Source organism: Delphinapterus leucas, unplaced genomic scaffold, assembly GCF_059928025.1.
Source record: "Delphinapterus leucas isolate spDelLeu-1000000601 "Yukka" unplaced genomic scaffold, BTC_Dleu_Yukka2 spDelLeu_asBTCV2_sq25, whole genome shotgun sequence".
NCBI classification, from domain to species: domain Eukaryota; kingdom Metazoa; phylum Chordata; class Mammalia; order Artiodactyla; family Monodontidae; genus Delphinapterus; species Delphinapterus leucas.
Genome location: NW_028322234.1, coordinates 5,795,391 through 5,936,209, shown reverse-complemented (window position 1 = coordinate 5,936,209; position 140,819 = coordinate 5,795,391). Strand labels below are relative to the sequence as shown.

Sequence of the window (140,819 nt, the reverse complement as noted above, 5' to 3'; positions counted from 1 at the left end):
CGCGCGGGGGCCGGGCCAAGGCGGCGGCGGCGGAAACGCGTCCCGGATGGGGACGAGCTCCGGGCGCAGCCTAAATTTAGCCGCGGTATATAAGCCGGCGGGCGGCGGCGGCAGTGGCCACTGAAGCCGCCAGGGCCCTGAGCGGCCGGCTCTGCCCATCGTGCGCTGCTAGGCGGCGCCCCCGGCCCGGGCCCGCCCCCGCCTGTCTCCCCGGCGACGGCGTCAACACACGCTCCACAACAGCAGCGTGACGCTCAGGGATCCCCGGGGCACCCCGTGGGCTCCCGCCTGCGGGAGCACAAGGAGGACCTGGAGCGGGGGCGGCATCCGGGGCCTGCAGGGATCCCTGATGGATGGGGAGATGAGCCCCCGCAGCCACAGAGGGGTCCACAGAATCCTAGGTGGATGAGGTTAACTGGGTCCCGCGAGCTCAGAGTGGCTTTCCCCGGACTCAGCTCCTCATTTTCTGCGAACCCACCAAGCCTGATCCACTGTTATGCCCACCGCTCTGTCAAAAACCTTGCACGATGACAGCAAGAAATGTTAAGTCTTTGAGACGCTCTCCCTCAAGGAAGCCCTTCAGGGCGGGGAAACTGAGGCTCAGGAGGTGCTGGGAGACGCTTGAGGTCCTACAGCTGCCAGCAGGCCTGGTGCCTTTACTGACTCACGTAAGTGAGGAGACTCATGACAACGAATCTAACAACACAGACCCAGCACTAGAGGGGCCACAGGGAACAAGCCATCCCTGTGAGCATGTAAACACCCGCCCCCCCCCACACACCACCACCAGATGCCCCACACCAGGCATGGGGCCTGCCAGGAACGGACTGTTACTCCTGCTGTTACTGTGTGCTGGCCTTGTGTGGGCACTGGGAACACATTTGCCAACAGGCAGACAAATCCCCTTACCCTTGGGGCTTTCACTGTAGTTGGGGATGGGGGCGGAGAAGTGAAATAAACAACTATATTGGGGAAGGCAGGGGAGGGAGATGGGTAGTGAGTGTGTGTGAGAGGGGAGAAAGAGGATGGTGGAATTTTGAACCACACCCAGGAGGAGATGTGTGAATCAAGACCTGGGGAAAAGGGGAGCCACGTGGGTATCAGAGGGAGAGCATCTCATGGTGTAACCTGGAGCCAGTATCCAGCCCTGGTCTCTTGATTCCAGAACCCATGTTCATGCCTGGAGGTGTCCATGGTCAGCCACAGCCCCACGGCCAGGTGGTAAGGGGTGCAGGCAGCTCCTGACCTGGAAGCCTTCCCTTGGGGGCCAGGAGGGTTTTGTCACTGACAGCATCTGGACCCCCACAGCCCAGGGACACTGCAGGGGGTCGCCTTGCCATCACAGAGGCACCAAGAGACCACTCTGGGGTCCACAGTCCTGGACCCTCCCAGCTGGAAGGAGCCTCAGAGGTGTGCCATCTCATCGTGATTCATCAGATTGTGGATTAGGCAAACACTTGTTGATAAGCCCTATTTGCCAGGTGTGGGGCACCCAGAGGTGCTTCAGTCCCAAGCACAGTTGCTGGGGTGGTAGTAGTGCAGGGATCCCCTCTGCAGCTTTCCCGGGCTGCTGGAGATTTCAACTTGAGCGCCAAGATGCTTCCTGTGGCTGCCACTGTGATGGTTGAGAGTCAGCCTCGGCCACTGACCACTCTCTGTGTGACCTTGAGCAAGTGGCTCTGCCTCTCTGGGCTCACTTCCTAATCTTGAGAAATGCAGAATGTAACAGTACCTTACCCCAAAGGGATATCATGAGGGTCACGTGGGCGCTTTCTCTTTGGTGGAAATGTTGACGATATCCTGTGAGCTCACTCAAGTGCTGGTTAGATGAGCTTTGCTCACTGCCATTCCGTTCTCTGGGCCTCAATGTCCCTGAATGAGAACGAGGGGAAGTTGAAGGGAATCAAATTTGTTTCCCAGGATGTATAATTCTCAGTCAGTTGCGGACCTCTGCTCCAATGGCGCCTGGGGCCTCCCCTCAGCCTCGGCTAGCTCCTGCCGCTCTCTCCAGCCCATCCCCGTCCCTTCCTATTCTGTTTCCTTGCCAGTTCTGGAACACACCAAGCACATTCCTCCCTCCAGGCTTTGTACTTGCTGTGCCTTCCACCAAGCGTTCAGTCCTCTCACTTTCCACTTGCTTGGCTCAGGCTTACCTCCCGCCCCCTCCCCCCCTAAACTAGTGAACTTTATTTTTATAGAGCAGCATCAGGTTTACAGAAAAAAATGATCAGAAAGTACAAAGAGTTCCCATATATCCCCTCCCAAGGCACAGTTTCCCCTATTATTAACATCTTGCTTTAGCGTGATACCTTTGTTACATATTGATACGTTATTATCCAGCCAATGTCGATACATTATTATTAACTCAAGCCCACAGTTTACTTTAGGGTTCACTCTTTGTGTTGGACATTCTGTGGGTTTCAACAAATGCATAGTGACATGTATCTGCTGTTACATCATACAGAACTATATAGAACTATCATATAGAACTGTTTTCACTGCCCTAAAAATCCCTCCCTCCCTCCCTTCTAAGTCCTGGTTAGGTTCCATAGTTTTACCTTTTGCAGAATGTCACCATATGTAGCTTTTTCAGAGTCTTCTTTCACTTAGCAGCATGCATTTAAGATTCCTCCATGTCTTTTGGTGGCTTGATAGCTCATTTCTTTTTATCAATGAATAATATTCCATGGTATGGATGTACCACAGTTTGTCCATTCAACTATTGAAGGACATCTTGGTTGCTTCCAGTTTGGGGCAATCGAGTTGCTATTGAATAGGCATTGAGTATGGCTGCTATAAACATTCATGTGCAGGTTTTTGCCCGGACGTAAGTTTTCAAGTTAATTGGATAAATACCTAGGAACACAATTGATGGAATGTAGGATAAGACTATGTTTAGCTTAGTAAGAGGCCACCAAACTGTCTTCCAAAGTAGCTGTACCACCAGCGATGAATGAATGAGAGTTCCTGTTGCTCCACATCCTCGTCAGCATTTAGCGGTGTTGGTTTTTTATATTTCAGCCATTCTAATAGGCGTTTGGTGGTATCTCATTGTTGTTTTAATTTGCAATCCCCTGATGATATCTGATGTGGAGCCCCTTTTCGTATGCTTATTTGCCATCTGTATATTTTCTTTGGTGAGGGGTCTGTTCAGATCTTTGGCCCAGTTTTTAACTGGGTTTTTTTTTTTTTCTTACTGGACTTTAAGAATCCTTTGTATATTTTGGACACGAGTCCTTTACCTGGTAGGTGTTTTGCAAAGATTTTCTCCCAGTCTGTGGCTTGTCTTTTGATTCTCTTAACGGTGCCTTTTGCAGAACAGAAGTTTTTCATTTTAATGAAGCCCAGCTTATCAGTTTTTCCTTTCACAGACTGTGCTCTTGGTCTCGTATCTAAGAAGTCAGTGCCAAACCCAAGGCCATCTCGATTTTCCCCTATGTTGTCATCTAGAAGATTTACAGTTTTGCATTTTACATTGAAGTGAATGATCCATTTTGAGTTAATTTTGTTGTTGTTAATTTTTGTTGTTGTTGTTTGGCTGGTTTTTTGTTTTGTTTTGTTTTGTTGCACGTGGATACCCAGTGGTTCCAGCACACTTTGTTGAAAAGGCTGTGTCCTCAGCTCATCTGACTGTGCGTTTCAGTGTAAATGTGGGCACTCCAAGCTCCACCCCCACCCACCGGCCCCGCAAATAGTACCCTTCCCCAGGCCATATAGTTCCTTCCTCCACCCCCTCTTTTCTGTTGTTGTTCTGCGGCACTTTTCACCATTGGTCATTATTTTTATCTACCCGTTTGCTTTTCTTCTGTCTCCACCACAAATAGTGTATGAATCACAGGGAGGATGGGAGCCAGGTCTATATTGGATCCATTATGTTCTTCAAGCCCAGTTCAGCACACAGTAGGCGCTCAATAAACGTTCACCAGAGGGATGAACAAGCAAATGAATAGCTACATCTCTTGCGGCTCTTCAGAGGAACTTCTGCAGGTGGCTCTCTGCTCCTGTGGGATTGTCTACACTCTCTCCTCCTCACCCAGCCTCCTGTGCACCTTCTTTGTCACCACGGGTGGTAATAAGTTGAATGTGTCCCCAAAAGATACGTCCATGTCCTCACTCCTGGTACCTGTGAATGTGACTTTAATTGCAAAGAGGGTCTTTGCAGATGTAATTAGGGGTATCAAAATGAGATCATCCTGGGTTAGGATGGGTCCTATATCCAATGATAAGTGTCCTTATAAGAGAAAGGACACAGAGATACAAATGTAGAGAAGGCCATGTGAAGATGGGGACGGAGATTGAAGCTTTGTTGCCATAAGCCAAGGAATACCAAAGATTGCCTGGGGTTGCCAGAGGCCAGGAAGGAGGCCTGGGACAGATTTTCCCTCGGAGCCTCATCAGATGGAACCAACCCTATTGACACCTTAATTTTGGGCTTCCGGCCCCCAGAACTTATAGAGGATACATTTCTGTTATCTTAAGCCACCGAGTTTGTGTCACTTTGTGGCGGCAGCCCCAGGAAGCTCATACCGTCATGGTAACCAGCTGTTCTGCCTGCCTGCCTGCCTGCCTGGTTTCCTCTTCAGAAAGGGAGCCCCTCAAAGGCAGGGGCCTCCCTTGATTCATCTCTGTGTCCCCCAGGCCCAGCTGTGGACCTGGTGTTGAAACAAACGTGATGTGAGGATGCTGGCCACCCACCAAGGACCTCCCGGGGCAGCGTAAGACACTCCAGCAGAGCACCCAGGGAATGTAACCAGTTACACAGAGCCACCAATGAGTGTAAAGAACGTGGGCTTTAGTTGCCACTTTAGCTGTGTCTCCTTGGGCACATCACGCAACCTCTCTGAGCGTCAGTTTCATTGTGGGGTATGAGTATTTACTGCCTGATTATAGGCATGGATGAATGAGCCAGATAGAGGGTCTCAGGCAGAGGGAGAGGCTTGGCACAGAGGGGTTCGGAGCATGGCACCTCTCAGGCTGTGGTCCTGTCTCCCTGCTGTCCAGGCTGCGCCCACCTGTGTGGGTATGTGTCTTTGTGACGTCTCAGGTGATGGTGCTGTTGGAGAAAGAGCTCTGGACTTGAAGTCAAGTCCCAGCGCCACCTCTTATAAGCTGGGCGACTTCCTCTTGGCAAAGCTTCCAAGCAGCCTGTCCCACTTAAGTGGGGGAGAATAAGGCACATGTCCAAAGATTACATGGTCAGTAAGCAAACTGGTGATGCTGAAGAACACAGTGGGTGCTAAGTAAATGAGCACCCTTCTCCCTGTCATGGCTAAGTTCCTAAAGGGTAGGGACTGACTCTGTGTTCATGCCCTGCCAGCCCCCCTCTCACAGTTGGGAACTTTATGCCTCTTGATGGTGATGCCCTTGTTCTCATCTCTTTCCCAAGGCCTCCCATCCTCTCCTAACAGCCCAACATGAATAATCTAACCTGAGGGGGCAGATAGTTTCCCTCCAATCCATTGGTAATGTTTTGAGCACTGTGTTCACACAGATTCTGAGATTACATCCAGGCTCAATGCTGGAAAAGAGTGCTGTGATTGATTAGTGATGTCTCTCCATGACTGATTGGTGATGTCTGTCACTGGTGGAGCCTTGTTGGAGTAGTATGCATGCAGCTTTACACTTACCATCTCTTGTCAGGCTGTCTTTAAGGACCCAGGAAACTTGCAAATCAGAGGTTTTGAGCCTGAACAAAAAATAAATGTTGAGCTCCCTCTCCATGTTCTGCTGGACATGGAGAGGAAGGTAAAAGAGTACACAGCTCCATTTCTGCCCACAGAGAGCTTACAATCTCCTTTAACCGGGTCCTGGCCATTTCTAGTATCCTTTACTTCTTTCCACTTTTCTTCTAGAGTCTAGACCATCTCTCCCTTTACTAGTTGTTCCGCCCCAAATAGCTATTGTGTGCACTTGGCCCAACTCCCAAGAGCAAGCACTCAGGAATTCTACAGAAAACACGTCACTTAAAATACAGCTGAGCTTCCAAGACTAATTGTGAATGCTCTAGAGGAATTACAGTCGCATGACAGCAGCAACTGCACGATGACTCCCAGCTGGGGCAGTCGGGGTATTTCTGCTTAAGTTTGCATAAGTTCTTTGCAGCGTGTTGCCAAACTTAGCTCCCCATGTTGCAAAGATGTTTGGCAGCTCGGTGTTTCTCCAGGATGGGAAGTGATGCAGGCAGGGATGCTCCTGCAAGTGGGCTTTTTTCTGAAGTTCACCACCTTGCCACTGCCGTGCTTGTGGCCAAGGTCCAATGAGAAAGGGCACTTCCCAATTTGCCTCCCTGTCTCTGAGATTTTCTTACTGTTTATGAACAATTAAGTAGTGAGCATGTAGGGAAGGTGCAGAATTGCATTTGGTTGATGACCGATGGATTCCTATGGGGACCCCTCATCATCTCCTCACCAGCCAGACCATGACTATCTCAGTCTCACTGATGCAGGGACATGAGAGGTGGAGGAACATTTATGAAGCACCTACTGTACGAAGAGTAGCCCCTGCTCGCCGCAACTAGAGAAAGCCCGCGCAGCAACGAAGACACAAGGCAGCCAAAAAATAAATTAATTTAAAAAAATTTTTTTAAAAACACCTACTGTATGCCAGGTCCTGCATTGAAGAGTTGTATGTGTTTTCTCATTTAATCCTCACAGCAGGTCTGTTTAGTGTGGTGAGCAATGAACAGAATGGGGGTGCTCAGCCAGAACCCCAGGTCAGATCCTGGCCCTGGCACTTATATCTCAGTAACTTTGAATGAAGGGCCTTCTCTTTTTGAACCTTTGTTCCTGTTCCATCAAAGGAGCATGAGAATGCCTTGTCACCTGTTGATGAAGTTAAGAGACACCCCGTGTAAAGAACTTTTCCTAGAAGAGGCCCCCCGATCCTGGAAGCTGTTTTTAATTTGCCTAAATCAAGGGCTGGCACATCCTGATTTGTGGCTTTTTACAAAATATATGTATGAAAATGTCAATAGTATTGCTCTTTTTGAAAAAAAAATTTTTATTGAAGTATAGTTGACTTACAATGTTGTGTTAATTTCTGCTGTACAGCAAAGTGTTCTTAGTATTTCACGTATACTCCAATGTTAATTATATATGTGTGCATAATTTTTATGGAGGTGAAATTCACGTAGTAAAAAATTAACCATTTTAAAGTGAAAAATTCAGAGGCGTTTAGGACATTCTCAGTATTGTGCAACCATCACCTCTATATAGTTCCAGAATATTTCCATCCCCCACAAAGGAAACTCCATCCCCGTCAGCACTCACTCCCCATCCCCTCCTCCCTCAGCCCCTGGTAACTGCGAATCCACTCCCTGTCTCTATAGGTTTGCTTATTCTAGATATTTCTTCTAAAGGGAACCGCACACTGTGTGACCAAAACAGCTTTTGTTTGGCCAATAGCTAAGCATGTCTTTTTCCTTTATGAATGTTTGAGGAAAAACCCCAAAAGAATACTATTTCATACATGAACATTCTATGAAAATCAAATTTCGGTGTCCATAAATATGTTTTATTGGCATGCAGCCACGCCCATTCATGGATGTATTGAGACCATGCACAGAAAGAGACTGGATGGTCATACGCAGAAATACTGAATCTCTGGCCCAAAGCTTAGAGAAGTTGATTCCATATGGAGAAGCCAGCAGAGCTACTTTTGGACTCCAGAGTCTGAGCTGGGCTCCCAAACAATCACTGCCTCTCAGTATGCATTTAATAGACCTTTCCGGAATTCTTATTACTGAGCAGGTGCTGGAGAGTGAGCCGTCATCCAGGATAAGCTGGTCTTTGCCCTTACTTAGCTTCCAGGTGTTAAATCAATAACTAGCCAAATAGATATAGGGGTGAATCTGAAGACGTCCTTTAGGTCAGTGGTTTGGACATTCACCATCAAGGGATGTCTCGACACCTGGTTGTAAAGGTACAGTTTATTAGTGATGACTGACTTGAGAGCTTTTTTTTTTTTTTCTTTTTTTGCTTAGGTTTTTTGTTACATGTTGGCCATAGCATCTGGGCTAGGGGCTGCTTTTTTGTTTTATTTTTACTTTATTTTTATTTGAAAAATTTTAGTTTTATTTAGATTTAAAATTATTAACTTTTGATGTATTTATTTTTATTTTATTAAAATTTTTGCTTTATTTAGATTTAAAATTTTTTAATCTTATTTATTTTTTATTTTAAAACTTTTAGTTTTATTTAGTTTAAAAAAATTTTTAAGTTTGGGAGCTCCCTGGTGGCCTAGTGGTTAGGATTCCTGGCTTTCACTACCGTGGCCTGGGTTCAATCCCTGGTTGGGAAACTGAGATCCCGCAAGCCATGTGGCACAGCCAAAAAAAAAAAAAAAAAAAAAAAAAGTTTTAATTTTTTATTTTAAAATTTTAATTTTATTTAGGTTTTTAAAATTTTAATTTTATTTCTATTTATAGTGGGATCATTTGCATACTGTGAAATTTCCAAGTGGTGCAACCATCACTACAGTCCAGATTTAGAACGTTTCCATCAACCCAAGGAAATCCCTCCTGTCCCATTTTCAGTCCATCCCCACTTCCACCCCCGGCCCCAGTCAACCACTCATGTGCTGAGTCTGTAGATTTGCCTTTTCTGGATATTTCATATAAATGCAGTCACACAGGGTGGTCCTTTGCATCTGGTTTCTTTCACTCTGCATAACTTGAGGCAGCGTGTACCAGCCCCTGGTTCCTTTTCATTGCTGAATAGTATTCCATCTTACGTATGGACCACAACTTTGTCACCCCTTCACCTATTGATGGACTGAGTAATACCGTGTTGTCCTTGTCACTTCTTGGAGCCCAGTAACAATCCCACACACATAACTTAGAAAAGGCAGTCATGTCCTTTCCCACCTTGAGTGCCCTGGCCTCCCCTCCCCTCATTGGCCTGGGACTCCAGCACTGTTGCCTGTAAGGTAACCCCTTTGGGAAGCTGGTCAGACCTGTAGGCCTCCCTGCCACACCCTGCCAGGAGGAGGAGGCTGGCGTTCTGCCCTCCAAGACACCTTTGTGTTCTGCACTCATGTGCCCGGCATAGCCATATGTGTGACCCGGTAGGGGGAGCAGGAAAGGCCTGGGGGCTGGGGCAACAGTGACTAAGTTTGAGCCCCACATTGTTGGCACCTGGGGGAGCCGCTTCCTCACACAGTCCCCCTGACCTGCCTGCCTTCTGACTTCAAGGAAGGTTTGATTCTCGCTTATATGGATAACAAGCCTGCACAGAGCCTCCCCTCCCCAGGGATCGTGGCCTGTTGTCACACATCTTGCTTTGGTTTCCTGTCATCAGCCAGAGGAGCTGGCTTTGGCATTGACCTCGTTTGAATCTATCTCTGCTCCTTCTGTGGTGAATGGCCTCAGGGACATTGCTTCACCCTGCTGACCTGCAATGCTGTAATCAGGGTGGAAAATAAAAACAACATGATTAAGTTATTATATGTTATTATATCATTGTTATATATTGTTAATAATGATAGGCACTCGACAGGTTGGCCGGTGATCTACAAGGGATGAATTGCTTAAGGACCCCATTTAACATTGTTAAAAGTTTATTTGTAAATCTCCACGTCTTCTGTTTGGGGACAAGGTATTTCTGGATGCCTGGAACCGATTCTCTGGAAAACAAAGGAGCATATATATTGTTCGGGTCCACTTATTTTTTCACTTTCAATTTTTTTTAATCGAGGTGAAATTCAGAAAACAAAAAAGTAATCACTTAAAGTGTACCAACTCAGTGGCATTAAGTACATTCAAAATGTTGTACAAACATCCAACCTAGCTAGTTCCAGAACATTTCCGTCACCCCAAAAGGAGACCTTGTACCCATTAGTGGTCACTCCCCATTACTCCCTCCCTCCCCCAGTCCCTGACCGCCATCAGTCTTCTCTCTGTCTCTATAGATTTGCCTGTTCTGGACGTTTCATATAAGTGGAATCATTCACTAAGTGGCCTTTGGTGTCTGGCTTCTTTCACTCAGCATCATGTTTTCAAAATTTGTCCACGTTGTAGCAGCCCTTTTTATGGCTGAATAATATTCCAAGATGTGGAGGGACCACGTTTTGTTTATCCACTCATCTGTCGATAGACATTTGGGCCGTTTCCACCTTTTGGCAGTTGTGACTAGTGCTGCTGTGAACATTTGTGTACAAGTATTTGTTTGAGTCCCTGTTTTCAGCTCTTTGGGGTCTATACCTGGGAGTGGAATGGCTCGGTCTTATGATAACTTTAGGTTTAACTTTTGGGGGAGCCACCTAATCAGATCCACTTTGAAAAGGCTCTCCTGGGCTGGAGACAGTGCTGGGTCTTCTAGCTTTGACCCCACCCCCTGCCTCCAGGATATTTATTCTTCTGATGACATTTATTCAAGCCTCTATAAGCACAATCTCATTTCCTCCTTCCAGACCCCGTGATTTGGCTCTCTCTGTTGCACACTTTCTCTCTCCTCCTGTTCCAGTAACACAAGGCTTCTCCCACTTCCCACTGGGAGCCAAGCCACAGGCTGGATGAGTGACGTTGCAGCTTTAACAGGGTGGACCTCACCTGGATGGTGTAATAAACCCCCTTTACAGATGAGCAAACTGAGGCTTACTGCCTCAGGGTTTGGGATCCCTATACCATCACACCAGCCCCCTCTCATTCCCGGTACTTCAACATCTTTGCAGTTTTGCTCCTTGACCCTGGGCAAATGCTGACTTGTGGTCCCTGTACTACAAAGGCTTTTCTGGTTGAATTTTGGGGGAGGACGTTAAGAAAAAAAAACTTAAAGAGAGACAGGTCTTGATGGAAAAATATCCGTGGTATCGTGGGGTCAGTGGTGTCCCCACTAAAAGATATGCCTACGTCCTAACCTCTCACATCTGTGACTGTGATTTCTTAGAAATAGGGTCTTTCCAGATGTGATCAAGTGAAAGCTCCCGAGATGAGGTCATCCTGGATTTAGGGTGGGCTCTAAGTCCAGGGACAGTTGTCCTGACAGGGAAAGAGAAGGGGAAACAGACAGAGAATGGAAGCCTGTGTGAAGATGCAGGAAGATATGGGAGTGATGCAGCCACAAGCCAAGGAACGCTGAGGGTTGCTGGCAGCCGCCAGAAGCTGGGAGGGAGATGGGGCCGATTCCCTCCCTCAGAACCTCCGGAAGGAACCAACCCTGCCCGCACCTTTATCTCAGACCTCTGGCCTCCAGGACTGTGAGACAAAACATTTGTTTTATGTAAAGCCACCCAGTTTGCGGTCATTTGTTAAAGCAGCCACAGGAAACTCATATGCATGGACAGGAGGAGTGAGCTGGGGTCTCTGCATGCTGGGTCCGGGCTGAACATGGCTGAGATCCTGGGCCCAGAAGGGAGTAAGGCATGCCCACAGACAGCCAGGGTGTAGCAAGATAAATGCCACGAAAGAGGTGCAGTTATTATTGTTCTCATCACCATTATTAGTATTGAGTCATTCATCCCCGTGAAATGGGGCGCTCATTACCCCCTCGACTCCAGCCCATCCCTCCATTCTGCGACCCAGTTAATGGAACGCCCTTCTTTTGCTGAGGCTAGAGCTGCCAGATCAAACACTGGACGCCCAGTGAAGTTTGAATTTCAGACAGATGAGGAAAGATGTTTTCGCATTAAGTATGTTCCTGTTTAACTGCCTTCCTCTTCCATTCTTAGCTTAAAGCTGTTGTATTTACAAATAACCTTTTAATTGTGGAATGACAAGTCTGATGGCAGAAACGCCACGAAGAGCATATTCAGAGCTCCCCGTGTCTCCTTGGCCCAGTTTCCCTGAAAGTTAACGTCTTACGAGAGGACCGGGCATTTGTCAAAACTGAGACATTAACACTGGGCGGTGCTGTTTGATACTGCACTCCAGCATTTATTGGATGTCCCCACTTCACCCACAGATGTCCTCTTTCAGTTCCGGATCCCATACTACGTTTAGTCATCACCTTGCCCCAGTGTCCTCTGGCCTGTGACAGTTTTGCAGACTTTGTTTTTCTCATGACCTTGATAGTCTGGTAGAGTGCTGGCTGGCTATCTCCTAGGACCACTGAATGTCCCCCACCCTGATCTGTTGTTGTGGGTTTTTTTTTTAATATTTATTTATTCATTTGTTTTGGCTGCACTGGGTCTTAGTTGTGGCACATGGGATCTTTAGTTGCAGCATGCGTACTTCTTAGCTGTAGCAGGCGAACTCTTAGTTGCGGCATGTATGCGGGATCTAGTTCCCCGACCAGGACCCCCTGCATTGGGAGCGTGGAGTTTACCCACTGGACCACCCGGGATGTCTCCTCCGCATCTGGGTTTGTCTGATGTTTTCTTGTGATTAGATGCGGGATATCTGGGGAGAGGACCACAAAGGTGACGGGTCCTCCATATCACACCATCCCGGGGGTACCTGATGTCTGCATGACTTTTCACTGTGATGTGAACGCTGCGCTTCATGCTCAGGGGCACCACAAACATTCCCTAGACATCTTCAGGAACCAGACTGAGTTTTGGTTCCTTGAAAGGAGAAGACGTTCCTGAGATCTTCCTGACGTTCCTGACATCTTCAGGAACCAGACTGAGTTTTGGTTCCTTGAAAGCGATAGCACGTACTGGGCACCAGGCCAGGCCCTGGGATGCATCCCCTTCACGCTGCTGGAAGACGGATTTTAATGGGAGAACATGGATGTAGAAGAACTTCTCCAACTGCAGAACCTGGAATCCTGAAATGGTCCTCTTCTCTTTTTCCCAAACAGTTTCCCGATATGCACACTTTACAGCCCCAGTAAGCGATATGAGAGGCAGCCGCTTTTGAGAGGTTTGCCTGAAGCATGTTCCTCTAACTTACAGCCTAAAGAACATCAACTGAGCCATTTTAACTCTCAGAGTTGATTTAATCTGCACAGCAGCTCCATGATGTTATCCAAATTATCCCAGGGAGAACGGAGGCTCAGAGAGGCTAAGGTACCTCCTGAAGATCACACAGCAGCTCGGGTCTGCTTACACCCACCAACTCTGCTCCCTATTGCAAGAAGCCTCAGTAGTTAAGTTGCATCTCCCCTAGAATATGTTCTTAAAAGGAGGGGGTGGGGCAGGCCAGCGTGAGAACTGGGTTAGTTACAGGGGCCTGTAAGCAGGATTTTCCAACACGAGCACTGCTGACATTTGGGACCGGATGATTCTCTGTGGTGGGGCTGTCCTGTGCATTATAGGTTGTTGAGCAGCATCCCTGGTCTCCACCTATCAGATGCCAGTGATAGCATCCCCCAGTTGTGACAACCAAAAATGTCTCCAAGTTTTCCCCAGGGGGTCAGAGGAGAGATGCTCTGTGTAAGCATAGGAGGCGAGGTTGCTCCTCAGAGCTGTGATTTGCATTTCTAGCAAACTCCAGAGCCCTGCTGGGTGGTCAGACCCCTTCCCAGCTCTGGGAAGGAAACCTCCCTCCATCATCCCCGTCACTGGCTGGCTTGGAAGACGTCGGACATTTGCGATTTAATAAGAAAAGTCTAAGCTCCCCTGACTCAGGGGAGCCTTGTGCTCAGCGATCTGTACTGTTTACACCAAGCAATGACTTACGAACGGCAGAAAGCTGGTGATATGCCGGTATGTGCAGAGCAAGAAAAACCAGAGGGGCTGTCAGCTCTCTTGGCCTGACTCATGCGCTACCATGCTGGGAGCGCGGCCAAGGCCTGACTCACAGCAATGTCATACCTGTGCCCTCAACCCAGGGACGGCACCCCTCTGAGAAAATATTGACTAAACCCATGGCAATTGGGCTTGGCTGTATCCTTGCTTGCAACACCCAGGGCGTGAAGCGGTGTGGGACCCATGATGGCCTTGCACCCTTGGTAGCCCCGGGCTGTTTGTAGGAGGAAGGTTGAGTCAGCCATGGAGGGTGGTGCCGGGCCGAGACCCCTGGAGAAAGAGTGAAGGAGCGAGCGGAATTTCAGATATGCACCTTCTGGTTCTGTGTATTCATTTTTGTTTTTAACTTTTTTAACAAACTGAGGTGAAATTCATACCACATAAAACTAACCTGTCTTAGTCCTGCTCTAACAAACTACCATAGACTGGGTGACTTAGAAACGATAGAAATTTATTTCTCAAAGTTCTGGAGGTTACCAAATTCGAGATCAAGATGCCGGCTGATTTATTGCACTCGGCATGATGTTTTCAGAGTTCATCCACATTGGCACATGAATCAGGGTTTCATTCCTTTTCAAAGCAGGATAATATTCCATTGTGTGGATGGACCACATTTTGTTTATCCATTCGTCAGTTGATGGCATTGTATTTTTGGGCTATTGTGAGTAGTACTTTTGGACAGCAGTAGTGCTGTTTGTTTTTTTGTTTGTTGTTTTTTTAATAAATTTATTTATTTTATTTATTTATTTGTGGCTGCGTTGGGTCTTCGTTGCTGCGCATGGGCTTTCTCTAGTTGTGGTGAGTGGGGGCTACTCTTCCTCGTGGTGCGCAGGCTTCTCATTGCCGTGGCTTCTCTTGTTGCCGGGTACGGGCTCTAAGCGTGCGGGCTTCAATAGTTGTGGAACACAGGCTCAGTAGTTGTGGCACACGGGCTTAGTTGCTCCACGGCATGTGGGATCTTCCCGGACCAGGGCTTGAACTCATGTCCCCTGCACCAGCAGGCGGATTCTTGACCACTGCACCAGCAGGGAAGTCCCAGTAGTGCTGTTTGAGTATTGTTTGAACACCTGTTTTCAATTCTTTGGGGTCTGTACTTAGGAGTGGAATTGCTGGGTCATGTGGTAATTCTATGTTTAACCTTTTGAGGAACCGCCAAAGCGTTTTCCTCGGTGGCTACAGCATTTCACATTCCTACCAACAGTGCACAAGGGTTTTGATTTCTCCACACTAACATTTGTTATTTTCCATTTTTTTTTTTTTTTTTGGCCAACCCAGTGGGTTTGATTTGCATCCATTTATCCGCTCTGTGCAGACTCTGTCCCAAGCATTGTGGGGCGTGGGGGTGGGAGCAGTCCCCTGGCCTGGAAGAATTTGCAGGGACACATGAAAAAGTGGGAGCATATGTCACTTCACCAGGCAGAGGGGCACCCAGGAAGACTTCCTGGAGGGGGTGGTAGATAGAAATGGGTTAGGCCAAGCATCTCTAACTATGGCCCACGGGCTGGCTGCCTGTTTTTACAAATAAACTTTTATTGGAACCCATCCACTCTCACTCATTTACACGTTGCCTATAGCTGCTTTGCACTACAACGGCAGAATTGAGTCATTTCAAGAAAATGTATGACTAGGAAAGGTAAAAATGTTTACGTCAGGCTCTTTATAGAAAAAGTTTGCAGACTTTTGGGTCAGGCCAAGGAGGAGCAGTGTGTGCATCGCCCAGACTCATGTGGAGATGGTGTGCTGGGGAACCGTGTTCTAGGTTTTCTGTCTGGCTGGGGTGTTCAGTGCCTGAGGGGAGCGTGAGAGATGAGACCGGGGAGTGGGGGGACTCTAGGGGTAATTGTCTCCTATGCTGAGCTGAGGAGGTTGACAGTGGGGCCCGTGCTGGCTCTACTCTCTGTTTTCTCATCCTTCTCTGGGCCGGGAGGCTGGCCTCTAACGCATTGATGGCTCCTTGTTCAGTTTGGTCAGTAGGAGGTCCCTGAGGGGCACTGAGGGCAGGAGGGAAGTGGTTTGGGGAAATGGTCCTCTGGGGTCCCTCCTGCCAGGAGGCTCTGCGGTGGCTTCATCTCCTGCTGAAGGCCACACTCCCCTCCCCAGCACACAGTGCCTGCCCTTCCCTCACCCCTGCTGCCTTGGGGTAGTAACAGCCCCCCCCAGTGTTGCTCATCCTGGGTGCTGGACCAGCCCTGCTGGCTTCCCAAACCCTGAGTTTTTGCCCATTCTCCCCAGTCACCCAGGTGAGCATCCAGCTGAGCTGTGTCCTAGGGGATGCAGGGACCTACTTCCCCGTAGAAGGATTCTCTCCCTTTCTTTTTATAGTGGATGAAAACAACAAAACTTATTTTTTTATGGGCTCTTTGTGCCCCCCCACACCGCCAAGTTCATCTGTTGAAATCCTAACCGACAATGTGATGGAATTAGGAGGTGGGGCCTTTGGGAGGTGATTAGGTCATAAGGGTGGAGCTGTCATGAATGGGATTAGTGCCCTTATAAAAGAGACCCCAGAGAGCTCCCTCACCCCTTCTGCTAAGTGAGGATACAGTATATACTGTATTGATATATATATCAATAGTTACCATCTGCATCTAGGAACCAGGCTTGTGCCAGAACCCAACCGTGCCGGCACCTTGATCTCAGACTTCCAGCCTCCAGAACTGTGAGAGGCAAAGATCTGTTGTTTACAAGCCACCCAGTCTATGGTATTCTGTTACAGCAGCCTATGCTGGTTAAGACAGTCTGTATTATCTCCCTGTTTCTACAAGTCAGGAGCCCAGCACAGAGTAGCTGGTCCTCTGCTCGGTATCCCACAAAGCGGCAGTCAAGATGTTGGCCAGGGTGGGAGTCTCACCTGAGGCTCCTCCTCCAAGCTCCCTGGGTGTTGGCAGAACCCAGTTCCTTGTGGTTGTAGGACTGAGGGCCTCAGCTCCTTGAGGCTGCCTATCCTCTCCATCAAGCTTCCTTAAGGCCCACAGCATTGCAGCTCTCTGCTGCTTCCAATTTCTGACTTCTAGATGCTCTTTTCTTAAAAAAAAAAAAAAAAGTTTCTTCAAGTCCAGCTACTTAGTTTAATTTTGGGTTATCCAACATTGTTTTTTAAAAAACTGTGATAAAATATACATAAGAGAAATTACCATTTTCGTCCTGCCTTTTTTGCTTCCTTTGCTTATTTTAAATTGAAGTATAATTGATTTACAGTGTTGTGTTAGTTTCAGGTGTACAGCAATGTGGTTCAATTAATATGTGTGTGTATATAGATATATATACATGCATATATGCATACACATACATACATGTACACACACACACACACACATATATATATATTCTTTTTCAGATACTTTCCCCTTATAGGTTATTACAAAATATTGAGTATAGCCCTTTTTAAGTGTACACTGAAGTGGCATTAAGTCCATTCACACTGTTGTGCAACCATCACCACCATCCATCTCCAGAACGTTTTCGTTTTCCCCAGCTGAAACGCTATCCTCAGTAAACACTAACTCCCCATTCTCCCCTCCCCCAACCCCTGGCAACTACCATTCTACTTTCTGTCTGTGAATCTGACTACCCTAGGAACCTCATGAAAGTATTCGTCCTTTGGTGATTGGCTTAGTATGTCCTCAAGGTTTATCCATGTCACATGTGTCAGAATTTCATTCCTTTTGTGGCTGACAAATATTCCATTGTACGGATATACCACATTTTGTTTACCCATTTATCTGTTGATGGCACTTGGGTTGCTTCCACTATCCAACACAGTTAAGAAAAATTTTTTTGATTAAAAAAATTGTGTTTAAAAAATGACATAACCTAGGGACTTCCATGGTGGCACAGTGTTTAAGAATCTGCCTGCCAATGCAGGGGACAGGGATTCGAGCCCTGGTCTGGGAAGACCTCACATGCTGCGGAGCAGCTAAGCCCACGTGCCACAACTACTGAAGCCCGCGTACCTAGAGCCCGTGCTCCGCAACAAGAGAAGCCACCGCAGTGAGAAGCCCGCGCACCGCTATAAAGAGTAGCCTCCGCTCTCTGCAACTAGAGAAAGCCCGCGTGCAGCAACAAAGACTCAACACAGCCAAAAATTAATTCATTAACTAAAAAAAGACATAACCTAAAATTTACCATCAGACCCTCGATTATGTCAGGACCACCCAGGATAACCTCCCTTTAGATGGACTCAAAATCAAATGATTTGGGACCTTAATTGCATCTTCAAAAATCCCTTCACTTTGGCCCTATAATGTAACCTAATTAAGGGAGTGACATCTCAACTATTCACTGGTCCCACACATAAGTACGGTAGTATACCAGGCAGGAGTCTTGGGAATCTGAATCCCGCTTACCATGAGCTCTACCGCTTGCCGTTGCCCATGGGTGGTTATGAAGGGATTGCTCAGGAGGCCCGTGGGTGGAATTGGGGGTGGGAGTCCCTTGTCCCTCATCAGAAACACACTGCCCCATCCTTCCAAATAAAGACAACCTGCATTGAGATGGTGAAAGCCCTTTGTCCCCTGGGCTGTGGGCCTCAATGCCCTGGATGATCAGCCTGGATGACGAGACTCCCCAGGCAGGAATAGAGGGACCACATTCATGTGCAAGTCCTCTGTCCCCATACACAGTGGAGACGTCTGTTCACTTTTGAGACCTTTTGGAGGTGACTGGCCACTGGCTTTTGTCCTCACTGGGGTCCAAGGGGATCCCTCGGAGAGGTTTTCAAGGGGCTGGCTGGCTGACTGCCAGAAACTTTTACCAAGCTTATTGATTTGTGGTGACAAAGGACTTTTTGCAGACAATCCAAGGGTTGAGTCCCCATGACTCATGGGCACCCGGGGGCTGTGTACTGAAGGTGGCAACTATCAGGCGAGGCTGCTTGCGTGCATGTGCCTCCCAGACACACCTGGTTGAGTCACCGGGGAAACCAGTGGGCAATGGGGATGCCACCAGGTTGGCTGGCCGGAGGGGTTCCGTGCGACTCACGAGCTCCTTCAGGGATCGGCATCCCACTTTTGGGTCCACTCTGGGGTCCTTGGGGAAGTCACTGAGTCTCTTTTCCACACCTGCCAAATGGGGTTTCGGGAGGGGTGGATCGCCAGGTGAAGGCTGTAAAGCGCCTGGCGCATAGGGAGCTCTCACCCACGGTGGCCACCGTCATTGATGACAGCTCCTCCTGGGCAGGGAGGTGGTCCCTGTGAGCACAGGTCCTTTCAGACCTCCTCTCTCCACCACCATCCACCCTTTCACAGCCTGTAAGACCAGGACAAAGCCTCGTCTTTCCTCTGCAAAATCTCTCCACCCATCCAGAGTTAGAACCATTTGCTTTTTCTTCCCAGACAGGGCAGGGTTCCCTGGGTCATGGGGCTGGCGGAACTCTGAGCACCAGCACCGATCCTGGGTAGAAGGTTCTGCTGAAGCCTTCTGCTATACCTTCCAGCTTGTGCTGCCTCCTGCGGGGCTGCCTGGCCAGTGAACCTGTAGGAGGAGTGAGGTCTGAGCCATTGCTGCCCCTTAGTGCATGCACTAGGTGCTCAATAAATGCCTGTCCGGTCTTTTCAATGAAGGTAAAACTTGCATGCGGCTGAGTGCACTAATCTGAAATGTACGCTCAGTGGATTTCACTGAAGTGACCATCACCCAGATCAAAATGTGGGAGCATCCAGTGCCCCCAAGGCTCCCTCTGCCAGTGAGGGAAACTTTGCCTCTGACCTCTGTCCCCAGAGATGAGTTTCACCAGCTGTTGATTTTACTGGTGGAACTCACTGTGGAATCACCATTATGGCCTCTTTCACATTTGGTTTCTTTCCTCAGTTTTGTGCCCACGGGGTTCCACATTCTGTATGTAGCAGGCCTTTTCCCCCCCATCGGTGTATAGTATCCCATTAAATGAATATACTACAGTTCATTCATTGATGACATTTGGGTTCTTTTCTCATTTCCTCCCTCCCTCTCTCCCTCCCTCCCTCCCTCCTTCCCTCTCTCTCTCTCTTTCTTTCTTCCTTTCTTGCCACTGTCAGTAATGCGGCTATATTTTTTTAGTGTGGACATATGGATTTATTTCTTTAGGGGTATATACCTAGCAGTGGGATTGCAGGGTCATGGCTTTGGTAGATACTGGCAAATGGTTTTCCAAAGTGGCTGGACCAATTTATTACTCTTGAAAGCAAAACAACCACCCCGAGGAGAGAGCACAGCTCCCAAAACGCATGGCCCACAGAGTCAGCAAAAAGAAAATCCTGAACATGAAACTTGGACCAGATTTGAGAGCATCTCCCAGACCGGGTTGTGGGGGTGGGGCTCGGCCAGCAGGTAAGCGAATAATACTTGGGTTGGATTTTGTGAAATGAGATATCCCTGCCACATCCAAGCTGGAGAACACTTGTCACGCCCACTTTACACATTTCTCAGGTCCCTATTCCGACCATCACCAACCCTCACGTCCACGGGGGATGGTCTTTTTTTTTTTTTTTTTTTTTGCGGTACGCGGGCCTCCCACTGCTGTGACCTCTCCCGTTGCGGAGCACAGGCTCCGGACGCACAGCCTCAGCGGCCACGGCTCACGGGCCCAGCCGCCCCGCGGCACGTGGGATCCTCCTGGACCGGGGCACGAACCCGCGTCCCCTGCATCGGCAGGTGGACTCTCAACCACTGTGCCACCAGGGAAGCCCCACGGGGGATGGTCTTTAAGGCAAATACTGAAAATATCGAATGTAGCTTCGGACAGATTTAGCTTTGGGTTCCACTGCTGCCGGCTTCAGCCATGCGTGACTTTGTTGGGGAGCAAGTCGCCTGCCCTCTCTGTGCCTTGGGTTTCCTCTTCTGTAAAACGGGAAAGGCGTTCGGGGCATGGTGGAACTCCCAAGGGCGCTAGGAGGATTAAGGAGACACTAATAGAAAGTGACTTAAAAATCCCGGCTCACTGTGGGCGACCAACAGATGTGCCTGGGTCTCAGCTGCCGGTGGCTGGTGGAAAAAGATTCCTTTCCTTTCCTCGGAAGATTTGTGACCGTTTACAAGCACTCGGCCTTGCCAGCAGAGTTCACATATGCACTGGGCCTCCCAGCCCCATCCACATTCCCCTTCTCACTCCGGTGGGGGGAGTCAGGGATCCCGGCCAGGGTATCACTTTCCCTTCTCGTGTCTGCCTGCTGCCAGCACAGCCCTCTGCCCCGAAAGCTTGCAGCCTGGGCCGTTGGATGTGCTTCCAGGGGCCAGTGGCATAGACTCTGTGTTATGTAAGTTCTGAGGTGAGTTTTGGAAAACTCCACCCTCTCCCACCACCACCTTTTTTTTTTTTCCATTTTTTTCCCCTCGAGGTTTTCCAGTGTCACCCAAACACCCAGCTCTGGGAGTTGGGGTGGGCTGGAGGGGAGCAGTTGTTTATGTGTCTTGGTGAGAACAGTGTGTCTGAAGGCCAGGGCAAGATGTGTGTGAGTGCTTTCGACTGGGGAAAAACAAATGTGATTTGAGAAATTAAAAAAAAAAAAAAAAAAAAGAAGAGGAAAAATGAAATGGAAAACAACTGCTCGCAGAACTGGAACTTTGAGGCATGGCCCCAATTGTAGGATTTCGAACGACCTGGGGAAGAATGTTCTGGAATACTCTAGGAGGCTCTTGTGCTCCTGGCAGGCTGACGGCTCGTGCCCCTCACCCTCCACACCACATCACTCGGGCCACTCCGGACGGACGGACGTGCCGAGGAGGACAAACAGCTGCTTCTTTTCCAGGGGTTGCAAGCCTGCATCCCCAGGCGCTTAAAAATAGCCATGGTTTCTTGCAGACCTGAGTCTAACAATCAGGGTTTTCTTCTGATGTAAAAACTTTTCCACCGTAAGGGCAGTTTTTTGAAAATATGTGTAGTGAGAGAGAGTTTTCCTTTTTTTTTTTTTCCTCCCAGGAGTAGTTATGAAGGCTTGAGTTTAAAATGGCCAGTCCAGTGTCGTGTTGTCGTGTGTGTGTGCGTGTGTTTGAGGCTTAGGATTGATGGAGGGGAGAAGGAAGCTAATATTGAAGACCTACTATGTGCCAGGCCCTGCGTGGATCTCCCTGGGTCCTCAGGACTAAGAGACCCATTCGTATTTCCACCACCTTATTGGGGGCGAGGGGGAACTGAGGCACAACTGATTCTCGGCTGAGCCAGGAGTTCGACTGTTTGATTTTGGAGCCTCTGATCCTGACCCAGGCTTGTTCCCCTGTATGAGCCTCAGAGGGTCCATGAACCCCCAGAAACTGAAGGCAAGCTGCCGACATATTTATGTAAAATGAATGGTCTCCAACTTTCATCACACGGGAGCCCAGGACATCAGAAAGATACAAAACCACCCCTCCAAAAATGGTTTTTGAGAGAACCACGGCCTAGAGCTTGGGTCAAGTTGCTTCTCTTTTCTGGGCCTCAGTTTTGATATCTGAGAAATGGGTTGTATCTCCTGGTACATGCCGGATATGTGGTCCTGAGCCCCTCCCCACATCCCACCAGATGTTGATGTGTCCACGGGCGAGGAGGCTTTTTCCCACCTTCGTAGTGCAAACGTATAACGAGACCACCTTGATCTTTGCAGGAGAAGCTCAGGGCTGACTTCTGACTTCTGGGGGCCTGAGGCACATTTGCTTTTGCCTTACGTTTCTACCTGGCTGAGAAGACCAATTGTCACAAAACGACCAGGTCGTCAGATTTAGCAAATAAAACACGAGGTGCCCAGTTAAATTTGAGATTCAGATAACACATTTTTTAGCATAAATATATACCAAGTATCACTTGGAATGGGACATACCTCCTCCATTTTAAACAAAAGGTAAAAGAATTTAATGATTTCCATAGGATTTAAAAATTTCATTTTCACCCTCTGAAGTAAGAAAAAATAAAACTTTTTTTTTCTGCCCTAAAATAATGTTTTTTCTTTTGATTTTAAAAGAAATCAAGACATTTCTGTGGACTCCTAGAAGTACCAGACCTCCTATTCCTGATGTATCAGCTGGTCCTGGAGAAAGTGGCCTTCCCTGAAGCCCATGTCCCCTGGGTGGAAAGTGACCACGGGGTTTCCCTTATGTGATACTGCCCCGCATCTCCCAAGCCTTGGGCCAGTGCAGGGCCCAGAACCAGGTTCTGGGAAAAATCGAGGGGGAGAAGTGTTGCCTGTTCAGGCTGATCTGCCCCTCGCAGAGATGCTTCCGGTCCAGACGGGCTCCCTTTGAATATGAGGAAGCATGAATCAGACCTTGGTGGCCTGGCAGGCAAGCCCCAGTGAGGTGTCTTTTCAAGGGGCCACCCTGAGTGTTCACCCCTTTGCTCACTGGCCTTCTGGTGGCCTGGGGTTTGGGGACAAATTTAGATCATTTGCCATCTGACCGAAATGGACCTTCAAAGATTTCCCAGGGTCTTAACAAATTCTTTGTCACCAGAACTTTCTCGAGGAACCGGTAGAGGACCAGAGACATCTCGGCGGCTCAGGCCCCAGCTGGGTTTTACTGAGACAAGCCAGGTGGATCAGACATTTGGGGTCCAAAAGGCCTGGAGTTGCCTTTGATTTCTGCCTGGCTATGATTTCTGAGATTTCTGCCTGGTTGTGAAAAACAAACTGTAACAAAAGCCCGTCGCCAGATTGAGCAAATGAAAGGTAGGATACCCAGTTAAATTGGCATTTCAGATAAACAGCGATTTTAAAAGTATAAGTATATCCCAAATTTTGCATGGAATGGGATATACTAAAAAGTTATCCACTGTTTACCTGAAATTCAAATTTAACTGATGTCCTGTGTTTTATCCTGGGACCCTGCAGGGCAAGAGAGAAAACTCAGGGAGAGGCGGGGATGAGGGCGCACCCATCCTAGCTTGAGGTCCTAGTGGGTGCCAGGTCACCGACGTCATCTCCTTACATCATCATCACAGCCAGTGCACAGATGAGGAAGCTAAGAGCGGAGGGAAGTTGGTGCAGAATGAGGGTATTTCCTGGTGGGCAGCTGCAGGTATGCCCACAAGAGCGTGAAGAATTCAGGCTTAATCCTGCCAGGGTCAAAATTGGGCAGGACTCCTCAAAAAGTTAAACGTAGCATTACCACTTGACATAGCTATTCCGTTCCTGGGTATCTACCCCCCCGGAATTGAAAACAGATGTTAACACTAATACTTGCACACGCATGTCCACAGTAGCACTAGTCAGCATCACCAAAAGAAACAGAGGAATTCCCTGGTGGTCCAGTGGTTGGGGCTCCATGCTCCCACTGCAGGGGGCACGGGTTCTATCCCTGGTCGGGGAGCTAAGATCTTGCATACCTCGAGGTGCAGCCAAAAAATAAATAAGGTAGAGATAACCCCGATGTCCATCGATAGATGAATGGATAAACAAAGTGTGATCCAACCATACAATGGAATATTACTCAGCCATACAAAGGAATGAAGCACTGATTCATGCTACAATGTGGATAAACCTCAAATAAACTTGAGTGGAAGGAAGCCCAGACAGAAAAGGTTATATATGATTCCACTTATTTGAAATACCCAGAACATAAAAATCCATAGAGACAGGAAGTAGATTGGTGGTTGCCAGGGCCTGATGGAGGGGGGGATGGGGAGTGACCGCAGATGGGGACGGGATCTCCTTTTGGGGGTGATAGAAGTGTTCAGGAACTAGATAAAGGTGCTGGTTGCCCAACACTGCAAATGTACTAAATGCCACTGAATCACACACTTGAAAACTGTTAAAATGGTAAACGTTATGTGTATTTTACCACAATTAAAAAAAAATATCAGGCAGGGGCTGGCTAGGAGGAGACTTGGGCTACCATCAGGCCCGTGGCCAGAGTCCCAGAAGAGTTGCGAACAGGGACCCTCTTTGGTTGGATAACTGCTTCCAGGAGCTGTGCCGGATACGGATGTCACGTCCCATTGAATGCTGGGGAGCAGGGACCCCTGGTGTGCCCCCTTTACAGAAGTGGCAACTGAGGCCCATGAAGTCAGGGAGCTTGCACAGGGACTCAGCATGGCCAGCTGGGATTGCAATGTGGGCCTGTGTGGCCCCGAGCCCAGGAGTTCGTTCCAGGGAAAGCCATCTGCAGGCTGAGGGTGCTGAGTCACCGCTGGGGGTGGGACCACAAGAGCCATCATGGGACGTTATGGAGGGAGGGGGCGAACGGCTACTCCTCTGACAGCCCCAAGGCAGGCAGCCTCACGGGCTGTGACGCCCACCCCAGGCGGGCCCAGCACGGCCGGGGCCAACAGAAGCTCAGAAAAGAGCTCGAATCCCAATAATCAGGAGGTACTTTGGTTAAAAGCCTGGTTCTTGGAGCCAGGTAGCTGACCCTGTTGGGCTGGGGGTGGGGCTTCACACCTCTGAGGCTCAGTCTCCCCTCTGAACCTACCCCTCTCCCCCGTGGGTCAGCGGAGCATTAGCAGAAGGTGCTGCTCTATGGAGGCTGGTGCAGAGTTGAGCTCAACCCCTGGAGAGTTCACCATCCTCCAGGGCATCTCTCCAGGGACATGAAACCCGTCCCCCAGGGGCCTGGACATCTACTTATTTGTTTAATTGAGAAACTTGAGTCACAGAGAAGACATAGGCTCGATCGGAAATGTCTGAACAGGACCAAAGTCAGCCCACCCTGCTGGGAAGTGGGGACCAGGGACAGGCACACACAGGGTGCTCTGGCTAGGTGATTTAGGACAATCGATCGATTGACGATTGATAATCCTTTCTCTGATGAAAGAAAACGAGGCAGCAGAACTGGTCATCTTGTTCTTGGAAGAGAGAGTGGTTCCCTGATCAGGCAGAACTGAGCAGAAAAGCACTGCATTCCACGAGAAGGAGAGTTAGAGACAGACAGAAAGAGTGAGAAGGAGAGGGATAAAGAGAGAGAGAGAGGGACCCTGAGACTGGTTGATAGAATTCAGCCTTTGGGCTTCTTTGAATCGAAGCCCTGATGGGATGCAAGTCTTCACTTGACAGATGAGGAAACTGAGGCCGGGAGGGGGTACCAGTCCCCTCCGTTCACCATCACCCAGGCCTGTTGGCCTGCCATGGCCCTCAGCTTCACTGATGCCCCCGATCACTTTCCCGCGTCCCCCAGCCCACAAGTCCCCTTTGGCCAGTTAAAAATAGCTGGCGGAGGACGACGGTGACTTCTGAAAGGGGCCTCAGAACCCAGGCGGCGGCGATGTGCAGCCAGCGACGGTGCTAATTGCGGCAGCCATACAGGGTACAAAGGCGCCTTCAGGGGAACTGGCGCGTCTGGATCAGATTTCTGGAGAGCAAACGTTTCTTTCATTTCCCTGAGCCCCGGCAGGGATCTGTCCTAACGGCAGAAGAAAACATCCCCTGGAAGGGAACAGGATCTCATTTGGGGTGTGAGGGTGCGGGGGGAGCCCCAGGGCACTACTGAACGGTGGCACTTAGGGAAGCTCCCAGCACACCCTGCAGCAGCCCCCCATTTAGGGTAAGTTGGGAAGACTTCCCTCTCCTCCAGTTTTATGAAAGCGTCTGTGTAGAACTGGCATTCTTTCTTTCCTAAACCTTTGGGGAAATTTACCAGTGACGCCATCTTGACCTGGCTTTCTACCTGGGAAGGTTCTCCACCACCCCATCAACTTCTTCCATGGATACAGGGCTATCCTGGTGATCCATTTCTTCTTGAGTGAGTTTGGGGAATTTGTGTCTTTCAAAGAATTTGTCTGTGTCATCTGAGCCATTGAATTGATCGGAATCAAGTTCTTTACAATGTGCCCTTGTGATCCTTTTAATACGTGTAGGATCTGTCCTGGGGTCCCCTCTCTCCTTCCTGACATTGGTCATTTGTGCCTTATTTTCCTGATCTATGTGGCTCAGTCCAGGATGAGAAGCCCCAAACCCTGGTGTTGAGTTTGTCCCAAAATTCGGGCAGTAGTGGGCTTTGTTGTCCTCGCTGTTCTGATGGCAATGACATCGGAGGCCCTTATGGAAAGGCAACCTCGCCCAGCTCAAAGCACAGGAAGCCTTCCTATGTAAGGGTGATGATGGTCCATCTTCTGACTCTGCCCTCCGAACTCCCAAAGTTTTAACTTCTAAGCATAGACCAGATAGAACATGAGCCCCAAAGTCTGGAAAACCCTGGCTCAAATCTGTTACTTTTCGTCAGGGCTGGGATAGGGTAAGGCAAGTGAGGCATCCAGGTGCAAAATTTAAGGAGGTGTCCATCAGCAGGCTTGTGGAAGGCAAGGTTGGAAAAAACTCCCCGAGACAACTTGGCCACGTGGTCTTGGGTTACCGTGGCAACACATGATGCTACTCCTCCCTTGCTGCATCTGTGAAGAGCGGGAGGGGATGGTACTAGAAGTGATGCATGGGTTAAATGAGATAATATATGGACGCCACGCCCAGGGAAGTAAAAGCCCTGGAAATAATGATGAGAATTCATAATAATTACTCAGCCTCCTACGGCCTCTCTTCTAAGTGTTTAGTGCTTACAACAACGTAGGAACTATTGTTTGTTCCATTTTACAGATGAGAAGACTGAGACCCAGAGCTGGTGGCAGAGGCAGGATTCGAACCCTGGCCGTCAGGCCCCCAGCCTGTGTGCACTTTGCGCGTCATCGCTGTGCACATCCGAAATCACAGCTCCACCCGAGTTCCTCTCCCCCGATAGCGCCTGGGTTTGCATCCTTGGCTGGAGAAAAGTGATTTAAAACAGGAACACCCACGGTGGCCCTGACTCTGCCTAAGTTCTGGAAGCAGGGCAGCCTCGGGACTCTGAACTTGGCTGGCGTTTTCCCCCAGCCCCGGGGCCCAGGGACGGGGGTTTGGCCTGTCTTAGGCCCCAAACCACCTGCTCAGCCCAGCATCCAGCCAGCCTGCGTGCGAGTGAGGGAGAGAGGGGACCCTCCGCTGTCTTTATATACCGGGGTTATTTTTAACCCGGCCTTCCAGAACATTACGGAGCTTCCTCTCTCCGACTCGCAGGAAGCCCTACTTGGCCGTGTTTCCTGCTAACACGCGGCCCCGAGATTGCTGAGAACAACAGGCCCAAGACTGCTCGGCTCCGGGAAAAAAAACCTGGCTCCCTTTCAAAGCCCTGACAAAACTCTTTCAGAGCTCTGCGCTCCCGCCAGCCCGAGCATGGCCCCCACGGCGCTGACAAATTGGTCGAGACCATGCCCAGGGCTCGCAGGCAGAGGCCCCCGACTACATCATCCCTTCCCAAGGTGGGAAAAAAGTGTGTGCCCTCCCTCCACCCCCAACTGGATAGACAAATACCTGCATTGGTGGATTTTTTTATGCTTCTGTTTTTTATTTTCTTCCATGTATTTTTATTGAGACGAAATTCACATAACAGAAAATTAGTCATTTTAAAGTGGAAAATTTGGTGGCATTGGGTACATTCACCATGTTATGCAACCACCATCTCTGATTCCAAAACATTTTCATCACTCCAAAATAAAACCCGGTCCCCGTGAGCAGTCACTCCCCATTCCCCCTGCCCCAGCCCCTGGCAACCACTAATCTGCTGTCTGTTTCTATGGATTTGCCTGCTCTTGACATTTCGTATAGATGGAATCATTCACTGTGTGGCTTTTAGTGTCTGCCTTCTCTCACGTAGCATCATGTTTTCAAGGTTCATCCACACTGCAGGATGAATCAGCACTTTATTCCTTTTCATGGCTGAGTAGTATTCCATTGTATGGATGCCCCCATGTTTTCTTTCTCCACTCCGTTGTTGACGGATGGATTTTGCTTTCCAACATACGTTGAAGGCTTGGGTTTGGAAGAAATTATTTTTGTCAATGTCGTGTCACTTTCCTCTTGGAAACGTTGCCGTTTGCGGCAGAGCAATTCATCTATGATGTCTGCACTTTGGCGGAAGGTGTGGAGAAGACGTGGTTCTGGACAGAGGCATCTTAACCCTTCTGTTCTGGTTTGACCTTTTCTTCCTGTGGTCTTCTGTGTGCGGCGATGTTTTCTCACGGGGAGGCAGTGGGGTGTGGTGGGCAGCCAGGACCTGATTCAATCCAGCCTCCTTCACTTACCAGCCACGTGATGCTGGACACTTTTGGTTGTCACAACTGGGGTTAGAGGGTGCTATTGGTTTTGAGTGGGTAGAGACCAGGGAAGCTGCTCAACACCTTACAGTACACGGGACACCCCCCCCACCACAGGGGATGATGGATTCCAAATGTCGATAGTGCTGAAGGCGAGGACACTGCCTTGACATGAGAGACCTTGTCTGCTGTCTGTTATTCTATCATCTATCATCAGTCTATCTATCAGTTATCTATTTGTCATCTATCGATCATCAATCAATCATCTATCAATTATCTATTGACCATCCATCTAATAATCTGGTGTCTATCAGTTATCTGTCTATATCTATCTACCACATCTTCTATCATCTATCAATTATCTATCTGTCTATCTATCTATCTATCTATTATCTATCTATGTATCTACCTACCTATCACAGAGAATGATCCAGTCCCAAATGTCAGCAGTGCCGAGAAACCCCAACCCAGTGAAGGCTCAGATGTCTGTAACAGAACGGGCAAGGTCCTTTCTGGGCTGGGTCCTTCTCACCTCCCACCGCCTTTGATCCTCCTATAGCCCTGTGAGGTGGGATCCTTTATCCCCAGGTGAGGAAACTGGGACCCAGGAAGGTTAGGGGTCTCATGTGAGAAGTGGAGCTCAGGCTTCATTCTGAGGGCAGTAGGGAGCCATGAGAGGTGTTAGAGCAAGGGAGGGAACCGGTTGAGTCTGCATGTTGGGGAGATGCCTCTGGGGCCAGGATGTGGTCTTGACTGAGGCAGGGAGCTTAGAGGGGACACCTGTGGGAGAGCTGAAGGACTCCCAGAAGGAGGGGGCGATCCAAGTGGGGTTCAGGAGAGCTACGGGGGAGAGAGAGAGAGAGAAAAGGGCCAGGGTGTCTCTGTAAAGCCAGCTGCAGGCTGTGGCCGCAGAAGGGAGGGGGCCAGATTCATTGGGCTCCTCCAGGTGAAGATGGGGGAAGGATGGCCATCTTCTGGGGGGCCAGCCATGGACTCCCCAGCTTGTCACTGGATAAACATTCATCAACATTATTTCTAGGCCAGATATGGTTCAGTGGGGACACAGAGACTTCAGGGAGGACCTGGCATGGGAAACTCCAGTCTGAGGAAGACAGCTGGACACAGACACAGTCCTATGGGGTCAAGACTGGGCAGAGGGAAGGACCCAGTGCTGGGGGCACCCAGAGGGGGAGCAGGGCCTCTGCCTGGGACTGGGGAGCAGGCCAGGCTGCAAAGGGGAAATGATATATAGGTTCAGGCAAATGGGGGAAGGGTGTTCCAAGCAAAGGGCACAGCACAGGCAAAGGTCCAGAGGTGAGACTTTGGCAGATTTGGGAAACAGGAGGAGTGGTGTGTTGGAGGGAAATGTAGGGAGGTGAGGCTGGATTATAAAAGATGGTAAAGCGAGTTGGAGGCGGTATGATGGGCAGTTATGGGGATCAGATGCTCTCTCTTGCCACCCACCCCCATCCCATCCTAGCACCCTACAGGTGGCAGCAGCTTTGGTTGGGAGCCTCCTCTTTTTTTTTTTTTTTAATTTATTTTTGGCTGTGTTGGGTCTTCATTGCTGCACCCAGGCTTCTTCTAGTTGCAGCGAGCGGGGGCTACTCTTCGTTGCGGTGCGTGGGCTTCTCACTGTGGTGGCTTCTCTTGTTGCAGAGCATGGGCTCTAGGCGTGCAGGCTTCAGTAGTTGTGGCACGTGGGCTCAGTAGTTGTGGCTTGAGGGCTCTAGAGCTCAGGCTCAGTAGTTGTGGCGCACAGGCTTAGTTGCTCCGCGGCATGTGGGATCTTCCCGGACCAGGGATCAAACCCATGTCCCCTGCACTGGCAGGCGGATTCTTAACCACTGCGCCACCAGGGAAGCCCGGGAGCCTCATCTTAATAAGAACAAGGGACCCTTGGCTCAGGGCGAGTTTAAAAGTTGCATCTCAATTTATGTCCTAGGCAGCTTCCAAGCCTGCAGCTATTTCTTGTCACCCTAGTTTGGGTCTGCTGCCCTGGACACCTAACCCTTTGTAGCTGGCTCCACCAGCCTGACTGGTAACCCGCTTCCCGGCACTGAACTTAGCCATCCGGCTTCGCGCCACCCCCTGTTGAGCCCTGTGTCATAGTACGGGCTACTGAAGTCACGCAGGAAACTCTCAGACTTTGGGTTGCGTGAGGCTGGGACCCCTGGGAAGTCTCAGCTCCATCCAGGCCATGCCTGAGGGGCCCTGAGACTGGGGAGAAAGAGAAGGACACGGACACCCCAGCCTGTGTGGTCAGGGCTGGACCTGAGGGAGGGACAGGACATGGGGAGGGGGAAGCAAAATGGAATCTGACATGTGGAGTTAAAATGGGGGGACAGAGTGGGGTTCCTCTTGCAGGGGAACAGCATGTGCAAAGACCCAGAGAGCTGAGGCAGCCTGGGGCCCGCTAGGGGGTGAAGATGCCCAGGGCCAGCTCAGGCAGGGCCAGGAAGCTGTGCCTGGGGACTGGGAGCCTGGACCTGACCTAAAGGCAAGGGGGCTCCTTGTAATCTGGGGAACGGCCGGGTTCCATCCCATTTGGGGAACGTCCATGGCGGGGGGTGGGGATGGGTGTCAGCTGAGCTGGAGGGTTCTTGCTGCTTTCGCTTAGGAGAGCTGCAAGCATCTTCTGGTTTCTCGCTTCCGTGGCCCTCCAAGCAGTGGCTTGTCCAAAGGTGGAGCATTTTCCCTCACGGTGGACGCTCGCAGCAGCCCCACCCCTCCCCCGCCTCCTGCGATTCAACTCTGCACCCACTCACTCATTCCTTTATTCATTTACTCAGTCATTCCTTCGCTGTCCCTGGGGAGCCTGGCACTCAGCCTGCTTTGGTCCCCCGGGACCCCGGGCTCACCTTCCAGAGCACACGTATCCTCACCCGGTTTTGCCTCGTGGGCAAGCCCCCCTGGAGTCTGAGTTCCACGGGCCATTCTGTCTGGGCTTCACACATTGTTATTCCCAGCGCCAACCTGTATGGGGTGGCCCAGGGGTCTGCAAACTATAGCCCGGGGCCCAAATCCTGCCTGCCGCCTATGGTTGTAAAGCCTGTGAGATGAGAATGTTTGCTTTCCTTTCTTTTTTAACTTGGAGTAAAATATGCATAACATAAAAGTTACCGTTGTAACCATTTTAAAATGTACATTTCAGTAGCGTTAAGTACATTCACACTGTTGTGCGACTACCATCACCACCATCCATCCCCAGAACTTTGTCTTCTTCCCAGACTGAAACTCTGTCCACGTTAAACCCTAACTCCGCATTCCCCTCCCCCAGTCCCTGGCGCCCACCATTCTACTTCCTGCCTCTATGAATCTGACTCCTCTAGGGACCTCATATAAGTGAGATCATGCAGTATTTGTCGTTTTGTGACTGGCTTCTTTCATTTAGCATAATGTCCTCAAAATTCATCCATGTGTCAGAATTTCCTTCCTTTTTGTGGCTGAATAATATTGCATTGTATGGATGGACCATACTTTGCTTATTCATTCATCCATCAATGGACATTTGGGTTGTTTCCACCTTTGGCTATTATGTTTTCTTTTTATAACAGCTTTACTAAGATATAGCTCACATCTCATACAATTTCACCCACTCAGGGTGTACAATTCCACGATTTTTGGTATATTCACAGAGCTGTGCATCCGTCACCACAAGTAGAATATTTTCATAACCCTGAAAGAAACCCGCACCCCTTAACTGTCACCCCCTGATAAGAATGGCATTTACATTTTTTAATAGTTGAAAAAATACGGAAAGAAGAATACTATTTTGTGACATGGGAAAGTTCTACTGAAATTCAAATCGTGTCCATAAATAAAGTTTTATTGGCACCTGGCCCTGCCCATTGGTGTACATCTTTTTCATTTTTTTTTTTAAAGTTTTATTCCTTCACCCACAACATGATCGTACTACCTTCTCTCTCTCTCTTTTTTTTTCCGGCCTTGTGGCATGTGGGATCTTAGTTCCCCGACCAGGAATAGAAGTCATGTCCCCTGCATTGGAAGCACAGAGTCTGGACTGCCAGGAAAGTCCCTGCTGTACATCTTGTCTGTGGCTGCTCTCAAGCTACAATGGCAGAGTTGAATGTTTTCGGCAGAGACTGAATAGTTCACAAAGCTGAGGATCTGTACCATGTGTACCTTGGCAGGAAAAGTTTGCGGACCCTGCAATTTCTCCTCACCTCGTCATCCAGGCTCCAATCCAGCTGAGCCCCCTCCATCTCGCCCAGGGATGCCAGCACCAGCCTCTTGTTTCCTCCCCTGATGGATCATACTGCAGTAGAGTGTGAGCATCAAGTGTGCCTCCTTCACGGTGTGGCCTGTAAACATCACTGAGGATGGCGTGTTTAGATCTAAGTTCAAATATCCCCTCCAATGGCCCCTTTAGTTCAGAAGCTCTCAGCCTCATCACCATTGACTTCTGGGGCTGGATCCTTCTCTGTGCTGGGGGCCATCCTGTGCATTGTAGGGTGTTGAGCAGCATCCCTGGTCTCCACCCACCAGATGCCAGTAGCACCCACCCCCCACCAATAAAACCAAAAATGTCTCCCGACATTGCCCAATGTTCCCTGGAGGTTAAAATCACCTTCCCCTTCTGTCTGACCCCACCTATCCTGGTTTGGTAGGTGGCAGAAAGGGAGTGGGAGACCTACCCCTCCTCCCATGGACAGACCAAGGGATAGACTTTTCACACCTAACACCTCTCCCACCCTTCAGCACCCTCCTGTGAGATGTGAATTACTCGCCCCTTTAGCAGATGGGTAAACTGAGGCGCGGTGAGGGAAACCAGTAACCCGTCCTTCTGCTCCCTGCCCCCTCAGGCTTTCTCTGGACAGCAGAAATTACAGCCCTCAGAGCCCCAAATAGCTCCTTTCTCTCTCCCTTCAAGGCAGCCGCTGAACACACTGGCTTGTGGTTCAGACTCCAAAGCTGCAGGGGTAAAATAAGAGATTCAAATCTTGTCCTCTGGAGATCATAAACTTCAAAGAAGGCAAAGGGGTCTGGTCCCTGATGATGGGGGCCTGATTGTGTTTGCCTGCTGCCTTGGGGAACCACAAAAAGTGTCTGATGGGGAGAGTCGAAATGAGCCCCTGAATGGGGGGCTGGTGAACCCCCTGGGCTGTTCTGCTCAGTGAGTTCAGAAGTAAGTTCCTACAGACTTTTCGGTGAGAATGTGGGACCCTGAGATGGCACTGGGTGCAGCCCATTTGTAGGCATGGCTTAGAGGTCTCCTCCACCAGGAAGCCTCCAGGAATGCATTCCTTCCATCCTCACATAGTCCCCTTTACAAAACTCCTCAGGGTCAGGGAAGCCATCCCTGGGCCCTGATGGCTCCTCACCAACTGGCCAGACAAGATGTCGAGGTGAGGGAGCCCCAAGATGGGTGTGGAGGCTCAGGCTGGTGGAGCTTTGCAGTTTCTCTGCATTTTCAGAAAATAGAAGGTGAGTTAAGCTGGTCATTTTCAATTCTGCCTGAACATTCAAGTGCCCCCAGGGAGACTTTAAGATCTATGATCCCACCACCTGAACCCAGAGAACACAGTTAACATCACCAGCAATGGGACAAGCCAAGGTCAGGTGCTTCGGAATATGAGGCACCAGGGAGAACCAGCATGACTCCTGCAGATCCTGCCCCAAGACACACAACTGAGCTGGTCACCAGGAACCAGCAGGCCAGCCCGCCAGGGGATGTGCTGCAAAACAACTGCCTGGACTCTGCAAAAATGTCAAATGTGAAAAACACGAGAAGGCTGAGAAACTGCTCCTGATAAGGGAGGCAAGAAAGACATGAGAACAAAAGACAGCAGGTGAGTCTGCCCTGGATCCTAAATGAGGAAAGAAAAAGTTGCCATTAAAAGACTAAGACATTTAAAAAAAAAAAAGCTTAGTCTTTTTGTGCAGCCATAACACAATACCAGAGACTGGGTGGCTTATAAACACAAATTTATTTCTCACAGTTCTGGAGGCTGCAAGTCCAAGTTCAAGGTATGGGCTGATTTGGCAACTGGTGAGGGTTTGCTGGTTCATAGATGCTGCCTTTTCACTGCGTCCTCACATGGCGGAAGGGGCGAGGGAGCCCTCTGTGGTCTCTTTTACAAGGGCACTAATCCCATTTACTGGAGCTCCACCCTCATGACCTAATCACCTCCCAAAGGCCCCACCTCCTTGATACCACCACATTGGGTGTTAGAATCTTAACCTATGAATTTTGGGAGGACAGACATTCAGACCATTGTGGGCAGTGGGGTTCATTTGACTACAAAATGTAAATTAGATCATGCTATTTCTCAATGAAAAATTTGGAGAGTGTGACATTTGTCCTGGAGTTGTGTGAGAATCTCCTGGTTCTCAGGATAGGCAAGCAGAAGAACTTAGGGATTATGGAGCATGATGTCAACAGTGTATTCCCAAATCGTTCAAAAATATTATATTGCTATGAACTGAATACTTGTACCCCGCTCAAATTCACGTGCTAAAGTCCTAACTCCCTGTACCTCCGAATATGACTGTATTTGAAGGTAGAGTCTTATTTATTTTATTGTATTTATTTATTTTTGGCTGCGTTGGGTCTTCGTTGCTTTCTTCTAGTTGTGGTGAGCATGGGGCCTCTCTTTGTTGCAGTGCACGGGCTTCTCATTGCAGTGGCTTATCTTGTTGCGGAGCATGGGCTCTAGGCGCGCAGGCTCAGTAGTTGTGGCACACGGGCTTAGTTGCTCCGCGGCATGTGGGATCTTCCTGGACCAGGGCTCGAACCTGTATCCCCTGCATTGGCAGGCAGATTGTTTCTTAACCACTGCACCACCAGGGAAGCCCAGAGGTAGGGTCTTTAAAGAGATGATTAAGTTAAAATGAGGCCATACAATGGGCCCTAACCGGATCTGACTGGTGTCCTTATATGAAGAGGAAACTGACACAAAGAGACACAGGGATAAGTGTATATATGGAGAAAAGACCCTGCAAAGAAGCAATAAGAAGGTGGCCATCTGCAAGCCAAGGAGAGAGGCCTCAGGAGAAACCAACCTGCTGACACCTTGATCTTGGACTTCCAGTCTCCAGAACTGTGAGGAAATTAATTTCTGTTATTTAAGACACCCAGTCTTAAAATGGCTGTTATGACAGCTGGAGCAGACTAATACAATATTTATAAATATATACATTTTTCACCTGTATATGTAATATATACTATATATACAAATTTTATATCATTTGTATCAATTACATATATACACATATGTATAAGCATATATATATATATACTTTATATTTCTATATATAAAGAGAGAGAGGGAATGTGATAAATTGTTAGCAGCTTGTGGGTCTGGGCGCAGGGTATGTATTATTCTAGCAACTTTCCTGTAGGTTTCACATTTTTCAAAATAAATATTGCAAAAACGCAAAACAGAGCCTTGGTTCCCGGCCTCACCAAGCCCACTGAAGTCAGATCCTTGGGCATGGGTTGGGCACCAGGATTTTTGAAAGTGGCACCCCAGCTTCAGAACTGGGGTTTGTGGTGATGTGGAAGCATCATGGTTGCAACAGGGGGACCAGGGCAAGGGCCCTTCTCTGAGGGCCGACGGGGGTGGTGAGGCCAGGGGAGAGCATAGGCTGCAGGCCTGGGCAGAGGTCCCAGTTGCCCCTTCTCCACTCCCCTCTCCCACCTTGGCGACCTCATGTCCACTTATTTCTCTGTGTGGCCTCCTGAGTTGCCCCTTATAAGAGCAGTGTTTGCTCCATTTTGCTTAATTGGAAGTTACAGGCCTGGTGGCCATACGCTGAGGTGCCTCTCATGCCTGAGGGCAAAAAAACCCCGTTCCCATTAGCAGTCACTCTCCGTTCCCCTCCTCTGCCCCTGGCATCCACCAGTCTGCTTTCTTTCTCTGTGGATTTGCCTGTTCTGGACATTTCATATAAATGGGATCACATACTATGCGGCCTTTCATATCTGGCTTTTATCACTCAGCGTAACATTTTTCGAGGTCCATACGTGTTTAGTATATATCAGTGCTTCGTTCCTTTTTATGGCTGACCAAACACATTATTTTTTAAAATCAGGGCTTTGCTTATAGAAATGCAAAATGCTATATTTGTCAAACATCAGACGATGTTTTTTTTTCTTTTTTATCCCCTCCACAAATAGCTCAAAATCGACTCAAGCTACCAAACGTCACACACTCCCAATGTTTAACCACAAGCCCATGGGTCTCCTGTGGAAGGGGTTCGGGGCTCAGGCATCCTTGGATGGCCCCCATGGGAATAACATTTTAATTAAAAAGGCTTACAATGACAGACTCGAAATGTAAACTCCCAGGCAGCAAAGGCCCGGGCCATGCCTGACATTCCAGGCCAGCCTCCTTGGAGCCCCAGCAGCCGCAGAAGTCCCCAAGCCGAGCCAGGAATAGTTCTGCCTTTTATTTGGAAAGAGAATTACAGGGCTTGCAGCCTAGCCCCAAGCTTGCTGCTTCGAAGCTGTATTTTTGAACACGATCGTAACCGCACACTTGCCTTCGATGATCCGTGCCAGGCTAAATGTTGCCAGCTGCTTAGACGCTCGGCTCAAGGCTCTAAACACAGGTTCTTTTTTATTCCCATTTTAAGGTCTACCCGACTATTTCTGTGCAAAAACAGATTGAAAATCTCACTGGCTCGGGAGCCTCTGGCAGCTACCAAGGCCGCCCTGTTCTCTCTGCTCCCCGCAAGTGGATCTCGGGTCTGCCTTGTCCATGGGGACTTGCCTACCTGGAGGAGCTGTCCCTGGGTTCCCCAAATCCTCCCCTCCTCATCCCAAGCCTGGGGAGGGTGGGACTTTGGGATCAACAGGCTCACTGGCTGGGATGAGATGGGTGATTCCTGGAAGGAGAACCAGAAAAAGCAGGATGCATGATGGGAAGGAAAACGTTCATGTGGTCACAGTGGATGAGCCAAGATTTGAACTTGGGTCCTAGTTAGGTGAGAGTCACAGGGTTAAAAAATGTTGAGCCCTTGCTGGTGGGAGTGTACAATGGTGTAGTGGCTGAATTCTGGTGGGTCCTCCAAAAGTTAAACATAGACTTACCAGCAATTCCAGTCCTACCCCAAAGAATTGAAAACAAGTGCTCAAATAAAAACTTGTACATTCGTGTTCATAGCAGCACTAGTCACAATTGCCAAAAGGTGGAAACAACACAAATGTCCATCAAAGGATGAATGGATAAACAAAATGCGGTCCATCCATACAATGGAATATTACTCGGTCATAAAAAGGAATGAAACACTGACATGCTACTATGTGGATGAACCTTGAAAACATCATGCTGACTGAAAGAAGCCAGACACAAAAGGCCACATGTTGTGTGATCCCATCTATATGAAATGTCCAGAACAGGCAAATCTATAGACACAGAAAGTAGATTAGTGGTTGCCAGGGGCTGGGGGATGGGGAGATGGGGAGTGACTTCTAATGGGTACAGGGTCTCTTTTGGGGGTGATGAAAATTTTCTAGAACTAGGTGGTGAACTAGAGATGATTGCTACACAACCTTTTAAATGTACAAAATGCTACTGAATTGTTTACTTTAAAATGGTTAATTTTATGTTATGTGAATTTCATTGCAATTAAAACAACAAGCAACTCAGCTCTACCCTTGGGTTCAAGGAAAGGAAGTGTCCAGGAGCAGGTGGGGGAGATAACGGCATATCAGCAACACCTGTGAGAAAAACTTCGGGGTTCTGTTGGGTTGATATGACTCAGTAGGGGGAGGGGGTGGGGCCTGGGATGCGGGGAGTCTCTGCCACATCAACAGAGGTATAGGGTCCAGACAGAGTGAGGTGGGTTCCCTGGCCAGACCACAGCCAAGGAGTTGGTCTCAAATCTGGGGAGGAGGGGCAAGGACAAAGTGGAGATTTGGGGAGGGGCTCAGTAGGGCTGAAAAAATTTGAAAGCCTATCCCTTCGAAGAGAAATAGTGCAGCGTGAACTCTAGAGCTGGTCTAATTACATTAAAATTCCAGCTCTGCCACTTACCAGCTGTGTGACCTTGGGCAAGCCACTTAACCTCTCTGAGCCTCAGTTTCCTAAGATGTGAAATGGGTTTAAGAATAGTACCTGTTTCATAGCAGGGTTGTGAGAATTCAGTGCCTTGGGGTAACTGCATTATTCCCGGCAGAGGGAACTGTACATGGAAAGCTGTGGAGATGTGAAGCCATGAGGGAGAGTGGTGAACAGTGAGCAGATCTGGAGAGAGGCTGGGTTTCTGCCTCAGAGACACCCAGCACACAGTAGGTGATCAGATGGCTTCAGGTGCCTGCCCTTGCCTGGAGGAAACTAGCCATTTCCCTCCTCTTTGCTTCAGGCGGGCCCCTAGGAGTTAAAGGCCCCCAGTTCTAGCCTAAAGAAGTTATACAAATGGGCAAGAAGTACATGAAAAGGATGCTCAACATCACTAATCATCAGGGAAATGCAAATCAAAACCACAAAGCGCTACCACCTCACACCCAGGAGGGCGGCTCCTAACGAAAACACAGAAAATAACAAATGTTTTCGAGGATGTCGAGAAATTGGAACACTTGTGCACTGTTAGTGGGAAAGTACAATGGTGCAGCTGTTGTGGAAAAGAGTACAGGAGCTCCTCAAAAAGTTAAAAATAGAATTACCTTATGATCCAGCAAGCTCACTTCTGGGTAGATTCCCCCAAAGAATTGAAATCGGGGTCTCAGAGAGATCCTTGTACACTCATGTTCACAGCAACATTTTCCACAATAGCTAAAAGGTGGAAGCAACCCAAGTGTCTAGTGATGGATGAATGAATAAGCAAAATGTGGTCTATCCATACAATGGAATACTATTCAGCCTTAAAAAGGAAGGAAACTGTCATGTGCTACGTGGATGAACCTTGAAGACACGCTGAGTAAAATGAGCCAGTAACAAAGGGACAAGTATGCATGATTCCACTTATATGAGGTCCCTAGAGCAAATTCATAGAGACAGAAAGTAGAATGGTAGTTGCCAGGGGCTGGGGGAGGGGGAATGGGGAGTTAGCGTTTAATCGGGACAGGGCTTCAGTTTTGCAAGATGAAGAGTTCTTGGAGATGGATGGTGGTGATGGTTACACAACAAAGTGAATATACTCAGGGCCACTGTGCTGTGCATTTAAACATGGTTAAGATGGGGCTTCCCTGGTGGCGCAGTGGTTGAGAGTCCGCCTGCCGATGCAGGGGACTACGGGTTCGTGCCCCGGTCCGGGAAGATGCCACATGCCGCGGAGCGGCTGGGCCCGTGAGCCCTGACCGCTGAGCCTGCGCGTCCGGAGCCTGTGCTCCGCAACGGGAGAGGCCACAACAGTGAGAGGCCCGCGTACCGCAAAAAAAAAAAAAAAAAAAAAGGTTAAGATGGTGAATTTTATGTTATGAGTATTTTACCACAAATTTTACTACAATGTGAAAAAAAACACACATTCTGAGATGTGTCTGTAACAGAAGAGATAATTCATTTATACCTGGGGTGGGGCTCGCTGGGTGATGCTGGGTGAACATCTCACTCTTTGGGTGCCTGTTTCCTCCGGTGCAAACTGGGGATATGAGGCCACCCTCTGGCGTCATTAGGAAGGTCAAGATGTCATATGGGGAAGCCAGATGGGGATGGGAAGGGGTCCCATCCATCCGCAGGGTCCCGCTTGGGAAATCAAACCCTGCATGTTCCGTTTTGGCTGAGGGAGCACCATGCCTGCACTTTATTCCACAGAAAGATGCCAAGGACTTCGAGCAACCGTAAAACTAAAACTTGCTGGTGTTTGTGCCGTGCCTGCCACGTGCCTGGCTGGCACTGCATCTGCCCATTTTACAGAAGAGGAAACTGAGGCTCAGAGGGGTGAAGTGACTTGCTCAGGTCACATAGCAGGATGTGGCCGGGGTGGGATTAGAAGCCCTAATTTGCCTGACCTCAAGCCGTGGAGGCCCTGAAAAACAGCGAAGGGGCTCCTCGTGATGGTTTACAGACACGGGCAGCGCTGGTTTCTTCTGACACAGCAGACCACAGTTGGTTGAAGAGAGTTCTGTTCTAGCTGTGCAACTCTTCCATACATGCAAAATGTATTGATTTTCTTCAATATGATGGAGAAGGGGGTGAAAGTGCTCTTTTAAAATGTGCTGCCTAAATGCTATTGTGGGGAGGGGGTCATCCCCGATGAGATCCTGGAATAGCAAAGGGAGACCTGGAGAAAATCCGAAAAAGGTCTGGAGTTTGACAAACAGCATTGTCCCAAGGTTAATCTCTCTGCACCGCAGACGTGGAAGAAAATGGCTTTGCGGAGGCTGAGGGAAGGGGAGACAGAGGTCTTTGTACCGTCATTGCACCTTTTCTGAAACAATAATCTGGATGATCTAAAATTATCCAAAATAAAAACTTCCTTTTTATTAAATCAACGTAATTTCGGCCCAGATGGGGATGTGTCTGTGGGGGAGCCTTCTGCTTTGGGCTGGAGAGGACACAGAGCCCTTTGTCCCCATTGAGAATTGGTGACCTTGGTTCACCAGACTTGGGCCTGTGGCCACCCTGGAGCCAAGAGGATTGGAGGGAGGAGCAGCCTTGGGGACATGAGGGACAGGTGCCTAACACTTCTCTTTCTCCCCGCCTCCTCCAGGTCATTGGAAAGTCCTGTTGGCCCTGCCCCCAAAATGTATCCTCATTTTGTTCCTTCCCTCCACTGCCCTGCACCACCCAGCCTCCATCACTGCTCCAAGCCACCCCTCTGGTCTCCCCACCCTCGTCTCCCTCCTTCTCTCCCTCTATCACTCTGTTCCAGCCACACTGGTCTCCCTGCCCAGGATTTCTCCACCTCAGGGCCTTTGCACCAGCTGTTCCCTCTGCCCAGAACACCCTCCCCCCAGGAAGCCATATAGCTCTTCCTCTAACTTCCTTCAGTTCTGTGCTCTGGTGTCACCTGGGAGCAGTCGCCCTTGGTCACCTTGAATCAACAGTCCCCTCTCCTTGTTTGCTGCCTTGCTTTATCACCTGTCTCCCCCGCCAGATCCTCAGTTCCAGGAGTACAGAGGACATTGGTTACAGCTTTACTGTGGTACAGTGGCTATACAATGAGCTGCACTTAGTTAAATCATGTCATTGGATGACTTTCGGTAAAACTGCGTGCCCACAATGGAATTGGTGAACAGGTTTATCCCTGCAAGTTTCCTGGGTCCCCTGGTAATCCCTCCTTCCCCTCCCAACACCCACCTTCATCCCAGGCATCCACAATCTGCTCTCTGTGACTATAGATTCGTTTGTGCTTGCTAGAATTTCACATAAATGAAATCATCCAAGAGGTGCTTTCCTGTCTGGCTTTTTTCACTCAGTATCACAATCCCGAGCTCCCTGCAGGCCATCTTATGTATTTGCGGTCCATTTCTTCTCATGGTGGAGGAGGGTTCTGTGGTGTGGACAGACACAGTTTCTCCATTTACTGTTTGAGGGGAATCTGGGTTGTTGCCATTCTTGACAATTGTGAATAAAGCTGCTATGAACATTCCTAAGAACATGTGTTTTCATTTCTCTTAAGTAAATACCTAGGCGTGGAATGATGAGGTCAAATTGTATGTATGTGTCTAACACTTTTTTTTTTTTTAAAGGAGGTGAAATTTGCATGACATGAAATTAACAGTTTTCAAGTGAACAGTTCAGTGCGTTCAGTATATCCACAATGTTGTGCAACATCACCTCTATTTAATTCTAGAACATTTCCATCACCCCAAGATGTTTAACCTTTTAAAATTGCCAGGCTGTTTTCCAAAGTGGTTGTACTCTTTTACATTCCCTCTGCAGCGTTTGAGCGTTCCAGCTGATCCACGCCCTGAGAGTCAGCGTTTTTATCTGCCTGTTTTACCCAGAGCCAGCCCAGGCTCAAGCAGGTGCTAAAATATGTGTTGAGTGTGTGAACAGATGAACGACCGTGATGACTCCTGGGGTGGCTTCTGAAATGCACGGATGGGACCTGGACTAAATCCGCTGAGTGTTGAGGAGGGAGACACCCCCTGAAGTTTGGAGACCCTGGGGCATCCGAGTCATGGTACAGCTCCATGTGCTGGCCACCAAACAGTCCTCAGCTCATCTGCAGCACAAGTCCCATTTTACAGAGGGGGAAACTGAGGCTCTGAGAGCACCCGGAGGATGCGGCATTAGCAAGGACTCTGCAAGGGCCCCAGGGACAAGGCAAGAAGGCTGAGCCTGCACAGAGGCCAGATAAGAGTGGTTGGCCTGGTTTCAGGGGACCTGGTTTGAACCCCAGCTCTGCTGCTGCCACTGTGTGAGCCCGGGCAGTGCAGCCACTGCCCTGATCTCCCCTTTCCTCTTCCATGAAGGATTTATTGAGGGTCTTGTGCACGTGGAGGTCATAGCTGTGCAGGTGGAGGTCATAACTAGGACACTTGGTCCCATTAAGTCAAATTCTAAGAGGTGAGACACTTGGTCCCATCAAGTCAAATTCTAGGAGGGGAGACCAAGGAGGAGGGGCAAGCTGGGATACCATCAGGGCTCATTTGTCTCTATTTTTTTAACTAGCAAATATCCAATATCCCTGGTTTTCCTATACGTATAGTATCAATATATAATTACCTAAACAAATATTTATGAATATATAAATATTTACAGTAAGTCCCCTACATACGAACAAGTTCCGTGCCAAGAGCGCGTTTGTAAGTCCAATTTGTTCATAATTCCGACAAAGTTAGCCTAGGTACCCAACTAACACAACTGGCTGTACTGTACTGTAATAGGTTTATAACACTTTTCACACAAATAATACATAAAAAACAAACACAAAAAATAAAGAAAACATTTTTAACCTTACATTACAATACCTTGAAAAGTACAGTAGTACCAGCTACATCACCGTTGCTTTTACGCCTGCTTCTGGACGTCCTGGGCTTGAAATAAAGATACTGTACTACTTTATACAGTACTGTACAGTAAAGTACACAGGACGCACTGCTGGGGAAAAATACATGTTACTTCATTCAGGCGTGAGTTCTGCACAATATATATTAAACAAACTGTCTTTAAACAGAAACACACAGAAAACAAGGTTATGTATTGACTTGTTGATGCAAATGTTGTCACCAGAGGCTCGCAGGAAACTAACCCTGTATTTCATTTAGGGTCAATGGTCCAGTATTGGCTAATTCAGTGTTTTTGGTGGATAATGAGAATTGACTACACACACACACACACACACAATATGTAGACATATATAAAGATATGTAAATATACTATAATATGCAAATGTGTAATATATATAAAGCGATTACATATAAATATATATTTATGTTTATACAGACATTTAAAAAAATATATATTTTACAGTTGGTTTGTTTGAATCCTGTTCCAAGCCAATGTGCAAGGACCTAGAGTCTCTCATACAGAGTGAAGTAAGTCAGAAAGAGAAAAACAAATATCGTATATTAAGGCATATATGTGGAATCTAGAAAAATGGTACAGGTGAACCTATTTGCAGGGCAGGAATAGAGACTCGACATAGAGAACGGATGTGTGGGCACAGGGGGAGGAAAGGGGGGAATGAACTAGGAGATTGGGATTGACATATATACACTACCGTGTGTAAAACAGATAGCTAGTGGGAACGTGCTGTATAGCCCAGGGAGCTCAGCTCGGTGCTCTGTGGTGACCTAGATGGGTGGAATTGGGGGGTGGGAGGGAGGTCCAAGAGGGAGGGGATAGATGTATACATATAGCTGATTCACTTCGTTGTACAGCAGAAACTAACACTGTAAAGCAACTATGCCCCAATTAAAAAGAAAGAAATGTCTTTTTTGTCTCTTTAACTTATAGCTTTTCCTCCCTCCTTTTCTTTTCCTCTTTACTTTTTATTTGTTGAGGAGCTGGGGTCACACGCGTGTCCTGTAGTTTCCCCAAATCTGCTTTTTGCTGCTGGCGTCCCTACATGTTGCTCACTTTGCTGTGACTCAAGGTTGATTTTCCGGCGCGTTGACCCCCTTGAGACACAGGACGGGTCACTGAGCTCCATGCCATCAGAGGGACCCCGCATCGTCACGTCCTGTCCTCGCAGCGTCCAATGACCTCTGCCTGGAGCCACGACCTCTGAGGGGGCTGCGTTTGGGGCTGGAGAGCTGTCCTTCTAAAGCCAGGTATCCGTCTGGGACTGGGGTTAGGACAGCGACGTGGAATCCCACCCCTGCTGGGTCAGACTCGTCTTTATTTAGAACAGGGATACTTGGTTCATCATGGATATTTTTGCACACATTTTGATTTTCAAAAAGATTGCATTACACGTTATTTATCTCGAAGATGGAGTTTTTTGGAGCACACTGAGCCCCCCACCTCCGTCCTCTGGGTCCCCTGACTTTGATCGTCATCTGCATGGGAGAATAATAATAACATCTCCTCCCCCCACAGGGTTGGAGTGAGGCTGAAAGGAACCCACAGGCAAGAGAGTGTTTTTGGCCCCCTCACCCCAGGACGAGGTGGCCCTGGAAGGAAAGTGGTTCAAGGAGGGAAGCTGAAAAAGAAGAGGGTCAGCTGGTCACTGGGCAGCGGGGGTGGGGGACAGAGGATCTGGGCACATTCCTGCCCTCCCTGGCTCTGTTGCTGCACCTGTAGCTTGAGGTGGCAGCCCCATTCTTCTGCCTCCCTCTCTGCCTACAGACTTCAGGTTTCCAAAAACTGACATCCCCTGGTTCTCTGAGTTTCCTGAACACCTACTATGTGCTGAGCTCAGTCCCCGACCCTGGGGACGCAGCAGTGAACAGGACAGGTCCAGTCCTGTGTGATGGAGCTGACATTCTAGCGGGATCAAGTCTGATGATTTGATTACAGGTCATGATAGACGGGGAATTGCATTAAACAGGGTGCTGAGAGAGGGGGAATCTGGGGGCTACTTTAGTCACTAGGGGAGGCCCAAGGGGCCCTCTTCGAGGAGGTGACATATGAGTTGAAGCCTGAAGGAGGTGAGGGAATACGCTGCTTGAGGATCTGGGGGAAGGATGCTTTGGACAGAGGGCATGGCACGTGCAAAGGTCCTGGGGTAGGGAGCAAGCTGGGCTTTTGAGGAGCCATGGGGCTGCAGAGTGTGTGGCCCAGGCAGGGAGGAGGTGGGGGTGGGGAGGTGGGCAGAGGTTTGCCAGAAACTTCAGGGAACCAGGAGATCAGTTCAGGGATAAACATGCGAATCAGGTTTTCAGGTGTAATTTCTCATAGCATCTGCCTTTCTGGGGCCCTTTGGCTGTGTCTGCCTCTGAAGCACTCTTCCTCTCCGACCCTGCATGCCTCTTATCTTGGAGCTGTGTATTGGGAAACAGAATTATCTCCCCTGGCTTTGGAACAGGCTATAAATGCTCAGGGGTGGGGTGAGGGAGGCAGTGAGCACTATGCCCGGTCGCTCCAGGTTTCAGGTGTGTGTGTGTTGGGAGGGAGGGTGTAGGAACCATGGCAGAGCCCTAGGAACCCCCAACCTGGCCCAGATGGGCATGGGCACCCTGGAGGCCTTCTTGGAAGCAGCGTCCAATCTGAGGCCTGTTCCCAAGCAGCCGTTTAGGGTAGGGTCTTGCTAAATTCTGTATCCCGGGCCCCTGCCTGGAGCTCTGGTTGGCCTTGAGAGGCCCAGTGTTTTTACATCCCCACTCTCCCTCCTTGCAGGTCCCTGAACCACCAGGAAGAGAGCTCCTGGTGATGACACACAAAGGCCTGGAGGGAAGGGTTTTTTTCCATTTTTTTTTTTTCCCCGTCTTGGGACTCTCTGAAGGCAGGGGCAGGGCCAGGGCAGAACTTGGGGAGGTCCCGAGGGTCCTGCTCCTCAAACTTTGCCTCTTGGAGGTGGGAGGTGGGGGTGGGATGGGGCTGGACCCAACCTGACCCTCCCCTCAAATAAGAGAATTTCTTTGAGGTTTCAGGGTGTATTTTGAAAACTTCTCTGAAGTTTTCACTCAACCCCTTGACATTTTCTTGTTAACTTTGCTATAAAACCACATGCAGTTTTCTATTGAATCTGTGTGTACACTTCCCCCAGACTCAGTTTTCTCATTATTTAATGAATAGTCACTGAATCCATGATGGGCACCGGGGATGGTCGAAGTCCCTTCCCATATGGGGCTCTCGGGCCAGCAGGATGCGAATGATATCAGTAAATAGACACCAAATAGAATTCCAGGTACTGAGATGCTCAGAAGCAGGAAGGCCAGGGGAAGAGAGGGCGCATTCATGCCTGTGACTGGAAGGAAGCAGGAGGGCTTCTCCCAGGAGGTGAGAGAGGCCAGAGGGAACAGCCAGTGCAAAGACCCTGTACCTCACAGCCATCCCACGTGGTGGGTGATTTTAATCTCATTGCTTAGGTGAAGAAACTGAGGCTCAGCTATCCTGGTGGACCCTCCAGGGGGTTAGTTGGCTCAGATTTTGGACCCTTGTTTCTAGGAGGAGGGTCTGGACTGGGCCTCCCTCCTGACCTGTCCCAGATTCATCCTGGGAGGTCCTGCCTCCATAGAACACTCACAAGTATGCCAGGCAGGGGGATGCAGGTGGGGGGCGGGGAAAGGAGGGCCAGGCCATGCCAGGAGTTGGGGGGAAGCCAGGCACCTGCTAGCAGACAGACAGATAGGCAGGCAGCAGCCCACAGAAGAATTGGCTTAGCAGGTAGACAGTTAGCAAATGCATGGAAACCCCAGGCGGGCCTGGCGTCAAGGGCAGGCGGGAGGCCTGGTGACTGATGCCACATCTGAGGGGCAGCCCCTGGCACCCGCCAGAGGAGGGGCAGGAACAGCTGGGGCAGTTGGGGTCCCCAGTGGAGGTTCACCTGGTCCCGGCTTGGGTGACGGGGAGCTCACTACCTCCCTCCTTCAGCATCCCTCAAAACACTTCTTACCAGGAGGTTCAGCGCTGTGTCCTGCATTTTCCACCTCCAAGGAAGAAAAGGTCTCCTTTGCGCTTAAGTTTTGTTGAGATATAAATGCACACACCATGTAATTCAATCATTTAAAGTATCCAATTCAATGGTTTCTAGTATATTCACAGAGTCGTGCAACCATCATCACTGTCCGTTTTAGAACATTTTCATCACCTCAGGAAGCAACCCTGGACCCTTTAGCTATCACCTCACTATTTCTCCGCGTCCCCACCCCCGGCCCTAAGCAACCACTGATCTACTTTCCATCCATATGGATTTTCCATTTCTTGATGGTGTCACCGGCCCAGCTCCCTCCAGCCTGTCCCAAGTGGTCTCAGTTTATCCTCACACCACCCCCATGGGGTGGGTGCTGCCACTATGCCCATTTCACAGATGAGAAAACCGAGGCTCAGAGAGTGCAAGCTGTGTGGGGATTTGAACCCTCACCTCCCCCCCTACCCCGTCCCTGGCTTAAGTTGTGTGAAGTCCCCACTGCCCTCGAGATAAGGCCCAGCTCATTAACTTCAACTTGCCAGGTGGTCCTCTCCTCCAAGCCTTTGCCCATGTGAGTCCTTCTGCCTGGAGTGCCCTCCCCACCTTCTGCAGCCAAGCCTCACTCACTCCCCCAAGACCCCCTTCCAGCATCCCTTCCACCAGGAAGCCCCCCGGAGGCCCTGGCATAGCCATTCTCCCCCTCTCCCCAGCCCTGCCCCTTGGCTGTGAGACCAGGAGGCATCTGGCTGAAAATCTTAAAAATAAGTCCTGTAAACTAGTCATTGGGTGCATTAAGGGCTCTAATCACCCGGGATCACGATGCGGGGCCTGATAACCCAGCTGTTTTGTACTAGCTGCCCTGTGATGACATGGGCCAACTCTTCTGAGAAGTGTGCGCATGGAGAGGCCCCAAAACCACCCTCCCCCCACCGCTGATAGCAGATAACATCCCCTGAGCTGTGGTTTTCGCAGCCATCAGACTTGTGGTGCCAGGTCGACCGAGCAGAGCGAGATCAAAACAGTATCTGGGCCCGGTCGTGGTCAGGAGTGAAGGGCAGCGCGTGGGGCGCTCGGGGATGCGAGGGGGAGGCAGGGGCCCCCAGTGCCTGATGGAAGCAGTGGGTTGGTATTATGCACAGTGGGGCTTTTTCCATCCATTTCACACTGGAGAAATTGAAGTCCGATGGGTCCTCATGCCGCATTCCCTGGGTCTATCTTGGCCAAGTAGGCGTCCCGATGGGTCTCAAACACCCTTTGCTTCATAGACGGGGCTCAGGAGTACTGGAATGAGCTGCCGTCAGGCCTGGGGCTGTCCGGGGGAAATGTGTGCATCGTCTTAGGGGTTGGCAGGAAGTGCCAGCAGCTCCAGATCCTCTGCCTAGGATGGTGGCCTCTTTTCTGTCACACGATCAAGTCTGAGCAAAGGGGCAGCACGTGGGAGGCAGGTCAGTCTTCCTGGGTTCAGGTTTCAGGCTCGCAGTTGTTGGCCAAGGGCTCGGGTCCTAGAGAGGCCAACTCAGCTGGGCTCTGCTGGAGACACAGCCTTGGCTCCAGGATGCACCCATGCTGTTCCACACCGTTTCACACTGTTCCATCTTCCTCAGGAAAGCACACACAGGCTCAAATTCACTGCACCCTGGGGCTTCCAAGGGCAGGTCTGAAGGCCCTGAAGTTCCAAAGGCAGGGCTGGGTCTGTGGTACATCCATCCACTTTCAGCAAATATTTTCCAAACAGCTGTATCATGCTGCAGCATACCTGACCTAGGTATGTCCACAGGCATGTTTAGGATAAAATCCAAACCCTTTTGTTAAGGCCCACAAGGCCCTGTGGTCTGGCCCCTGACACCCTCTGACCCCATCTTCTCCCATTCTCAACACACCAGCCTCCCTCCTGTGCCATGATCACTGGGCACTGTCTGTCTCTGGGCCTTTTCACCGGCTGTTCCTTCTGCCAAGAATGCTGTTCCCTCTGGCTCACTCCCTCACCTCCTGCAGGTCTGAGCTCACACAAGGAGGCCTTCCTTGACTTTCCCAGATAAAATAACCCTCCTAGCCCCACCCATCTCCTTAACTTGATTCATTTTTCTGTACCACAAAGATTTTTCCTGATGTTATGTCGCACGTTTATACACTTACTGTTTCTTTCTCCATTGGCAGGTATCTTGTCTGTCTTGTTCACTGCTGTACCCCAGCCAGGCATGCTGCATCTGCAAAATAAATAGCTGTGCACGGATGGATACAGTCAAGGGGAGGTGTGGGGGGGCTGATTTGGGTTGGGGGAGGTTGCTGGAACCTCTCTGAGCTGACACTGGATATGAGGCTTGAAGAGTTTGCTCCTGGGGAAGTCGGCCCAGGCGTGGCCCAGGACAGGGACAGAGCAATTGGAAGCTGCAAGGCGAAGGGGTAGCCAGAGTCCCCAGGCTTTGCTTGGGTCCCAGTTTCTGAGATTATTCTTTTTCTGTTCCCCCCATAGGATTTGGGGGTTGGTGTGTGCTCATGTCCAGCTAACTCTTTAAATAAGCTTTCTATTTTGGAGTAATCTTAGGCTTCCAGACAAGTCGTACAGGCCGTACCCTGTAGCCCTCCTCCCAACCTCCCCCATCAACATTTGACATTTTCACGGTACCTTTGCCAAATTGAAGGAATGAATGCTGGTGTGTTTACGTTACTATTAACGAAATGCCAGACTTTATTTGAACATCACCAACTTTTCCACTGGTGCCTTTTTTCTGTTCCAGGATCCCACATTGCATTTAGTTGCTGGGCTGTTTTAAAAATGTGGATTCTTTTTTTTTTTTTTTTTTTGCAGTACGTGGGCCTCTCACTGTTGTGGCTTCTCCCGTTGCGGAGCACAGGCTCCGGACGCGCAGGCTCAGCGGCCATGACTCACGGGTGCAGCTGCTTCACGGCATGTGGGATCCTCCCGGACCGGGGCATGAACCCGTGTCCCCTGCATCGGCAGGCGGACTCTCAACCACTGCGCCACCAGGGAAGTCCCTAAAAATATGGATTCTATGTATTGGAAACCCAGCTGTGAAACTGGAGAAGACTTGAATCGGGGGCTGGGTGGTGTCTGTGGACCTCTGTGAGGCTGTCCCTGAGCAGGAGGTCCCCAAGGTCAAGGGCATGCTGAGGGGAAGCCAGGGGAAAGTTGAGGCTCCATCTGGGAAAGAATCTGCTAACCCTGGGAGCCGATTCAGGGGCGAGGGTCCCACCAGGTTGCCCCATGGGTAGTGAGTGCCCTGTCATGGGGGCATGTAAGGAGGTTCTGTTTGGGTTCCTAGAGATCTTATGGAGACCTCTGGTCTGTGCAGGAAAGTTGGATGGGATGAGCAAGTCTCTGATTCCTACTTGAGGCAAATTCCCTGGAGCACATCTGCCCTGTTCTTGTGATCCACCCACATTTCTCTTTGCCTTCAAGTCTGAGGAGATGAGTTTTCACGCTGTGCAAGCAGGTCCTCCTCTCTGAGCATGTTTCTCTGTCTGTAAAATAGGGGCTTCCACTTCTCACACACTAGGATGACTATCTTCAAAAAGACAAAAACGGACTTCCCTGGTGGCGCAGTGGTTGAGAGTCCGCCTGCCGATGCAGGGGACGCGGGTTCGTGCCCCGGTCCAGGAAGATCCCACATGCCGCGGAGCGGCTGGGCCCGTGAGCCATGGCCGCTGAGCCTGCGCGTCCGGAGCCTGTGCTCCGCAACGGGAGAGGCCACAACAGTGAGAGGCCCGCGTACCGCCAAAAAAAACAAAAAACAAAACAATCAAGGGCTGGTGAGGATGTGGAGAAGTTGGAACCCTCCTAAACCTAAACCGGTTTAGTCACCTGGAGAAGAATTTGGCGGTTCCTCAAAGTTAAACATCGAGTTACCATATGACCCAGCAATTCCCCTTCCCCTACCAGACCCAGGAGAAGTGAAAACACGTGTCCACACAAAAGCTTGCGCACACACACATCCACACCAGCGCTAGTCACGGTCGCCAAATGTGGAAACAGCCAAATGCCAATTGACAGCTGAGTCCATAAACAGAAAGTGGTCCATCCATACAATAGAATATTATTCAGCCATAAAAAGGAATGAAGCTCTCATACGTGTCACAATGTGGATGAACCTCGAAAACATTATGCTGAGTGGAAGAAGCCAATGCGAACAGCCACATAGTGTGCCGTCCCATTTATATGTAATATCCAAACAGGCAAACCCACGGAGATGGAAAGCAGGTTCATGGTTGTCAGGGGCTGGGGGTTGCAGGGGTGGGGGAGGAGAAGAGACTACTGATAGGGAGAGGGGTTCCTTTTGGGGGTGATGAAAACGGTCTGGAATTAGATAGAGGTGATGACTGCACCACAATTGTGAATTAGCTGAAAACCACTAAATCGTACACTTTAAAATGGTTAAAATGGTGAATTTTATGTTATGTAAATTTTATCTTGATTAAAAATATCAGAGCTAGCCTCTGTGACCACCCCTAAAGCGGGGGAGTTGTTGGGGGCACATGTACTGTCCCCTCCCCCCTCCCTTTGGACCCTCAGAGCAGGGTGGGCGCTGGCAGCCCACCCAGTGAGGGTGCCCCAGTGCCCACCGACGCTCCTGCCCACCACGCCCAGGTGGCAGCTACTCAGCCTAGGGTGATAAAGGGGGAAGTGGGGCTTTTCGTGGTTCCAGGGCCCCTGGATTTGCATCGGCCACTTTTACATAAAAATCTTTCCAAGCTGTGCCCAGCGGGCCCTGAAGCCGGCCATGGGGTCGGTGGGCTGTGCACCAGGGGTCAAACTTGCTGGAGGCTTCTGCAATACCCAGTCCGACCTGCTGGTTCCTGTTTTGGGGGAATGTTATCACTGCTGGCTTCTTAGAAAGAGCCCGAGGTGGGGGGAGCCTGCCAGCCCCCACTGAGTCCTGGCACCACCTTTGCTGTCTCTTTCCCTGGGGTGGGGGGCAGACAGGAGCTCTATCCGGGGGTCGGCAGAGGCACAAGGCCAGGGGTTGGGGGGTGGTGATGACAGGAGCCATTTACCAAGCACTGCCTGTGTCCCTGGCTGTCTATGTGCTGTGGGTCATCTCCTGGGACCCCCATAAAATGTGTTTCCCCCAGACCCATAGTTCAGCTGAGAACACGGGGGTTCATAGAGGTGTGATGGTCAGACCGAAGCCAGGCTGGGGTTCGAGCTGCTGGCCTGGGGTCAAGCCCAGGCCGATAAACCTCCCGTTTCGATAAGCTGGGGGGATGACCTGCCACAGTTTACTCAGGCAACAAATATTTACCGCGCTCCTCCTGGTGCCAGGGTCTGGGCTGGGAGCCGGAAATTTGATGGGCAGCAAGCCGGCAAGGTCTTACCCTCCCAATGGCCGATGGCCGATGGCCAGGAGACAGATGAGAGAAAGTCAAATGAGTAAGGTGATATCAGAGAGCATGGTAGGGTGACGGGGGTGGGTCCCAGAGCCACAGGGAGGGCCTGAGCAAGGGAGGTGGGCAGGGGGGTCTTGGTGGTGACGGCTTGCCTGCTCTGTGCGAGGTGGGTGTCCCCTGACAGGCGTCTCTTCCATTGCTCTCTCTTTCCTGCTTTGGTTTCACCCCCTCGAGCCTGAATTTGCATTATTGGGACATTTCTTCTTTTTAAAACTCCTACCTTCTGCCTTCTCTGCAGAGTCTCTCTTGGTGCAGCCTGGAGGGTACTGCTCCTATCCCAACGGACCCCCATAAACAAAGGATTTCTTCCTCAGCTTCGGGTTTCTCAGAAGAACCGCCTCCGTGGTCCCGGGTTATGAAATGCACCCTGAGCTGACCAGGAGGACCCTGTTGGACTCACTGCCTACTGTAACAGGACTGGAAAGGACCCCTCATAACTTTCCTGGGTCCCCATTTTACAGATGAGGACCCAGAGGCCAGTGAGCTCAGATTGGGACTCGAACCCGGGATGGCTGCCTCCTGGGCGCAACGATCCTTCCTACCCTGAGGCGCACGGGGCATCAGACTGGAAAGACAGAGACCCTGGGAGAGTCAGGCAGGCTCACATTGCACCTCCACCATTAACATGTAGCCAAGTAGCCTGGCCTTGTTGGGCATCAGTTTCCCCCTCTGGCAAATGGGCTGAGCATTCCCCCCTCGCTCCATCATAAACACTCCTGCTTGTGGCTTCAGTGGTCTTTGCATACGTCCACCCCATGTTGTCAGCCTCCACTTAAACCTCTCGATGGCATTGCTTTGGTTTCAGGATAACGTCCATGCTCTTGGCTGTGGCTTTTGAGGCTCTATGTGGCCAGTCCCTGCCCCCACCCCAGACCCGGGTCTCTGCCAGATCCTCAGACACATGAGGCTCCCCCAGGACCCCAGGCCTTTGCACTTGCTCTTCCTGCCTCCATCCACACCTCTGAACCTCAACCAGTTATTGCCTACTTACTTGTCAGTCTCAGCCTGACGTCAAACTGCCTTCTTTCCTTTTCTGCTTTTTAAATGTTTTCTTCAAGTGTAACATATAGACAGAAAAGTACCTAAATCCTAAGTCTACGGCTCGATAGCTTTTCACAAAGTAAACACACCTGTGTAACCAGCACCCAGATCAAGAAACAGAACATTCCCAGCCCTAACCCTTCCCGCCAAACTTCCTGGTAGGCTCAACAGTTTTGAATTGATGATTAATTATTACACGAGGGGCCCTCTGTCTCTGATGTAGCTGCCCAATAAGCTGCCGGGTCCTTGGGCTGCATTAATAGAGGTATAGACTCTAGAACAAGGGAGGTGATTTCTCTCCCCATTCTGGGTTGATCAGAGCAGGCAGGCAGCTTCCCCTGCCACTCTGAAATAGGACAGACGGACAGCGGGTTCAGTGAAAACCACCGTGGTACGTCTGTGTGCGCGTATACACTTCAGAGCGGTGCCCTGGGAGAAGGCACTGGAGGCTTTAAGGCATTTAACTTACAGAAGGACAGACCCAGGTCCCTGTCACCTCATCCGGGTGGTTCCATGGCAGAGCAAGGCAGGGTGGAGGTCCGCTCTGAAGGAGGCGCGGGTTCCAGGCTACTTTGATGGTAGTGAGCATCCCGTCAGGAGAACGATGGCAGCCTGATGCCCAGGGCAGCAAGGAGAGCAGGAGCTCATTACAACAGGCTGCCCAAGACAGGGATAATCTAACGCCTTCCCTCACACCAGGCCTTGTAGAGAGGAGGGAGAGGGGGAGGACTGCAGGGGACATGTGGCCATGCTGAGACCTTTCTCAGGCGGGGAGATGGAAGCCCAGAACCTGCCCTAGCTCATTGGGCCAAAACTGGCTTTCCAGGCACAGGCCGGCCTTGGAGCTCTGGCTTTGGGTGGAGTTCAGGTCAGGTTATATCTGGCATGGCCGTTCCCTTTCGCCGGCTGCAGCTGCCCGGGGTGGGGGCCACTGGGCACGCTCCACCACCTGCGCTGGCAAGCGGCCGCAGGTGCTGGGCCGGCCACTTTACATAGCCACGCTTGGTCTCCCCTGCCTCGCTTGCTGTCCTGCCCCCTCGTCTCTCACCAGGAAAGGGCCAGGGGTCTGAGAGCAGGCGCTGACTCCGAGCCCCAGTGAACTCTTGAGTATTTTTATTTCACTTCTGCGTTTCACTTTTACTGGTCTTGGGCGAAATGTGCATGCTAGTCAGACCCCAAGCAGTAGCTATTGGGTTAGGGATGGTTCTGTCCTGTGTCGACCAGGCTGGGGATGGGGGAGCACACAGACCTGGGTTTGAATCCCACCCCTGCCACTGGCTGGCTGTGTGGCCTTTGGAGCTATACTCAGCCCCTCTAAGCCTCCTGAGAGGTGCATGGGGTGTGGGAAGAGACCTCGGGCCTGTGTTCTGATGCGACCCTGCCTCTGGCCTGCTGTGTAGCCTCAAGCAAGTCCCTTCCCCTCTCTGGGCCTCAATTATCTCTTCTGTAAAATGGGAATAACTACAGCCACATCCTTGGAATGTTGTCTCTCTGATCCAGCACTTTTTCAGGGTCTGGCTGGGTGCTTGTGCAGGAGAGGTGAGGCATCCTGGAGAGTTTGGACCAATTGGCATGTCCTTGAACTTGAGAAGCTTGAGCTATAAGGATCTCATCATGCGGCTAGTTTAAAATGCAGATTCCTGGGCACTTCCCAGGGTCAGGAGGGGGCGAAGGCTCTGGAAGCCGAGTTTGTGTTGCCTGGGACAGGACCGAAGCGGGCTGTGGGGAGGGGAGAACCAAGGGCCGGAGAGGTGAAGTCATTCACGCTGGGTCGCTCAGCCAGCAAGTGGCTGCACTGGGATTGAATGGCGAGTTGCACACACAGGCCCTGGCACCTCCAGCGAGCCTGGCGCTTGGGCGCCTTCTGCTCTGAGCACCCAGGTGTTCACGTTCCATCAGCCTCAGGGCCAGCGGGAGCTGCTGAGAAATGTGAAGCTTCAAGCTTCCCCCGGGAACAACTGGCAGCCCGGTCGGGGTTTATATAGTGGCTCCCAAAATATCTGGCCGCAGATAGGCTGAGGCAGGCGAGGGCGCGGCTGGCCAATGCCGTGGCTTCCTGTCCTGCCAAGATGTTTCCTGCCGATAGCCAGGCCCAGTGGCCTTATCTATGACCCTGGGGCCGCCAGAAGGACAGCACCCCCTACCAGGGGACAGGCTGTTCTGGCCAGGGGAAGGGGCTGCAGGGACCCAGGAGAAGGTCAGAGAAAGCAGCAGCCCTCTGAGGGTGGTGGGTAGTTAGGTCAACTCACAAGTTTGGGGAAGGAGCGTTGTACTCGGAGCCCAACTGCCCCAGGATTGAGTTGCGGCTTTGGGGCTAAATGACTGTGTGACTCTCGGGAGCTGGGTCCCTCTCAAAGTCACCCTCATCCATCAAGTGGGGATAGTGGTGTCTCCATTTTCATTTAACATCCCCCACCCTGGCCCCCCAGCCTGGACCTCAAGGAGCCCCAAGTCTGGGGGAGACAGAGCTGGACACAGATCCCGTCCCCAACCCTGCAGCATCAGGGCTTGGCTAGGAGGGTGGAGGCTGGAGGAATTCAGGTGTCTGTCTAGGGTGGCTGCCTGGAGGAAGGATGCCACAGCTGGGGTTTAGTGGATATGTAGGAGCTCATCAAGCAGAAGACACGGAAGGGATGACCAGGCTGAGGGAACAGTGTGTGAGAATGCTTGGAGTCAAAGTGACACTCTCCCCATTTCACAGCGCAGGAAGCTGAGATTCCAAGAGGAAGTGATTCCATGGCTCTGAAACCTGGCTCTTCCTCCTGTACCTGCTGCCGAGCTCCTGGGAGGAGACATGTTCCCTCTCAGTTGAGACCCTGGGACATGGGGGACTTTTTTTTTTAATTTCAAATTTGATTTTACTGCAGCCCAAACAGTACAATTAACTATACATAAATAAACTATATATATATGTATTATGTATATACATATGTATGTATGTATATGCACACACATTTTAAGTTACAGGAAATAACAAAGTGAATAAAATTTTCTAGGAAATAAAGTTTATTATGGTAGATGGTGTTAAAATTACAGTTGCCTACAGCCATAACTCAACATCCTTAATTTGGTGTAAGTGTGACACATTTTCTTGCCTTCCTGTGTCCCGCTAAGTCACCGTACCTACTGCTTTATTAAACTGGTACGCTGATATTAAACATTACTCATTTCACTTATACTCTGATTCTAAAAAGGGGTTTTCACCTCTGACTCTCACCAGCTCCACCATGGTCCTCCTGGACCTGGTGGCCAAGGTTCGGGGGTCTGATGGGAGAAGCAGGGAGGGACTGGGGTCAAAGATGAGTCTCAAGGTTCCAGCTGGGGTCTGAAACAGGGTCACTGGCCCTGCCTCTGTCTTACCCTGTGGCTTCAGGGAGGTTGTCCACACCTCCCTGCCCTTGGAGGGAGGGGCCGAGATGCCCCAGAGCACCAGCATCCCTGGACTCTTTACCCAGGACAACCCAGTTCCTGCCTGCTCACCCCATCCCCCCCTCGCTGGCTCAGGGTGGAGATTTTGTGCACAATGCAGGGAGGGTCAATGGGGTGAGAGGTGAGGGAACTGCTGGTTTTCAGCCCCTCTTTCATGTTTTTCAAGACATGTGAGCAAAATATGAAACTTTGTTCTATAAATCAGTGCTGCCTCCACGGGGCCTGAGCCACTTGGGTCTCCTGGTTGGAGGACTCAAAAATGTGTGGCAGAGGGACTCAAACAAATACATGTACGTGAATATTCACAACAGCATTTTCACAGAAGCCAAAAAGTGGAAAGAAACCAAATGCCCATTGATGGGTGAAAGATAAACAAAATGTGGTCCATAATACAAGGAAATATTAGCCATAAAAATGAATGAAGCCTGACACATGCTCCAATGTGGATGAACCTCAAATTTGTCACACTGAGTGAGAGAAGCCAGACACAAAAGACCACATAGTGCATGATCCCATTTATATGAAATGTCCAGAGAGGCAAATCCATCGAGGCAGGAAGCAGACAAGCAGTTTCAGGGACTGGAGGAGGGGGAACAGGGAGGGACTGCTCATGGGCACAGGGTTCCCTTTTGGGGTGATGAAAGTGATCTACAATTAGATACTGCTGGTGGTTGCACAACTTTGTAAATGCACAAAGGGCCCCTGGACTGTTCACTTTAAGATGGCTCATTTTATGTCATGTGAATTTCACCTCCATTAGAAAAACGATTTTTAAACTGTGTGGCAGTGTCCTGGGGCTTGTTTCTGGGTGGTTTCAAAATTTCAAATGGTGAAGCCTTGTGCTACCATCTGATTTTCTTGGCTGAGGATGGGATGGGCTCCCCCATTATGCAGTCAGTGCTCCTAGGAAGACCTGCTATTGGAGCTGGGGTGATGGTGGTCCTGCCTCTGCTGCTCTGATGTCCATGTTGATGAAACACCTGAGTGCCTTAGCTCTGCCAGCCTGTTGGACCCTCAGCTGCACAGGCCCCCTAGCCCCGAGTCCCCTCACAGAATCCTCCCTGAGAGGTAAGGGCCACTGTGAGCCCATTTCCCAGATGATGGATTGAGGCTCAGATGCTCTTGGATACCCAGCCAGCAAGTAGCCGAGCCCCAGTCTCACTCAGGTCTGGCTGGCTCCAACGCCGTGTGCTTGGCACCTCGCAGGTCCTCACTGTTGGGTCTAGGACCCCTCCCTCAAGCGGTGGCATGGTGGGTGCTGCAATGTGACTGCACGCCTCCACACACACCCACTCACGTGGCTGGGCTTCTGCCGCTCCAGGCCTTCTGGGAAGCTGTGCCAGGTGCAACCTGTTTCTCTTAGAAGGGAGCAGAGCCAGGGGGAGGATGGGAAATGCTCTCAGCGTCTGAGTGCAAGCAGGGTGGGAGATGGGCTGTGCAGGAACTGCTGAGGGGCTGGGAACGTTCTGGGCTATGTGGAGAGGTGGGCAGCCTGTGGTTTTGGGAACTGGGACAAGCCAGCCCCTGCTGGTTGACACTAAGCACATGACTCCTGCTCTCCAACCTGTTTTCTTCTATGAAATGGGCTTTATAAGAGCCACCGCCTCTCAGAGCAGGTCTGAGGGATGGATGAGACAATTGAGGGGTCTAGCCCTGCTTGGCAGGCGGAAGTTGGGACAGGAAGGACTGTTCAGGTCCTGGATGGGACGACTGAGAAACACTCTGGGTTTAAAAACAAACAGCCAAGAGTATGGCAGTTCCTCAAAAAAATTGAAAATAGATTGCGACAGATGAATGGATGAGCAAAACGTGTTATATATGTATGATGGAATATTATTCAACCTTTAAAAGAAAGGAAATTCTGACACCTGCTACAGCAGGGATGAACCTGGAGGACATGATGCTGAGCGAAAGAAGCCAGTCGCAAAAGGACACATACTGTGTGATCCCACTTATGTGAGGTCCCTAAAGTAGTCAAATTTGTAGAGACAGGAAGTAGAATGGGAGTTGCCAGGGAAGGAGGGAAATGGGGAGGTTAGTGTTTAATGGGGACAGAGTTTCAGTTTTGCAAGATGAAAAATTCTGGAGATGGACAGGGGTGATGGTTACACAACAGTGTGAATGTACTTAATGCCACTGAACCGTGCTCTTAAAAATGGCTAAGATGGTGAATTTTAAGTTATGTGTATTTTACCACAATTTTAAAAACGAAGCAAACAGCCCGATGATCCCTCCTGGTGGAGCAGCTCTGGGCTCAGACTGCACTAGATGAAGTTACCAGGTTTTTCCCTCTGACTAGAGGACCCCCAAACCATCTGCCTGCCAAGCTCCAGCTCATCCTCAAATGTCCCCTCCTCCAGGCAGCCCTCCTTGATCTCCCAAGTAGATTCTAGCTCTGCTATTGGGCGCCCCCCAGCCCTTTCTCTGGCTCACCCCTGACCTCTCTGAGATGGAGTGTCTGCGTCCGGCTCAGTCAAGGGTTGAGGCTGAGCCGATGAGAAGTTGGGGAGTGGGGAGCTCTGCTTTGATGTTGGGAGAGTGTGGAGGCAGTAGCAGGGGAGAGAGGCTTAGAGGACCAAGACCTTTTGATCAGTAGGCATTGTTGACTGTCCCTCCCACACCTGCCATGTGCCCTGAGGAGCCCCCAGTGTGGGGGACAGAGCAGGACACAGAGTGTGTGGTCAGGACTGGGCAGGGGCTGAGAGGCAGAGAGGGACCTTTGACACCGGCTCAGTGACACTGGAACCTGGCCTGGCCCTGTGGAGGGAGCTGGGGGCCTGGGGGAGAGAGAGGTGCAAAAAGGATTGTCCCTCAAAGGCTGGCCTGGAGAGGGTGCGTGTGTTTTTGTGTGTTTTAGGCACACGTGTACGTGTGTATCTTTCTGTGTATCTGTGTCTGTTGTAGGCGTGTGTCTCTGTGTTGTATGTCTCTCTGTGTGTCTGTTGTGTGTGTAGTTGTGTTTCGTGTGTAAATCTGTTCATGCTTTGTGTCTCTGCGTGCTTATGCACACGTGCGTGATGCACCCATGTGTGTGCGCGCGCACGTGCCTATGTGGCATTTTTGAGGAACTGAATCCCCTGCTCGGATGTGTTTTCTGCCCAGAGAGTATGGGAGGCCCCTCCATGCCGTCATCACCGCCACAACCTTGCTACCCCACAGCCCCAAGTCCCCAAGCCTTCTTGGCTCTCTGGCCACACCCCAAATCCGACCTCTTCTCTCCATCACCCAACACCCCTGGCCTCCCCACCTCCCTCCTGCCTGGGTTCTCCTCTCTCCCATCAGCCGCCAGGGGAAGCTGTGAAAACCTAAACCTCTCTGTGGCTCCCCATCCCCTTCTCTGGGGGGTCCTGGTTTTTGTTCTTCTCTCCCTGCCACGCCTGGCTGGCTGCGTCCTGCCCGTCCCAGGCCTCAGCCTCTACACTGAGTTCCCTGGGATGCCTCTCCACCCCATGCCAGGCCGGGGCCTCCCTGCCCTCATGCGGCTCCCGACATGCCGTGGTGGAGATATCTGTTGCCCCTACCTCATGCCCCCGAGGGGAGGGGTTTTGTTTTGTGTGGTTCAGTTGCCTCCTTGAATTGAGAACGTGGCCTGGTACTCAGCAGGTTCTCAATAAATATCCGAATGAATGAATGAATGAGGGTGGGAGGAGGGGCTGGAAAGGTCAGACGAGCCACATGCAGCAGGGACTTGCCTGAGGGCCTGGTCAGGGGACTAATGCTAAGAAGTCGGCCAAACAACACCTAAGAGGGGCAACGCGTGGTCTTAGAAGCACGTGGTGTGAGTTGGACAAGAGGCAAGCGCCCTGGATGGTAGCACATCCAGGACAGCTGGGCCCATCCAGTGGAGATGCAGGAGCTTAGGCTAGGAGGGTGCTGGAGGGGAGGGGAGAAGTGGGGGAGCTGAGATTCAGGAGGTGGAAAGGGTGGGAGCATCAATGATCCATGTGGGGGAGATGAGCCTCGATTTCCTGTTTGTGCTTTGGAATAGCTAGGCTGGCGCTCACTGAGGCAGGAGAGGCCCCCCGGGGTGAGGAGGAGAAGTAGAGTGTTGGGTCCTTCGGGGGATCCCTTAACTCTGTGGCCATTTCCTGGGAGGCAGGAGGACCTGGAGACCTTGTCTCAAGATCAAGCCGAGAAAGAGGATCCACTGAGGGGATGGAGATGAAACCGCGGTAGGAAAACACAGAGGGGGATGGCGGCCCAGAAGCCGAGGGCAGAGGGGGCCGTTCAAAAAGGCCACTCAAAAAGGCCGCTCAAAAAGCCGAGGGCAGAGGGGGCCGCTCAAAAAGGCCCCACTGGTTCCTCAGTGGGGAGCTTGGCACAGAATCCGGTGGGTGCAGAGTCCAGTTGCAGTGGGGTTGGAACATGCACGAACCACAGCCCTATCAGCAGGGCTGAAATGGAAAAGTCTGATAACACTAAGTGCTGACGAGGATGTGGAGCAAATGGAACCCTAGCTCACCTCTGTGGGAGATAAAATGGTACAGCCACCTTGGAAGACTGTTTTGCAGTGTCCACCAAACATAGGTTCCCCCCTCCCCTATAACCCAGACATTCCACCTCTGGGTATTCATCCACAAGAGATGAAAACATACGGTAGCCACAGGACCTGGGCACACCTGCTTGGAGAAGCTCTGGACACAAGCCGAACACCCATCAACAGAACTGGCCAAACAAATTGCTGTACAGTTGGGCTGTGGAATAGTATACAGCAAGGAAAAATGATGGAGGATGTGGGTGAATCTTGCAGGTACGATGATGAGCAAAAGCAGCGAGATCAAAAGCAGGACACACTGTGTGAGTCTGTGTACCTGAAGTTCAAGAACAGACAAAATGAACCGATGGTGTTAGCCAACAGGATAGTGGCTCCTTCTGGGAGGTGGCACGAGGGAGCCTGCCTGGAGGATGGAGAGGTGTTATGTTATGTGTCAATTTGAACATATACAGAGGTAAAAACGCATCAGGCTACACACCTCAGATCTGAGTATTTGGCACAAATTGCTGTGTGTTTTATCTCAATCCAAAGGTGAATATATACAGTCACAAAAAACACTTTGGGCAGCACTTGAAATACATGAGATTTGGTGGGGTAGGGAGGCTGGGCAGTGATCACTGAAAAGAACTTGACAGAAAATTCCAGGCACGGTATTCCCAGTTTGGCCAGGAGTCATGGCCTTTTAGTCTTATAAAAACCAGTGAAATTCCTCAAAAAAACTCAACATGGGATTACTGTATGATCCAGGAATTCCACCCTTAGGTATATACCCAAAAGAACTGAAGGAAGGGATGAAAATAGATATTTTTACACCTATGTTTATAGGAGAATTATTATTATTATTATTTTTTTTCGGTACGGGGGCCTCTCACCGCTGTGACCTCTCCCATTGTGGAGCACAGGCTCCGGACGCGCAGGCTCAGCAGCCATGGCTCACGGGCCCAGCCGCTCCGTGGCATGTGGGATCCTCCCGGACCAGGGCATGAATCCGTGTCCCCTGCATCGGCAGGCGGACTCTCAACCACTGCACCACCAGGGAAGCCCCAGGAGAATTATTCACGTTAGCCAAAAGATGGAAACAACTCAAGTGTCCATCTACAGATGAGTGGCTATACAAAATCTGGTAAATCCACCCAATGGAATATTATTCAGCCGTAAAAAGGAATGAAGCACGGATACATGCTACAACATGGATGAATCTTGAAAACATCATGCTGAGTGAAAGCAGCCAGACACAAAAGACCACACAGCACATAATTCCATTTACAGGAAACGTCCAGAACAGGCAAATCCACAGATATGGAAAGCAGATTGGTAGTTACCAGGGACTGAGGGAGGGGGATGGGGAGCGACTGCTCATGGGGACGGGTTTCCCTTGAGGTGATGAAAATTTCTGAAATTAGATAGAGGTGGTGGTTGCACAATATTGTCAATGCGCTAGATTCTGTGGAATTGCCCACTTCAAAATGGTTATGTAAATTGTTATATGTTATGTGAACGTCACCTCAACTAAAGAAACAAGAGTGAATTGGCGACACCAGGGCCTTGCACCTTCTAAAAGGATCTTGGCCCCTAGAGAGGGCAACTGAGTAGTTCCTACATGGTTGACAACAGCCTAGAACTTCCTTTCTTCTAACAAAATGGCATGTAGAAGCCCCATGTGGACATGGAAACAGGCCCAGAGAGGGTGGGGAGCCTGCTCGAGGTCACACAGCAAGGAGAACCAGTCTGTGGGGCTCGGCTTTGGACTGGGGTTCCCGGCTGAGCGTGAGCAAGGGACAGACCCAGTTCCCCATCTGTTGAATGGCTGGAAGGAAGTGGGTGAGGGGTGCCCTGTCTGTTCTCCCCCGGGAGGCCCCCCCCGTCCCGACCCCAGGGGGCAGCACTGAGTGTAGGGGACCTGCCCAGTCCTGGTGCCCTGAGGACTGCTCCAGCCTGTCTTTGGGCCTCAGTTTCCCCAAGTGTTCAGGGGGGCTGCAGGGCTCAGGCAGGTACTGGGCCACCTGCTGTGAGCTAAGGTTCCCTGAGTCTGGGAGGTTCAGACTGACTCCTTGGTGGCCCTAACTTGATCCTTTTAGCCAGGACAGGCTGGCCAGTGGGGATCACAGGCACCACCCGAGATCAGGGCCCCCAGTGCCCCTGTCCTCCTTCCAACCATAGTTTCCCTAGCTTCTTCTGGCAGGGGCTGAGAGAGCACAGCTGAGTAATCTGGGAGCACTAGGAACCTGAGAACTTTCTATGACATTTCCGAGCCTCAGTTTCTACATCTGTCACGGTCAGGCTGAATGAGAATCCCCCAGGAAGGATAACATGTGTCTGGGACGCCCCCATGTTCAGAGAGGGCCTGATCTCCCCATCCCCAGGCCTGTCCCGCCCACCTTTCTCTGTGGCCTTGGACCCCAGTCCCCAAGCATTTATTTCTGACCCGTGGGCTTCCCCTGGTGGCCACGACTGGCAGAGCCTTGTGGGCATGTCCACAGGTCCCAGTCCCAGCCTAGCACTGCCCTGGACCCTGGGGACACAGCAGTGACAAACCAAACAGGGGACCCTTCCCTTAGGGGGCTTCTAGGCAGATAGGGGACACAGGAAATGTGGAACAAAGAACAATTGTATGTATGGACAAGCTGGCCTGGCTCGGGGAAGGCGAGATTTGAATTGAGATGTGAGTGTCAGGAAGGAGGCAGCCAATATGGGTGCACGAGGTGGAGGTATCTGCGAGTGCAAAGGCTCCAAGGTGGGAACAAGCTTGGGCCACATAGGTGGGGGTGACAGGAGCAGAGGGGAGGAGGGCGAGAGTGGAGGCCTGAGAGGGGATGAGATCAGACACTCAGGCGAGGAGGGAGGGTTTTACTCTGAGGGCACTGGGAGCTATGGTAGGATTTTGAGTGAGGGTGGGGCAATCTTTATTAACAGTGATCTTGGGCTGTCACAAAAACACTGATGATAATTTAACATGTATGGACCACTGACCAGAAGAAATAAAACTTGACAATGCAATCAAGGCCCATGGTCCCCAGCTCAGCCCTGGGCGTTCCTCTCCCTGCCCCAGAGGGTACCTCTGTCTAGAATTTGGAGTTAGTCTTTCCCGTATACCAGCGGTCCCCAACCTTTTTGGCACCAGGGACCGGTTTCGTGGAAGACAATTTTTCCACGGGCCTGGGGGTGTGTGGATGGTTTTAGGATGATTCAAGCGCATTACATTTATTGGGCGCTTTATTTCTATAATTATTACATTGTAATATATAATGAAATAATTATACAGCTCACCATAATGCAGAATCAGTGGGAGCCCTGAGCTTGTTTTCCTGCAGCTAGATAGATGGTCCCATCTGGGGGTGATGGGAGACAGTGACACCCGAAGTGTGTTGCTTATATCTAGCCTACTCTGTAAGATGCAGCTTCATTGTCACTTGCCGCTCACTGATTGGGTTTTGATATGAGTCTGCATGCAATTGATTTATTAGGGTCTCTGTGCAGTCAAACCTCTCTGCTAATGGTGGTCTGTATTTGCAGCCGCTCCCCAGCGCTGGCATCACTGCCTCAGCTCCACCTCGGATCATCGGGCATTAGATTCTCATAAGGAGAGTACAACCTAGATCCCTCCCACGCACAGTTCACAGTAGGGCTCTCGCTCCTACGAGAATCTAATGCTGCCACTGATCTGACAGGAGGCAGAACTCAGGCGGCAGTGCGAGCGATGGGGAGCGGCTGTAAATACAGATGAAGCTTTGCTCACTCACCCGCCCCTCACCTCCTGCCGTGCAGCCTGGTTCCTAACAGGTTGGGGACCCCTGCCTTACACAGTTTTATATTTTATTATATTCTATGTGACCCATAGATGTCGAAGTGTTGTTTTATGTGATTTTAAACTTTGTATAAATAAGGGAGGGGGAACATCCTCCTGCAGTTTGCTCATTTCATTAACAAGGTTTATATATTTTTAGCTATTAGTTTTTCAGTTTCGTTTTAAACTTTGAAAAACTGAGGTATAACACGTGCACATAAAGTGTTTAAAGTGCATGTCTTCAGTGCATGTGGCTTACACGTGTGTAAGCAGCACCCAGGTCACAATGTAGAGCTTTCCCATCATTCCAGGAGGTTCCCTCCAATCAGTAGCCCCCTGGTCCCAGCAGTAGCTGCTTTCGCTCGTGCCCGTGATCCGCTCTGTGGTGGCGTGGGGAGAGCCCTTCTGCTTTTTTTGTCGCTGTATAATATTCCATTGTGTGACTCATCTATGCCTTGTGTTTCTAGTCTGGGGCTATCATGTGTCAGGCTGCTGTGAATATTTGAGCCCCTGTCTTTTCACGGCATGTGTGCTCAGTTCTCTTGGGTGAATACCCAGAGGTGGAACTGTAGAGTCGCAGGCTGGGCAAATGGTCAGCTTTGGTAGAGACCACTGGGCGTAGCTGAGGGATGTGGCCGTGTCAGCATCCCCAGCCCTGGGCCGTTCACTGAGTGAGCGGAATATGTGCCTGGATAAATTGACAACTGTTCTGCCATCATCCCACCAGGTCCCATTTGGTTATTTCCCATTGTCAGCTCTTCCAGAGCTATGGTGAGTGTTCTTGGACCGTTTGTGCTTGTGTGAGGGGTATACAGGGGACTTGTGTTGGAATTTGGGCCAGGGCCATAGGACAATGACATCGTTACTTTAGCCTCTAATTTAAAATTCAGCATTTCTGAGGCGGGGCTGTGAAATCATAGGGGGCTTAGCGGGGCATCGATTACTGGCCCTTCCTGCCGGCTGTGTGCCTGTGCCAGAGAAAGCCTTTCCTTCTGTGCTTGTCTACGAGGATCTCCGAGAGGGGCCCTTTATGATGTTTGATGGTAAATGGGGATCGTTTATGATGGGGAAGTAGCTTCCTTCTATCCCTACACCTGTTTCTATTAGAAAAGTCTGCTGTGTCTTAAGCGTTCCTTTCCCAAATTTACTGATGTGGTTCAGTTTGCTGGTGGGATGAGTTATGGGGATCAAGTGTACTCTGGAACCCATATCCTTCCTGGAATAAACCTTGCTTAGTCAGAGCATGTTGTAGTATTTAAGCTATAATTCAATTTTATAATTTTTATAATTTATAATTTTATAATTCATTTAAGCTATAATTCAATTTGAGGAGGGTATTAGTTTCTTATTGCTGCGGTAACAAATTACCACCAAGTTAAAACAACACAGATTTATTAACGTAACAGTTCTGGAGGTCAGAAGTCTGGAATGGGTCACACCATGCTAAAAGCAAGGTGTCAGCAGGGCTGTATTCCTTCTGGGGGTTCCAGCGGAGAATCTGTCTCCTCACCTTTGCCAGCTTCTAGAGGCTGCCTGTGTCCTTGGCTCACGGCCCCGTCCTGCATCTTCAAAGCCAGCAACAATGGGCTGAGTCCTTCACACACTGCAACTTTTCTGGTTCTTCCTCTTCTGTCACTTTCTTCCACATTTAAGGACTATTGTGATTACATTGAGCCCATCCAGGTTATTCAGGGTAATCTCCCTCTTAAGGTCAGCTGATCAGCAACCTTAATCCCATTTGCAAACTTAACACCCCTCTGCCATGAAACTTAACATATTCATAGGTTTGGGGGATTAGAATGTGGACATCTTTGGGGGGCATTATTCTGCCTACCACAAGGAGTACTGGCATCTTTGATACTGTCTATAATCATGGTATATCTGCCCACTAGGTCTTCTCTAATGACCCTCCATAAAGTTCCCATACAGGCCTTGTATATTTTTAAAAATTTAATCCTAGGTACTTCATTTTTTTGACACTATTGTCAATAGTTGTAGTTTGCTTAAGAGTTGTTTATTCTTTTAAATCATAAATGAATGTTTAATTTTTTCAAATACTTTACCTGTACCTACCTATTGAAATGATCACATATGTTTCCCTCCCTTACTCCTTTTAAGATAGTGGATTGCTTTTCCAGTATTAAACCAATTTTGCCATCCCAGGATTTAACCCAATTTAGTCACAATGTTATGTCCTTTCTATACATTGCCAACTCCACCCCCCCACCTCCTGGAATTTTATTTAGGATTTTCACATCTATGGTCATCAGTGAGATTGGTCTATAATTTTCTTGTCTTAGATTGTTTCATGGACATGCTTGATTTCCTAAAATGAGTAAGGAAATGTTTCTTATTTTTCTATTCTTTGGGCAGAGTTTGTGAAATTCTTCTTCTTATTTTTTCTTTAATGTTTGGTAAAACTTTCCCAATAAAGTCATCTGGATCTGGAGTTTTGACTAGTTTAATTTCTTTAGTAGTTATAGAACAATTCAGAGTTTTCATTTCTTTCGAGTCAGTTTTTTTCCCCTCTAGGAATTTATCCAAGTTATCTAAAATTTTCAAGTTTGCTGGCATAAAATTGTTCATAATACCCCTTTATCCAGTACTCCTTGCCCATATGGTATCTTCAGGTGGATTAGAAAAAGACAGTCCTCTTCGAGGTGGATGAAGCTCTGGGCCAGGCACACATCTTGGTAGACAGAAAGTGGTCTGAGTGTCTTTGTGAAGTGGCACTTGCCTTGTTCTCATCTTTTTAATGTTTCAAAAGCTACAGTAATGTCTTTATTTTTCCCATTTTCAATAATAGCTATTAGTGCCTTTTATTCATCTTGCTCAAAATTTCCAGCAGTTTTTCAATTTCATTCATCTTTTAAAATAGCTGACTTGTTGATTCTTTTTATTTGAATGTTTGTTTTCTATTTCCTTCATATCTACTCTTTATTATTTCCTATCTATACTCTTAGGTTTATTTTGTTCTTTTCCTAAATTCTGGAGACAGATGCTTAGCTCATTATTTTCAGTCTTTCTTTTATAATATATATTTTATCAATATATATAATTTTGTATTACATATTACATATATGCAACATATATTGCATATATTTTAATATCTAGTATTAATACACTTAAGGCTACAAATTTCCTTCAAAATGCTACTTTAGCTGCATTGCGCAAGTTTTTAAATAAGTATTTTCATTATCTCTCAGTTCAAGATAATTTTCCAAAATTTAATTATTTCCTAAAAATTAATTTCCCTAAAATTTCCTAAAATATAATTTTCCTAAAATTTCTTCCTTGATCAATGGGTTATTTAGAACTGGTTTCCAAAATATGGAGATTTTTCTTATTATTGTTTTAAAATTGATTCCTAACTAAATAACATTTTGGTAAAGGGACTATTTCCTTCAACCTTGCTTTATAACCCAGTGTGTGCTTCAAAGAAAAATGTATTTTGTAGTTGCTGAATACAATGTTCTACATATGCAGGCCCATTAGGTCAAATTTATTAATTGTATAGTTCAAATATTCTGTATCTTTACTGACTTTTTTGGTTTACTTTTTCTATCAACTGCTGAGAGAGATGAATTTAAATTGCTCATTATTACTGTGGATTTAACTATCTCTCCTGGTAGTTGTGTCAAATTTTGCTTTATGTATTTTGAGGCCATGTTATTAGGGTCACACAAATTAAAAATATTTTTATCTTCCTGATGAAATGAATCTTTTATTATTATTATAATAATATGTCCCACTTTACCTCCAGCAATGATTTTGCCTTAAAGCATATGTTGTCTAATATTAATATAACAATTCCAGCTTTCTTATGGTATTTCTATGGTTATTTTCCCCATCTGTTATATATGTTTTTAAATTAATTAATTAATTAATTTTATCTTTGGCTGCACTGGGTCTTCGTTGCTGCGTGTAGCCTTTCTCTGGTTGTGGTGAGTGGGGGCTACTCTTTGTTGCAGTGCACAGGCTCTAGGCTCGTGGGCTTCAGTAGGTGCAGCACACAGGCTCAGTGGTTGTGGCGCATGGGCTTAGTTGCTCCGCGGCATGTGGGATCTTCCCGGACCAGGGCTCGAACCCGTGTACCCTGCATTGTCAGGCGAATTCTTAACCACTGCACCACCAGGGACGTACCCATCCTGTTATTTTTTAACTTTCTGTATTTTAATGGTTTTTATGTGTCTCTTATAAATAACATAGAGTTGAAATTTTTAAAAATCCAGTTTGACAAACTGACCTTTAGCTGGAGTGTATAGTCCATTTACATTTAATGTAATAATTGATATCACACTTAAATCTAGATTTAAATCTAGCCTATTAATTTACTTTCTATTTTTACCCTTTCTATGTTCCTTTTTATCCCCCCCGGCCTCTCTGGCCTCCTTTTAGGTTGTCTGTGGCTTTTTAAAAAAATCATTGTCTTCCCTCTGAACATTTGGAAGTTACAATTCTGCTTTTATTATTGTAGTGATTCCTTTAGAAGTTATAATGCATGCTTTTCAAAATGCAGATTTCATCCATGTTTTTTACTTTTGTCCCACACAATCGTGGACTTGGAACACTCTAACTCCATTTACTCCCTGAGGACTTTTTTTTTTCTGTTGTACATTTTAATTCTATCACTTTTTTTAACTCCAGGAAACATTATTATTGTTGTTTTATGCAACCTATGTTTGTTTAGGTTTTCCCATGTATTCACTCCTTCTTTATTCTTTATTCCTTCTTACATCTTGACCTTCCATCTGGGATCACTTTCTTTTTGCCCGAAGCAATATAATTTAGAATTTTCTTTAGTGTGAGTTGGCTGCTGCTGGCAAACTCATACGGGCTTTGTCTGAAAAAGTTTTTATTTCAACCTCATTCTTGAAATATTTTTGTTGGGTTGGCAGTTTTCTTTCAGCACATTGAAAATGTCATTTTGCTTTCATCTGGTTTCCTTTGTTGCTGATGAAAAGTAGGCTGTTTACCTTGTCACACTTTTGAAGTTAATGTGTTTTCCACCCCCAGCTGCTTTACAGATTTGTTGTCTTCTTTTTCTTTATAAATTTTACTGAAGTGTAACATATATACAGAAGAGTGAGCAATCATAAATGCTTGATGAATTTTCAAAAGTGAGAACACCATGTAACCTGCATCCAGATGTTTAAAAAATCACTGATATTTTCTAATTTCCATTACATTTTCTTCTTTAATTACACATGGTAATTTAGAAGTGTTCTTAAAAACTATATTTGGGCTCGGTGACGTGGCGGGGGTGGGGGAGCAGGCCCAGGGTGTGGCGGTCACGGCGGCGGCAGCGGAGCTAGAGCAGAGCGGAGCCACCACAGGGGCCCGGCTGAGCACGTTGGGCCACGTGGTCCTCTCCCCAGTCTGGTTCCTGTACAGCCTGCTCATGAAGCTGTTCCAAAGCTCCACCCCAGCCATCACCCTTGAGAACCTGGACATCAAGTACCTGCTGCGGCCGATTGACAAGGAGGTCATCAGCCTTGACACCTGATGGTTCCACTTTGCTCTACCGTCGCCCCAGCACATCCTGGGCCTCCCCGTAGGGCTAGCACATCTACCTCTCGGCTTGAATCGATGGGAACCTGGTCATTCTGCCCTACACGCCTGTCTCCAGCGATGACAAGGGCTTTGTGGACCTGGTCATCAAGGTTTACTTCAAAGACACCCACCCCAAGTTTCCCGCTGGTGGGAAGATGTCCCAGTACCTGTAAAGCATGAAGATTGGAGGCACCATTGAGTTCCGAGACCCAAATGGGCTGCTGGTCTACCAGGGCAAAGGAAAGTTTGCCATCTGTGCAGACAAGAAATCCAACCCTGTCATCAAGACGGTGAAGTCTGTGGGCATGTTTGCGGGAGGAACGGGCATCACTCCAATGCTACAGGTGATACGTGCCATCATGAAGGACAGGGATGATCACACCGTGTGCCACCTGCGCTTTGCCAACCAGACCGAGAAGGACCTCCTGCTGCGGCCGGAGCTGGAGGAACTGAAGAACGAACATTCTGAGTGCTTCAAGCTCTGGTACATGGTGGACAGTGCCCCTGAAGCTTGGGACTACAGCCAGGGCTTCGTGAACGAGGAGATGATCCGGGACCACCTTCCACCCCTGGAGGAGGAGCCGCTGGTGCTGATGTGCGGACCCCCGTGCATGATCCAGCATGCCTGCCTGCCCAACCTGGACAGCGTGGGCCACCCCAAGGAGCGCTCCTTCGCCTTCTGATGGGCGGGTCCGGGCTGGCTCCGCCCCACACTCACCGTGCCCTGTCTGCACCCACCCCTCCTGCTGTTGTCTGTTAACACCACTCTCCCCCACATCTCCTGCTGCGGCCGAGTTCAGCCTGGCCTGCCCGTGCCTGGGAGGTCACCCCGCTGGGCTGGTCCCCAAGGGGCCCCTTTGGGAGCAGGGCTCTGTTACAGGTGGGCCGCTGTTAGCCACCTTTAGGGCAGATTCCTGTCTGGGCCTCACTGGAGATGCCCTTCCCCACCCCCTCCTGGCAGGGGCTGCTGGGTGAGAGGCTGCCTCGACCCCAGGGTACAGCAGGCCCGGCCAACAGGGAGTTGCACTCTCCCTGGAGCTGGAGTAGGAGGAGGGGGCTGGCCGAGGGCCCTTCCAGCTGGCACATGGGCCCTCCCAAAGCCTCAGCATTTCCGCAAAACACCCAAACATTCGGGCAGCTTTGGAAGCTCCAAGCAGTCGACCTCTGATTGACCAGCTTGGGGTCCCGGGCTGCCAGCCCTAATGGCAGAGCTAAGACGATGTATTTATCCCTCTGTCCCAGACCCCCATCCTGCTGCCCTCACCCCAGATGGGGGAGATTTTGAGCAGAGCCTCTTGTCTGAGGGATATTCTCAGTGGCCTCGACGTTGCCTTTAGACCACAGCGTGTCAGCCTCTTGCATATCGGCTTTTTAGAGTCATTTATGAGCAAATTGAAGTAAAACTTTGCTAATTTGGAAAAAAAAAAAGAAAACTAATTATATTTGTAAATATTTTAAAGAAATTCATTTGTTGTTGAATTCTAACTTAATTCTCTTGAGAATTCCTTAGAGAATGTGGACTCTAATACCAAGAATTCTTGGGAATTTGTGAAAAGTGTTTCAAGGTCTAGTACACTTTTTTTTTTTTGGCCTTAAGTCTACTTGGTCTGATATTAATATAACTACATGAGGTTTATTTTGGTATTGGTTAGCATTATTTTCAACTGTGTTGTGTACTTATATTTCAGGTGTATATTTCACAAACAGGATATAGCTGGATTTTGTATCTTAAACTAGCAGGTTTGCTTCGTTTACATTTATTGTGATTCCTAACATTTGGATTTATTTCTACAATCTTATTTTGCGGTTTCTATGGCACAGTAGGAAAAGTTGTGCAGTTTTAAGTGTTATTATTAAAAGATTCTTAGGACACCTTGTATTTACCCCGCTTTTTCATGCTCCTCTCTCCTTTCCTGTTGGTTTGTTAAAATTTTCTCTAAACCGTTTCCCAACCACTGGTTTGGAAGTTATACAAGAATATATAGCTTTTTTAGACTTTAGTCCATCTTCTTCCCAAACAGTAAAAAGACCTTGGGAGGTATGGATGCCAACTGCCTATCTATTTTGCAGGATGCTGTCCAGAATTTTAGTTGTAACTTATGTTACCACTCAGACATTACTAACTCATCACTACCACTGCTTTATACAGTCAATGATAGTTTAGATATTCCCAATGTTTTCCAAGCTTTTTCAGCAATCCTCCTCGTCTCTTTCCTTCCTCCTGCATTGAATCCTTTGTTGTTGTTGTTGGCGGTGTTGGGTCTTTGCTGCTGTGCACGGGCTTTCTCTAGTTGTGGAGAGCAGGTGGCTACTCTTTGTTGCGGTGTGAGGGCTTCTCATTTTGTGGTGGCTTCTCTTCTTGTGGAGCACGGGCTCTAGGTGCATGGGCTTCAGTAGTTGCAGCACACAGGATTCAGCAGTTGTGGTGCATGGGCTTAGTTGCTCTGCAGCATGTGGGATCGTCCCAGACCAGGGCTCAAACCCATGTCCCCTGCATTGGGAGGCAGATTCTTAACCACTGAGCCATCAGGGAAGTCCTGAATCTCCTTCCTGTTGTACGCCATGTTGCTTCGTGAGGGTCTGCTATTGTTAAACTTTTAATTTTGTTCTTTTGCTGGGCACAGAATTGGTCATCACAGACTAGTCATCTTCTCTTTAGCAATTTGAGCCTATTCTTTTTTTTTTTTTTTGTGGGCCTCTCACTGTTGTGGCCTCTCCCGTTGCGGAGCACAGGCTCCGGACGCACAGGCTCAGCGGCCATGGCTCACGGGCCTAGCCGCTCCGCGGCATGTGGGATCTTCCCGGACCGGGGCACAAACCCGTGTCCCCTGCGTCGGCAGGTGGACTCTCAACCACTGCGCCACCAGGGAAACCCTTGAGCCTATTCTTTATCTTCTTCCATCCTTGCAGTTGTGAAACCAGCTCTCAGCCTAATTGCTTTTTTCTTTTTTGTGTGTTTTTTTCTTCTTTGCATTGCTTTTTATGATCTTCACTGAGTCTCTAATGTTTTGCATTTTGACTGTGATGTTTCTTAGTTTTAGACTTAGGTTTACTTATCCTGATTTGGCCTCACTGGTTTCCTGAATCTGAGAATGTAAAGATTTTACATTTAAAATGTCTAATTTTGGAAAATTCTGGTCATTGTCTCTTTGTATACTGTGGCTCCCCAGGGTCTTCTGGAGGCAGGCCACCAGGGCTTGCTGCAGATGTGGGCATGCGAGTGAGCGGTGGGGCATTAAGGGTGCCTGCAACGGCTTTGGCCTGAGCCCCGGGCCAGGGCAACGTCCTTTACTCCACACGGTAGAAGGCCAAGATTCCACTCAGGCTGATGCCCACTAGACCTCCAAGGGGGAGCTGGGTGATATGGGAGAGGGAGAAGAAAACACAGTCCTTGAACGTAAGAGGGTGTGGGTCAGGCAGGGCCACCAGCGTTGGAGGGACAGTGGGTGCAGGTGCCTTTAGTGGGAACACAAGCTCCTCCTGCCCATGTGCCCACCAGGATCCCCTCTCTGGACCAGGCAGCGGTTCTCAGACTCCAGTGCGTGCACGAATCACACGTAGAGCCTGTTAACTGGTCTCCTGGGCCCCATCCCGAGACTCTGCCTCAGCAGGTCAGGGTGGGCCTGTGAACCTGCATTTGTAGTGAGCTCGAAGGGGACGCTGATGTTGCTGGCACCAGGACCACACTCTAAGGAAGACCACTGGGCTGGGGAGGGATGGGGGCAAGCTGTTGGTGATCTGAGGGTTGGGGGTTGTAACAGTCATCTCCGATGAGAGGGATACATTTTGCTCATGTGCTCTCCTCTGTGTGGCCCCCCTAGAAGGGGTGGCCCTGGTGGCCCAGCGCAATGGCTCTGCCGTCCCATTGCCTGTTCCCGTCTTCCCTGGGGGATGTAGGGGCACTGGGAGCTGGTGACACCACACGGAGCCACACATAGGTTGGCGCGAGCCTGCACCTCCCCCTGGTCATCCATGGGGAGTCAGTACCACGCTGCATCAGATGGAAGGCAGGCAGCATGTGTAACTGATGGAATTTAATGTACTCATGACACAAACACAGACAGGGTTGAAGGTGGTGGTGTCCAAGCACGGATGTGGATGACCCGTGCGCCCCACCCTCTGAGGCCAGGGGCCCTTCCTGGACCCCACCTCCCCTGGTGGGACAAACACTGATGTGGCTGAGTGACAGCATTGTGTGGCACAGGCTGGCCCTCAGAAGGCGCCTCTGTTGAAGCCTATGCGTCCAGGCCAAGGAGCCTCCAAGGCACAGCCATAAGCTGCAGCCTCCGATCAAAGTGCCAGGTTCTGGCCCGATGTGGGAAGGCGACCCAGCGTCAGCCTCGCTGGGGAGGAGGGCGAGGAACGGGGAGGCCCTGTCCTCGCTAAGTGCTGCCTGAGCGCTGCAGGATGAGGGGCAGGAGGCGTGGACAGTGAAGTTCACGTAAACAGCAACGGACCAAGACAAAAATCCAGGAACACTCAATAAACATACAACGTTCAACAGAATGGCAACAAAACGGTGGCCCTGCCAGCCCGGCCAGACAGTGGTCTGGCGAGCGTTTCCCAATCTTTTCGTGACTAGGAGCTAAACAGCACAGAAGGCTGTATTTGATCTCTGGAGGGAAAGATTTCTTTCCTTCCCTTCAAACTGACTCGGGGGCAAAGAGACGAGACTTCTTGAAGATAAGCCTCTTCTGGGAAAAGGGACTTGGGCGATGAGAGTGGCGACGGCACAGCAGGTGCGCCTGGAGGAGGAGGGGCCCCTGGGTGGAGCCGGGAGGGTGGCTGGTGTCCAGGGGAGCCCTTCCTTCCGGCAGGCTTGGCAGGTGCTTCCTCCCGGTGCTTCCACCAGGAGCCCCAGTGCCGGGCCGGGAGCGTTGGCCACCGTGGCCCCTCACTGGGTCCGGAGCTGGTAATCTAGGAGTGAGGAGGAGGCATCTGTTGTCTGCTCTGCACCCTGGACCCACCTGCCCCGACCCTGGGGCTGCTCCGTGAGCACCACCCTGGAGACAGCAGCATGCCCACCAGGGACCTTTTCAGCACCCCCCCCGACCTGTCCCACGGGTGGGCCGCACGCACCTCCGTTCTGAGTGATGTAACGAACCCACGGTAGGGCCTGGTAGCCGCTCTTCTCTATGATCTTCAGGTAGCGCACCTGGGGCACAGGTACCAGGGCCCTAAGCATGCACACACCCCCATCCCCCTTCCTGGTCCCCGCTTAGTCATTCCTCCCGGGGCCAGGCTGTGACCAGGAGGGCGAGGGAGGGGGCAAAGGACCTTGATCTGTCTGAACCTCTCTGAGGCTGAGGGAGGGTGGAGGTACTTCTAGAAGATGCGGCAAAGAGCCAGATGTGCTCTCTCGGGCACAGCCCTCTAGAAGATTCCTGGAGAAGGGGTCCCGTCCAGGGTTCTCTTCCCCATGCAGGTCTTCTGCGGAGGTGCCCAGGAAAACGGGTCCCATGGTGGCAAGTGTGTGGATGCTAGAGGCTCAAACTCTAGTTTTGGGGACTGAATGCGTCTCTGAGCTTTGAGCTCAAGCACAGGTCAGGTCTGGGTAAACAACTGTGGGCCTCTTTCCATTCGGGCCGGACTGCCCTCGGAGACAGGCAGAGCCGGGAGCACCGCGGAGCCCCGGGACAAGCCAATAAGCACCCTTTTCTAACTGGTTGCACTGATGTCTGTCACCTGCAACCCTCTGAGCCTGGACTGACACCTGGTCCCGGTCCCTGTGAGGCCCCCCTGGGCCTGTCCACGTCTGCTCTGGGGCCCTGGCAGCCCTGGCCGCATGTACCTGGATGCCGGAGGTAGTGAAGTAGGGGATCTCAAACTTGACACTGATCGGGGGCTTGCCCTCCTTGTCCTCCGCCTCCACGCTGGGCAGGCCGAAGTGGGCCCGCATCAGGTACTCCTTGCCGCCCTGGGGGAGAACACAAGGGTGGAGGTGGTCAGGCTGAGGCCCTGGGCAAGCTCAGCCAACAGTTGCCCCTGGAGAATGCCAGGCTGCTGGCTCGGCCACCAACCTCTTCCTGTGTGACCTGCAGTCACCCAGTGCCTTGGCTTCTCCAAAACACTCATACTTGTCCTCCAGGCCTCACGGGCTGCCCCCACCAGCCCCGCTGGGGAAAACTGTTGAATTCTGAGGATGAAGAGAAAATTTCACAAGTTGCCAGGCACAGAAGCTTAGCTGCTTCAAGGAAAATAAAACCAACAGGCCTTGGGAGGGAAGAACAGAGAGGGAGAGCGAGCACACAGTGCAGATGTGGGCTGCTGTGGGACAAGGGCCCCTACCTGCCCAGGCCAGAGTCCAAGTGAACACCCCCAGAGCCCAGTGTCAGGAAGGTGTGTGAAAGCAAGAGGGACATGTCAAAATGAAGAAAAGGGAACGGGGAGAGGCAACAAAAATAAGAGACCAAGGTTGGGGGCTGACTGATGAGCTGGCCCTGGGTCTTGCCCCCAAAGGGCGTGGCTCTGGCCCTGCAAGCTGAGCAATGACTGCAGAGATGGTGCTTGGAGCAGGGCCAGGAATGACTGGAACCCTCCTCTCGGCCACGAGGAGTCAGGAGTGTTGGCCTGGTTGTCCAAGCGCCCGGTGCGTCTCACCCAGAACAGCAGGGAGGAGTGGGGAGCACAGCTCTCGTCACACCCGGGACATGGAGGGTTTTGATGCCCATGCGTCTGGCAACAGGAGTCACTGCCGACCAGAGCTACTTCTGCATGCCTCGGGCAGGGCAGGGCAGGGGAGAGCCAAGCCTCCCCAGGGCTGAGCTCATGCTCCCCTCCCCCCGGGATGAAGCGAGTGGTCGGTCTCTGCTCATCAGCGCAGGAATGTGGACTCTGCCTGACTCAGTGCTATGTGCTGAGTGAAGATACTGGGACAAACGAGGGGAGAATAATGTGGTCTCAGCAATAGACGAAGCAGGCAGCAAAGGAATAAAATCAGCTCCATCAGCCTGTGTATGAAACAACAACCTGACCAAAAATCTGAGCCTTATAAAAACAAAGTGGAGGGACTTCCCTGGTGGCGCAGTGGTTAAGAATCCACCTGCCAGGGGCTTCCCTGGTTGCACAGTGGTTAAGAATCCGCCTGCCAATGCAGGGGACACGGGTTCGAGCCCTGGTCCGGGAAGATCTCACATGCCACGGAGCAAATAAGCCCGTGCGCCGCATCTACTGAGCCTGCGCTCTAGAGGCCGTGAGCCACAACTACTGAGCCAGTGCTCCTAGAGCCCGTGCTCCGCAACGAGAAGCCACCTCAGCGAGAAACCCGCTCACGGCAACAAAAAGTAGCCCCCGCTCTCAACAACTAGAGAAAGCATGTGCGCAGCAACAAAGACCCAACACAGCCAAAAATAAAATAATTAATTAAAAAAAAAAAAAAAAAAGAATCCGCCTGCCAATGCAGGGGTCACGGGTTCAATCCCTGGTCCGGGAAGATCCCACACGCCATGGAGCAACTAAGCCCATGCGCCGCAACTACTGAGCCTGTGCTCTAGAGCCCGCAAGCCACAACTGATGAAGCCTGTGCGCTCTAGGGCCCACGTACCGCAACTACTGAGCCTGCATGCTGCAACTACTGAAGCCCACGCGCCTAGAGCCCGTGCTCCGTAACAAGAGAAGCCATCGCAACAAGAAGCCTGCACACCACAACAGAGAGCAGCCCCCGCCCGCTGCAACTAGAGAAAGCCCGCACACAGCAACGAAGACCCAAACGCAGTCCAAAAAAAAAGGTTAAGAGTAGTAATTAAAGAAAAAGCAAAGTGGAAAATGAAAGCAAAACAATATGCAGAGAGGCAGGCCCTCTCTGGGGGGGGGTGGAAGTCTGCAAGCCTACCTTGTGTCAGTCATGTCCACGTAAATGGGTTTACTTCTCCTATTAATGAGAAAGACTTAGAGGTTGGCTCACAGACCAAAACCCAACTCCACACTGTGAAAGCAGAGTGAGAAAGGCTAAGCCAGTAGAAAGAATGGGTGAAGGCATGCCAGCCAAAGTCAGACAAAATAGAGCAGGGCTGCTGCCACAGCGGAGAATTCAGGGCAAAGAATCACAGGTGCAGAGGATGACAGTCCACATCCTAAAGGCTATTCCTATGATCCACAGGGAGGATACAACAGATAGGAGTATCGATGCACCAAATAACATGGCGGCAACTTTTGTTAAGCAGATGCTACAAGCGAGGAGAAGAGAACCAGAGGAAGGCAGAGCTGGCCCAGCTCTCTGTCTGACTGATGCTGTCATGGCATCATGGCAGACCTCATGGCACATGTGTCAAATTCTCTACCCCAATAACAGAGGCCCTATCTTCCTCTCAACTACCTATGGGATATTCACAAACTTTGACCTTCTATTAGTGCACAGTGAACACTTCAATAAATTCTAAAAGTAGAAACAGCATGAATAACATTCTCTGGTCTCAAAGCACCAAATTTACAGTGAAGACAAAATGGAAAAAACCCCTTGACCATGAAATTCAAACAAGACAAAACAAAACAAAAAAACACTCTCCATTCAATTACAGAATTTCTAGATAATATCAAATATTACATGCCAGATCTATGGGCTATACAGCTAAGGCAGGGTTCAGAGGAACATTTGTGGCTTAAATATTCATTTATATCAATACAAATTTTAAAACAAAATAATCAAATTAAAATACAGAACTTGAAAACTAGAGCAAAGAAAGGATGAAGAAACTCAAATTAAAGACTTATAAAACTGAAAACTATTATAACAAATAAATTAAAAAGTGAATCTGGAAAAAGAAATACGCAAACCACCAGGTAACCTTATCAAGGAAAAAAGAAGGCACAAGTACGCAAAGTAAGATATATAACAAGGGAGAAGTAATTGTCATAAGAGAAAGGGAAAAAAAGACACCAATTTTCTACAACTCTGTGTAGACAAATTTGAAAACCTGGTTAGGATGGATAATTTTGTAGTAAAATACAATTTACCTAAACTGACTCCAACAGAAATAGAAACTCTAAATGGTCTAATTTCCACAGATGAGGTAGAGAAAGTAACAGAGATACAGATGGTCACACAGCCAAATTCTACCAATCCTCTCAAGGCGAGATGATCTCAAGGCTACTTAAACTGTTCTGCATCATGGAAGAGGGAGACAAAAAAATAATGAAATGGGTACAATATTGATACCTGATACAGACTGTACCAAAAAAAAATCAATCTCAGTTATGGATCTCAATGTAAAAATCCTACATACAATGTTAACCAACAGGATTGATAGCACATTAAAGAGAAAACAGATCATGATCAAGTGGGGCTTGCCAGAATGCATGGATGGTTCAAGATCCATCCTATATTAATATAGGAACTTACAGACACTGAAGAGGCGTTTGGGTAAATTCGTTGGCCATTTGTGCTAAAAACACAGTAAAGGGGACTTCCCTGGTGGCACAGTGGTTAGGACTCTGCACTCCCAGTGCAGGGGGCCCAGGTCTGATCCCTGGTCAGGGAACTAGATCCCACATGCATGCAGCAACTAACAGTTCCCACGCAGCTACTAAGAGTTCGCATGACACAACTAAGGAGCCTGTGTGTTACAACTAAGGAGCCTGCCTGCCCCAACTAAGACCCGGCGCAACCAAATAAAAATAAATATTTAAAAAATAAAATAAAATAAAAAATAAAAACACAGTAAAGTAGGACTGAAGTGAATTATAGCCCAAAGCAGCAACACACTTAAGAGGGGAAACCCTGCCAGCTCCAGCTGGGGGCAAAGCCAGGAGGCTGCTCTCTCCACCGCCATTTACAGGCAATGGAGACAGCAAGTGAAGCAGTGAGACGCCAGAAGCCATAAGGTGCCCAAGAATGGGAGAGGAAAAGGGGAAACTGCATCTGGCTGCAAACAGTGTGGAAGGATATCTAAAAACCCATGAGAATTGAAAGAAAAACTACCACAAACAAAAAACTTAGTAAGGTACCAGGACACAAAATTACCATACAAATGTTAGCAACCTGTTGTAAGATACAATGGAAGAGAAGACCCCAGTTACCAAAATATCAACTTAAAAATTATCTTAATGAGAAATATGCAAAACCAGAAGAGATCTTTGGGGTGTCCTGGAGGCAAGGAGTATTCTGTGGCTTTTATCCGGTTCAGTTGTGTTCACTCTGAGGAAATTCACTGAGTTGTACACATATCACTTGTTACTTTTCTGCATGTTATATTTAAATAAAAGTACCTTTAAAAACAATGGGAGAGGCCATATGAGGTATATATAAGGTAAGCATTAAAACATTCCCAAAAGGCACAAAGGTGAGAGTGGGGCAAGGCTATTGATAGGATAATTCGGCCTCAAAAAGGTGTTAGTTCTTCCCAATTAACTTACAAATTTAGTGCAAACAAATTGATTCTAAAATTTATAAGAAAAATGAAACAAGCAAGAGTTGCCAGGAAACAGACAAGCAGTGAGGTTGTGGGGAGTTACGGTGGGGGTAGGGTTGGCCCTACCAGATGTTAAAACATAGAATAAAGTTAAAATGTGGCCTTGCGGCACGGAGAGACAGACAAGAGGATGCTCAGAAAGAGACCTAATGCCGCATGAAAATTTGATCTTTGAAAAACACGGCATTTCAAACCACTGGGGAAAAGATGGGACTTTTTAGTGAATGATGTTAGGAAACTGGATAGCCATGTGGGAAAAGATAAAGTTGGATCTCTATGTCACCCATTTACCAGACTGTGCTCCAAAAGGACCTAAAGTCTAAGGTGAAAAATACTACTGTACTCGTTCTAGAAGCAAACATGGGTGAATTGCTTTATAGCCTGGAATGGGGAAGCCTTTCAAATCATGACTTAAAATCCAAACACAATAAAAGAAAGACTGAGAAATGTGACTACATTAAACAACAATTAAAAGAAGAAGCAATCAAAAAGGTTACACAGCAAAAGACACCAGAAGCAAAGTCAAAGGCAAACACCAAACACTGAGAAATACCATTTGCAACTGATATCAAAGAAAAAGTACTAATCTTGCCCGTGTGTAAACAGCTTTTGGAAACTAAGAAGAAAATGAGCAAACTTGATAGAGAAGTGAGCAAGAGACAGCTACTACAGTTTCCCGAGAAAGAAGCACAAACAGTCCTCTGAGACGTGAAAGAGTGCTCCATCTTGTTTATCATGAGAATGGCAATGGGCCGCACCCTGAGTCGGCACAGCCGCTTACCCATCTTCCAGTCCCAGGGCACTCTTTACACAAGCCCAGACTCAAGTGCTCAAAATCCTGAACACAAGCCAGGTGGCTATACCAGCCTGTGGGCCGGGGCAGGAAGTGCTCTACCTTCCTGGAGCTGGTGCTGGATTCCCGTGAGGCTCTGGCCCCAAGGCAGTCTGTTCCCCAGGAGGGATGTTGAGCTCTAAACAGGAGTGTCAGTGGGAGAAAGAAGGAGGGAGAGAGGGACCCCTGCCGTGACTCTGAAGACAGGCTGGTTCACACACAAGAGGAAGGTGGAGTTCCCCCCTACCCTGGGTCCCAGCCCCACCCCTGCCCCAGCCAGGCTGAGCCGAGCAGGCCTCTGCCCATGCCTGTCTGGAGGGGGTGCCCCGCCGAGAAGGGTGCTCACCGGGAAGGACTTGATGGACCACACAATCTCACTGTTCTCGGGGACCCACTTGACGCTCCCCACTGTCGTCTTGAACTTGGGTGAGTCGGCATCGTTGGGCACAGGGATGTGGATCTCCACGTTGTTGGCTGTTGACCGCCGCTTGAACTGGCTCTTGGCCTGGAGACGAGGCCAATGTGGCCAAGGTTGCGGCGGGCGAAGGTGAGACAGCCTGGCTCCCACCCAGCCTGCTCCCACAAGGGCCACATGCCCCTTGGCCTGGCCTCTGGGAGTCCCACTCCCACCACCGAGCTGACCGCACGCCCTCTCCCACCCCCTGAGGTCTTCCTTAAGCTCAACTTTGGATGGTCAGTCTCTGCCCTCCTGTCCCCTTGGCCTTTGGGACTCCCGATCCCTCCCTCTGGCCCTGGCCTCCAGGGAAAAGGTCTGTGTGACCAGGGCTGGCCTGGGCTAGGTGAGGTCACTGAGTGGCAGAAGTGCTCCACCTGGACACTTGGTCACAGGCCACTGCCACGGTGGCCGCACACAAGATCCGGGCAGTGTGTCCTCTCTGTGCCCAAGGCCCCGGACAGGCCAGAGATACCAGAAGGCCTGCACTAGGCGGGGGAGCCCAAATCCCCCCTCTTATGCCCCACACGCCTGGCTGATGCTGCGTGCAGGATGCACACACACCTTGATCATGTACTCGATGCGGCTGTGGGAATGCTTTTCAATCACAGACTCGATCCAGATCAAGGGCTTGACCTGTCGGGGAGAGTGAAGATGGCGCTCAAAACCAGTCGTTTTACAAAGCCCTGTTTCACAGAGGGGAAACTGAGGGCAAGGGACCACAGGTCCAGGTGTGAGCCCAGCACACTGCTGCTCGGGGCTCCACAGCTGGTGCCAGGATGGGTCAGAGCATTAGAGAAAATGCAGAAAACATCACCGAGGACGCTCTGGTGGGGATGCCTGGGAAAGGGGCAGTGGTGTCAAAGGGGTCTGGCCCCTCAGTTCAGAAAGTTCAGAGCCTTGCATTGTCAAACAGGCTCCTTGGAGCCCAGGCTGCTCATGGGGAGCCGTGCCCATCCTGGGCATCACCTCACAAGACATGAGACTCGCTGTGGACGGGGACGGCTCCCAGCCAGCAGGGAAGAGGAGGGAGGCTGCCCCAGGGGAGGAGCAGGGGCAGGGGCCTGGGGGCCCTCTTGGCTGGCGGCTGGTGCACTCACATGGGTGTTGAGGCGGTAGGACATGAGCTCGAACTCGCCATCGGGTGGGATGAAGGAGATGGTGCGGTCGTTCTCAAAGCGAGAGAGCCGCACACACTGGTGGAACTTCACATCCTCCAGCTCCACGGACTTACTTTTGCCACCTGAGGGGAGGTGGGGGTGAGGGCGGGACAGTCCCTAGGTCCCCCAGGCCACTCTCTCAGCAATGCTCCCACTGTCTAGGGTTCACTCCTGACAGAGCAGAGCAGAGCTGCCCCCAGATCTGTGAGAGTATCTTGGGCCACGAACACCAAGGGGGTCGGCTTCTGAGGCAGCCACGCCCCATCTCTCCTCACCCCGCTGGAAGCCCCATTACGTCCCAAGATTGGGCTGAGGACAGGGCTAGTAGGCCTAGTTCACAATGAGTCCCCAGCCAGGGTTGCTGCCTGGGACATGTTTGCTGAATGATTAACAGACCCCACTGGGGGTGCTCGGTGATGGCTTGGGGCTCCCTAAGGGCGCCGGTCCTGTCATCCCTGGGGTCCTGTCTTGGTTTCCCCGCCCAGAGAGGCTGTGTGGGTTGAGCTCAGTCCTGAGAGGGGAGCTGCTCTGATGGGCTAACGTCAGAGAGGCCCTCACTAGCGATGCTGCAGACGTAACTATGACAACACGCGCCACTGCTCTGGCCGCCGGTGGACCTGTGGTTGGCGGGGAGGCTGGTGGTCCAGTTCGCAAACACGGAGCCCCAGCCACCCTGGGCTCCTGAGGCCGCTCTGGCCATGCCCCACCATGGGAAGTGCTACATCCAGGCCAGGCAGAGCATGCTCGAACCACTGTGTGTGGCTTTTGAACAGCCCAGACCCAACGCCAGAGGTGAAGGCAGAAACTGGGTCTGGGAGGGGAGAGCGAGCCCCGCAGTACCTTCCAGTAGGGTGGAGTTGAGGACCTGTGTATGATGCTACATGTGCTTTGGCACCTAAGGTACTCACCTGCACCTCTGGCCCTCGGAGCAACAAGGGGGTTTGACTTGAGTACTTTCACTCTCCCACGTCCTCTAAGTCCAGGTGTTAGTTTATTCGTTTTCACAGTTGTCTTGTAAACAACGTGAAAATGTTTCTAAGCCAAGTGCCTGAGATGAACTTGTTGTTCATCATGCAGGTGAACAGTCCCTCAGCTGCCCCAGGGGTGAAACCTGGGCCCCGGTGGCATACTCACGGCCCGTGTTGTCGAAGAGAACCTTGTCGTTGAGGCCCAGGCGCAGCTCAGGCATGCCCGACAGGAAGACCCGCATCTTGATGGAGCCCACAATCTCACTGCGTAGGACGTTACCGTTGGCACTGACCTAGGGGGTGGCGAGGAGGGGGTAAGGGGAGGCCCCACGCACCGGTCACTGTCCCCCACCACGCTGTGTGACCCTCCTGGCCACTCCCATTCTCGAAGCCCTTCTCACTGTCCCCTGAGCTGGGGAGGCAGTGCCAGGCCAGGCCAGGGAGGCAGACACTTACAGGTCCCGCCTTCTAGTCCTCAGGCCACACTAGGCTCCTCCCTCGCAGATGGGCCAGGTGATACTGTGCCTGGAGTCCTCTCTGAGGGCTCTACTCTAAGTTGCTCTTGGGATGCCCAGGGCAGACCTGGTGGCTTGAGGCCGTATGCTCGGCTGGCCTGGGCAGGGACTCTACCAGGTCTGCTCATCTGCTGGGAGCAGGCCAGACTGACTTTCCTGGAAATCTCTGTTTCTCCATGTGGGGCCTGGCAAAGTCCCTAGGGCTTGTTGAAGACGGAGCTTCCTGGACCCTGCTCCCAGGGCTGCCCTGATGTCTGATAACCACCGATCCAAAATAACAACAGACTTAAGCAAATACAATCACAGCTACAACACTCACTGAGCAGCTCCTCCTCAACAGGGCGGGGCTGTGACTTGGGCTACCTTTTAACTCCTGTGCAAACCGGAAGGCATCTGAGAGTGCAACTAAAAATCACAGCAGGACGATGGGCAAACCCGGAGACTGTCCTCAGGGGGCCAGGCTGCTGGAGCACCTCTCCTTGGGCCCATTTTAGAGACGAGGACACTGAGGCACGGAGAGGATGCCACACGCCGAGGGCACAGAGTGGCTGGCAGAGGTGCTGGGGCCACAGCCTGGACCACCACCCCGTAGTGCCATTCTGCATGAGGCCACATCCACACCAGCAAGTGAAACAGAGGGCTACAAACTCAGAGGCCCTAGGGCCATATGGGCCGTTCCTTGGAGGGCCTGAGTTTCCGACTTCTGCAGAGAAGCAGGAAAATCTGTCCAGTCTTTAACTCAGATGTCTGCAAGTAACACGTGCACACATGAAAGCCCTTCGCCTCTGAGGGAAGTGGAGAACTGAGGCGCCATGTGGACGATGACCCCGAGAAAGGCACAAAACAGGACAGAAGGCCCTGCAGGGTGTGGCTCCGTCACTTCCCGTCACTCACTATGCTCTGACCACGCTGGCCTCTCACTGTCCTCGCCTCATCAGGCAGCAACCTGACCCCAAAGCACACAGAAGCTGCTTCCTCCTCTGCCTCTTGCCAGCCCTGTCTGCCTGTCCATCCATCCTGTCCACGCTCGGGTGAGGGGTCATGTCAGGCTGCTCACTGCTGGGTCCAGCACGAGGACAGTGCCTGGGGCAGCGGGCACTCGGCGAGCCCGTGCAGACATGGCCCTTCGCCCCTGGGCTCCAGGCAGCTGGCACTACCACCTGCCTTACTCTGCGGGTCCTCCGTGTTCCCCCCCGACAGTCTGCCCTTAGATCCCCTTCGCTGGGGGGCTATCTCCCCTTGGGGAGTTGGGACTGCACCACCCTCTATAGCTGAATGATGGGAAAGAAGGCTCAGGAAGTGGAGACAAAAGCCATGCAGCCTCTAAGGCTAATCCTGGCCACCTGGGCAGCAACCAGGACGGTGCTGAGGCGTGACTGGCAGCCCAAAGCTGGTGTCTTCCCCAGGGTGGGCATGGAGGAGATGTTTGCCGGGGGATCGGCTGCCTAATTATACTAGTACAACAAGATTTTCAGAATCTGGAGGCCAATGTTGACTCTGAAGGACGCCAGTTCTGCAATCAGACTTAGGAAGGTGTGTTCCAACATGACTGGGATGTCCATACCTGCCTCTTGCTGCCCCTTGTATGGAAGAACAGGGGTCCTTGGGCAGTGCCATGTGTAGGGACACATTGCGGCTGGGACGCCCCTGAACTCCCAGCACTTTCCCAGGCAGTTGTTTATAAGCTGCTCCCTGGGATTGCTTCTCCACCTTAGGACACCCTACAGCCATGTTCTGGGCTCAGTAAACAATTCAGACGAAGGTCCTCAGGCAGGAGGGGAACGCAGTGAGTCAGGCCACTGTCTTGCCTCATGGCTTAGTAAGTAAGAGAGCAAATACGTTTATATTCAGTCCACTGGGAGAATCTTTTTGGAAAGCACTGTTACTTAGCAATTGCATGTCTGGGAACTCGGCCCTCCAGAAATCCTGCCCAGATAAGGGAGATGCCCAAACACACATCTGAGGATAAGCAATCATGCTCATTTCTGCACTGGCTGTAACAGTCAGAAATGGGCACACCTAAGTGGCCCACATGACTGGATTGGCCCAGCCAATCCTTGTCTGCCCAAGTAATGGGAGTGAGGCCCTCTCCCGAGAGGTGACAGGCAGGCTGCAGGTGAGATGGAACTGGCCTGCATCACCCTTTCTCCACCACTGACTACAGCTATAAAACCTGGGCAGGATGCATGGGCAACTACTGGAAGACTGAAAAGGTGGATCTGGGAGGAGTCGACTGAATGAGCAGTCCTCCTTACCCCGCTACCCATGTGAAAGTGCAGCAGAAACCTGGAAGTGGAACCAAGAAGTACGGTGCAGTCAGAGCTTGTGGAAGCCTCTGGCTCTAGCTCCAGGGCCAGAAGGGGAACTCCTGCCGCTCAGGAGGAGTATGGATATCCCTCATTTACCCTCTTTTCTCTGTTTTCTCACGTCCCAGGCCCTAGGCAATTCAGCTGCCTTTCCGAGAGGGTGGGGCAAACCCAGGATTTCAGCCCAAGTGCAGACAAGCGCGAGAGTAGGAATCTAGAGCCCCGAGTTTTTGGCCACAGAACCAAAAAGGGAAGCCCCCAGCCAGAAAGCACCAGGTAGAAAGCAGAGAGTGAAAGGTTCAGGTAAGCAACCTCATGAAGTTGTTTATGTCTCCAGATCTCTCTAGAACCAGGCATGCATGGATATGATCCTAATTAGCATACCAAAGACATCAAGAACCAAACTCTCCCCAGTCCCTGAGGGACCACTGGGCAGTGCATATTTGGGATAGATTTAAATAGCAAAGGGCACAAAGGCTTTGAAAACTGAACTGATTCTCATGGCCCATAGAGTGGGGGTTGAAACTTGTGGCCTGAACCTAACCAGGACAATTGTCAGCTCAAACAAACAAACAAACAAAATCAACATTTTCTGTATAGTTTAAATAAGACCTAGAATCTTACCCCAGGATATAATCTAAAATTACTCAGCATACAAAGAACCACGAAAATTTCAGCTCACATGGAAAATACAATCAACAGACACCAACAATGATATGGATATTGGGATTATCTGACAAAGACATTAAATAGCTAGGATAAAAACTGCAAACACTCTTGCAACAAACGTCAAACTAGAAAGTCTTGGGAAAGAAACAAGACTATAAGAAGAAGAACCAAATGGAAATTTTAGAACTGAAAAATACAATAACAAAAAAATCACTGAATGGGCTTAATAGCAGAATGGAGGTAACATAGGAAACGGTCAGTGAACTTGAAAGAAGATCAATAGGACTTATCCAATCTAAACAATAGAGAGAAAAAAAAGATGGAATAGAATGAACAGAGCCTCAGAGACCCTTGGGACAATAACAAAAGGTCTAACATTTATGTCACTAGAGTCCAGACGGAAACGAGAAAGAGTGAAATGGTGAAAACATATTTTAAGAAATAATGGATGAAAACATCCCGAGTTTGGTAAAATACATAAATCTACAGATCCAAGAAGGTGAACAAGCCCAAAACAGTAGGAATCCAAAGATACCCATACCTAGACACATTATAAGCTATCTGCTGAAAACTAAAGACAAAGAAAAAATGTGGAAAACAGCCAGAGAAAAACAACACATTACCTAAAGGGGAATACCGATTCGAGTGGCTGTGGATTTTCATCAGAAACCATGGAGCCCAGAAGGAAGTGACACAACATTTTTAAGGTACTAAAAGAGAACTGTTAACCCAGAATTTGATATCCAGTGACAATATCCTTTTGGAATGAAGATGAAATAAAGACATTCTCAGATGAAGGAAAACGAAGGGAATCTGTAGCCAGTAGGCCTGTTTTGAAAGAACTGCTAAAAGAATCTTTTTAGATGGAACTGAAATTGTACCAGAAGGAAACCTGGAAAATTGGAAATGAGGGGAGAGCAACAGAAATAGTAAATATCTGGGTAAATATGGTAGAGTCTTCTTTTTCTCCTCTTGAGTTCTTTAAAGTATGTTTGACAATCGAAAGCAAAAATTTTAACACTGTCTGATATGGTTTTCAATGTATATAGATGAATATACAGGACAACTCTATAATGGGGCAGTAAAGTTTCTAAATTCCAATTGAAGCTGTAAAATATTAACTCTAAGTAGAGTATTTTATAGCAACCACTAAAATAACTATACGAAGAAAAAAAAGGTAGAGTGAAGAAACAAAATGGAACACTACAAATGTTCAAAAAGATCACAGAAAGATAGGAAAAGGAAACAAAGGAATGAAAAACAGAAGGCAAGTAATAAAGTGGTATATTTTAATCCAAGCAAATTAACAGTTACAGTAAGTATAAATGCTCTAAATATATAAAAGGCAGAGACTGTCAGAATGGATTTAAAAAATGACTCAATTATATGTTTTCTACAAGATATATGGCACAGGTAAGTTAAAAGTAAAAGGATTAAAAAAAAAAGGAGTAAAAGGATAGAAAGACATATACCATGTAAACACTAATCAAAAGAATTCTGGAGTGACAATATTAATAGCAAAACAGACCTCAGAGCAAAAAAATTATCAGGAATAAAGAGGGACATTATATAATGATAAAGAGGTCAGTTCACCAAGAAAACAGAAGAATCCTAAATCCATTTGCACCTAATAACAGAACTTCAAAATATGTGAAGCAAAGACACACACAAATTCACAATTATAGCTGGAGATTTTAATGCTCCTTAGTAACAGGTAGAACCAGTAGACAGAAAATTAGCAAGAATTGCTAGAAGAATTGAACAATGCCATTAACCAACTGGATTTAATTGGTATTTACAGAACACTCTCTCCAACAAGAGCAGAATATACATTTTTTTCAAGGGTACATGGAACATTCACCAAGATAGATCATATTCTGGATCATTAAAACAGACCTTAACAAACTTTAAAGAACTGACAGTATATAAACTATATTCTCAGACAATAATAGAATTAAATTAAAAATCAATGACAGGGACTTCCCTGGTGGTCCAGAGGTAAAGAATCCGCCTTACAATGCCAGGGACATGGGTTTGATCCCTAGTCAGGGAACTAAGATCCCACGTGCCACAGGGCAAATAAGCCCACGTGCCACAGGGCAAATAAGCCCACATGCCACAACTACTGAGCTTGTGCACCTCAACTAGAGAGCCTGTGTGCCTCAAACTACAGAGCTCACGTGCTCTGGAACCTGCGCACCACAACTACAGAGCCCATGCACCCTGGAGCCTGGGCACCACAACTGGAGAAGAGAAAACCTGCACGCCACAGTAGAGAGAAGCCCGTGTGCCACAATGAAGATCCCACATGCTGCAACTAAGACCTGATGCAGCCAAAAATAAATAATTAAAAAATATATATATAAATAAATAATAAATAAATCTTTAAAAAAATCAATGACAATGAGATGACAGAAAAACCTGCAAACATTTAGAAATTAAACAACACTTTTATTAAATAAACCATGGGTCAAAAAGAAAGTCTCAAGGGAAATTTAAAAATATTTTGAACAAAAATGAAAATCCAACATATCAGTGTAGGATACAGCTAAAGTAGTGCTTAGAGAGAAATTTATAGCATTAAATGTTTATATTAGAAAAGAAGAAAGTTTCAAATTAGTATCTTTAGTTTCCACTTTAAGAAACTAGAAAAAGAAGAGCAAAATAAGCCAAAATCATGAGGAAGAAAATATTAGAGATAAGAGCATAAATCACTGTGATTGAAAACAAAAAAATAATAGAGGAAATCAATGGTATCAAAAGTTGATTCTTTGTGAAAATCAATAAAACAGATAAACCTCTCATAAGACTGGCAAAGAGAAAAGAAAGAACATAAATTACCAATATCGGAAATGAAAGAGTGTATCAGTACAGACCCTGTACACATGAAAAAGGTAATAAGGGAATACTATAAACAACACTGTGCATAGAAACTCAGTGACTTAGATGAAACAGATCAATTTCTTAAAAACAGCAAACTACCAAAACACACTCGAGATGAAACAGAAAACCCAAATAATCCTATAACCATTAAATAATTGAAATTCGTACTGAAAAATAAGTCTCCAGGCTCAGATAGTTTTGCAGGTGAATTCTACCAACTAAAATTAAAAATAAGCAATTTACAATGGCTTCCAAAAAATGAAATACTTAGGTATAAATCTAACAAAAAATTTGTACATGGTAAAAACTAGAAAATGCTGATGAAAGAAATCAAAGATGATCTAAATATATAGAGAGAGACATACTGCACTCATGGATTGTGAGACTTAATATACTAAAGATATCAAATCTCCCCAAATTGATTAATAGAGTTATTTAACACAACACCAATCAAAATCCCAGACAAGCTGATTCTAAAACTCTACACAAAGGAACTAAAGAGCTAAACAATTTTGAAAAAGAAGAATGTTGTGAGAGTCACATTATCTGATTTTCAGACTTACTATAAAGTTACAGTTATCAAGACAGTGTGGTTATTGGTGAAGGAACAGATATACAGATCGATGGAAAAGAACAGAGTCCAGAAATAGAGTTACACAATATGGCCAATTGTTCTTTGACAAAAACGCAAAAGCAATTCAATGGAAAAAGGATAATATTTTCCAAAATGATTTTACAACAAATGAAAAAAAGTGTTCAATATGCAAAAAAATGGATATATGCCTCACACCTCAAATAAAATTTAAGTCAAAAATATCATAGACCTAAATGTAAAACTATAAAACTTTTAGAAGAAAATTTAGGAGAAAATCTATGTGACCTTGGGTTTGACAATGAGTTCTCAGACATGGCACCAAAAGCTGAATCAATTTAAAAAACTGACATTTGGACTTTCTCAAAATTAAAAACTTTTGCTCCGTGAAAGACAATGCCAATAGAATGAAAAGAAAAGTGACAGACTAGGAGAAAATATTTGCAAATCACATATGTGACAGAAGACTTTATCCAGAATATATAAAGAACTTTCAAAACTCAACAATCAGAAAACAAACAACTCAAAAATGATCAGAAGATATGAAGAGACACTTCTCCAAAGAGCATAATGACGACAAAGAAGCACATAGAAAGATGCTCAACATCATTAAGCATTAGGGAAATGCACATTAAAGCCATGATGAGACACCTATTAGGATGACAGAAATAAAAATGTTGATCAAGGATGTGGAGGAACCGGAACTCTCATCTGCTACTGGTGAAAATGCAAAAATGTTAACAGCCACTCTGGAAAACAGTTTGGCAGCTTCTTACACAGTTAAACATACACTTACCATATGACCCAGCAATCCCACTGCAGGGTATCTGCCATAGAGAGATGAAAACTTCTGTCCACACATAAACCTATACATGAAATGTTTATAGCAACTCTTTCAACAACTGCCAAACATTGGAAACAACCCAGATGTCCTTTGATGGGTGAATGGATAAACATACTGTAGTTCAACATATAAAATAAACAAATATAAGAAGAAATAAACTTTTGATAACAGAGCAACTTGGATGAATCTCAAAGGCGTTATACTGAAAGAAGCTAGATTCAAAGTGACACACACTGTATGATTCCACTCATACAACAATCTCAAAAAGACAGAACTATAGTGATGAAGACCAGATCAGCAGTTGCCAGGGGTTGGGAACAGGCAGGAGGGTGTGACTACCAAGAGGCAGCATCCAGGGAGGTTTCTGAGGTGATGGAGCTGTTCTGATTCCTGGTTATGATAATGGGTACACAAATCTGTACATGTGCTAAAATTCATAGAAAATATGGTCAATTACCAAATAGTAACTTAAAAAATAAAATTAAAAAACAAACAAACATACACAAAACAGTAAAAACCAAAACACCCCAAAAACAAGTCACAGGAGAACTACATCTTATGCTCTCAGTTTCACAGAAAAACAATGTAGGTCTGTATATCTACAGCACGAGGTCCCAAAGGATGACAATGAATCCTTAAGCGATGTGGCCTTTCTGATTACAGAGCCCTTCACTTTCAAACTCTATACACTGCTTTTTTTTTTTTAATGATGTGCATGCATTCACTCTAAATAAGAACAGAAACTAATGAAGATAAAACAAGCTCACATTGCAATGAGCAGCCCAACCTGAATCTCGCTGATCTGCAATCACACAGAAACTACCTGTTTCTCAGGGCCTTGCTAGTTTTAAAAGTAGCGCTGCTTTTATTTCCAATCATGGAGAAGATAAAATTTAAAAAAAAGAAAAGGAAGCCTACCAGGAGATTGACGGACTCAATGACGTCCAAGAACACCTCATTCTTCCGGTACTTGATGCCCTCAGAGCGCCAGGACACTGCGTTGGTGACGGTGGCTGGGGGCCGTGGGGCCCCTGTTTCCAACTTGTGGCCTTCCTGAGTTATGTACCTGTGGGCCCGGGCTCACAGTTAAGCAGCTCAGGCACAGACATTCTTCAAAACAGCCCCTCCCTGTAGCAGGCGCCAGGAAAGGCAGGCTCTGGTTTCACCTGAGGCTGTTTAACACAAGAATATCTTACGATTTCCAAAGCCTCCAACAAACTCTTCAGTTACAGTGAGTGCAGAGTGGTCACTTTTAGGGAGCCAAGGAGACAGTGTTGGTGAGGAAAACAAGAAGTGGGCATGAAGTGCTCCCCCGCTGGGGGTGCAGAAGGGACCAACCTCCTAGGGGTGTAACCTGGTGACCCTGATTCCACTTGGGGAACAACAGATGTGAGATGTGCTGAAGTTCATGTGGCTTCTCTGAGTGTCCCTCTACTCCCCTGTAAAACGGGAAGACAGCACCCCTGATTGTGAATGGAGTGAAAAAAGTGCTTGCACAGGGCCTGGTTCACAGGAAGTGCTTAATCCACGGTGACTGTTACTTGATGGGCAGGATTCCAAAGGAGGGAGATTTTTCATCATAGCTTCATTTATGACAATAAAAACAAAGGCAGGTGGCTCCCTAATAACAAGCCATTTAGCACACTTCTGTGGATGGAAATGAAGACCTCGCAACAGGCAAAATGCTCATGCTACGCACGGATGCTGCGTGGAAAAAGGACCCACAACTGTCCCAGTGACTTAGTAAACTTCTGGTGCGGCTGGAGACAGGGCAGGGGGACCAACAACATGAACATACGTTTGCTTCCTCCACCTCCAAACCTGCTGACGACATCAATGTTGTGACGTCACCCAGGACGGGCCTGACCCCCGCCCCCCATCCCCGGGCCCCATCCCACCCACTCACTCCTGCAGGATCTTGCTGTCTGTGGTCTGGGGGTAGCCGAAGTCCATGAGCTCATCCAGCAGCTCGTAGATGATGACGAAGTTGTCGCGGATACTCTCCTCTTCCAGCTCCTTAAAATATTCTGAAAATACCTGTGGTGTTGCGTGGGGGGCAGATCGTTGAGAGGAAGGACGAGGAGGGGGTGAACGCTTGCACGAGTTCATTTGCCCTTCGTGCCCTGAGGCCCCTGCTAACAGCCCTTTTGTCCACGAGCTAAGTTTGTCCGTTTCCCAGAGTGCTATGGACGAGGCCTTGGGCTCAGGGAATGTGGGCAGGAGGACAGCACTGGCCGCCTATGAGGCGGGAACCAGGCTCGGGGAGTACAGGCGTCAGGCCTGGTCAGAAGCCCCACCCCTGCGGGCCCACTCTCTTCCCCTCCCTGACAGACACTCCCAGGCCTGGGGCCCCTTCCCACTCCAGCCAGGAGTGACTCAGGTGAGGGACAAGAACCACTGAGGGGGGACAAGTGGCTCTTCCAGCCTCCTCCGGCCTCCCTGAACTCCAGTCTGTACAGCTGTGCCTGCAGACGAATCTGCCCCATTTCAACAGAAAATTAAGAGGATCAAAGCAGGGATGCCAAAGGAGACAAAGGGAAGAGGAGCTTGGTCGAAGCTCTTTCATGAGCACAAACACTGAAGCAGAAAGGCAATGCCAAACATTTCAGGGAGGAGAACCTTCCTCCTTCCCGCTTCCCCGTCTCCACACCCCAGGACTGCAACCGCTGGGCCTCTCCTCTGAAATCACAGGCAGCGCAGCCCGGCCTGCGACAGCTCCGGAATGCAGGCCTACTCCTCAGCCTGCACCCGGGGCCTCCCCGGGGGACATGCTGCTCTCCTGCCCCCATGTCCTCACTGCCCACACCAGCCTGTTCCCCAGCGTCTGGCGTAGATGGCTCCTGATCGGGCTGCACAGGGCACCATCTGAGGGATGAAAGCTTTCCTGGGCCCACCCCAGGCCTCCTGGGCCCAGCTGCGCACTTTCTTCAACCCCACAGCCCCCACTTTGGCCGCACCCCTCCATCTCTCTCCTGGACACTGGCCTGGCCTCCCAGCTGCCTTCAAGTGCTTTTTCTACTCAGCAGCCAGAGATGATCTTACCTCGAATCAGGTCTTGTCAGTCTCCTGCTTAGTGCCCTCCACCATCTCTCGCGAGACTTGGAACGAAATCTGAACTCCTCGCTAGGCCCTGTACATCCGGCCCCTGCCCACCCCGCCCACCCCTATGGTCTAGCCCCGTCACCTTGCTGATAGCAGCCCCACACTCTGTCCTGAGCACACTGGCCCACCTGATGTTCCCTGACTGCACCACGTGCACTCCCCCGCCAGGGCCTTTGCATGTGCTGCTCTCTGCCTCCCCAGCTGTCAGCTGGGCCTGCTGTGTGTCACCTCTCTCCAAGGTAGGGCCTCGGGCCTCTGTGCCTTTAGGCCCCGCCCCCACAAGATTCTGAACAGAACTTGGCTCCGCCCTCCTCCTGCTTATCCCACCTTCCTAATCTCTGACTCATCTGGTTACCCTCCACCCTTCCACAGCCAGCTAGGGGGCATACCTGTCCCTCTTGGAGTCATGGCGCACCTGGCCTGAGCCCCACCTCCCGTTCACTTTCCTCTCTTCACCAGGCAGAGGGGCAACTAAGGCCACAGAATCCCACTCATGGATCACGTGGAGCTCCCCCATCTCACTTCTGGGGTTCCAGCTCCAAACTCCCTAGGGATGCTGCAGCCCTCGGGAGGCTGGTATGATGAGGCACACTGCAGTGCCAGGGCGACGGATACCCCTGTGGCCCCTGTGGCTCAACTCACCTGCACCACCTTGTAGAGGAAGGAGAACACCAGTGACACGCACGCGTTCTTCTTAGAGGTGGCGACCACTGCGTGGCGGCTGCAGTCAAGGAGCAGTCAGAGGCCTGGGCTGCCACCCCACAGACCCCAGTTCACTGCATGTTTTGGAGCCACCCCAAGCCATGGCTCGGCCCTCAGCGGGTTACCGACCTCCTGGTCTGAGCTGGGCCTGGGACACAGCAGTTAACAGCCAGAGGAGGTCCCGGCTCCCAGGGAGCGCTCAGCTGACAGAGGGGCAGCAGGGGGCACAGGGAACCCACCCCAGCTGCTGGGTAGCGGGGGCTGCCCTGAGGAGGTGATGCCTGAGCTGAGGGCTGAAGCCCAGGGTGTGGTAGAGGGCACTTCAGGTGGGATGAGCAGCCTGGGGCAGGAGGAGGTAGTGCGGGTCATCCAGGAGCGGAAAGCGGGAGCACTGTCAGCCCTTCTCCAAAGCCCATCGCTTACGTGACCCTCCTGAGGTCCAGGGCTCCCCAGGCAGGCTCCGGCGGAAGCAGCCGGGGCCAATTGTAGCTCAAGCCTTTCTTTGAGCCTTTGCCCCTGAAGCAAACCTTTTGAATGAAGCCTCCATTTTCTCACTAGTATGATGGGGGCCTGAGAGTGGATTTACTGAGGTGATGTATGTAAAGTGTCTGGCACACTCCCTCTGATGGGCGGCGGGGGACGGCGGGTGGGTGCAGGGTATGTCCTCACCTCTTGGGGTCAGTGTATACTGGGCACTTCCTGTTCCTCTCTCCTTAAAGGGCCTCAAGCCACCCAGGGAGGCCAGCTCCTGTGCACTGCGCCCTGGCCATTCACAACAAGCCTGTGCCGCTCCAGTGCCAAGCTGTGAGCTCTGGGAGGGAGAAAGGGACTGCCTCTACCTCACTTCCTGCCTCAGCTGGCCCAGCGCAGGGCCCCAGGAAATGGAGCTGGGCCAGTCAAAGGAGTGCTGGCTTCCCACCTCTAGTCCGGGCAACATGCCGTCCAGGTGCTCTCTAAGGAGGGGCAGAGGGCACCTCTGACCCTCATGGCTAGGCCTTGCTGGAAACTGCCACCTGACGATGGAACTCAGGCTGGAACTCAGGCAGGGTGTGCTGGGCGCTGGCACCCAGAGGGGCAAGCCCTCGATGTCTCCTCCCTGGCTGCCCATGCGTGAGACACTGGGGCCCAACTGGAAACTGGTCTGATGGCTCCTGCTGCGCTGACACAGCTGCCCCTCCCTCCTCTCCATACCCGGGCAACCACTGCCCAGACCCAGGGCAGCTTCCAAGATAGCCAACTCTTGGCTCACAGGCCACCTGTAATACTCTACAGAGCTGCCCCTGAGGCCTTCCAGAGAGGGGTGAAGAAACAGAGGCACGATGAAGGGAGCCAGACCTCAGGGCACTGGATGAAGGTCCCAGGCCAACACCTCCCACCCTGTAACATGTACACAAATCACTAGGGATGGCCTTGCTACAATGCAGATTCTGACCCAGCAAGGCTGCATGGGATCTGGGATCCTGCATTTCCAAAAGGCTCCCAGGGGATGCTCGGGCCCGTGGACCACACCTGCACTAGCGAGGTCCTGTGTGTCTCCGTGAACACGGGAAAGGGGACAGAACTCACGTCTGCTGGGTGTGATCATATGCACCAGCTCAACGGGCCCTAACAGTCCTGCCCTCACTGGACTGTGGGAAGGTGAGGACTTGCCTCCAGTCACATAGCTACTGGAGCTTGGGTCTGAACAGGGCTGTGTGCTGCAAAGCCATGCCCTTCTTGCAGCAGTGCGGATACCAGAATGTGCCTGACCAAAGCCATGGGGGGCTGGTCAGACCTCACGGATGGAAACTGGCTCAGCCAGGTCTCCACATGAGCCTCAGCATGGGGGGCTCTGAGATCTGGGCAGGGTTGGGAGGAATCTCTCCCCTCCTCTGTATCCCACCACCCTTCATGATCCAGGTCACCACCCTGCCCACCTGGACGCCAACCTCCGCCTCCCCACCCCTCCCTATGTCCACTTCCGATCTCTGAAGTCTGGCATCCACTCAGCAGCCAGAGACTTTCAGAAAATGCAAACGTGCCCGTGTCACCCCTCTGCCTGAAACCTTCCGAAGACTTCCCAACACACTTAAGGTGATTTCCTATGAGGCCTTGCAGTGCACACCCTGCTGACCACTTGGGCCCTGCTCCTACCATGCAACCCCCTCCAGGGCTCCGGTCACCCCCCACTACAGCTTCGGAATGAGACTTCACCTGGGCTAGTGCTCCTCGTGCCGGCCAACTCCCATGGCTGGCAGACACCTGGCCTTCCTGCAGGTCTCCTCCAGGATGTCACCTCCTCAGGGAACCCTTCCTGGCTCCCTGGACCTCTGTCACACTGGTCATCCTTGGGCAGCAGGGAGCTCCAGAAAGACAGGGCTGTGCCTCATGGCCCCCACTGGCCTGAGCCAGCCCTGGGTCAGCCGGGGCAGGGGCTGGCAGCCCTCAGTTGCACGTGTGTGTGTATGCACACACATGTCCACACAGGGGCCCCCTGGGAGCCCCCTAGCCAAGGGATACGATACAGGTTGTTGTGCTTGATCCACATGAAGCGGACTCCCCCATGGGCCAGGATAGGTGACAGCATCCCCTCCTCCTCTTTCTCCATCAGGATGGGCATGAAGTGCTCCACCTCCGACATGTCCACGTCACCGCGGTAGTTCCGGCAGATGAGCACCTGGGTGGAGGTGGAAGACAGGGAAGTCATTTTCATCTTGAGTTCCACCAGCGGATGGCTGGGGTGGGGGGTGAGACGCACCAGCTTCCTTCCCTCCAGGGACCCTAAACACACCTGTCCATCAAAGGGCCATCTGATCTCCATCCCCCAGGGGATTCCTCAAGGAAAGCATTTCGCCAAGTGAACTTCCACAGGGGCCAGTGGGAATCTTCCCAGAGGGAGCGTGGAGGGGGGCTATAGGGCAAGAGTCCAGGACCGCGTCACTCGGGAGATGCCAGGTTAAACAATGTCCCATAGGCTCTCATTGCAGATCTTCTCAGAGCCTTTCTGTGCTAATGAGCCCTGCTCTTCTGTCTGTGTCAGGAGAGGGACACTGCTAAGTGTTCACATCTACTAGAACCTGCCTGTGGCCTGAAGAGAAGCTCTTCTCCTCATCTCTCTCTCATGGCCTGTGGGTCTGGATGTGAAGCATCACTGCCGATAGGAAAGGAAAATGGGACAACCACTTTGGTAAAGTTTGACAGGTTCTCCGAAAGTTATAATCCAGCTTATAACCCAGCCATTACTCTCTTAGGTATTCACCCAAGAGAAAGGAACCATACGTCCACATGAAGATGCATGCATGGATGTTCACAGCAGCTTATTTTAAATAGACTCAGGCTGGCGAGAATGCCAACGTCCTTCAACAGGTGAATGGAGACGTAAACTGTCCAGCCACACCATGGAACACTCCTCAGCTATGAAAAGGAATGACTACTGACACTGGCAACAGCATGAGAGAATCTCAGGATCACTGAGCCGAGTGAAAGAAACCAGACAATGAAGAACATATCTACGTGATTCCACTGAAATAAATCAATCCTGGGAAATGGTAACAGAAAACACATCAGTGGCTGCCTGGGGACAGGCTGGATACAGACGGGTGTGAGGAAGCTTTAGGGGGTGATAGAATATGTGTTTATGGTTTCCTGGGTATACACAATGACTGAACTCATCAAACTATATGCTTTAAATAAACACAGTCTGTTACATGGAAGTCACACCTCCCTGAAGGAATGAAAAAGGAGGTGTGAAGCTATGCCATTCTGAGCAAGGCCCCATTTGGAGATGCCGCCTAGAGCTGCTGCCACTCTTGTGTGTCCATGAGGACAGCTGGCAGTATAACTCAGTAATAGGCTGAGAATGCACCGCAGAGCTGACGAGCCTGGGAGCCGCCTGCCTCAGAACCTGTAGTTCCATAAGATACATTGTCTTACTGTTACAAGCCAGACACAGAGAGAGAGAGAGAGAGAGAGAGAGAGAGAGAGACAGAGACAGAGAGAGACAGAGAGAGACAGAGAGAGACAGAGAGAGACAGAGAGAGAGCAGGCGAGTGAGCAGGCGAGAGAGGACCTTCCTTTTCTAGTTTCTCCTTTGTGGCCTATGGGCAAGGGACCCTGTGCCCTCACTGCTGTTCAGAAGGCCTCTTAGAGACTCAGCACCCAGTGGGTGAGCTTGTGGGTACCTGGACCAGGCCCTGGCACAGGGATTCCCACATACCCTCTCATATATTCTTTGCCAGGAGTATATATTGCCTCATATACTCCCCCCACCATGAAGCAGGACTGATATTTTTAAAGAGATGGACAGTGATGTCCAGAGAGGTGGCACCACCTGCCTGAGGTCACACAGCGAACAAAGGTGAGCCAGGATTCTAACCCCACTTCTCACTCCCTTCAGGGCCACTTCTGCTTGATAAATCTTGCTTTCCTGGGCTTCCCAAGCCCACTTTCTACCCCATGTATCCAATTTTGGGGGATGCCACGGGCATGGAGTCCCCGGGCCCCCAGTGTGTTCAAAGGAAAGAGCAGGGAGCAATTTATTTTGCTCACCTTCATCACCAAGGCTGCAGAGAGGTCCACTCATTCATACCATCTACCATACATCATGCTGGGCCTGGAGACACAGGGGTGACCAAGACAAACAGGGTCCCTGCACTGAGACAGCTGGTCAGGGGGAAATGAGAGACTCTGCAAGGGTATGACCTTCAAACTGAGGCCTGAGGGGACAGGCAGGATAGAAGCAGAGGGACCAGTGTGGCTAAAGCCATGGGGTTAGGGGTGCAGCCCATGTGGGCACACCTAGGAGCACCGGTTAGGTAGAGTAGGGGCAGCCTCGGAGCTGCAGGTCAGGACAAAGGCAGGAGACAGGACAGATTGGAGGGAGGCAGGCAACAATGAGGGGACAATCCTCAACCCCTGCTGCTGATCTTGACCCCACAATTCCTTCCTCGCAGAGAGACAGGTGTTCTTAAACAGAATCAGATCAGATTGCTTCTCGTTTAAACTGCTGCTACGCCAGCCTCCCCTCATACAGAACAAACTGCAAGTCCATCCCCATGGCATGTCTTCACAGCCCCTCCAATGCCTCTCCATCCATGCTCCCCGGGCTCACCCCATTCCAGCCATCCTGGTCAGCACCCTAGCTCTCTCTAAGCCATCTACATTTGCTCCTGCCTCAGGGACTTTGCACTTGCAGTTCCCTCTGCCCAGAATGCCCTGGCCTAGATCTTCTCGGTTCTCAGACCCGAGCTCAGATGGCACCTCCTCCAAGAAGTCTTCCCTGCTCACCCTGGCTAAGATCATATCCGGCCCCTTTCCACTCCCAAGCCCACCTTACCTTCACTGCCCACATTACCACTGCATTATATATTCGTATCCTCATTTATCATCTGTCGCTTCTACCAGAGTCTAACACTCCCTGAGAACAGTGACAACTTTCGTCTCGTTTACGGCTGTGTCCCAGCACCCACAACAGAGCCTGGCCCATAGCAGCTGCTCAGTAAAGTCTGTGCAGTGAACATGGCAGTGAGGAAAAGGAGGCCAGGATAATGCCCATGTCTCCAGTGTGGGCAGCTGCATGGATAGTGGTGTCAATCACTGAGATGGGGAGAGAGAGCAGGGCTGGCAGGTGGCAGGGAGCTCATCTGGGGAAACGCCAAGTTTGCGGTGGCCGTGAGACCTCCAAGGTGTCCTGGAGGCCTGTGGATCTCCAGATAAGTGCTCTGGACTTTGGAACAAATTTGAGAGTCATTGGCACAGTGATATAAATCAAAGCCTGCCTCAAGGAGAACAACAGTACGGGAGGCACGCCAGGCCCAAGCATGAGGAGCCGACGTCCAAGGGGAGGGCAGAAGATGAGGGGCAGCAGTCAGTGAGAGAAACGGAGAAAACAGAGAGCACTGCAACCTCGAGGCCAACAGAAGCCTGCCGAGGAGGAGCGTAGTAGTGGTGTCAGAAGCTGCAAAGAAGCAAGAAAGATAAGGGCAGAGAAATATCCACGGAGGGCTTTCTATCAGCTGAACGTGGCCCCGCTGGTTTCCTCGGTCATCAGAGGCTCTGGCTGCCAGGTAGATGTGTGGTTGTGAATTCCCTGACCTTATTTTTTATTAAATGAAGTCTGCGCAGAAGGCAAACTTTCAAAACATGAGGTCCATGGGGAGTGGAATAATAAATGGCGTGATGGTCACTGAGGATGGGAGGCAAACCCACAGCTGCCTCAGGAGCTTCCTGAAAGGCACGTATAATCATGCTTCTTCCAGGCTATTGTCTCCTTATGGTGGCTGTTCCTTCTTGGGATCAAAGTGGTTCCCTCTGTCCTGCTCTCCCATCTGGACATCCTCAACACCCACGGCCCTCTTGGTGCCATCCTCCAGGCTCCAGCATTACCCAGGACTTTTGGCTTGCCAGGGCCAGCAGGCCCACTGTGACACCTCCTCGTTCACCTGACTGCCACCTGGTCACCTTCCCAGCTCTGGCATCTCCCTCCTCCAGGAAGCCTTCTGTAAACACTTCTCTTCCCGCCAGCCCAAACTGAGGATGGGTAACTGCATTACCTGGGGTCTTGTCCTTGTGGCTAATGGGATCTGACCATTTGGATCCATGTGTCTGCTTGGATCTGTCAGCTTCCATGCACCTCCTCTACCAGAGCTCAAGGTCCGTGGGGACTAACATGGCCTGTGGACCATGGATGGTGCTGAGCCTGCCTGGTGCGTCTGCTCAGCGAGTTCACACACTCGCCCTAGGTCATGCAGCTGAGCAGCAGAGACAGGTTTTGAGCTCAGCCCTAACTCCTCAGTCACAGAGCGATGGTCCGCACTGGAATTGGTGCCTACTAGGTGCTCATGAAATGTTTGCTGAAGAAATGAGTGATCTGAGTAGGCAGCCTGTAGGACCTCTGGTGACACAGTGGCCAGGGAGGAAACAAGAACACGTGCTACAAAGACTTGGGGAACACTGCACCCTCCCAGCTCCTGGTGTGCCCTGTGTCTTTCTTTGCCTCCAAGAAGGTTGAAGAAGGGAGCCTAGTACTGGGTCTCACTAGCTGTTGACTTTGGGTGGCATCCAAGGCAGGCAACCCACTTAAGGGACTCTGGGAAAGCGCTGGGGGTGGGGAATGGAGCAGCAAGGGACAGTCACTTCACCTCTTCACTCCCTGCTGCTTCTGAGCTAACTCCTGCCCACTTCACCTAGGCCCAACACCCGTGTTTCTCTCACTCACTGATGTGGGGCTTGTTTAATACTGTTGGTTCTGCCCTATTCTTGTTACTCCCCAATGCAAGAGGTCTCTTGGCTTCTAGCTGGGATGGACTTGGGGGAAAGCAGCAGGTCACTTCTGAAATGTTTTGAGATCCCTCCTTTATGAAGCTTTCCCAAAAACCCCTGGGAAAGGCACCCAAGTCCTAGTTATGTCCAATTCCTCCTTCACGTCTCAGCCGGGTTTGTCACTCCCCCTGGGCAGCCCTTCCTGACCCCCAGCAGAGGCTGACTCTCCCTATTATATCATCACTGCTCCACCACTGCAATTTATATTTACTTGTGCTTTTTATTTATTTATTTATTTATTTTTACTTGTGCTTTTTGAGATCAGTGTCCCTCTACCACCAGATTGTGAGCTCCAGAAGGACAGGGACTGATTCTGATTTTGCTCCCCAAAGGCAGCCCAAAGCTTAGCACCCTGCCTGGCACTTAGTAGGTGCTCCTCAAACATCAGCTGAATGAACAAATGATTCTGGGTTCAACTCCTAGACCTGCCACTTCTCTGTGACCGGTGTGACCTTGGGCAGGTTGCATCGCCTCTCTGTGCCTCAGTTTCTCCCTCTGTTAAATGGCACTCCCACCACCCACTTCACCTGACCCTTGTAACTCAATGTCACAGTGAACGTTAAGAAATCCCTACAGGGACTGGCACAGAAAAATCGCTGAATAAACATAAGCTGCTGCGCTCCCAGAGGGCGGGACTGGCCCGAGGGCACACTGTCCCCGCAACGCCTCACCACCTCTGGTCAAGGGTCGTGCAGCCCCTCGGCGCCAGGCCTGGCTTCCAAGCGGGCTGCGGCCCGCGCTCCCCGGCCCCCACGAAGGCCTGGGCCGCCAGCGCACAGGGGTGGGGGATGAGGGTCTTGCTGCCGGTTACCTGGCAACGGCGGCAGCCCACCGCGTTATCTAGCAACGAGGCAGGACTAAGGCGGACCTAAGACCCCTTCCCGGATACTTAGCAACAGGGTGGAGGCCTCAGGTGCTGCCAAACGGCTTCCTTGCCTAAGACCAGGATGGCTCCCATTGGCCGGTTAACTAGCAACAGGGTGGGTCCCCATGGGGCGAGGCCCCTGCCAGTTGCCTGGCAACGCGGAAGGTGGGGCGCTCTCGGTACCTTGCCCTTCAGGTCCAGCACGTAGACGGCACTGGCGGACATGGTGGCTGCGGAAAGCCTCGGCACTGGCCGAGGGCGGCGGCGACAGCGGGGACTGCCAGGCGGTGAGCCAGGCCGGGTGCACCCCGCGACAGTTCGTTTCCACTTCCGGTCCGGGGAACCTCGGGAACCTCGCGCGGACCGTTATGTCCGGCCGGGAACGAGCTGTCAAGAATGCGCCGGCGCAGGGCGCAGGGTGCGCAGGCGCAGTAAGTCCAATGCGCCCTAATTTCCCGCTCCTCCCTCAAGCATCCCGGAAGTAAGCCGAGAGGGGCGGGGCGGGGCCGGGGCCGGGCCGACTGAGGCAGGGCACTCTAGCTGCCTGACTGGGCGAAGCCCCTGCAGCTGAAAACCCAACTTTGTGGGCCAAGTTTGGTAAGAGATCCTTGTGGTTGAACCCACCTGGGGCCCAGCCGTATGGAACTCATAGCCTGGTGGGGAAGTCGAAAACAAGTATACAGTCACCAATGGTGATACCCTTTATAGGGAGGGGTAAGGTGGTGGTTACTTGGAAAGAAGTTAAACTCTCTGGCAATTGAGCTGTATCAACAGTCAGCTCCTGTCACCTCTCAGTGTCAACGATTGTCAGTGGACAAGTGTGCCAGTTTATTGCCTGAAATGATCTCCTGAAAGCCACACCCCACTGAACCTAGGCAAAAAGCAGGTGATTTATTTCTGTAGTTAGTGGTCACTGTGGGTAATGCAAACTGTGACCCTAATTAATCTAATTGAATTATATCTCATTTGCTTTTATGAATACTCGGCCTTTGGAGAAATGCCTGCATTCTGTCCCAATGAACCATCACAGTGCCCTGGGCCCAGTCCTGCAGTATCAGAACCATTTACCCAGGCTGCTTGCCTCTCTCTTCTTTTATCTTCTCTACTACCTCCACTTGGGGTTTTCAAAGATAGTTTTTGCAACTCTGTGGTTATACATCCTCTACTTGGGGTAGAGATGTAAGTGCAAGAAAATCCAGAGAAGAAAACTGGAATCTTTAAAGGTTATCAAGTGAATCCTGGGCTGGAAGAATTCTTCCACAAAGCAGCCAACTGAGGCTTTTTGACATCAACTCTCTCTTAAGAAATCCTACCGTGCCTAGCCTCATACCTTGCCCAATTTATTGCAGTGTTTTAGAAAAACATGTATGTTTTCTAACTACAAAACTGTACATCTCACTGAAGAAAAACTGAGGAAATGCCAAAAAGCATAAGGCAAAAAGCAAAGCCACCCAGGAGAGGCAACCCTTTCCATTATGGAGGATTCCTTTTCAGGCTTGCTGTGGGCATTTTAGATGTTTAATACAGTATCGGGGGGCTAGAAGGACAAAAGTCTTTTGAGGAAACAAAGACTTCCAAGTGCCAAGAGTACTGTCACAGTAAACACTGTTGACACATAAGTTACTTGTAACCTCCTTTTCTCCATATGCGGAGGAAGGAATTTGAATCATGTCGGAATTTCATTCTTGGCAGTTAATGTGTAAGTCAGATTTGACCTCTGTGACATCTCAGAAAAGACCATACTGATTGTGCTAGACCAGAGTTTTTCAAACTTTGCTGCATGCTGGGGTCACCTGGGGAGCTCTGAAAAATCTCATGATGGAACCCCACCCCAGGCAGCATCAGTAGTTCTTAATGCTCCCCAGGAGAGCCTAACATACAGATTTTGAGAACCACTGTGGTAGACTATAAGTGATGGCCCTCAATAAACCGCATCTTCTGGTGTTCGTGCCCTGTGTAATTCCCTCCCAGAGTGGGTCTGGCAATGACTTGTGTTGGCGATGGAACAGGTTATGTAAAGGGAGATTCTGGAGGACGTTCTGGCCCCAGGCAAGTCAATGTAACTTACACATGAACTAAACTACACCTCATGGAGCAGAACCATCCAGCTGAGCATGGTCAATACACAGAATTGTGAGAGAGAAATTCCACTGTTTTCAGTCACTCAGTTTTGGAGTGATCTGATGGGCAGGGAGAATTGGAGTAGCTGTCTTCCCCACTACTGAAGCAGGCTTTTCACAGCACCACCGCATCATGCTCACAGACCCCAACTGCTGACTCATGGATGGCAAAGGCCTGAAAGTGCCTTTCTACCAGTCAGTGGGGGGATCCGCCGCAAGGAGCCATGCTAACGAGACAGTATGTCACCTCCTTTAGGTGGGTTGCAAACCCCAGGTGGAAACACATGTCATCTAATTTTCTCCAAATTGAGGGAGAATAGTTGTTTTGTGGTACGCACATTCTTTGTGTGTGATAATCCTAAAGGCAGTGTTTCTAGTGGTAGTCAAACAGCCTGTAATTATACTCAGACTCACAGTTAATAACTTTGTTTTATTCTGCATTTCACATATGACAGTCCCAAACCCAACACATGGTTTTGTTTTCTGCCTTTCTTATCCTCTCAGCATCTATGTCAACACATTTTTTCCCAACAGCATATGCAATCTGATCCTTATCTGGTGGGTATACAGAGGCCTTCAAAGATCCTGGCTCTCCAGCACGGGAACCTGAGTCCTTCCTTTCGACTACACTCACGTCTGTCTGTGCTGGGGGTCTGCCTCGGTCCCATCACCCTCGAGGTGTCCTTAGGCCAGTAATGCCAAACATGTTATGTGCCAACTCTGAATAAATACGGGGGCTGCTTGGAGCCCAGTGTTGAGGGTATGATGGCAGGCTGTGTCTGGGTTCCATCACAAAGAATGCTGTGCCTGACTGGCAATGCCTGCCATGGCAACACCCACTAGACATGTCTGGAATGGGGATACTGGGAGAAAAGGCTACATGCTGGCCACAGGTTTAGAAAGGGACAAGGTGTACGTTCCATCCTTGCCTTAGGTGGTTGTTCTGTTTCCCTGGCTGTGCTGTCTCACTGGCCAGGAGGCTGAGGCGGCAGACTGAAGACCGTAGCTGCAAGTGGCTTCCCCAACCCCTGGATGGGAGAGCATAAGCCCCAATCTAGAGGGAGCTTGGAAGGGCAGCCTGTGCAGGGCCCTACAGGGGTGTACATGCTGCAGGCCATGCTGGCATTAGCTCCTTGTCCTCTGGAGTCGGTTTCATCCAGGCAAAGCCAGCTGGCTGGCTGTCAAAGAGTCAGATACAACTCGGGGGTAAAACCACTTTTCCATGGCACTTACACAGAAATAACCTTAATCTCTGGATACACTTTCCAAACTAAAAATGTTTCTCTTCTATGTGCTACTGAGAAATCAAAATAGAGTAAAAGGACGGTCTTATTTTAATCAAGTTCCAGAATGAGGACTTACAGCTTTGAAAAGCACTGTCTCAGCAGATCATGCAAGGATGTGTGTAAAAGAATGTTTCTAGAAAATACCAAAGGTGCCAAATATAACCCCAACTTTGCCTTCTGCTTCTCCTTGATGCCACTCCATACCCCAGGAGCGGAGGCTACTTTGTCCAGCTGACTTTGGGAATGTCATAGTGCTCCGTGAGTGTGTCCAGGTGTCTGTTGAAGTCCTGGAAAAGCCGAGGAGAAAGCCCATGTCAGCACAGACCCAAGCAGGGCACTAGGGATACGCAGCACTGCCCACTCCCACTTCTCCACATCCTGTCTCTCCTCAGTGAGCCCATTCCTCTCAAAGCCACCCTGCCAGGCATTATAGATGCCTGAACCCTGGCCTTGCCCTTATATGACCCTGGGGAGGTTGGGTAAAGCACCCCCCCCTCCACCCCCGCCAACACTCCAATGGCTCCTCTACCAGGCTCCTAGCCTCTGGGCCCAGCCTGGTCCCTACATGGCTCAGTCTCCCCCACCAGCACATGACTTACCTCTACTCTCTGCTTGTGGGTTTTGGATGCTTTCTTCAGGATCCTTTCCATTTGCTGAAGAAAGGAGAGAAATGGAGGAGAGTCACATGCCTGATGCAGCCCAGGCCAGCACACGATGGAAGATGAGAGCCCCCAGCCAGCCTGGCTCTCACACTTAGAATGGCTGGAGTCTCAGGGTGAACACCTCGCCCCTCCCTCAACCCCACTCAGGTGGGTCCAGCAAGGATGCCTGGCCATAACACAGCCCGCTGGGAGCTTACATCAGCTGCCCTTTGGTCTGAGTGGCGGGAAACGTCCTAGCACTGACTCAAGGAGAGAGACTCCGCTGGGAGCTGTACATGTGCTTCCTGCATCCTTGGGTAACTGACTGCATTCCCAGTTTGCAGAAAAAGAAAGCCTCAGAAGGGGTCTGAGGAAGGATGATAAATGAGGAAGGTAAAGAGCCTGACACAGAGTAGGTGCTTGAGTGACAGGACACAGAGCCAAGAGGGTTACAAGACCCAGATGGCCTTGACAAGTATGATGCTGGAACATGAACCCTGTACCACCACGACCTACCCTCATGCTTAACACCAATTATACCTGGTATGAGGTGAGAGCATGGGATGCAGAGCCACGCAGACCTGGGGCCGCACCTGGCTCTACACTTACTAGCTGGGTGACTGTGGCCGACTCACTTTGGTGCCGCCCCCCCCATGAACCGAGCTGCCTGGTACTGGTGCCCTGGTGCAGTCCTCTGTCGCACTGACTCTGAGTTGGTCCTGTGACACGGTTTACTTAACAGAATGCAGTGCCAGTGCTGGGATGAAGCTGTAAGGAGACCTAGCAGGTTTTGCCTTGTGTTCTTGGAAGCTAGCCACCATTCGGGAAGTCTGATGACCTTGCTGCAAAGAAAGGACCTGGAGAATGAGATGACATGTGGGGAGGGAGGCCATAGAGGAGCAATGAGGCACCAGACACGTGATGGTGAAGCCATCTTGGATTTCCAGCCCAGATGGGCCTCCAGCCCCAGCTGCCATCTGACTGCACCAGGTTCCAAGGGAGGCCAGCAGAAGAACCACCCAGCTAAGCCCAGGCAACCCACAAAAGCATGAGATATACTGTAGACTGCCCCCTGACTGCCCCTCCCTTTCCCTCCTCTTTCCTTTGCTGCCTCTTCATCTCCCTCTATGTCCAGTCAGCTCCCACCTGGCTGACACTCCCTCTCCCTCTGAAGTATCTGCCTTGTCCATCCCTGCCCCTTCCTGCTGCTGTAAGCCCACATGAGGCCCGTGTCTCCTCACAAGAGGCCACACTGACTTGAGCAGCTGTCACCAATGCCAGGCACTTTGGGGGGCTTTGCCCTCCCTCTTCTCACTCCACGCACCAAGTTCAGAGGGTGTCATGGGTGCTGTTGCAAACCCCACTTCACAGACAAGAGAAAATGAGGACCAGAGTGCACAGTGGGTGATGGGGCTGGAAATGCCAAGCTCTGATCCTTTCCACCAGGCTGGAGTCTTCCTTCCAGGAGCTGTCCAGCCTATAAAGCCCACTGTGCTCAATCCAACACACTTCCACAAGGGAATCTGCATTTCCCAACTGTACCTCGCTTTGTCCACACCTGCTCCCTTCTCTCTCATCCATCTCATGTACCTCCCTCTCTTCCCCTCTCTTTCTCTCTCTCTCTTCCTGCCCCCCTCTCTCCCTCCGCTGGGTCAAACCAAACCCTCAGGAGTATTTCTGGTATTCAGTGCCAACAACGAAAACTTCACCTTGACCTTCTACCCTCCAGCTAGAGGCCCATTTCTCCATTCCCTTTGACAGCAAATCTCCCAAGACTTATTTCTAATCCTTGTCTCCATCTCTGCCTTTCCCTGCCCCCACTTGGATCCACTCTAATCAGCCTTTCCTCCTTTTCGTACCAAATGCCAACTAAGGGCTCTGAGTGCTCACCCGCCTAGACCTCCTGCCAGCACATGACACAGCTGGTCACGTCTTCCTTCTTGAAACACTTTCTCCACTTGGCTCCTAAGGACACACTCTCTTCTGGTATCCCTCCGTCCTGTGCTCCTTTGCAATTTCTTTTCTGCCACCCTCTGATCACCAGGGGTCAGATCCTAGACCTCCTCTATCACTATCCTTCCTCAAAGGATCTCATGCAGTCCCCAGAGCAATTCCCCAATGTTGATCTGGGCCCAGACCTTTCCTCTAAACTGCAGATTCAGGTATCGAACTGTCCATGAGAATTCTCCACTTGGGTTTCTAACAGGCACCTCAAATTTAACTTTTAAAACGAAGATCTTGATCCCCCCACTTTAGAAACCTGCTTTACTTAACAGTTCTTCCTGTTTCAGTAAAACAGCACCTTCATTCACCCAGCTTCTCCCACCAAAAATCTTGGTCATCCTTGATTCCTTTTTCCCAGCCCACACCCAGCCCATCAGCTAATCTGGCTGTTCTTCCTTCAAAACCTATCCCAAACCCGATACATTCCATCACCTCCACTATTGCTGCCCTACTCTGAGGGGCCATTATTAGTCACTCTGATGGTTGCATGAGCCTCTCCCCCTCTCCACCCCAACTCCAGCAGTAAAGTCGCAGCCCTGCCTCTGACTATAACCTTAAGGAACGGGCTTAAGTGCATTCACCTGTTAAATCCTCACCACCTCTGAGGTTGGGACTTGAGTCCCACTTTACAGATGAAGAAATTAAGATGTGGGAGGTGAGCCAACTTGTCCAGAGTTACGTCACCAACAGCGGTAGAGACAGAACGGGACGCAGGCCTGTCATGTCAAAGCCAGTGAGTCTCTCTTTTTTCTCTCCTACGACTCAATTAGACCTGAGAGTAATGAGTTAACTTTTTCCTGACGTTACTGGACCAAATCACCAAGACCACCATTAGCGTTTCTCAACCTGGGCACTAATGACATGTTGGGCCAGATCAATCTTTGCTCTGGGGGACATCGTCTCAAGCACTTCAGGATGTTGAGCAGCATCCCTGCCCACCCCCACCCCACCCAAGTTGTAACAAACAAAAATGTCTCTAAACATTGCCAAATGTCTTCTTGGGGGTGGGGGACAAAATGGCCCCCAGTTGAGAACCACTGACCTAGACTGATTATTCCCCCCAAACATAATGGGCTGAACGTATCTATCCTACGCTGACCTCTCCTACCCGTCGCCACCCAAATTTATTAAGTATTTAATATTAAGAGAAATCATTTTTCAGAGCCTGAACATACAACGTATTTGAAGCCGCCAAAGTCGTCATGGGAACACTTCGTGGTGACCTACAGCGGTGAGTATGCCCGTTTAATGTCAACAGCTAATATCCATTGAGCACTGACTTTATGCCAGACTGAGTGCCATTTGCCCACGTTACCTCATCCAAAGTTCCCATCCCTCTTAGGAGAAAGCATGATTCTGACCCCTGCATATGTGGAAACTGAGGCATCAAGAGGTGAGTCACTGACCAGTGTTACGGGTCAAACGAGCGACAGCGCTGGAATCCAAAGCCGGGTCTCTAGCTCTCCCCTCTGCGGTCCAATCCGGCCAGAATACCTTCTTGTCCTCGGAGCTCCCCGACCGTGGACTCTTACTCTCTTACTCACGCAGCATGTTCTCCCCGGAATTAAGGTCCTCACTGACCGCTTGCCCTCCCCGGAGCGTTCTGGTGTAGACCCCGGTTACGGGTCTCCGGGTCCTGCCTCTGAATCCACCCCAGGAGACCCAGGCCATCGATGCGGGACATCGCTAGGCTTCCCACCCGCCTTACCCGCTTCTCCTGCATCTTCTCGAAGGCCGCCTGGGCCGGTGTCCGCTTGTCCAGGCCGCGCCGCTTCTCCTCCTCGTTCTTTTTGCTTGTTCCCATCGCTTCCAGCAGTTTCGCCTTGTCTTTGTCCTTCTTTTTCTTCTTCCTGGGAGGGGAGACGGGGTAACGGCGGGTCAGAGGGCTACGCTCCGGGGTCTCAGGAAGAGGCTCAAAGGGACAGCCTCTCGGGACTCACCGCTTAGTCACTCCGAGCTCTGCTACGCCTTTCAGCTTCAGGGGCGCCTTCTGGACCTGCTCGTAGGCCTCCATGGCGCTCGGCTAACGTCCGGAACGTAAAAAGGCCACAGTTCCCGATTTTCACCCGAACGCCCGCCTTCCTTCGTTTTGATTGGCCGATCTAGGCTGTGCGCATGCGTAGTTGCACCTGGACGTGGGCCACACTTCCGGGTTCAGGGCGGGACTTGGAGAGTCAAGCGCGTCCCCAGCTTCTGCATCCTGTTTCCTGCCACACTTCCGGCTTTGGCGCCCACTTCCAATTTCCCCCGCCTTGGGCACCTAAATCTGGGAAGCCTTTTTGACAAAGCACCGGCTTCCTAAAACCCAACGTTTTATTGAGTGTTTTGCGCGTATTTGAATGTTCTGTTCTCCTTTATTGCCATATTTTGAGGGTTCAATAGATAACCTAATTTTGTAAGCCTTAAGTACTCCTTAGTTTTTCAGCTTTTGGTAAATGACGGTAGTATGTGAAATATATGTTCGTGGTATTTAAAATAAAAATCGATTTCATTGAGGTACAATTTATAAACAGTAAAATGCACCCATTTAAATTGTAGCCTTCCACGAGTGTAGTCACACTTATACACCTATGTAATCGCCTTCAGAATCGAGATAAAGAACATTCCTTCACCCCCAAATTCCCTTGTTCCTCTTTACAGTTAATTCTTCCATCCCTTTCCCCAGGTAACTCCAAATTTGTTTTCTCTCACTATAGGTCATAATGGTCTTTTTTTAAAGTTTCATATAGGTGGAATCATAAACCATGTGTTCTCTTGCATTAGAGTACTTGCACTGGGCATAGTGTGTTTGAGATTCTTCCTGTTGTTGGGTATAACAGTACTGCATTTTTATTGGTAAGTGTTATTCCATTGTAACTGAGTAGGACCCTTCCTGGAACACACCCTCCCCCACCCACTCACCCACCATGTCTTCTGCCTGCCTCTCGTTTGTAGAAGAGCTTTAGCCTCCTAGGCTGTCCCCAAGTTCCAAAGTGTAAATTTAATCAGAGAAGTGAGACAATGGAGAAAGAAAGGAAGACAAAGTAATAATAGTTCAGCCATTAAATAAAGTCAAGGGGACTTGCCTGGTGGTCCAGTGGCTAAGACTCTGCGCTCCCAATGCAGGGAACCTGGATTCGATCCCTGGTTGGGGAACTAGATCCTGCATGCATGCCGCAACTAAGAGTCCGCATGCCGCTGCTAAGACCCAGCATAGCCAAAATAAATAAATACTTAAAAAACAAAAACAAAGTCAAGGACATTCAGTTCCTCCTCAAGGGCTACAGATAATATTCTGAGCCATACCCTTTGAGGGTTTCCCCACCAGGTAGAAGAAGTTAACTGTATGCTGACCACAAGCACATAGATCCCAGACTGTTGGAACCAGAAGATTGATGATGTTGACTCCCAATTGCCTCCTGACCAACCAATCAGAAGAAGGTCCATGAGCTGATCACATACCCCACAATCCCCCTTCCTCACTCACACTGTCATTAAAAATCTTTCCCTGAAAGCCTTCAGGGAGTTCAGGCCTTTTAAGCACTAGCCACCTGGACTCCTTGCTTGGCACCCTGCAATAAACGCTACACTTTCCTTCACCACAATCCAGTGTCAGTAGATTGGCTTTACTGCACACAAGCAAGCGGACCCAAGTTTGGTTCGGTAACACAATTATATATAAATGTATCCAACTTGCTTATCCACTCACCTGTGGATAGATATCTGGGTTGTTTCCAGTTTGTGGCTATAATGAATAGAGCTTCTGTGAACATAGTATATATCTTTGTATGGACATATTTCTCATTTCTCTTGGTCTCACTCCAGATGCCTTTGCTTCTTGAGGTAGAATTGTAGCAAGATGTGGTTTTCCTCAGAATAAAATGTTGATTCTCAGCCACTCTGGCTTTGAGGCTGTGATAAGAGAATATAGTTGCAGAAGGTGTACCAAAAAACCTGATCTAATAGTGTCATAACACTTGGGACTCCAGTGAGTTGGGCTTTTAATTCCCTGATATCACAAGTAATTTGTTTGTTGAATAAGCAGAACTATTGTCATAACCAAAACACAGTTCTATCTTTGTTCCCTTCCATTCTTTTAAACATTATTATTTTTCAATGTGGATCATCTTCCTCTGTCCTGGGTGAAAATGCTGTCAGCCCCATGGCTCTCCTCTCATTTTTGCATGTGACATAGAGGAAACTCACTTTATGTAATAAATAAGCCTCAGATCAATAAATGGAAAGACCTCAAATGGAGTCACTTATACTAAGTGCCACATCACCAAACTGAGACTTAATTACAGTTTTGGCTTTTCCAGAAATGGAATCTCAAAGTAGTCAATCAGGAATTGCCTGGTCAGCACTAGTTAGGTCATCTGCCTGATAGACTCCTACCATCCCCTAAAGAAAAGTAACCTTGCAATAACCAACCAGGTAAGTAGCATAAAACATAAAATTTACCATTGTAACCACTTTAAATTGTACAACTCATCAACATTAAATGCATTCACAATGCTGTGTATCTATTTTTTTTCAGATTACAAAAGATATACAAACATTAATTGTGGAATACGTAATAGAAAAAAATACAGAGAAACCCAAAGAAGACAGTAGAAATCGCTCCCATACAGAAAAAAAAATCTGTTAGTGTTTTGATTTCTATTTCAGTCTATTATTATTTATAATTTTAAAAAATAAAAATGAGATCTTATTCTATACTTGCTTTGTCACTGACCCTTGCCCCATGAGAATACTGTGACTGCTTTCATGTATTGAGTTAAAATTTTTATCATTGGGATTTTAACACTGAGAGAAACAGGGAAGAAGCCCAAAATCTCCCATAATCCTTTGCTGACATTAAGATATATGTATAAATCCACATGTTCCGTGTAAGAAAACCACACAGTAAAAAAAAATGGTTAAAAGAAAGAAAGAAAAAGGAAAACAAAAAAGTAGAAGCTTCCCTTCCCACCTCCTTCCAAAGCGATTAACAAGTTCATTTTGATTCTTTGCAGCACAAAATGTGTATATGCCAACATATATATATATATCTATATATATATCTTTGCGATGTTCTTTTATTTCTGCCTTCAGCTTTTCACTTATCAAAATGTCTTGAAGCTCTTTACAAGACAGCAGGTACACTTCCACCCCACCTTCCTCAAAGCTGGATGTCCTGTGGATGAGTGAAGCCCTCCCCAACCAATGACCACCTAGGTGCCCACAAATCTTATCTGACTTTTGCAAGTGGCCTGAATCTGTAGCAGTGGAATTGCTGAGTCCAAGAGTATGTGCATTTAAATTTGGACTGCTGTTGCCCAAATTGTGCCAGGGACAATTTTTGGAGGGCATTATGGGGGTGGAGGAGAAAAAAGAAGAGAGAAGCAAGCGCCCCCAAATCTAGAGGGGGTCGACAAAGGAGGGCACGATGCCTGCCATTTCCCATTCTACCTGCAGGGGGCAGCAAACCACTGCCCAATTCTCCAGCCATAGGCTCAGCCTTTGGCGAACCGGAATTGATGAGATCGCCAAGAAAGGAGTGGATGTAAATATATATATAACAGATTCACTTTGTTGTACTCCTGAAACTAACATAACATTGTAAATCAACTGTACCCCAATACAAATTTTTAAAAAAGAAAAAGAAAGAAGGGGCTTCCCTGTGCCAGTGAATGGGGGCGACCAAGTGGCGCCAGCTTACTTGTGGGGCTGTCCACGACAGAATCAACTCCGCAGGGAGGGACAGGAAAGATTCAGGTGTGGAAATCTGTCTTCCCCGAGCCAACCCAGCAGCCTTGGAGCTCCTTTTTGGCACTTCCAAGGCTGTGTGCCCTGGAGCAAGTGGTCTGACCTCTCTGAGCTTCTGTTTCCTCTTTTATAAAATGGGAGTGATGATGATAACAATAACAGCTAATACTTTATAAGGACTCATATGGAGATCATCTAATTTACTCTCACAGCCACCCTATTATGTAAACCATCCTGATTTTATAGGTCGGGAAACTGAGGCACAGACATAATCCAATGCACACTGAGTACTGTTTGATCCTTGTTTTTGTCAACCACTGTGAGGCCATCTGCTCAAATTAGATGCATCACTGTTTTATAAACCTTAAGAAAGTGTTTTTCAACCATTTTCCCCCCCTTATTCCCCCCTAAAGAGACCATTTTAATTTAATTTAATTAGAGAAGCTAAATGCTGATGAATAAGATTTTGCGAGGGAGGGTTAAGCTTTGGAGGGCCACAAACCACTGAAATATCTAAGGTTTTTTTTGTCACCTCCTCCCCGCAAACCAATTTTCACCCCCTTGGGGGCAGTATTACCCCCACTGATAATTTGTGTTCTAAGAAGGAAAATGTGACAAGTGAACTATGACACAGTGCTTTTGATCCCTTACAATTTTTATTTTATATCCTTTTGAAGAGTCTCGAGATTTTCATTATATGCTACTGCTGTGTGTACATACAAAGAAAACCAGTGAATCAGTTAAGGCTTCCTAAATGTCTTCATATTCAGAGTATACTCTTCAAAATCACTTTCCAACTCTAGGTTGTCAATGCCTGTGCTTTATCACATGACATCTCCCTCTGTGCCATCAAGGACTCCTGTAAGGAGCATTTCTGTAAGACAATCCACACTGTTTCCAAAGAATAGGGTATGGAAAGAGAAAAAAACATAGGGTATGGTGGGAAAACATGGGACATATCGCCTTCCAAGTGATCAAAGCCAATGTTGTTGGTGACATGGTATAGCTCCTGGTATGATGTGATGATGAAACTGAGCAGGACCCTGCAGGGCCTTCCTGGGGACACACCCCATGTCCTCCACCTCTTGTTTGTAGACAAGCTTTAGCCTCCTACGCCTTCCCCAAGTTCCAAAGAGCAAACTTAATCAGAGAAGTGAGAAGGCGCAGAAACAAAAGAAAACAGTCAAGTGAGACAAAATAATAATAGTTTAGCCATTAAACAAAGTAAGGGACCTTTGGTTCCTCCTCAAGGTCTATAGATAATATTCTGAGCCATATCCTTGAGTTGTTTTGCAGATACTAAAACCCCTACCAGATGGAAGACGTTAACTGCATGCTGACCACCAGCACGTAGACCCCAGACCGGTTGGAACCAGAAGGTTGATGATTGAGATTCCCCAAACACCGCCCTGCTATCTCACCACCAACCAATCAAAAGGACATACACGAGCTGATCCTGCACCCTATGACCCTCTGCCTCACCTTGCCTTTAAAAACACTTCCCTGAAAGCCATCCGGGAGTTCAGGTCTTTTGAGCATGAGCTGCCCATTCTTCTTGTTTGGCCCTGCATTGGGCACCTTGCAAAAAACACTGAACTTTCCTCCAGCAAGACCTGGTGTCAGTAGATTGGATTTGCTGCATGCAGGCAAGCAGACCCAAGTTTGGTTCAATTACAGTGAAGAAGGGCAAATGAGGTGTTTCCTGTTTTGGACTATTATGAATAAAATAGCCATTATAGGTTTTTGTGTGAATATAAGTTTTCATTTCTCTGGGGGTTGCCCATGAGTGCAAGTGCTGGGTTGTATGGTAGTTGAATGTATTTTTTTATTTTATTTTATTTATTTTATTTTATTGTGGTAAGAACACTTAACTTGAGATCTACCCTCTTAACAAAGTGTATACTACATTATTGTTGGCTAGAGATACAATGTTGTCCAGCAGATCTCTGGAGCTTATTCATCTTGCATGATTGAAACATTATGCCTATTGATTAGTACGTCTCATTTCCTCCCTCAAGCCCCTGCCAACCTTTTCTACTCTCTGCTCCCAAGAATTTATTTTAGATATCTCATATAAGTGGAATCATGCAGTGTTTGTCTTTCTGTGACCGGTTTATTTCACTTAGCAAACATCCTCAAAGTTCAACCATGTTGTCACATATTGCAGAATTTCCTTCTTTTTACAGGTTGAATAATATTGCATTGTTTATGTATATACCACATCTTTATCCATTCATTCATCGATGGACTTTCAGGCTGTTTCCATATTGTGGGAACTGTGAACAGTGCTACAATGGACATAAGAATGCTAACATCTCTTCAAAGTCCTGATTTACATTCTTTTAGATTTATACCCAGAAGTGGGATTGCTGGATCATATGGTAGTTCTATTTTTAATTTTTGAGGAACGTCCATACTGTTTTCCACAGAGGCTGCACCATTTTGCATTCCCACCCACAGTGTGCAAGGGTTCCAATTTCTCCACGTCTTTGCCAACACTTGTTTTTTGTGTGTTTTTGTTTTGTTTTGTTTTGCAGATGTGAAGTGATATCTCATTGTGGTTTTGATTTGCATTTCCCTGGTGATTAGTGACATGCAGTATTGTCATTATGATTCTGAGTTTTACAGCCTATATTATTATTTTTTTTTGTGGCTGTGTTGGGTCTTCTTTGCTGCACGTGGGCTTTCTCTAGTTGTGGAGAGCGGGGGCTACTTTTCTTGCTGTGCGCAGGTTTCTCATGGCAATGGCTTCTCTTGTTGCGGAGCACAGGCTCTAGGCACACAGTCTTCAGTAGTTACAGCACACGGGCTCAGTAGTTGTGGCTCACAGGCTCTAGAGCACAGGCTCAGCAGTTGTGGCGCATAGGCTTTGTTGCTCCGTGGCATGTGGGATCTTCCCAGGCCAGGGATCGAACCTGTGTCCCCTGCATTGGCAGGCAGATTCTTAACCACTGTGCCACCAGGGAAGTCCTATAGCCTATATTATAAGGGGATTTAAAAAGACCTCCTTGTTCCCCATTGCCTCATGGTTGAAGTCCAGGATATACTATAAGGTATTGTTGCATATAGTTTATCATAATAAAGCTGAAATTGATCTATGCCAAGATAAAATTAATTTATTTATACCATGAAAAATGATTTCTTGGAAATGCAAAAAAGAAAAAAATTCCATCATTGGAGCTGGTGTATCAGAGAAGCAGCCTCTAATGGCAGACATGAGCAGCAGCTTAATTAACCGTTATTAATTAACTTAATCATAGTTAGTGCTTGCTGAGCCCCTACATACAGCACTGGCTGGCTTGCTCTCTCTCAACTGCGTGATGCTTGCTCCAGCCTCAGGGCCTTTGCACTTGCTGTTCCCACTGCCAAGGACTCTCTTCCCACACAGCTTACTTCCCACTCACTTCCTTCCAGTCACTACTCATATGTCACCCCAACAGAGGTGCCTTCCCTTCCTAATCTTTTTTTTTTTTTTTTTTTGCGGTACGCAGGCCCCTCACTGCTGTGGCCTCTCCCGTTGCGGAGCACAGGCTCCGGACGCGCAGGCTCAGTGGCCATGGCTCACGGACCCAGCCGCTCCGCGGCATGTGGGATCCCCCCGGGCCGGGGCACGAACCCGTGTCCCCTGCACTGGCAGGCAGACTCTCAACCACTGCGCCACCAGGGAAGCCCCCTTCCTAATCTTGTTAGCTCACCCTCATAGCTCACCCTCATCTACATAGCTCACCCTCATCTCTATCTATCTCTGCCCTGTTTTATTTTTCTTCTTAGAACTTAGCCCTCCTGACTAATTATGTGTTTATTTGGTGGCTTGCTCACTGGAATGTGAGATCCATGAGATCAGGAACTCATTTTTTTCCACAAATGTATTACCAGGACCTAGGACAGCGCCTGGCACACAGTACATGTTCAATCATTAGTTGCACATTAATTAATTGGGGGGGGGAGTTACATAACCAAATCACAAAGTGTTTGATGGGGTCAGGCATAGGAATTTGGACTTCAACCACGAGGCAATTGGGAGCAAGGAGGTCTTTAAAAACTAGTTTTGTTATTGTCTTCATTTAAAAAATGTATTGACAAGCAATAAAATTCACCCTTTTTGTGTACAGTACTATGAGTTTTCACAAATGAATACAGCCATGTCACCAACACTACAATCAAGATATAGAACAGTTCCATCACCCCCCAAATTCCCTTGTTCCTCTCCCACCTCCCAGCCCCTGGCAACCATTAATATATTTTCTGTCCCTATAGTATTGTCTTTTTGAGAATGTCACATGAGTGGATGAAATCATCTAGTAGATGTCTTCTTGACTCACTTGAAAGAAGTGAGGCTTCTTTCACTAAGCGTAATGCATTTGAGATTCATTCACATTGTGCATATCAATAGTTCATTCTTTTTTATGACTAAGTAGTATTCTATCATATGGACAAACCAGTTTGTTTATCCATTCCCCAGGTGAAGGACATTTGTGTTGTTTCCCGTTTTTGAAGGTTATGAATAAGGCTGCTATAAAAATTTATGTACAAAAAATTTTTTAAGCTGAAATACAATTCACATACCATAAAAGTCACCCTTTAAAGTGCACAATTCAGTCACACTGAGTACGTTCACAATGTTGTGTAACATTCACCACTATTCAATTCCAGAACATTTTCATCACCTCAAAAAGAAACCCCATACCCATTAGAAGTCACTCCCCATTCCCCCTCCCTCAGCCTCTGGCAACCGTGTATCTATTTTCTGTCTCTGTGGATTTGCCTGTTCTGGGCATTTCATATAAATGGGATCATACAACATGTGACATTTTGTGTCTGGCTTCTTTCACTCAGCATAATGGTTTTGAGGTTCATCCACGTCATAGCATGAATCAGTGCATCATTCCTTGGTATGACTGGATAATATTCCATTGTATGGATAGACCGCAATTTCTTTATCCATTCACCCATTGATGGCCATTTGGGTTGTTTCTACTTTTCTTTCATGTACAAGTTTTTACGTGGACATATATTTTCAATTCTCTTCACCTAGGAATAAAAATTGCTGGGTCATATGGTAGCTATAAGTTTAACTTTTTTTTTTTTTTTTTTGCGGTACTCAGGCCTCTCACTGCTATGGTCTCTCCCGTTGCGGAGCACAGGCTCCGGACGCGCAAGCTCAGCGGCCATGGCTCACGGGCCCAGCCGCTCCACGGCATATGGGATCTTCCCAGACCGGGGCACGAACCCGTGTCCCCTGCATCGGCAGGCGGACTCTCAACCACTGCGCCACCAGGGAAGCCCTATAAGTTTAACTTTTTAAAGAACTGCCAGACTGTTTCCCAAAGCGTCTGCACCACTTTACATTCCCACCAGCAGTGTATGATGTTTCCAATATCTCCACATCCTGGCTGACACCTGTTATTGTCTGTCTTTTTTAGTATAGCCATCCTAGTGGGTGTGAAGTGGTATCTCACTGTGGTTTTGATTTCCATTTACCTAATTACTGGTGATGTCGAGCATCTTTTCACGTGCTTACTGGCCACTTGTATATCTTTTTTGGAGAGATGTCTATTCAAATCCTTTACCCATTTTGCTTTGTTTTAATAGACTTTGGTTTTAGAGAAGTTTTAGGTTCACAGCAAAATTGAGACGAAGGTATTCAGAGTTTTCCCTTACATCTCCTGCCCCACTAATGCACAGCCTCCCCAGGTATCAACAACCCCCACCAGAGTGGCGCATTTGTCACAGGTGATGAACCTACATTAACCCATCATCAGCCAGAGTCCATAGTTTAATTAGAACTTACTCTTCATGTTGTACATTCTGTGGGTTTGGACAAACGTATAATGATGCATAGCCATCGTTATAGTATCATACAGAGTAGTTTCACTGCCCGAAAAATCCTGTGTTTCACCTATTCATCCCTCCCTCCCCCCAACATTTGCCCATTTTTTTCTTGGGTTATTTGTCTTTTTGTTGTAAACTTCTAATAGTTCTGTATATAGCTTGGAGACTAGTCCCTTACCAGTTACATGATTTGCAAATATTGTCTCTATTTCGTGCGCACGTACAGGTTTTTGTGTGCACATAGGTTTTCATTTCCCCTGGACAAATACCCAGGAGTGGGATTGCTGAGTCATGTGTAAGTGTATGTTTAACTTTATAAAAAACTGCCAACCCATTTTCCATAGTGGCTGTACCATTTTGCATCACACACTCAATGTATAAGAGTTCCAGTTGCTCCATGTCTTTGTCAACACTTGGTATTGTCAGTTTTTTCCCCCAAAAAGATCATCTTCAGGGGGGTCTTTAAAGCTTGATCATAGTCATATTTTACAGGATGGCTTCACACGCTGGGGCAAAGTATGGAAGCTGAGGCAGGGGCCAGAGGAATCTTGTGGGGGGAACTGCAATGGTCCAGGCCAGGGAGAGTGGGGATGAGGGAAGGGGAAGACTCAAGAGTGATTCAGGGGGCCTGGGGTATGGGGCTGGAACTGGCTGCGCAGGAGAGGAAAGTGGAAGGAGGCCAGATCCAGAGTGAGAAGGGCAGGGAGTGCCAGGCTGGGAACTTTCAACTCCCAGATTTTCTGCCCAAGAGGATTCTGAGTCTTAATAAGGTTGGGAGCTGCTACATTGTATTTACCCCTTGAGGATGTATGGGCACATTAACACATTAAAGCCTCTGACAAGTCCTGCAATAAAGAACTCTGGCCTTATTGAACTCAAACTTAGACATTGGATTGCTTTTCTCAAGCCATAGCTTCATCCTCCTCCTCATCCCCAATGCACACCTCATCTAGCTTGTTTACCATTATGTGCCTAGAGCTTGCTTGTATCCAGTGGTCAAATATTTTTTGGGGGGTTGTATTAATGATCTCATTAGATCGTCAGAACAACTCTATGAGGTAGGTACTAATATAATTTCCGTTTTACAAACAAGGCTCAGAGAGACCAGATGACTTGCCTAAGGCCACACAACTAGTGGGTAAAGAGCTGGAATTTGACCTGGGGTGTGCTGGCAGCCTCTCCACCACCCTGCGCATCTCTCAAAGGTGCCCCATAACCTCGGTCTCACCTGATGGTGGCACGTGTGCTCTCCCCACTGAGGGCTACCCTGTGACCTCCCAAAGCCCTTCTCCTTGCTCTGGTGGCTGTGGACATACTCAGGCTGTTGCCCAGAGAGCTCGGCTGTAACTTGAGTCTCACCCAGGCTGGGGGTGATGTGGAGGGTGGGCAGGTGACAACCAGGGCAGGGAGATTTGCCCAGACACTGGTACACAGCAGCCTGCCGACCGGTGTGGCCCCGAGGAGTTTGGGGGCTTTGGGAGCTTGTTCCAGGGTCCTGGCAGTGGTCTTCACCATGGGCAACAAGCAAACAGTATTTACTCATGAGCAGCTGGAAGCATATCAGGTAGGCGTGATGGGCCGGGCCCTCGGTGGGTTTGGCAGCCTTGGTTTACTGGCCCAAGAAATGGGGACAGCATCTCTTCATCCTGGGTGTGCAGTCAGCAAGCGTTCTGGGGAGGCTCTGTGTGTGGCTTCAGGCAGCGATGAACGTGGGCTTGTGGGAGAGGAAGGAGGCCCCCCCCGCCAGGCAGGGTCTGGGTCAAGCCAACATCTCTCTCCGCAGGACTGCACCTTCTTCACGAGGAAGGAAATCATGAGGTCAGTCTAGGGAGGAGGGAGGAAGAGGTGGAAACTTGCTATACGTTGCTTGATTTGCAATTTGACCACGTTCAATGCTTCATAAGGGTTAAAGCACTAATGGGGGGATTGCATGCATGGTCGGTGGATGGATGCAGAGACGGGAAGGCTGAGAAGTCACATCTGGTCCTGTTGTCATGTCTCTAGGCTGACAAGCTTGGCCTTTCTCCCAAAGGTGGCGGGGAGCCATAGAGAGTGTGTGAGCATGGCAGATACAGATCAGCATGTTAGAAAGATCCCCCTGAGGCCAGTGTGAAGAGGCTGGGAGGCCAGGGGCAGAGTCTAGAGCCAGTTCTGGGCTGTGGGGTTGACATCAATGTTAGAGACTGAGAAGGTGGCCCCAGGCTGCTGCAGGTCCCTGGTGTGAGCGAGACAGGCATAGATGGGTATTCTACATCATCACTCATCCCATGGAGCTGTTATCCAGAGGCCCCGACCCATGAACTTGGAGCTGTGAAACTGAAGCTGGCCGGGGTTTAGCTGCAGAGTGATAGGGGCCAAGGCCCCAACTGTGTGGGCACAGAACATCCATTATTGATGGACACACCTTTCACCAGTGAGCCCCATTGTCTGGGTGAGGACAGCTTGCGAGGTCATCCTGGCCATCACGATTGGATTACTGATGGGGAAACTGAGGCTCAGACAAGGGAGGCTGACCCCAGGCCCCTGGGTAGATGGGTAGAGCCCCAAGGAGTTGGAGACTAACATTTTGTCTGCCTCAAGCTTCTCGCTTGTCAGACAGACCTACTGAGGGGAAAGGGGGATGAGGGGAAGAGGGACTTACTCAAGGCCATACAGAAGCCCAAACCCAAGCCCAGGCTATTCTCTGAAGGAACCCAGGACTGAAGTTCCAGATATCTCCTCCTCGAGTTCCTAGCCATCATGTGACCGAGGGGCTCCTGTCCCCCTCAGAGACAGCCCCTAGCAACTTGGGGACCTCTGACTCATCAAGGATGGTCTCTACAAGGTTACTGCTCAGCATGCTTCAATGATGGTATGGTGTCACCAGGTGAGGGCATTAGGGTGGAGAGCTGGCTCTACCATCTAGGTAGTGTGTATGGCATTTGGTGTTTTGCAAAATGTCTTTCATTTACCCTTTTGAAAAACCTGAATATTAGACTTTTGTGTTTGCTCTGCCCCATTGAGAGAACCCTGCCCCCCGTTGTGAAGGGAGAGAAGGAAAGTGTGAGGATGTGGGCCTTTAGAGGCCTTGCCAACGATGTGATAATGTCCAGAGGTACATAGATTGGCTCAGATTCTCTGAATGCTAAATGTGAATGCTATTTGTCTCCTAGCATGGAGCAATGCTGTTTACTTTTTTGTTCTTTCACCTGCTTACTTCTTATTGACTTTCTCTCGGAGGAGACCCAAGGGCAGTGACAGTGTCTGTTTTGTTCACCATCCGTCTCTGTGCCTGGCAGATAGTAGGTACTCAGTAAATACTTGTTGAATGAATGAATGAATGAATGAAAATTTATCACAGTGCCTGGCACACTGTAGGCACTCAATAACTACTTGTTGAAAGAGGGAATGAATGAATGACCTTGCCTTAAACACTCTCTCTTTGTCAACCCCAACTGCTTGGTAAGCTCCTACTCATGCTTCAAAACCCAGCATCAATGCCCCCTCCTCCAGGAAGAATTTCCTCCTCCCTGGCTTGCTTCCTGCACTCTCGTTTTCCCTAGCTCTGGAGTCCTCTCTTTACCTTGGCATTGTCCCCACGGCGATAAAGGCACCTGTGTCTGGCTTTGTGTGTGTGAGGCTTAGGCCCACGGCTAATGGCTCTTGGGGACTCAGCATCTTTCAGTGTAGAGTAAGCAGCTGCAAGAGTGAGAGAGTAGGGACAAGGCCACACACACCCATCTCCCAGACCTTCTCGTTGTTTCTGTCCCCACACCAGGCTCTTCTATCGCTACCAGGACCTTGCCCCCCAGCTTGTCCCTCTCGACTATACCAGCTACCCTGATGTGAAGGTTCCTTACGAGCTCATTGGCAGCATGCCTGAACTGAAGGTATGCCTGGGCCATGGGGCAGGCAGGGAAAAAATAGTAGGGATGTCCCTTGCTGCATTCCTATGAGGTGAGTACTGTGATTATTTCCATTTTATATATGAAGAAACTGAAGTTCAGAGAGGTTAAGACACTTGTTCATAATCACACAGCTAGGACATGACATAGACAGGATTTAAACCCTGGGTTGTTGGGAAGATGAGATGAGATAATGCAGGTAAAGGGCTCAGTACAGGGCCTGTGACATGACAAGTACTCAGGGAACATTAGTTTTTCTTTTCATAGTAGGAGCTATTAAATGTGGGTTCTTCTCAGCTGGTTGTCTGACACATAGTTTGTGACTCTGGAGGGGACTCTTGGGGTGAGGGACTGTGAATAGAGATTATTTTATCACAGGGGACAGAAACCTCATTCAAGAGGGACAGAATGGGTTGGATCACATGAACAAAAAATGCAGGGAGAGGCTTAGCATCATGTACAGCTGGAACCAGGGTCTCTGAGAATATGCTTGGGAATCTCCCTCCATCTTTCAGCTTCTCCCAGGAAGAGTCTTCAGTCTCAGGAAGCCTGTTCTCTTGAGGTAGTGAAGGGAAACACCAGCTGCCTCAGATTTCCTCCCATAAGCTCTGCAACAAGCAGAAATAAGGTTCCTCCACCCCAACTTTTCAGCAACTCTCCCAGGGCAGCCTCTGATTGGCAAGTTTGAGTCATATGCTCATCCCAGAGGCAATCACGGTTGCCAGGTGAATGGAAATCCCTGATTGGCCTCACTCGGGTCATGTGACTGCCTCTGAAGCTGGAAATGGGGTTAACGACACCCAGACCACTGGGGTGGAGATTGGAGTTGCCTGAAGTCCTCTCCAGGGATCATGGGAGGAAGAGAGTCTTGGTGAGGGGTACTTGGAGGTTCCCAGGAAGGTGAGTGTTGAGCGTGAAACCATGCAGAGCCCTCCCCCCAAGGTCCTGGTCAGGGATTGGTTCCCTGCTTCCTGTCTCTAGGACAACCCTTTCCGTCAGAGGATCGCCCAGGTCTTCTCCGAGGATGGGGATGGCCACATGACCTTGGACAACTTCTTGGACATGTTTTCTGTGATGAGTGAAATGGCTCCCCGCGACCTCAAAGCCTACTACGCTTTTAAAATTTATGGTGTGTGCAGGGACCCGGGGTGGGGAAGCGGGAATGAGACCGGGTCGGGCCAGGGGCTGCCCTGCCATCACAAATGTCTCCCCAAGGGCTCTGAGGCCCTGCGTGGCCCTGTCCTTCACCTCACCCTGGTACCTCCCCACCCCATCCGTTTACTGACTCCATTCCAGCCACAGTGGCCTGGCTGTTTCCCCAACACACCAAACTCTTTCTGTCTCTAGGCCTTTGCCTCTGTTGTGCCCTTGTCTAGAATATCTTTCCCCTGGCTCCTTCTTACCTTGAAATTTTGGTGAAAAGTAACCCATGCCCCCGAGTTACTCTCCATGCCACAGCCTATTTCTCTCCTTTCATGGAGCAATGCTGCTTAATTTCTTGTTCATTCATCTGTTCACTCCTTATTGACTTTCTCTCTGAGGAGACACGAGGGCAGTGACAGTGTCTTTTTGGTTCACCATCTGTCTCTGTGCCTGGCACATAGTAGGTACTCAGTAAATACTTGCTGAATGAATGAATGAATGAAAATTTGTCACAGTGCCTGGCACACAGTAGGCACTCAATAAATACTTGTTGAAAGAGGGAATGAATAACAATTATCACACACTTGACACATAGTAGGTGCTCAATAAATACTTGAGTGAATGAATGACCTCCCAGCAGGTCCCTGCCCAATTCCAAAGCAAGATCCAGATACTACCCTAGGGTCTTGGGTTCCCTCCAGTGGCTCAGTTTCCTCCTCTGTAAGACAGGGAAAAGATGTGCCCATGACTGGCCCAGCCTGCCTGCCCCCGTGTCCCCTCACCACCACAGTCCCACCTGTTCTGCTGCACAGACTTTAACAACGATGACTACATCTGTGTGTGGGACCTGGAGCAGACGGTGACCAAGTTAACGCGGGGAGAGCTTAGCGCTGAGGAGGTGAGCCTGGTGTGTGAGAAGGTGCTGGATGAGGCCGACGGGGACCACGACGGGCGACTGTCCCTGGAAGACTTCCAGAACATGATCCTGCGGGCGCCGGACTTCCTCAGGTGACATTCCTCTCCACCTTGCACAATCCGTTCCCATGGATGAGAGAGGCTCTTACGGAAAGGGTTCATAGACTCCCTTTGTGAAAATCCCTCTGTTCATTCATTTGTGACCTTGGGGAACTTTCCCGACCTCCCTAGCCTCAGTCCCTGTGTCTTTAAAATGGGGATAATTAGAGACCTTGTGAACACCTCCTCTGGGTGGACACAGCTCTTTGGGTGAGTGGAATATGGTTGGACTTCAGCCCTCAGTTGCTTGAACATTTTGTAGTGAACAGGCTGTACCATAGCACTTGGCAGCCCTGGGGAGAATCAGTGCTTCCACTGTAGGGCGGATAGCATGGGTTAAATGAGTTAATACAGGGGTTGGCCCACCACCTGTTTTTTTGTACCTCCCATGAGCTAAGAATGGTTTTTACATTTTTAAATGGTTGGGGGAGAAAATAAAAGAATAATCATACTCCACGACACATGAAAGCCGTATGAAATTCAAATTTCCGTGTCTATTGCTAGTTTTATTGGCACACAGCCATGCCTGTTTGTGTACATAGTGTCTACGGCTGCTTTTGAGCTACATGGTGGTGCTGACTCATTGTGCAAAGTTGGAAATATCAACTCTTTGGCCCTTTGCAGAGAAAAGTTGAGTGACCTCTGAGCTAGTACACGGAAAGAATTTAGAGCAGTGCCTGGTATACAGTAGGTGCTCAGTAACTGCTTTATGGTTGCTGTTGTGGCTGTTATCATTGGTGGTATCCTTTCATGACCAGAGGGCCTCCTTCCTCTACCCTGGATAAGCAAGGCTGGTCTCCCGCCACAGAGACACGAATAATGACACCAGGATGAATCCCTTGCTACTAATTGAGCACCTACTGTATGTCCCGCCCTGTACATTGGCCTCTTTTTAGCCCTTATTACAGCACAGTGAAGGAGGGACAGCTTATCCCCATTTTACAGGGGAGTAAACTGAGGCCCAGAGAGGGAGGGGTAGCCGCGCACTTAGAGTCTGGGGCAGAGCCAGGATGTACACTCTGATCCAAAGAGATGTGCTCTCAACCCCTGTGGGGGTCAGGAAGGCCACGGCCTGGGGTTTATTGAGGGGGTCTATCTCTCCCCCACCCACTGTGGTTCCTTGCGTGCCTCGGGGACTCCTGGTGGGAGTGTTGGGGAGAAGGACGAAGGAAGGGTACCCTCTGCCTGCTGACAGACTCCTTTTCTCTTTGCACCCAGCACCTTCCACATCCGCATCTGAGGGTACTGCGGAGGAGCCGGGCCAGAGGAAGGCAGGGCGACCCCTCATCTCAATGTAGAATCCGGTCTCCCTGGGCTCCGGGAATAAACACACATCACTGAGTCACAGCTGCTCCGAAAACATGTTTCCCAACTTTAACCTGGCAGACAAGAGGGAGGCAGCCAAGGATCTAACCTCTGTCCTCACTATGTGATCCTGGGTGTGGCTGCACCCTCTCTGGGCCACAATCTCCCCATTTGTACAAGGAAAGGGGTGACTTCTGGATGTCTCTCCACCGAGAGGGCTGGAAGTGCCTCACTGTGGGTCTTGGTGGGCAGAGGCGAGGTGTGGAGATCAGGCCCATGCTGTCCCAACTCAGGGCCTCCCAAGGCCCAACCCTCGACTGCTCAAGTTGCCTTTTCCCCCCTCAATCCCTGAATTCCTCAAGGGGACTAAAGCTTCACCGCCTCACTGATACATTAGAATCGCCAGAGGAGGCCTCTGGAGAGGGTGTGGTGGCAGGAATGTTATTCACTGAGGCTGGCACAGTGCTTTACAGTTCAGGAAACACCTGCCATTCTTTCATCACATTGGCTGCCTGTGACATCCCAGCAGGGTTGGCTGAGGAGAACTCACACTTCGTTCAGAGGCAACGGGGTGACTTGCCCAAGGCCACACCTGAAGTCATCTGCAGAGGTGGACTTGAACCCAGGCCCACTTCACTGCACATCCCAGACCTCTACATCTTGCAGATTTGGGAACCCCCATACCCAGTCCACCTATAGTCAGCCTGGGGGCCCATTCCATGTCCCCAGTCACTCCAAGGAGTGGTCATTCCTGCAAGAGAGACAAGCCCCCCAGGGACCCTCCCAGACACCTCCACTGTGTATCATTTCTAGGGTGTCCACTCTTGCCCTAACCCCCATTTATTAAGCACCTACTGTGCGCTAAAGCCCTAGGTTTTATTTGAATTCTTTTGGTTCATCCTGAGAAAGAGGGACTGCTCTTCTCCCCATTTTCCAGATGAGGAAACAGGCCCAGAGATGTCTAGTGACTCACCAAAGGTCACACAGCCCCACAACCCAAGATTCCCTCCAGAGCCCATCCCCATCCACAGCCCTAGGCTGCCTCTCCCTTTTTAAAGGAAAGGGCCTCTTATGCTTCTCCTAAAGCTGCCGTTGATGTCAGGAGTGCTTACTGTGTGCCAAGCCCTCCACAAGTTTCGTCTCCATTTGCACAAGAACCCTGAGAGGAAGGCATGAACAGCCCTGTTACAGACAAGGATGTACTCTATGAGGTGTGCCTAGGTTACGTGGGGAAAGGGCTCAAACTGACCTGGCTTCGAATCCTGGTGCTGACACCCCAGCCATGTGACCTTGGCCACACCTCTTCTCCTCTCTGAACCTGGATCTTCTTTATTTTTTTAATTTTAATTTAATATAATTTAATTGTTTTGGCTGTGTCGCGCAGCTTGTGGGATCTTAGTTCCCCGACAAGGGATCGAACCCAGGCCCTTGACAATGAGAGCATGGAGCCCTAACCACTGGACCGCCAGGGAAATTCCTGTCTCTTCTTTAAAATGTGCAGAAAGGGGGCTTCCCTGGTGGCGCAGTGGTCGAGAGTCCGCCTGCCGATGCAGGGGACGCGGGTTCGTGCCCCGGTCCGGGAAGATCCCATATGCCGCGGAGCGGCTGGGCCTGTGAGTCATGGCCACTGAGCCTGCGCGTCCGGAGCCTGTGCTCCGCAACGGGAGAGGCCATAACAGTGAGAGGCCCGTGTACCACACACACACACACAAAATGTGCAGAATGAACCTACCTGATGGGCCTGCTCAGAGGCATAAAAGAAATAATGAACATGGAGGGTCTGGTGTGAGGCTAGGCACAGAGCAGGTGTCCTAGACGCCACTGCGGTAACATTATTATTATTACTAATTATTATTAAAATGACCAGGTCACCTTACTGGCAATCACAGGACGAGACCCAAGCAATGTCTTTATTACATTCCTCAGGTCCCTGAGGGCTAGTGGGTCACGGCAGAGAGCAAAAGGTCCAGGCGTGAACGGCCCCCGGCAGAGAGGGTCCCAGAGCCGGGGCGAACCTAGCAGTACCCAGGGGCGAAGGGTGGCGGTGAGCGGTACTCTTCGGGGAGACAGTCCTGTGGTTCTTTCGAGCCCCTTGGCTCCGGTTTGGACACGTGTGAGGACAGGGCCCTCACTACTGCCTGGTGCCAGTCCCTGACCCTTGAGGTTGTCTCGCTCCAGCTGGCTGACCTTGAGGCTTTCCTAGAGGGCTCATCTCTGTTTCTTGGAGCTTGGGGGTCTGTGTAGACGTTATTTTTCCAGGCTGAGTCCCCTGCTCCATTTCCAGAGCCATGGGTCACCACCAATGGCTTGGCGTCCCAGAGCGATGAGCTCGCAGCCACCAGCTGGGATTTCAGCTCCTGCTGGAACTTCTTGCCCGTCCGGGGGAGTATCTTGAGATTCCTCCAGATTTTCTGGCGGGCCTCCTCAAGAGGAGCTTTCGGGGGGCAGGAGGAAGTAGCTTTCTCCGTGGATGCCCCGTCCGGCTCTGCCAATGGCTTCCCTTCTTTTCGCCGATGGAGCAGGACTGGGTTTGTGAAGGCCTGAAACCGAGAGCAGGTGAGACCTGGGGCTACCCCGCCTACCACAGCTCTGAATCTGCCCCAGAAACTGGGATCTGGGTTCCACCCAGATGTCCTGGGGCCAAGAAAGTCCCAAAGAGAACCCCCAAGCCTGATCCCACGACCCACCCTTCCTGTCTCAGTAAAGGGCTTCACTGTCTCCCTCAGTGGTTGGCAAACTTTTTCTGTAAGGGGTCAGAGAGGAAATGCTTTCAGCTTTGCAGATCAGTCTATGTTTCATTACTCACCTCTGCTGTTGTAGGGCCAAAGCAGCCAGAGATCATACGTCAGTGAGCGAGCGTGCCTGTGTTCCTCTAATACTTTATGGACACGGAAATGTGGGTTTCATCTGACTTTCAAGGGTCATGAAATACGATTTTTCTTTTGATCTCTTTCAGCCATTCAAAAACATAAAAGTCATGCTTAGCTCATGGGCCATACAGAAGGAGGCAGTGGGCCAGATGTGGCCCTTGGGCAGTAGTTTGCCAACCCCTGACCTACCAGGTTGTTCAGGCCCCAAACTTGGGTGTCATTTGTGGCAGATGCTGTCAATGCCGCATCCACATCCCTTTGTCTTGAGCATTTTGGTGCCTCCAGCTCCACTCCCAAGTGCCAGCAGTGGGGACTCTGCCTTGGGGACTTCTTTGGCCACTTTGCAGACCAGAGGTACCAGAGAATTAAAACCTCCCAGAGACAGCGCTTGACTAATGACTGATGGAAGGGAAGATCAGTACCACAGCTCCTTGTCCCTAAGGTGGGATAACTGACGTGCGTGTTCCACAGAGTCCACAGGGGTAACCTGCTCACTACAGCAGCCTCCTTTGGTGGCCCTCTCTCTCCTGACCCACTTTCCTGCTCCCCTCATGGCACCTCCTGGGATCACTTCCCAAATAATGGATGACTGGGGGACTCAAACCATGACACTGTCCCTCTTCCCCTCACCCGCCACCTCCAAGCCATCAGCAAGATCCACCTTTAGGGCTCCCTTTCTAGTTTCTCCCACATGGATACTGTCCCTGCCTCCTTCCCGCCCCCAGACAGCCCCTTCTGCAGCCGGCAGCCACAGGGAACACCATCAGTCCCACCATGCTCAAGCTCTCTCATGGCTCCCCAGCACACCTGGAATAGATCCCAGCACCTCACCCTGGCCCCAAGACCCTGCATGAATGACCCCTGCCGACTCTGGCCCCTCACCTCCCAACAATCTCCCTTTTGCTCACTCCACTCTGTCCGCACATTGGCTATTGTGGTTCTTCTGTTTTTCACCCTGAGCCTCAGGACATTTGCATGTGCTGTTTCCTCTGTTTGGAATGCCCTCCCTGCATCTCTGTGTGTGGTTGGCTCCTCTTCATCCTGAATGTCCCAGCTCTATGCCACCTACTCCAGGAAGCCTTCCCTGACTGTTCCCCCACCCTCACCTGCAAACCCACTGATGTGCCAGGTCCTCCGAGGGACAGGAGAAGCAGTGGTGAACAAGTCAGATTCCCAGGCCTCCCAAAGCTCACAGTCTGATGGGAGAGGCAGGCAGGAAACATGAAAACTCATAAATGAACAAGACTTTTCAAATTTTACAGACTGCTCTGCTGCAAATGAACAGGGTGATGTGATGGAGAAGGCAGAGGGGCTACTTTAGGTCTGGTGACTGGGCAGAGAGATACTTGAAGAAGAAGTGATGAACGAAGCCAGGCATGGGAAATCTGGGGGCAGAGCACACAGCACATGCAAAGGCCCTGAGGTTAGCTTGATGTGTCAGAACAGCAGAAGGGTTGGCAGAGGGGCTGAAGTTGGGCTGGTGATGGGTAGCGGGACCTGAGATCATAGTTGGGATTTTAATCTCAGTGCCTTGGGAAATCACTGAAAAGTTTTTTGTTTGTTTGTTTGTTTTTGGGTTTTTTGGGGGTTTTTTTGCCACACCCCACGTGGCATTGGAAGTACAGAGTCTTGACCACTGGACTGCCAGGGAAGTCTCCCTGAAAAGTTTTGAGCTCGGAGCTACGGGATCTAATCTTCACTCTAGAACATCTCCTCTGGCAGCTGTTGGCCACCTCTGCTCCTGCATCCCCCTGCCCCACCTCCCGCCTTCCAGATTGAAGGTGCCAGTTTTCTGTCACATACCTCTTCAAGTGGGGCCATGGGACAAGAGGAGGGATTCTGATATTTGCTGAGGCCAAGAGCAGAGCTGGTGGCTTCCTCAGCCAATGCGTTGGAGAAAAGGAAGAGATCCTTATAATCCGCATTTGCTGGATCCTTCTGCGGGGCAGAGGGGACATGCAGCTTAGTCCCAAGGAGGGTACAGGGATGGGGCTGTGGTCCCAGATCCTGGAAGTGGGGCCTCAGAGGTTGCCCCATCCACAAACCTTGTAAGGAAGAATGCCCCTCCCACAGCAGCTACTGAGGGCTAGGCCCTGCCCTCTGGGCCTTATAAGGAATATGCCACACTCTCAGCCCCTTCTGAGGGCCTAGGCCACGCCCATCAATCCTTATAAGGAGATATGCCCCTCCCACAGCAGCTTGTGAGGGCTGGGCCCCACCCACTGAGTCTTATAAGGAAATATGCTATTCCTGTAGATCAGCCAAGGTTATACCTGGCACATGAATTCCTGTTAAAAAAATCAGCCTGCGGGCCAGGGAACAAAGACCAGGAGGGGCGGGGCCACAAGAGAAATGGGGACCGCAAGAATGACAGAATCACAAGAGGCTGAGGGGGCTGAGGGAGCAAAAGAGTCTGGGGGGCTTGGCCCGTGGGAGAGCGCTATGGCCCTTGAGGGTCCCAACCCTCACCTGCTGGCTGGGCTGCGTCAGCAGATCCCCGTGTGGCCGCAATGGCTGCTGCTGATGGAAGGTGACCAAGGCAACTAGAGAGGCATGGGCTCTCTCTTCCCCAGGGATGATGAAGCTCCCATCATCCAAAAGCTTCACCATGAAGTGGCGGCAGCAGTTCTGAGCTCTGCGGAGACACTGCCATCTCATTCCCCATCATTCTGTCCCCACCCCCGAGCCCTTGACCTGGCAGCATCATGGCTACAGCCCATCTGCCTAGATTCCCTTGTAGGCTCCTCCACTCACTAGCCATGTGACACTTGGCAGGTGACTGCACTGTGCCTCAGTTTCCCCCTTTATCACAGGGGGCTACTAAGGCTGACCTCAGGACTTCTTGTGAAGATGGAACAAGCTACTGCAGGTAAAAGCTTAGCTCCGTGCCTGGCAAGGGGTAAATGACCAATAGAAATGACAACAATGAAAACTGGTACAGGTACTGAATAAATGCTCCATTATTAATGAACGGATGCATTTATTAATGGACCACTATGTGCTTACTACGTCTCATTTAATCCTCCCATTATGACTCTGAATTAATTTTAGCATTCTTATGTTCGAGATGAGGACTTTGAGGGAGGAACAGAAAGGGTGAGTAACTTGTCCAAGATCACACAGCGTCTTAAGTGGCACAGCCAAGCCTTGGACTGCGTGACTAAAAGCCTAAGCTTTTCCCTCTATGGGTAACTCTGTAATAGGTCCATTTAAAAAATTCCTTTGGCCTGGAATCCTTTTGAAAAGTAGTTTGTGCTGCTGAATCCCCTAACTGAGATGCTGGATCAGGCATCGAGAAATTAAGGAGCTGGGCTGCCCTGGTTTCCCCTAACATGTCCCCCTGAGTGAAGTCAGGGAGTTGACATTTAAATGGTAGGGGAGAGGGGTAGTAAGGGGAAATGCAGTTGCCACTCTTGAGTCCTCAGCAGTTCCTGTTCTCAGACACACAGTCTCAGTTACCACCAGGCCCAAGTCTGCTGGTTACAGCCAGACCTGCAACTGCCTACTCTTCAGTTATATCTGGCCAGACCCTCGCACTGGTTGCTCACTGAGAAGTTGTTGTATGAAGCACCACTTGCTCCTCCAAGGAAGCCCCAGAGCCCTCCTGTCCCTGCCCTGGCCCCTAGCCCAGGCCTTACTTGTAAGAGAGCGTGTAGCCCACGTGGCTGTGACTGACCCTGATGAGGAAGGATCCCAGTGGCTGTGACTCCAGCAAGTTCTCGGCATCCCTGGAAGGGCAAATACAGGAGAGAGATGGCTAAGCATACTGGCCAGATGTCCGGTATACCAGTCATCCCAGTACTGGTGCCCCTGAGTCAGAGAGGCCTGTACTTTTCTGTTTTCAAACAAACAGCCTAAAACCCCTTCTTTTCTTGGTTATTTCAGATCTTGAGATATTCAGGGACAGGGGTGTTCTCCCAGACTTGGCAGGAAGCCTCTGATGACCTTGACCATCTCCCAGAGCCCCTGCTTGCCTTCCCAATGCCTGGAAGGCACCCCCCAGAGGCACCTTTGGGTAGATCAAGGTGTCACAGGTAATAACGCAGGAGCTGCTCTTAGATGCATTTGATTTTAAAATCCAGCACTGCTTTTCATTAGCTGTGTGACCCCTGGTGAGGGTCGGTCCCTTTGTGACCTTCAGCTTCCTTAAGGCGAAAGTAAACTCTTACTCTCAGGGCCCACTTGAGGACAGATGACGTGCATCCAGCGCGAGTGTGCAGCTGGCTTACTGCCAGCTGGTAAGAACCCACAAAGATGCTCACTACAGTAACTCCCCTACATATGAACCTTCAAGATGCGAACTTTCAAAGATGCGAATGTATTATAAACCGCTTACAGTACAGTACTGTTGGGCTGGCCAAAAAGTTGGTTCAGGTTTTCCGTAAGATCTTATGGAAAAACCCGAACGTACTTTTTGGCCAACTCAATACATTGCCAATTGTGTTAGCTGGGTACCTAGGCTAACTTTGTTGGACTTACGAACAAATTGGACTTCCGAACACGCTATCAGAATGGAACTCATTCGTATGTAGGGGACTTAGTGTATTATTGTTACTCTTATCCCGGGTTCACAAAGAGCAATGTGGCCTTCTAGGAGACAGAATGGGAATTTTGGACCCAAGCTGTCGAATACAGAGGCCGCTGGCCACGTGTGGCTGCTGAGCCCTTGAAATATGACTGGTGGGAATTGAGACGTGATTTTAGCATATAATACGTGCTGGATTTTGAGGACCTAGTGCCGATTACATGTTGAAATGAGAATATCTTGGATATACTGGGTTAAATAAAAAAATGATAAAAATTAATTCCACCTGTTTCTTTTCACTCTTTTAACAAAACTACTAAAAAGATTTAAAATTGTAATGTGTGGCTCACATTGTATTTCTTTTGGTGCACCCCAGAACTCAGAAACCATGCCCAGTTCCTCCTCTCTGTGGCTTTCACAGTTTCCTCAACTTCCTGCATGCAGAATGTGGCAATAAATGTTCTATTCGCCATTTATTTAGAGCCAGACCCTAGGGGTGACTAGGTGGATTTGTTCATGTCCTCAGAGCTCAGTCTGATGTAGGAAGTGCATGTTGGTTATATCCCTGATGGACTGAGAGCAGCTGTTTGGGGCACTGTGTTAAGAAAGATTCTGAGGCTGCATTCTGCCATCATTGACTGGTGAGGTTGCATCCCCACCTGGGTGAGGTGGGGGGGGCAGGGGCCTGTCAGGTCCCTGGCAGTACTGGTCTGGTGGCCACTTGTATAGAGAAAGCTGAGGACCCGTAACTTGCTCAAGGTCACATAGTGAGTCCATGGAGGAGGCAGGATTCAAGTCTGGGACTCCAGAGCTCTTTTCACCCACCCTCTTAACACACTTAGCTGAGCTAAGCCCAGAATTCTGCAGTAAAAACCTGCCTAGAGTCGGGGAAGACAAGGGAAGAGGGTGAAGGGCAGGGTGGAAGGTGTGGGTGTGTCCTTACTCTCTTGAGATGGCACCATGGAACCACTCAGGGACCCCTCCACAGGTCAGCTGGTCCACCTGAGTCTGCACGAACCAGTCCAGTCTTGGAGGCAGTGGTGGGGGCAGCTTTCTGGCCTCTGTCATGGCTTCCAGGGGTGAGGGGTGACCTGGGAATGGGAGGGAGGAAAGAGAGTCAAGCCTGGTCCACCTCGCAACTTTGCTCCATTCACGCAGCTCATGGTGTTTCCTCCTTTAAGAAGTCCTCCAGGCTGGACAGAACAACAGGATTGAAGTCGGCTTGAGTTTCTTGAGCACCTACTATGTGCTGGCACTTTATGCACATTTGTTCATCGACTTGTCCCAAACCGCGCCCGCCCCCCCCCCAAGGATTTTTCCTTTTCCTTTTATTCTTATTATGTCGTTACTACAAGTATTAGAAAGTCCCTTTTAAAAATATATGTATTTAAGAACTGAGTTTATTTAAATACTAAGTAACTATCACTGTCCTGGGAGGGACGTGGAGATGGCAAAATGATAAGTGAATGAATGAAACAGCAGGTACGCGGTGGGTGCCATAAAAGGTTGCCATGGTTTCATTAAACACTGCAGAGACGTGGCCCCAAACAGTTGCTTCTGCCACCATCGTCACCATAAGTGGTGGCTACAGATGGCGCACCTATAACTCGTCAGGTGCGTGGTTAATTCACACTCGTTCTCAGCAGTTCTAAGCTCAGGCGCCACAGGACTTCGTGAGCCGAGACAGAGAAAACGGAGCTGGAAAACAGAAAGGAAACAGCAGCGATTTGCAAAACAGTATTAAGTCAGCGAAAAACCAGCAAAAGGGTCGTGCCCTGCTGGGTTGTCTACACGTGACCCCTCACTTTTACCCTTAATTCTGTCCCCAAACTGCAGCTCGCCCCTTCTCCTCCCACCCGCTGGTCTAACTGTTCAATATCTCAGAAGGTCTTTGTTACCAAGCTGTTTCCACAGGGAGGGGATGTGTTTATCAACCCAGTCAATATTGACTTTCTCCTGCCAGAAGACAGACACCAAGCACACCCTCTGGGGAAGGACCCAAAGGAATTCTGCAGCAAGTGAAATTAAATAGATCCATTAAAAAATGTTAAATGAAGCAGCGTGACAAATCAGTTGAGCCCAGTCAGAGCCAGGCAACCTGGGTTCAAACCCCAGCTCCCTCACTTAGCTGCTGTGTGACCTTGAGCAAGTCACTTAACCTCTCTGTGCCTGAATTTTCATCTGCAATTTGGGGTTAATGATGGTAATTACCTGAGAGGGTACAGTTGGCACAGCAGTAAGCACTGTATGTATATAATGAACATTCATGAATCCAGTAGTGACCTAGCATGAGGTAATGTTTACAAGCTTGTTCTTTTTTTCTACCAGGAAGAACTCTTACTTATCCTTCAAGGGTCAGCAAAAATATCCCCCCTCCAGGCAGCTTTCTTGCCTCTTCTCTAAGACAAAGCCCTGGGCATCCCTCTCTGTCCCTCACCTTCCCCACCATTCTGGTCTAGCCTTGCCTCATGGAGCTGGAGTGTCTCTGTCTGGCTCTGTCTCCCCCATATTAGGAGCTCTTGAGGACTGGGTCCAGGGCTAGGTTCTTTTGGATTTTTCTTGGTCCCCAGCATCACCTGGCACTGGGTGGGCACAGAGGAGGGTGCAGGGCTGTTGGCTGATGAATGAAGTCATACTGTTTTAAGCTTCTGACCCTGGCATTGAGGCCTCCCTCACCCCTTCATCCCCACATGCTTACTCTACCCCATACTGATCAAGCTGTCTCTCCTCTCCATGTCTTTGCCCATGCTGTGCCCCTGCCAGGAATGTTCTTTCCCTAATTCCAGCTCTATTTTCCAATGGTCACCTACCGGTGCCCCCAGAAAATTCCTCCTGCCTCTCTGGACCCCACCAGCCCTGTCCCTCCTTCTGGCCCAGCCTGGCCCCCAGGTGCTCTCTTCTCAAGGGTGGAGATGAGGCTCAGGGTCTTGGGGCCCCGGTCTCAGCATGGGGTGGGTACAGAAATAGGCACGTACCTGGGAGAACCCTGTGGGGGGGCCCGAGGCCCTCACTCTGGCTGTGCCCCGGCACCTGCAGGAGCCTGGGTTTCTGTTCAGGGACTGCACGTCAGCGGGGTGGGGCGTTGCCCCAAGTGGTTCCTGTTTCCTTAAGTAGGTGAGCCCTGGGCGGGGACTAGGACACCGCTGTCCCCCCCTACCCCCCGCCCCGTCTGCAGTCTGACGGAGCTGCTGAGCTGCATGCAGGTGGATAGACACCCTTGCTCCATCCAGACCTCGACAAGCCTTTATTGAGCACCTACTGTGTGCCAGATCCTCAGGGAACAAAAGAGGTGACCCCAAGACAGGCATAGGTCCTGCCCTCCCAGCGTCTATAACCTGGTGAGAAACGAAGAGAAGTGAGAAATGATTAATGTCATTGTTTCAAAGTGGACAGCCTGTCAGGAAGGGGGAACTGGAGTTGCAAGAACCCCGCAGAGGGGGGCCTAACTGATCTGGAGGAAAGGGCTTGCTAGGGGGGCAGGTAGGAGTCAACTTGATTGCCGGGTTGTTGCACAGAAAGAGTGCTCTAGGGGGAGGGAACAGCACAAGCAAAATCCCTGAGGCAGGATTGAGCCTGGACAGGCTGAGGCCTCACTGCGTGCCACAGGGCTACATTATGACTTCCTCTGTAAGAAAACAAACAAAAAAAAGAACACACCCATTTAAAATT

The 140,819-nt window shown here is 49.6% G+C and overlaps 5 protein-coding genes, 1 long non-coding RNA gene and 1 pseudogene across 8 annotated transcripts in view; 3 read left to right on the top strand and 4 right to left on the bottom strand.

Annotated features, from left to right (window-relative positions):
* KLF2 (KLF transcription factor 2) overlaps positions 1-51 on the bottom strand; it is a 2,476-nt gene extending 2,425 nt beyond the window's left edge. The window contains exon 1 of the mRNA XM_022558666.3: positions 1-51. This exon is cut by the window's left edge and continues 210 nt beyond it. The gene's annotated coding sequence lies outside the window, so the exon portion shown is untranslated.
* A 70,863-nt stretch (positions 52-70,914) lies between these two features.
* LOC111166643 (NADH-cytochrome b5 reductase 3 pseudogene) lies at positions 70,915-72,156 on the top strand (annotated as a pseudogene).
* A 3,067-nt stretch (positions 72,157-75,223) lies between these two features.
* Positions 75,224-105,181, bottom strand: AP1M1 (adaptor related protein complex 1 subunit mu 1). Of its 2 annotated transcripts, XM_022558423.3 has the most exons (12): positions 104,983-105,175; positions 99,135-99,291; positions 96,576-96,643; positions 94,738-94,868; positions 93,750-93,897; positions 85,189-85,315; positions 83,995-84,137; positions 83,459-83,530; positions 82,787-82,945; positions 76,994-77,119; positions 76,282-76,357; positions 75,224-76,119 (listed from the first exon to the last, which is right to left on the bottom strand). In XM_022558423.3, the coding sequence occupies exons 1-12, from the start codon at positions 105,022-105,024 to the stop codon at positions 76,097-76,099; spliced, it is 1,272 nt and encodes a 423-aa protein (XP_022414131.1). In that variant the 5' UTR covers positions 105,025-105,175; the 3' UTR covers positions 75,224-76,096. The 2 variants fall into 2 exon arrangements, 1 of the variants encoding a protein (XP_022414131.1); XR_016391465.1 differs by lacking the exons at positions 75,224-76,119; positions 76,282-76,357 and adding an exon at positions 77,223-77,338 and having other exon boundaries at positions 77,009-77,119; positions 104,983-105,181.
* On the top strand, positions 104,935-112,796 carry LOC149744059 (uncharacterized). The gene is made up of 3 exons (XR_016391466.1): positions 104,935-105,230; positions 112,013-112,081; positions 112,193-112,796. It is a non-coding gene; the product is annotated as an uncharacterized LOC149744059 (long non-coding RNA).
* Positions 107,330-112,920, bottom strand: FAM32A (family with sequence similarity 32 member A). The gene is made up of 4 exons (XM_022558662.3): positions 112,791-112,920; positions 112,559-112,700; positions 108,805-108,858; positions 107,330-108,492 (listed from the first exon to the last, which is right to left on the bottom strand). Exons 1-4 carry the CDS (start codon positions 112,862-112,864, stop codon positions 108,424-108,426), a joined length of 339 nt encoding a protein of 112 aa, XP_022414370.1. The 5' UTR covers positions 112,865-112,920; the 3' UTR covers positions 107,330-108,423.
* Positions 112,921-123,703: 10,783 nt separating this feature from the next.
* CIB3 (calcium and integrin binding family member 3) lies at positions 123,704-129,024 on the top strand. The gene is made up of 5 exons (XM_022558667.2): positions 123,704-123,973; positions 124,193-124,227; positions 126,167-126,278; positions 127,275-127,422; positions 128,249-129,024. The coding sequence occupies exons 1-5, from the start codon at positions 123,923-123,925 to the stop codon at positions 128,446-128,448; spliced, it is 546 nt and encodes a 181-aa protein (XP_022414375.2). The 5' UTR covers positions 123,704-123,922; the 3' UTR covers positions 128,449-129,024.
* A 2,614-nt stretch (positions 129,025-131,638) lies between these two features.
* Positions 131,639-140,251, bottom strand: HSH2D (hematopoietic SH2 domain containing). Of its 2 annotated transcripts, none has more exons than XM_022558615.2 (7): positions 140,126-140,251; positions 138,751-138,848; positions 138,094-138,241; positions 136,264-136,353; positions 135,095-135,260; positions 134,429-134,563; positions 131,639-132,295 (listed from the first exon to the last, which is right to left on the bottom strand). In XM_022558615.2, exons 3-7 carry the CDS (start codon positions 138,216-138,218, stop codon positions 131,771-131,773), a joined length of 1,041 nt encoding a protein of 346 aa, XP_022414323.1. In that variant the 5' UTR covers positions 138,219-138,241; positions 138,751-138,848; positions 140,126-140,251; the 3' UTR covers positions 131,639-131,770. The 2 variants fall into 2 exon arrangements, with proteins under 2 accessions (XP_022414323.1, XP_022414324.1); XM_022558616.2 differs by having other exon boundaries at positions 136,302-136,353.
* Between the last annotated feature and the right edge of the window lie 568 nt (positions 140,252-140,819).

What these genes read in the sequence shown, in the direction of transcription:
- HSH2D (XM_022558615.2), bottom strand. Translation starts at nt 138,218, where the DNA reads ATGACAGAGGCCAGAAAGCTGCCCCCACCACTGCCTCCAAGACTGGAC. An exon ending in GGCTACACGCTCTCTTACAA is followed by an intron (nt 135,261 to 136,263) that starts GTAAGGCCTGGG and finishes GTGTCTCCGCAG; the next exon opens with AGCTCAGAACTGCTGCCGCC. An exon ending in CCATGGCCCCACTTGAAGAG is followed by an intron (nt 132,296 to 134,428) that starts GTATGTGACAGA and finishes TCTCGGTTTCAG; the next exon opens with GCCTTCACAAACCCAGTCCT.
- FAM32A (XM_022558662.3), bottom strand. Translation starts at nt 112,864, where the DNA reads ATGGAGGCCTACGAGCAGGTCCAGAAGGCGCCCCTGAAGCTGAAAGGC. An exon ending in GAGCTCGGAGTGACTAAGCG is followed by an intron (nt 112,701 to 112,790) that starts GTGAGTCCCGAG and finishes CTCCCCTCCCAG; the next exon opens with GAAGAAGAAAAAGAAGGACA. An exon ending in AGAAGATGCAGGAGAAGCGG is followed by an intron (nt 108,859 to 112,558) that starts GTAAGGCGGGTG and finishes TCCTTTCTTCAG; the next exon opens with CAAATGGAAAGGATCCTGAA.
- CIB3 (XM_022558667.2), top strand. Translation starts at nt 123,923, where the DNA reads ATGGGCAACAAGCAAACAGTATTTACTCATGAGCAGCTGGAAGCATAT. An exon ending in ACGAGGAAGGAAATCATGAG is followed by an intron (nt 124,228 to 126,166) that starts GTCAGTCTAGGG and finishes TCCCCACACCAG; the next exon opens with GCTCTTCTATCGCTACCAGG. An exon ending in CTACGCTTTTAAAATTTATG is followed by an intron (nt 127,423 to 128,248) that starts GTGTGTGCAGGG and finishes TCTGCTGCACAG; the next exon opens with ACTTTAACAACGATGACTAC.
- AP1M1 (XM_022558423.3), bottom strand. Translation starts at nt 105,024, where the DNA reads ATGTCCGCCAGTGCCGTCTACGTGCTGGACCTGAAGGGCAAG. An exon ending in GACAGCAAGATCCTGCAGGA is followed by an intron (nt 93,898 to 94,737) that starts GTGAGTGGGTGG and finishes CCGGGCCCACAG; the next exon opens with GTACATAACTCAGGAAGGCC. An exon ending in TTGAGTCCGTCAATCTCCTG is followed by an intron (nt 85,316 to 93,749) that starts GTAGGCTTCCTT and finishes GCCACCCCCTAG; the next exon opens with GTCAGTGCCAACGGTAACGT.